Source organism: Malaya genurostris, chromosome 3 (genome assembly GCF_030247185.1).
Source record: "Malaya genurostris strain Urasoe2022 chromosome 3, Malgen_1.1, whole genome shotgun sequence".
Taxonomy (NCBI): Eukaryota; Metazoa; Arthropoda; class Insecta; order Diptera; family Culicidae; genus Malaya; species Malaya genurostris.
The window spans coordinates 218,829,742-218,973,920 of NC_080572.1; the positions used below are offsets into that span (position 1 = coordinate 218,829,742).

The 144,179-nt window shown below is 37.3% G+C and overlaps 3 protein-coding genes across 3 annotated transcripts; 1 reads left to right on the forward strand and 2 right to left on the reverse strand.

Annotated features, from left to right (window-relative positions):
* The first annotated feature begins 42,474 nt into the window (after positions 1 to 42,474).
* LOC131435993 (uncharacterized) lies at positions 42,475 to 42,938 on the forward strand. Its single transcript, XM_058604347.1, has 2 exons — positions 42,475 to 42,519; positions 42,580 to 42,938. Exons 1-2 carry the CDS (start codon positions 42,511 to 42,513, stop codon positions 42,877 to 42,879), a joined length of 309 nt encoding a protein of 102 aa, XP_058460330.1. The 5' UTR covers positions 42,475 to 42,510; the 3' UTR covers positions 42,880 to 42,938.
* Positions 42,939 to 52,224: 9,286 nt separating this feature from the next.
* On the reverse strand, positions 52,225 to 105,524 carry LOC131437848 (uncharacterized). Its single transcript, XM_058607465.1, has 4 exons — positions 105,317 to 105,524; positions 78,728 to 78,814; positions 53,359 to 53,535; positions 52,225 to 53,284 (listed from the first exon to the last, which is right to left on the reverse strand). The coding sequence occupies exons 1-4, from the start codon at positions 105,326 to 105,328 to the stop codon at positions 52,475 to 52,477; spliced, it is 1,086 nt and encodes a 361-aa protein (XP_058463448.1). The 5' UTR covers positions 105,329 to 105,524; the 3' UTR covers positions 52,225 to 52,474.
* A 27,136-nt stretch (positions 105,525 to 132,660) lies between these two features.
* Positions 132,661 to 133,363, reverse strand: LOC131434204 (adult-specific cuticular protein ACP-20-like). Its single transcript, XM_058600859.1, has 3 exons — positions 133,355 to 133,363; positions 133,133 to 133,293; positions 132,661 to 133,060 (listed from the first exon to the last, which is right to left on the reverse strand). Exons 1-3 carry the CDS (start codon positions 133,361 to 133,363, stop codon positions 132,661 to 132,663), a joined length of 570 nt encoding a protein of 189 aa, XP_058456842.1.
* Between the last annotated feature and the right edge of the window lie 10,816 nt (positions 133,364 to 144,179).

The following is a 144,179-nucleotide window of genomic DNA, read 5'->3' on the forward strand; positions in this document are numbered from 1 at the left end:
ATTTAGTTTTCTGTTCAAGAAATTACGGAAATATAGGTTAAAATCTATAAAATTGAGTTCATTTCTTTTTCTCACACATTATTGAATCGATTTTCACTAACATAAATTCATATTTAGCATAAAAATGTAGTAGTATTATACAAAAGAAATATTCAACACTGTTCTCTAAACTGTTTTTAATTTCTACTGTTTTGATGAATCCTGCTGTAACATGTAGGAGAAAATTTGAAGGGAAAAAGATTACTCTTTTTTAACCCCCAAATTTTTGCTAAGTGCACATACCGTTTTTAAATTGATTTTATGTTTTGTTAATGATGAAACGAAACGTAAAATCAATTTAATGTAGGAGATAATTAATAATATCAGAAAGAAATCATTACACCTCTAGGTGTATTAGTACTGGTTTTTGAAATAGATATACTCGAAAACGATGAACTCTACAAAAAAGGTTTGTATCGGTGATTTACACAACTAGTCAAATTTTCGAATAAAAATATTGAATAAATTCTTAGTCCAGTCCTACATGAAAAAATAGCTCGATGTAAAACGTAAAATTTTTCCCAAAAAATATGATCCTTGCCAGCCGTCCACACAATGCAAGATGGTCTTTTAAGGTCTTTTTAAGGAAAAAAGTTTCTTTAAAAAACATTTTTCTTAAATATTTTCATTTGTAAATTTGACTAATTTTGAGAAAATCTCTGAAACCACACTTTTTTTGTAAGATTGATCATTTCTCGAATATAGCTATTTTAGAAAAAAAAATTGTAGAAAATGTTTGGCCCTTTTCAAAACACAGTCTAGATCAATTTTGGAAAAGCAAAATACTCAAGGTGGTTTATTGTGACATAGTCTACATATCCAAGGAGCCTCAGTAAAATCTGGGAGGGTGCAGCCAACATTCGTTCGTGTTGGCGCAAAATTTGTCAGCAGCAAAAACGACTAAGCAAATCCAGAGAATCATCTGATTTCACGTACTCGGATTTGTGATGAAACTTGAAACATGTCTCCAGCATAGCAAACTAAAAGAATTTCCAAAAGAGCATATGAACTTTGGCATTCGCTTTAATTGTTATTCAAACCTTTGGTGTTCTAGAACAGTTACTTGTACAAAAATGGTGTTCAAAATTAAATGTTAGGAAATTAATTGGTCATTCTAAAAAAGAGTCGATGACGAAGCGTAAAACAAAGTTACAATAGTTATGAGCCCTAAGCTAAAAAAAGGCTAACCCCAAATTATCGATACCTGGATCGACCAATCAAGTCGAAACCAATTTACGTTCGGCATGTTAGTAAGGACGTTGTACTTCGGTGCAAAACAAAATAGTTTATTGTAGTTTTCAGTATCAAAAAGTTTACGTCGGTGTAGAGGTTTAGGTTGGACAGCTAGGTGACATAACAGTTCTAATTGAAACTGTAATACACTGACCAATCGAAGTCGAAAGCAGTCATACAGAAAAAAGCCCAAAATTTCTCCAAGAATTAAAATAAACTAACTGAGAAAATTAAATTAAATTGAAAATCGCATCTCAAATTTTCCTCGCAATATTATTATTTTAAACTAGATATGAAACTCAACCTTCCCAATGTCCTGGCCTTTCACGCAAGAGAATCTGTGTACGCTACTACTTCTAATTAAATAAAATTATGTTCCAACAGTTGAAACAATCTTTTTCATCGAATCTAACCGCAGGTACACGCCCATTCTCTACTGCGGTTGTGCGCCAAATACAGACCGAACTACCTGACCTGAGAAGGGGAGCCACACTAGTTTTCAGTGCTCTCAGCCTGTCTGCTGCTTCGGGGGTACCGACACGGGACGTCCGTTTTCTAGCGATCGACGTGCGGCAATCGTACTTTGTTTGATCGCTGTCTCTGGGCGGCGGGCGTTGTTTGGCATTGTCAAAGGCGAATGAATAGAGGCTGGCTAAACCACGATTTGTAAGCAAGCAGCACGCCAACGTGACGGCGCGGCATAGCAGCCTAAAAAGAGATCTTTGATTCTGGTTTTCACTATTTGCAAACCGACGGCTTTCGGTTGAATTTGTTTTCGGTTGTACTGCACCCGTGATCGCGTGTAAATGTGTTTACTTATGATGTGTATTAAATAATAGCTGTCACAGACAATTGATGACAGCGATTGATTTGTTTTTGTGCAAACAAACAGAATCTGGGCTGGGCGGTTTCTGTTCTATGAACTTGTTTCTGACTGCATTCAGAGAACAACTACGATATTGTTCGGAAATCTTATTACATCACTGTTATTCACCTCACATATGTTGATGAAACTCTATCGAAAGCGGTTTGAACGGTGGCGTAAAATACATCCCACAAGAATGGTTCACTTTGGAACCTTCAAGCGCATAATGATTGATACTTCTTATGTCATGTGAGACGTTTAACAAATGAGCAATTCCAGAAATGCTTAGCAGATCATCAGACTCGACCTTCTCCGATTTGGATGAAACTTTGCACATGGCTTCAGTATGGCAAACCATAAGTTTTGAACCGATGGAGAGGTCAATCCGACTCACGACTGATTTTTAAAAAGGGCGTATGTATTTTTGCATTTCACCAAAATTGCCTTTTTCAAATCGTTGTAACTCGGAAACCGTTAATTGTACAAAAATGGCGTTCAGGAACAAGTTGTAGGGAATCGATTGGACACCTTAAAAAAATATACACTGAAAAATTTTTTTTCAATAATAACAAAATAATCCGAAAAAGTTAAATAAAAAAAATCAGGGTTTTGATTTTTTTGATAATTTTTATTTTAAAGCTGTTATTAAAACCTACAGATTGATGGCTATTCCATCCGTGCCTTTTGAAAAATGAAGAAGTTACAGCTAAAACAATTCACAGACATATTCGAAATTTCAAGTTTTCGTTGAAAGATAATCATTTAAACAGTAGAATATTATTCTACAGGGAAAGCATCGCTTCGATTGGTCAATCGATGCAGAAGCGAATCTGTTGGAAGCACGCGAATATATAAATATGAGCGAAATTATAGCTAACGTTTCAGTCCTACGCGTAGCATGCTAGAGGTAGGGGGTTGGTTGTTGTTAGACAGCAAGACAAAAAGTGCCATAAAACGATTTGAAGATGGTATGCTCTGATCTTGTGTCATGCAAGCTCGGATGAAATTCCATGTTATGTCGTTTCGTCTGAGAAATTGACAACTACCCTAGGGTGAATTTTGAGTGCTTAATATTAATTTCTAGTTTATATAAGATGAACTCGATTAATAATGAGAAAAAGTTTATCGCTTCAACCAAAATCGCAGAATGGTAGAGAAACTTAACGCTATAAAAATAACTGCTTGCATACAAAACTTGAACACGACCTTGGCGAAGAGAAGCTGAAATATCAAAATCCGTATCGCAAGTATGTACGAAGATATAATTGCATAAATTTGGGATATTGGTGTAATTTCATCGGCTATAAAACAAATACAAATCAAGACAAACAAAGGTCGGTGTTGGTTCCTAATCAAGATCAATCTAATCAGACTCTCGTGCAATTGCGGATTCAAAAGTGTGACGATTGATTGAACTGTTTGATTGTAGATCATTAGAAATTTTGGTTACCTTGTTCCACATCAATGGCTCGAACTACCCTATGGGGCTGATCCATGTAGTTTTTAATATCTAACATTTTCTGCACACAAACTAATCGTGTACTGTAGCCAAAACAAATTAACTATATACACATTAATTCTAACAGCAATGCCTTTCCTACGTGTTGCACGAATCATGGAATTAAGAGCTATTTCTATAAACTACCTCCATTACTGCCATCCATTTAACAAGTCAATTACTAGTCCCCAAAGCATTGCTCAGCATATAAACGGTGTCCTTCGAGTCATGCGTAAAACTGATCTCTGTTGGTTCTTACTTGACATAAAATTTTAAAACGTTGACCTCATACGATATATCTAAGTCATCGATCAGCTTTGTTATAATTATTATTGTTATTATTATGCACGCAATACGTAATCTGATCTATAATTTCGATCCCATTCAGTGCAAAGTGCGCGCTTTTATTGCCATATTATCGCTCCCGGGCACAGTCGCATTTTTTTTCGCACACTTTTTTTTGTGATCGATGGTTTGGCTATTGCTGTCGAATCCGCTCGAAACCCATTAATCAGGCCATTGACAGAGCGTGCCCATAAATCAGAGATAATTGTACGGTTCAGTTGTCAGAAGCCATTGATTATAGCCATTGTTGACCGGAGACGGTCGGTAGGCAGTTGGCCAATATTGAAAATCAGTATCGGTGAAACGCTTCCACAGTCGAATTGCTTAATATTACTGGAATTGGAGTGAATTAGAATATCCTTGATAACGCTTTTGCCAGCAGCACGATATACCATTCTGGTATTTCGGAGCAATCTTGAAATGGTCAGTCATTTTTTAGCTGATATTGTTGACCTCAAAAATTTGGAAGCGAACTATGTTTCATGTGTTAATTCATAGAAAAATTCTAAGAAAACGTTAATTAGGAATATTGTGAATAAATGGTATAAAATAAACCGATTGACAGTGACAAGGTGGTGCCATTCGTAAGGGCTCAGACTTATGTTTATGTAAAATTGATATGCATGCTGTGATTGAATTTATGTTAATGTGACTGTATTGACTCCTGTAACATAGATCGTCAAATCAGTGATATTGACTTGAGTAATGTTTTGGATGATTGAACGCCCAGAAATCGAGAAATACAACACATGAACATCGATACTACCATCAATTATCACCTATCATAAACTTAATTCACGTATCAGCATGCATCGAACTACCTTTTAACCGCCCATCTGTCATTCAGTAAGCCGAAAATCATTTACCTTCTTTTGTTGAACATCAGTTCAACTTGCTTCTTTCTTCGCAGAAATTAAATACAGGCTATCAGCAACTATAACACCACCAGCACACACCTGAAACTGCGGACGATCGGCAAACATCGATCGTGCATAAATCTTATAATGTCTCTGTGCATAATAAGAAAGAAAAAAGGTGAAATATTTTGACAGCTGTATCAAAAGAAATCGCACGTTAAACCGGCTTTAATTCTGTCTCGGATCGGGTGTGTGCGTATTATGGAGTAGTCAATAGCAAATCGGGTATTAATTCGAATAAAATTACCCTGGCGGCGGAATGAGTTATTGCAAAATGATTATTGGCATGCATATTGAATATGTGGGCAATAAATTACCGCCGGAGGTTAGAACGTGTTAACAATTTGCTCGTTTCGGTGGTAACGCTTAGAGTTAGAAGGGCTAGTAGTGATTCTAGTAAACCGTTTCAATACTGTTTGGTGAAATGACTCATTAACACTGAGTTTTCACTGAAATTTGCAGTTTGGTTTAGCTTAGATGACCGCTTTTCAGTGAAATTGTGGAACCGAAAGTACGGATCTCAGATTTTTTTTGTTCAGTAGGATCTCCCATATCAAAAATTTTCATATTTTGCAAACTTTTTCAGAATGAGTTCAGAATGACGCCCTTTGACGAAGGAATAGTCACAGAAATTAGTAATGTAAGTATTCCAGAATTCTCAAAAACTTATTCGCTTCATTGACAAAATGTGACTGAAATTTTGGTCTATTGCCAAAATTTCAACCGCATGAAAAGCCCGGCCAAAATAAAAGAAATTCATCAAAATTTAATAACCTCCTCTTTCGACGTAATCCTTGGAACTAAAAGCAGCTGGGATGATAGTGTTAGAAGCGAAGAAGTATTTGGAAATAATTTTAACGTATTTCGGCACGACCGAAATTTATCTCTCTGTCAGAAAAAATCTGGAGGTGGAGTCCTCATAGCCATTAACTCTTGCTTTACTTCTGAAGAAATTATTACTCCTAAATATAAAGAATTTGAGCATGTGTGGGCCAAAGTCTCAGTATTGGGAGAAGATCATATTTACTGCTCTGTCTACCCACCCGAAAATGCGAACAAATTCTCTTTGAATTATTCTTTCAATCTTTAGACACAATTATTTCGAATATGGAACCTGAAGTAAAGCTTCATATTTTTGGCGACTTCAATCAACGTAATGCGGACTTCATTTCTAACATTGAAAATGAATCAATCTTACTTCCAGTCGTAGGAGAAAACGAAACATTGCACTACTTTTTCGACAAAATTTCTAATTTTGGCCTACATCAACTAAACTCCGTAAAAAATCAACAAAACGCATATTTAGACCTTCTTTTCACAAATTGCACAGAAGACTTTTGTGTGAATGCATCAAATGGAAAAATGAAGCATTTCACACCGCCATTGAATATTCATTATTTACACACTATGCATCCCTTCCCTACGACTTGGAATATGAGGAAGTGCCGGAATACAATAAAATTGACTTTGAAGAAGTCAAGTGTAGACTAAGTATAGTAAATTGGCGGAACATACTGAATACAGAAGGAAATGTCGACGTCGAAGTAAACAAATTCTATCACATTATAAACAAAATATTAGCCGAAACTTTGCCTATGAAAAGAAGAAGAAAAATTATAACAGACAATTACCTGTATGGTTCAATTCACAACTAAAATATTTGAAAAATAGAAAACAAAAAGCACACAACACTTACAAACAAGAAAAAAGTGACGCTCATCTTCAAAATTACTTAAACCTATGCAATCAACTCAAAATAGCCATTAACACAGCACATGAAGAATACAACCGCAAAATTGAAAACGAAATAAAGACTTGTCCTAAGAACTTTTTTAACTACACAAAAACTAAACTAAAAAGCAACAGTTTTCCATCTCAAATGCACCTCGACGAACATGTAGGGAAAAATAGTACAGAAATCTGCAATCAATTTGCAAATTTTTTCTAAGAAGCATATACATCTTATTCAGAAACTGACCGCGACCGTGAATACTTCTCTTCCATACCTGCATTTTCCAACTCCATCTCTGTAACCTATCTATCAGAACATGATATTTCGACAGCACTGAAAAACTTAGACGCCACGAAAGGGCCTGGACCTGACAGTATATCACCAATACTCTTAAAAAATCTTGCTGAAGAACTTACACTGCCACTACAACTACTTTCTAACTTATCACTTAATAAATGTACGTTTCCTAAAGCATGGAAATCTTCCTTTCTTGTACCAATATTTAAATCTGGTGCAAAATCTAACATTCGGAACTACCGTGGAATAGCCATTATCTCATGCATTCCAAAATTATTTGAAAAAATTGTAAACGAAAAACTTTTTCATCAACTTAAAAATGTAATAACAAATAAACAACATGGCTTTTATAAAGGCCGCTCAACTACAACAAATCTCTTAGAATTCATGACATTCACCTTCAATGCAATGGACACTGGCAACTATGTAGAAACTCTTTACACTGACTTTAGCAAAGCCTTCGACCGTATTGACATACCATTACTTCTACATAAACTACAAAAAGATGGCATAGAACATATCCTTCTGAAATGGCTCAAATCATACTTAACGAATCGTGTACAGGTAGTCCGCTTCCAAAACATACTGTCTGAACCAATTAATGTAACTTCTGGCGTACCTCAAGGCTCTCATCTAGGGCCTCTCCTTTTCATTTTACATATAAACGACATTTCCTTCATACTCGAAAATCTGAAAGTGCTTATATATGCAGACGACATGAAACTCTTCATGGAAATTAAAAATATCAACGACGCTGTAATATTTCAGAACGAAATCAATCTATTCCACATTTGGTGCTGCAAAAGTCTACTCCAACTCAATGTAAAAAAATGTAACTTAATAACTTTCAGTAGGAAAAATGAAACCATATATAAACATACATCTAGGAAATCAACTTGTAGAAAAATGTAAAATTTAGATTTAGGCGTAATCTTAGACTCCAAGCTCACTTTTGTAGAACACTACAATACCATAATCAATAAAGCAAATAGCATGCTGGGCTTTATTAAACGCTTCAGTCATAACTTTCAGGACCCATACACAATTAAATTATTATACAGTGCATATGTCAGACCTATTTTGGAATATTGCAGCCTAGTATGGAATCCATACAATATTATTCACGAAGAACGCATCGACTCTATTCAAAAACAATTTCTTTTATATGCACTTCGTAAATTAAACTGGACAGCATTTCCTTTACCACCATATGAAGCACGCTACATGCTCATCAATATTCAAACTCTTAAAGAACACCGCGACTTTGCAATGCTTTATTTTAGCATCGACATTATTTCTCAACGCATTCAATCACCTTATTTACTATCGCAATTCAATTTTTATACACCTAACCGTCAATTACGAACCAGGAAATTATTTTTAGAAAGAAACACTAGAACAAATTTGAAAAAAATTGGCCCAATCAATCGAATAATACGCCACTACAATCAATATTGCGAACATCTTGACCTTGGCATGTCCAAAAATGAAATGAAATTCCAGCTTAGACGTAGAAATAATGCGTAGTATCTAAGTAAACATTGTAAACCATTTATATGTAGTCTACATTTGCTTGACGAAATAAAAAAAAGAAAACATATTTTCCACAGTTTTTCCAGAATGAGTCATTTTCAAAGGAACGGGAATAGCGTGATGGGTAAGTCGATGTCTTTCACGCAGTCTACCTGGGTTCGATTCCCAACCCCGCATATAGGGTCAGAAAACTTTTCTGATCCGACGAGTGCATGGTTAAAACCTCTATAAACGAATAATATAAAAAATATTTGCATTTGTAAACAAAACATATGGAAACATTTTTATTCCATAAACCACTTGCAGATTGTGTGGCTTAGGCTAGGTTAAACATACATCTACGCACTCAAAAAAAAAAACATACACACACGCGCGAATTTAAGGATATTCTATTGCTTCTCACCAATAATTTAAGGATTTATATTCAAAGACAGGCCCGCAGATAGTATGGGTAGCTGGGTAGATAAAATACCCACTCGGAATCCTAAAGAAGTTTTCCAATTCACCGCGAAAAATGTGAGCGCATTTTGTATACTGTCGAGCCGCATCGTGCCAGTTGTGCTTTTACCGCAGTGTATAGTTATGAAATTCATTAATGTTTTTTCGTCAGTGTAAGATTGAACCCCGCAATATCCGTATAAACTGCATTGGTGTGCGTAACGGAAATGTCAAATTGCCTAATTGAACAATATAACGTTTCTGTTACATACACGTTTGAAATACGTACGTTAAAATTGACATATATGAAGCGAAAAACCATACAGTATCTAGAGAACAACTAAGAAAATTATAAAACTGTTTTAAAAAATCTCCAACACTCAATGGAAGAGCGTTAGAAAGACAGAGCCTACTCATGAGAGGAGATAAGAATGACGAAAGTTTTACGAGAACGTTTTTGACAAGGAGAGGAGTGCTTCGTGACAGAGATATGTTTTTGCAACTACTGAAAAGGCCAAATGAACAACTAGTCTTAGGGGAGTTGTAGATATCTTTTAAAAATATAAATGGATAAGAGGTCTTGTTCAAGAGTTTGTGCGTTTCGTTCGTCTACTTGTAACAGTACCAGGCTTATCTAGTTCAAATGAACGAAGTTTTTCTATTCTTTGCAGGTTGAAAACGTATTTACAAACTCGATTTAGAAAAATTGTTAGATAACTTTATTTTGCGAAATGCAAAGCGCAGCTCTGTTTTTGCATTGTGCAAATGATTTTTTTGTCTATATCCTTATCTTTTACAGGCTGCAATAAATGAATCAAAAAACTACTTGTATATTCCTTTCCACTCTTTTTAAGGGGCAAACTATCCACTCGGGCCAAAAATGATCTGGCGGATCTATTCAGAGAAGGTCAATATTCTTCCTGAGGTAAATAAGTATTCACCATTAAGGGTGAATAGAACTAAATTCACCTGTTCAACCGATCAACTCTAAACTTTCAGGGAAATAAATCAAAGATATTATTGATCTTGCTCCATGTTCGTTTTATTCAGTTTCAATACCATTTTCAAATGCACGAATATTCCTCTTAGAACTACTTAAAAGGTCTTGTATATCACTTTGACCAACATTTTTTGTGTGAATATGTATTTTTTTTCCTTTTCCTGTTTCATGATGGCTCAGTACTTCTCAATTGGTCGTAGTGTTCGGAGGATTGGAGTCGATGCAGAATGCTCGGAATGTTGTAATTCTTTCTGAAAATAGAAAAATAAAATTAATTCCTTTTTGGCACCTACATGATTCTTCCCGTGGTTGCAGAATGAGTTGTTTCGGTTTGTTCGTGCAATGACTTTCTCCTTCCTCCGGTACACAGTGGCTGTCCTTACTGTATCAGAATAAAGCGGCAAGAAGTTTGAATTATACCATAACGTATGAGGACAGTTTGCTGAGAGGTGTGGCAAGAAAAGTGCGTGCATTAATTCTGTTGAAATAAACGAGAATTACAGCTTATCAAAAGTGCACCGCACTTGCCGGTATATACTTTGCGAAGATTGTTCCAAGCGGCATCGAAACCGATTATGACTGCACCGCGGATCGTCAAATCAACATCCAATAAGTTGAGTCAAGCAGTCTAGGACCCTATCCAAACAGCAACTCGGAAAAAGATCAAGCGTACGCGATAAACGTACAATCATAATATTGTACCAATCAGCGGTAATAACTCGTTTGATTTCAATCACCAGATTCGTTTTGCTTGAGGAATTTTTCGACTTCCCCTTCGGCAAAGCAGATCGTAACCCATTAATTTGCTGTTCTGCTAGCTCCAGTTTTCGAACTCCACGTTTGGTCGTGATTGAAAGTACTCCGCTTGCAACATCGCACTTATACCCGCGCAGATGGAAGTGGATGATTTGAAAATTCTTGCGTATTTCAGCAACTGTGCGAAAAGCGGTAAGATGTAGCTTCATCTATGATATATCTCACAACAGCAAGGATTGCCTCAAGTTATAAAATTATACAACACACTCTTGTAACGTTAATAAAGTATATTCTTAAATCTGTACATTGGTTTTCACTTATAACTGAATCACTTTAAAGATAATATACATGGAAGAGCTATGCTTCCGCTAACATTCACGACTGACTTCAAACTGAACGACCTGAACCGTTTCCTAAATTCGAGTACGCTCTTTTCGTGCGAGCATATATCATCGCATACACTCTTAATGTGAACTAACAATAGTGATATAAACATAACAATTCTTCCTTTTTTGATAATTCCATAAGAATTCAACAATCTAATCATGTGTATAAATTTGAAATGGCAATTCGAGAGCCAAGTATAAAATTCCATAGTATGATGTAATCAATCTTCTGATATATCAACGGGTAATCTCAATCTTTTCGGTGAGCTGCTTCGAAAATCCTGAAGATCTCTAGAACGTGTCTGGATAGGACTCCTAGTTAGTTGTTCATAGCACCTTTTCCTTGGTCGACTCTCCTGTTTATCAGACTGAGAGCTATCCGGAAAACCTTTGAAATCGTCTTCTGAATCGATAGAACTGCGCCTACCATCCCGTGCTCCACTGGTAACTATTACCTTGGACTGTTGCTTCAAAACATGCATCGTTTTCAATTGGTTTCTGTGCGCCATTAACCTATGGTGGCCCAAAGAGATCTGAAAAATATTGTTTGAAACTTTTTTTATTAAGGAAGCCTCCAACCATCTAGGTAAACTATCTCTGTAATTATTCTTATAATATAACTTATCCCCTGCCACTAATTGATCAAGACTGCTAACAGGTTTAATCGTTTCATAGTGGACATTCTCTTTCTTATCTGGATTTTTTTTAAATAAGCTTTGTAAGTTTTTGTTGGATTGATTAAATCTAGAAGCATTTTTGGTTTGTAGCTAAAAATTTGTTCCGAAGGTAGCTTTCCTTCAAACCCGTAACAACCATTTCTATGATTAATCAGGAATAATTCTAATAGATCTTCTATCGCTAAACATTTCGTCCGATTATCCAAAAGATACTTTTTAAAAACTTCTTTTACTACTCGCACCATTCGTTCTGCCTGGCCGTTACTGGCAGGGTTATATGGTGGACTCTTTAATGGTTTGATTCCCTGCCTTTCAAGAAACCCTACAAAATCTTTGGAGTTGAAAGGAGGACCACCATCTGTCACTACAATGTCTGGTAAACCAAAACGAGCAAACATAGAGGCAAATTTTTTATTAATTTGCTTTGCTGTAGTACCAAAACGCATCAACTCAACTTCCAACCATTTGGAGTGACTATCAATTATCAAAAGAAACGTATTTCTGTCAAAATGGAAAAAATCAGCATGCAAGCGGCTGAAAGGGCGTGTAGTTGGTATCCATGAATTAGTATGTTCTGTTCTTTTCGGCACTATTTCCATTTGGGCGCAAGAACTACAACTCTTCACAAAGTTTTCAATATTGCTATTCATATTTGGCCAAAACACAATTTTCCTGGCAAGCTTTTTCATCTTCACCATCCCCCCATGATTAGTATGTAACAATCCAAGAACGCTACTTCTTAGACTTGCGGGGACTATAACTCTATTTTCCAACAGCAAAATATTATCCATTAGCATTAGTTTTTCCTTCTGCGCATAGTAATTAAGAAATTTCTTTGGAACAGTTCCCGGCCAACCATACATTACAAATTTAATTATTTCCTTCAAAAGCTCATCGTTTTGCGTTTCTTTGGCCACTAAGGCACAGTCTAAAGGCAATTGATTTGTATAGTTCAGGCTATTTATAATTTCTTCGTCAATGCTTTTAGGGACTCGCTGTTCCAGAGGGAAACGACTGCAAAAGTCTGCGTTACCCATTTTAGATGCGGGACGGTATTCAATTTCAAATTCGTAAATCGAAAGTTCCATAACATAACGCTGCAATCGGGTAACGAAAACAGAATTTTTTCCCTCCTTTCCGAAAATTCCGATCAACGGCTTATGATCGGTGAAAACTTTAAATTTTTGCCCGAACAGGAATTTGTGAAATTTTTTTATCACGCAAACAAGTGCCAAAGCCTCCAAATGTAATATTGGATACTTTTTTTGTGCACTACTCAAAGAAAACGAAGTGAAACAAATGGGTTTTTCAAAATCATTGATCTTATGAGCTAAAACTCCTCCTAACCCGTACGAGGATGCATCTGTTACTACAATCAAAGGTTTTGTAGGGTTATAAAATTCTAATAAATCTGCCCTCAACAAACTTTCTTTGCTATACTTAAAAGCATCATCACATTCTTTGCTCCATACAAAACGCACGTCTTTTTTTAACAGTCCATATAAATACCTTAATTTAGCAGACAAATTGGGAACAAATTTATTATAGAAAATTATTAAACCAAGATATGCCTTCAGTTCTGTAACATTTGTCGGAGTTTTTGCTTTGCTAATAGTTGATAATTTTTCAGGAGAAGGTAACAAACCGTCGCTAGTGATTAAATGTCCTAAATACTGTAACGATTGTACAAAGAATTTACATTTCTTAAGATTTACGCGAATATTGGCACTGGCAAGACGCTCAAGCACTTGTATCAGTTTATTCAAACACTCTTTATATGTCCTTCCCGCTATTAGGACATCGTCCAGGTAACAACACACCCTATCCAAACCTCTAAGAACTTGGTCCATGACTTGCTGAAACACAGCAGCACTTGATGAAGCTCCTTGAGGCAAGCGGTTGTATGTGTACAATCCTTTAATTGTATTTATTATCACATACTTTCTAGAACGTCTTGAAAGCTTCAGTTGAGTATAAGCACCTGCCAAGTCTAAAGAGCAAAAATATTTGCAATCTGCTAAAGAGGCAAATATGTCTTGAGAAAGTGGAAGAGGATAAGTGTTAGGTATAAGAATTTTATTCAGAGACACCTTGCAGTCAATTACCATTCTTATCTCCTGATCTTTCTTTAAGACCGCAATCACCGGAGATGCCCATTCACTGGCATTTACAGGAGTGATAACGCCCTGCTTCTCCAATAATTCCAAATGCTCTAAAAATTTATCTTTTACTTTATATGGAATTTGATACGCCCGCTTGAAAATTGGCTGCTCCGGTTTAAAAACTAAATCCGCTTCATATCCTATTATTGGTTCAGAAAAATCTTTATTGAAAACTTTTGAATAATTGTTTTTTATCATACTTATTGTTTTATCCCGTTCTAAATCATCCAAACCAGAGCTTTTAATAGCATTAAGTGTTACAAATTGATCCTTCCAACTAGGGCAAAAAGTTTCTAACCAGTCTCTCCCCAACAAAGGGACGAAATCTTTATCACTTTTCAGAATAATTATGTCTCCCTCACTATCAGTACCATTCAAGCTAACGCTTACTCGCAATTGACCGATAATGGCTAACTTAGCTCCATTTACAACCGCTAATTTTTTGTGACATCTTAGGACAGGCAAAGAACTGAACATTTCCTTCTTTAAATATTTGCTTATCACCGTAACTGCTGAACCAGTATCTACCTCCATGGTCAAGTGATGGCCCTGAACTAAAACCTTGATCAGGCATGGTTCATTGATTCTGTTCACACTGGATATCTTCATACAACTAATATCCGACTCTACACTAGAATCACGAAGTTTTAAACGGTCAAATTTGTCTAAAGCGGTCGAGCTTTTGGTCTCGGCTTCATCGACAAACTTCACGGTATTTTTATTCATTTGACGACAGTTTTTCCTAATATGCCCTTTGCGTTTACAGTAATTACATATTGCATTACTATGTGGATTCCACGAATCACGCCTATGATCTAAATCCTTTCTTTCCCAACTTCGACTTCTCGATCGATATCTATGTTCTTGATCGCGTCTTCGATTTGAACGATTATTGTAGTCCCCATTAAAATCCGTGTAATTCCTAATAAAGGAATCCTGCTTCCTGCCTAACCTATGCTTTATAGATAAAATCGGTTCACCATCACTGTGCTCGCTAATCACTTTAGCTCGTTGCCCCGCCAATTCGTCGTTTATGATCATCCGCTCTACCGCATCTAATTTAACATCATCTTCCATTAACAATTTATGCTGTAGAATTTTATCTCGCAGCCCGATAATTAGCTTATCTCTTATGGCTTCTTCTTTAAATTCCTTAAAATTGCAGTTTTCAGCCAACAATTTAACAGCAAGTACAAAGTTTTCTGCTGTTTCACTATGCCCCTGCGAACGATTATAAAACTTATAACGATGCATCAGAGCAGGCTCCGTTTTGTCAAACCGCGATTTTAATTTTTTTATTATATCGTCATATGCTAGAGTGCTAACATCCTGATTGGGGAAAAGAAGTTTAATTTCATCAAAAACTTCATCTCCACTCAGGGATATAAACCAAGATTTCTTGGTATCGTCAACTACCTTATTGAGACCACAAAGTATTTCAAAACGTTCTATATAATTACTGAAAGATTTCCCCACATGAAAGTGGTCGATAGTACCAATCATGCCTGGTGCAGCCATAATGATATGGTACGTAGAAAAGAAAAAAAAAATGAACGATAACAATGATGCAATACTACTCACGTTTACCGTTGGATCTCACCGCAAATTTCGCTTCTCTCGCCAATAATAGTTCTATAAAAAGCTTCGAAGAAGTAGATCAAAAGCTCGGCGCGTTTATTCACATTCACATGCGTAGCTCCAAACGTGAGTTTCCGTAACTCTTTCTCCCTCTCCTCACACAACTTATATGTTCTGAGCAATGAGATCCACAATGCTGAAAAAGAAAAGGCAAATGGCGTTAAAACCACGCGGTTTATAAAGGGCTTTTGTAATACGACTATCGCAAGTTTTTTTTTTTTTTTTTTATCTATATTTTTTTTTTTGATGATCAACACAATAGTGGCATCCGCTGAACACAGCGACTACAACACTTCCTGTCTCAAGTTTCCTCTAGCGTTATACCCCAAGGAAACTCTATTAAATTACTTACCGCGGCTCACACTGGAAATTACAATTTCCGTTTGAGCTTTCTATTGTCCTCGTCGCCACTTGATATATCTCACAACAGCAAGGATTGCCTCAAGTTATAAAATTATACAACACACTCTTGTAACGTTAATAAAGTATATTCTTAAATCTGTACATTGGTTTTCACTTATAACTGAATCACTTTAAAGATAATATACATGGAAGAGCTATGCTTCCGCTAACATTCACGACTGACTTCAAACTGAACGACCTGAACCGTTTCCTAAATTCGAGTACGCTCTTTTCGTGCGAGCATATATCATCGCATACACTCTTAATGTGAACTAACAATAGTGATATAAACATAACAATCTAGATCTTTCCGTATCAAGATTTACCAGTTACGTGACAAATTCAATTGATATTTGTTATTTGAGACCCAGTAGCAGTAGAGATAGTGCTTTGCGACCTAATATTTATATACTCTTTTCATCGAGTATTGTATAGTACTTTAAACAGTCTAATATTCCGAAACGTGAAAATTTATTCTAGATTGTATCTTCAGCTAAATTTATTGTCGTAGAAAATGTCAGTGTCATGACCGGTGCTACGTGCATATGATTGCAACTGGAAATATTCTTATATCAAGGCATATTAATAGATATTAAAGTCATCTGTTGAGAATTAGAATGTTCTGTTCAATATTCATCCATTTACTTGGTGCTGCAACAAAAAACCCTACTTAACAGCTAACCTAACAGGTGAACCGAATGAATCTTTAAGAAAATTTCTTATCTTGTCTATTATGAATGTCTCTATCGTAGGATTGGTTTAGTATCCGATTGTGGAAAAAGACACAGAACTAAGTTGAATTCGTTTCCATCTGTAATCCAGTTAAATCGCTTGTAATTAGGCAGGAGCAATTCGTTAATAATTCTTCCATTCCAAATTAGTCAAATATAGCTTTTAACGTTGCTATTCCCATACCCGTATCAGCCCAAAACTAATTAATATTTATATCGTATCTTGAATTTGATAATATTCAGTCCAAGATTCGCGTAACAAAATTCAAAGTAACAAAATTCAAAGCAGGATGTATTTTTTAAATACTTTAAATAAAGAAGACTGGTCCATTATAAAAAATTAAAACATGCAACTTGTTAATGATATAGAAAACATTATATTTTTGCAAAAAATCCGCGTTTCTGTTGGATCACTCATTTGGCCGCTACGCATAAAAACACTTAATATCAGGTTTCTCTAGCTATCCTTGTTCGAAAAGTGCAAACAGGCGGCTTACATTGTTTTACATTTGAAGGCTACAAAGGGACATTCGTTTGTTGTAATCTTATTAGAAAACTTTTCCCGTCTTGATGTTATAATTCATGAAATTATTCTAGTCTTAAGTACTGTTAAGAAATGTCCTCGGCATCTTGGAGCTAGAGCAGTGCACCATACTTAATATATTGTTGAATAAAAAAACATTGCAGTGTATAAAAAAGGTGTTTCATATAAATTGTTTTTCGCAGCAGTCCTATATTTCAGCTTAACTAAAAAAATTTTTTAATTTTGGAAAATATGACCACTATTTCCGGTGGCTCCGGAATCGGATAGCCGAAATCAGTTTGTTTTTCAGTTTTTTGTTTGCACCCTTTGAAGTTATGGTATACAATTTTTAACACACTTTATCATATAACCGGAAGTCGGATCCAATGTTGCACATACTCGTCGTGTGACTAATTCATTCATCCATCTTCAGTGCGCACTTTCTTATATTACCCCCACCCGTATCGAATACGGTTGACGTTGCATGCATTTTTTAAACATATGGCATGAAAAAAAATTTCTAAGACATTTAGTATAGTAAAAATTTCTTTAGTTTTGCGGGTTTTTGTTCACGCGGATTTTCGAAGTTAAGCAGTTTTTTAGCGCGGTTTTTTACGTTTGCAGAAGTTTTGTTTTAATTTGAATCTGTTTGTAAAAATCGGTCATGCCATCTCTGAGAGAAATTGGTACGCATGCTTTCATATTTTTGCACATTTTACCCCATAGCTCCGGAACCGGAAGTCAGATTCAAACGAAACTCGGGAAATTTTGTATGGGATCACAAAACCTTTCATTTGAATCTAAGTTTGTGGAAATCGGTTCAGTCATATCCGAGAAAAGTTAGTGCAAAGAAACGTTACAAACACAAATACACACAGACATTTGGCGTACTCGACGAACTGAGTCGAATAGTAATTAACACTCAGCGCTCCGGGCCACGGTTCAAAAGCCGGTATTGATTTCGCTGTAAAAAATTCACAAGTGTTAGATATTCAAATTTTATTCGATATACTGATAATATTAGACTACAACAACAGAATATTATTCTCAACATTTGCTACTTAGCCATTGTAGACTAGCTGGCGCACCTTCTTGCGAACGTTCCTCATTAAATTCCGTACAGACTTCTTGGCGACAAGTTTTGACACTTTTTTCCAATCTTTTTCGAATTGTTGAATGGTTTCGGCTGGCGAGATATGTTTCCTAAGATGTGCCTTCGTTAATGCCCAAAATTCCTCAATTGGTCGAAGTTGTGGGCTTTTTGGTGGATTCATGTCTTTTGGGACGAAAGTGACATTTTTGGTAGTATACCATTCTACCGTTGATTTCGAGTAGTGGCAAGAAGCAAGATCTGGCCATAAGACAACAAGATCCTTGTGGCTTCGAATCATGGGTAGAAGTCGTTTTTGTAAACATTCCTTGATGTATATTTCGCTGTTCATTGAAGCAGTAGTGATGAAGGGTTTCGAAATCTTACCGCTGCTACAAATTGCTTGCCAGCTTTCTTACCAAATTTTTCGACTTCAATCGATGTCTCGGACTGGTTTAACACTTGCGCTTCTCGCATTTCACCGTATAATATTGTGGTCCCGGCAAGGATTTGTAATCGAGTTTCACGTAGGTTTCGTCGTCCATGGTTATGCAGTTCAAATTTCCAGCAAGAATCGTATTGTACAGCTTTCGAACTCTCGGCCTGATCGATGCTTCTTGTTTCGGACTACGATTTGGTTGTTTCTGCTTCTTAGAGGTTCGAAGATTCAAACGTTCTTTAGCACGAAGAACATTTGACTTCGAAGTGCCCACTTTTTTGGCCACATCTCGAACTGAAACCTCTTTCTTTTGCTCGAACGCCTTCAGTATACGTTTATCCAACTGAGGATTAGCAGGTCCTTTTTTCGACCCGTTTTCGGTTTATCCTCAAAGGTGTTATCCTCACCGAACTTCCTGATTGCATTTCGCACGGCTTTTTCACTTACTCCTTCCATTGTTGCTATCTTTCTCAGTGACAGTCCGCGTTCTGTGCACCATTTGTACACAATGTTTCGACGTTGTTCTCCAGAAAGTCCACGCATTTCGAAACAAACTAATGAAAACGAATAAACAACTGCACAAGTGGTTAGAGAAGAGTGTAAACAACAGGACGCAGCCATAAAAATTGACAGATTCTGAACCATTGCGAAATGGTAGCGGTTTTGGTTGCGTCCATACTTTCTTGGCCAGTCTTTAGTTGTGACAGCTTGGCGTTTTTAGTCCTTCCTTATCGTTACATAGTCACTGTAAAATTGCATAACGGTATTTGTAGTTTATTTTCATCTAGTTCACTGGCTGCCCTCGATCCAATAGTAGAATGAACACCGCTCTCATTCAGTAATCTTTATTTCTTCCTTTGCAATATATATCGTCGCATTAAATGTTTTCTTTATTTTCTCGGTTGTCCGTGACTTAGTCAGTACATTTAAGAGTTGAAATTGCTCAGCCCTTGTCGTACCTTCACAGGAAAACTTTTCTTTGAACTGCTAAATTATTTCATATAACTCGTCGATTCTTCTTTATTCAAAAGTGCGGTCTTTGTTTTCAGTAAATATATGTCTTTAAAAATATATTTAACAGAACTAATTGTTTTGTCAATTGGGGCCATGGCAATACACGAGATTGATTCATTGAACATAAATATTTATTTGATGCGACGCGATTTCCTGATTCTTTACGAAAAATATTTATTGCCTTTCTCAAATATATATTGAATACATTCTAATATCATAGAACGAATACTAGCTTTTGTTTAACAAATTCTCTACTGTTTCAAGAAAACTTGCTTCTATGTTAACAAGATTCAAAGATCATCCAAAATCATTACAAAAATGTAAACTTCACGGATTTTTTAAGGCCGCTGTATTTCGAGAACGGTAGCATATAGCAAAAAATTTGATTGAAAAATATAAAAAAAAAATTTCATCTTTTTTAAAAATTTACATTACATATTTTGAAAATATGTAACCTTTTAAAATTTTATTTCTCCGTTCCAAATATTTGACTGTATTTTATTTTGGCCTCCAGCTACAATATATCGTAATAAAATAACAAATCATTTGCCAATAAAGTAAAAATAAATAACAAGTAAATCAAATAAAAAAGTTTATAGGCATGGAAGTATAATTTTTTTTCAGCACAAGTTTGTGTACAATATGTATGTAAAAACTGATACAAGAACTCAAAGTGTTCATAAAATAATGTTTCATATTAACAAAAGGAACTGTCTTTACATTTGCTCTAGCAACAAAACGCTTCGTCCCATTAATGCACCGCCCGAGGCCATTACTTGCCATAGTCCGTGTATCCCCGTTCTAATCAGTTGCGAACAAAATTGATTTGTTGCAATTACAGAAGCTGTAACGTCTCGGTACACGTGTAAGGCAGCAGTCTGATAACGATCGCTCAGGTCGGTTCGAGCAGCACGAGTTTTGTTCTAATTTCACCTTGTACGCCACACCCAACCCGGTTAGCTTTAATTCTGCGCCGCGACGCAACGCATGTCAGATTTCGATGGTCTCGCCCTGTTTCGAGAGTTCACAAACTACGGTAGGGTGGTGTGTTGCTAACCTACATTCTCGAGATCAAAAAGTGCCTACAGCTGCTACGAGGGACTCCCCAACCGAACAGCCTCCGACAAATGTAGCAGCCAATGTGTAGTCAGTGAGCTCATTCAGGTAAGTACGCCGCTTGTACACGAGATCTTTATCGGACATAATTGCCTGTGTTACTTTACCGCGTGTCCTAAACCGAGCCAAGACTTTGTCACACACAAACAAAAAAAACATCCTTAGGCTAATACACTTGTCAAAGATCAGTCAATTTTATGTCCAACTCGAGAACATTTTGTTTGCATTGACCTTGGCTGTCACCTCTAACAACCGAATAAATTTACCCAATTGATGATAAATGCGCACGGGTGCCAATCCTGCAGTCCGTCGTAGTTACGGCAGTAATAAGGTCACAAGCATAGATTTTTTTTCTTCTCTTAAACATGCGTATCGAGTAGGGCTGGAGTGCCCTTCTGACTGCCATTTGTTAAAAACCACGACGGAACATGTGATAAATGCCGCTCATGTCTACCAGATTCTCAGTGACCCACCAGCTAACACTCCCTAGCACGTTCTTGTAGCTACTTTACATTACTGACATTTCAGAACGATACATTAGTTCTGTTCTGTTTTTACGAATTATTCTCCACACCTTTCGAGTTATGATATGCTACATCGGAACTCTAGCTATAATGAAATTCAAGAACATAAAACTGACTGTATCTGAAAAGGGAAAATTTACTAAAGCCTTGAGTAGTTACACTAAAAGACCAAATAACGTGCCCTCTTAATGATTAGTTAAACCTAACTAACTGTAGTATTTTGGGTTTTTCTTTTAAATATTTTTTAAGGTTTCATTTAAATTCAATCGAAAAGAAATACCACGGTCATAAAAGTACCCACTTTATTTTGTTTTAAAAAATAAAACAAAGCGTTTCAAATATGTAATGTAGAGCTGTACCAATAGTCATCTTATTAGTAGAGTCGCCGTGTTATTTTGCCGATTACTCGGGCCAGGTTTTCAAAATAGCCATTTTTATGTTATGCCTTGGACATAAAGCTTGCTTCATTTAGAATTGGAACAAACTTTTGCTCATATTGTGGCGCTCCTGGTGGACGGATTTGGCGCCCACGTGTCGGGAATTTTGTCAGCTTCACGTATGATTTTTGACATTCCGCAAATCGACTGTACTTTGTAAACAATCAATATGGAAGCCGAAAGAAGGGAAAAAATTGTGCACAGTTATTTTGAAAATCCATTGTGGTCTACATCTAGGCTAGCTAAACAGCTAAAATTGCGAAGAAATACCGTATGGCGCGTTATCAAACGGTATAAGGAAACATTGACGATTTGGAAGCCCCAAGCCAATCGTCGGAGTGGAACTGTCGACCGAAAACTGTGTGGTAAGATTTTGAAGACGATTAAGAGGAATCCTAATCTGTCGGACCGTGATTTGGCCAGAAAATTCGGTGCTGCCCATAGTACCGTGAGGAGAACTCGATTCCGGGAAGCTAGCAAACAGCCAAATCGTACCATAAAACAGAATAGTGTGGTCAAAATTCGTGCTCGGAAACTATATGACCAGGTGCTGATCAAGTTCGACGGGTGTCTTTTGATGGACGATGAAACCTATGTCAAGGCTGACTTCGGGTAAATCCCAGGTCAAAAACATTACTTGGCAATGGCTCGGAGGGATGTTTCAGCAAAAATTCAATTTTTTTTTGTCGACAAATTTGCAAGAAAATTTATGATTTGGCAGGCCATTTGCAACTGTGGCAAAAAAACCGAAAGTTTTCGTTACTTATAAGACAATGACATCGGAACTATACCAAAGAGTGTCTCCAAAAACGAATTTTACCGTTCATTCGATCCCACGACCATCCCGTAATGTTTTGGCCAGATTTGGCAGGCTGTCATCACAGCAAAGTCGTTCAAGAATGGTATGCAGAGAAAGGGGTCCAGTTTGTTCCGAAAAACCTTAACCCACCTAACTGCCTCCAGTTCCGCCCTATTGAGAAATACTGGGCAATCATGAAGGAGAGACTCAAGGCAAGGGGAAATGTTGTCAAAGACATCAATCAGATGACGACCTGGTGGAATAAGATAGCTAACAGATCGGCTGAAAAGTTCGTATCGTTTTTATGAGAGAACGCCACTAGAATTAAATCCATACCATTTCCAGTTAGTACTAACCTTCAAAAGATACGTGTATAAATTTGACAGCTGTCTGATTATTAGTTTGTGAGATATTGCATTTTGAGTGAAGCTACTTTTGTTATTGTGAAAAAAATGGAAAAAAAGGAATTTCGTGTGTTGATGAAACACTACTTTTTGATGAAAAAAAGTGCCGCCGATACCAAAAAATGGCTTGATGAGTGTTATTCAGACTCTGCACCGGGCGAAGCAACAATTCGTAAGTGGTTTGCAAAATTTCGTACTGGTCATATGAGCACCGAAGACGATGAACGCAGTGGACGTCCAAAAGAGGCTGTTACCGATGAAAACGTGAAAAAAATCCACAAAATGATTTTCAATGGCCGTAAAGTGAAGTTGATCGAGATAGCTGACACCCTAAAGATATCAAAGGAACGTGTTGGACATATTATTCACGAATATTTGGATATGAGAAAGCTTTGTGCAAAATGGGTGCCGCGTGAGTTCACAATCGATCAAAAACAACAACGAATTGATGATTCTGAGCAGTGTTTGGAGCTGTTATATCGAAATAAAACCGATTTTTTTCGTCGATATATAACAATGGACGAAACATGGCTCCATCACTTCACTCCGGAGTCCAATCGACAGTCAGCTGAGTGGACTGCACGCGATGAACCGAACCCAAAGCGTAGAAAGACTCAACAATCGGCCGGTAAGGTTATGGCGTCTGTATTTTGGGATTCGCATGGTATAATTTTCATCGACAAACCATCAACAGTGACTATTATATAGCGTTATTAGAGCGTTTGAAGGACGAAATTTAAAAAAAAAACGGCCTTTTGAAGAAGAAAAAAGTTTTGTTTCATCAAGACAATGCACCGTGTCACAAGTCGATGAAAACCATGCTGAAATTGAACGAATTGGGCTTCGAATTGCTCCCTCATCCACCGTATTCTCCAGATTTGGCCCCCAGTGACTTTTTCCTGTTCTCAGACCTCAAGAGAATGCTCGCTGGTAAAAAATTTAGAAGCAATGAAGAGGTAATCGCTGAAACTGAGGCCTATTTTGAGGCAAAGGGCAAATCGTACTACAAAAATGGTATCGAAAAGTTGGAAGATCGCTATAATCGCTGTATCGACTCTGATGGCAATTATGTTGAATAATAAAAACGAATTTTGGCAAAAAATGTGTGTTTCTATGAAACGATACGAACTTTTCAGCCGAACTGTTAAAACGATGGACGAAGAAGGTATGCGCCGCCTAATGAGTCGTGTTACAGGAAAAATTCGAGAATTCCTTCGAAACCGTGACGAATAATTTTATCCGTATTTTTTCTTAAAAGTATGAAGAAAACGCTTCATAAAAAAAAGATCTTGAATTCAATAATATATAACTGAAATACAGACAATTGTCTTTGTTCCAATTCTATCTGAAGCAAGCTTTAGTGTTACTGCGGTTGTAAGATGTCACGAAATTTTGTTTGGAAGAATATGACCACATGCCTGAAATTTAAATTAATTAAGAAGCCGATCCGTTTGAAAAAGTGACGGATTTTTTTTATGCGTGTGCTTGTACACAATTTATAGAAAAACTTTTAAAATTATAACTAAAAATCTCTGTATTTTGCATGTATTGTTGCAAGTCTAATACAACTTACGTCGTTCATATGTATAGTGTTAATCAAAGGCTTTTAGGTTCTGCAGCTTTCATTGCAGTATTATTATCGGATTATATTCATTAAGACATATTGTTTTAGCTTTAAGATGTAAGGAGCAACCCATTCATTGTAGTGTTTATCAAGAAATAGCGAGATGGTGATGCTTTTGACATATTGAAGATGTTTGGACAAATTTTTAATTTTATTGAGTTCAAACGATTACTAACTATAGAACCTTATAAATATGAATAAATAAATAATATACTCGAATTTTCATCACACGTATGATATGAAATATTTGAAAATTTCGGATAAAATTTGCCGTTTTACATTGCTTACGCAAGCATAACATAGTTATTTGCATGGTATTATGATGTTTAGAATTTCTTCATTTGAAGCAATTAAATCAAAACCGTAAATCACCACTTCAAACATCGTTTTCCGTCATCTACTTATCAATTCTTTTCCGAAAATACCCACATTGTAAGGGTTTTTAAGGAATATCGTCAAACCGGAAGACGCCATCTTGGATTTCCGAACCACTTCAAACATTGTTTTACGTCATTTACTCATCAATCCCGTTCCGAAAATACCCATTGTTTGTGGCCGGATTGAACGCAGAAGCTTAATTTGATGGGTGAACGCAAACGGATTCATGCAAGGCGTTCTGAACAGTTCTCACTAAGTCATTTCAATAAAGCACAAAACTAAAAGTGAACAAACCAGCACATTTATTCTAACTGAACCTTATAGGTAGACATGCGGAATAGAACTCACTCGGTAGGCAGCATCCAGATCATCTCACTTGTGATAAGTGTTGATGAGCGCTGGTGATAGTGCGCAGGTAGTAAACGGGTTCGGCGCCTAGGTCGAATGTTCGTTTTATTGCACTAGTGCTACAATATTATTAGAAGCTACAACACCCATATTGTAGTAATTTCCATGGAGCCGGAAATTGTTTTCTTTGGATGCAAAAACCTCTGTTTACGAAGTTGGTTCGTAAAAAAAGTTTACGTTTAGCCCTAAGTGACTTCAGTAGCACTCATTTAACCGAAGGCTATTTTGAAAGAAGGATCATTTCTTCGAAGGCCTTTTCGACGGAAGGATTATTTTGATGTAAAACGTGAAATTATTCATTTATTATTTTCTCTTTTTCTACATATCATTATAATTAACATTTTAAGTGATACAATTATCAATTTTTCATCTTTGATTACTGTTTCGTTTGTGTAGTATGATTTTTCCATATAGCCAATTTGAACAACATTTGTTGTGATAGTTTGTATTCTATCGATTTCTAATCGATAGTCTCACGACAAAAGAGCCCAACTGCAAATGAGAGCCTCACCTTGTTCTCTTTCTCTTTTAATTATTACGGAGCCATTGCTGCAATTTCTCGGATGTTTCCAATATAAATCGAAAGCTTGTGGTTTAACTTAAAAGTTTTATGAAAAGTAAGGAGTCGAAATAAAATCAATCCGGTAAATCGTGAATGAAACCTGATTTAATCCACCTTTTTGAAGGAATAACCGGAATCGCTTCGTTTGGCAGTCTACTTATAATGACTACCGATTGAAGTAGTTTTAATGTTGATTTAGAAATTTTTCATTACGTTTTTTATTTCGCTCCGTGATGGTTTAAAATTTTAACCCACTGCACCCTATAATTCCGGAACTGGAAGTCGAATCCGGATAAAATTCAGAAATTTTATGTATAATCATATTTTACCCCAAAGATCTGGAACCGGAAGTCATATCCAAACAAAATTCAAAAATTTTGTATGAGATCATTAGACCTTTCATTTGGATCTAAGATAATGAAAACCGGTTAAGCCGTTTCAAAGAAATGGGAGTGATTTCCGATTTTGAGTACACGATACCTTTTTTTTCGATACTTCCGGAATCTGGAACGAAGATCCGATATACAAAAAAAATGTATTTTGTTATCAACTAACCAAACCTGTCATATTCAAGAATTATTCGACCATTTGAATGTATTTGATTGAACTTTTCGTGTCATGTAAAAAACACATCCCTGTAAATGACATTTATATACCTATCCGTTTTGCAATTTCAGAACCGGGAGTCGTATCCGGATCAAATTTGGTAGGATTCTATGGGGTTATAAGACCTTACATTTGAACCTAAGCTAGTGAAAATTGGATTAGCGGTCTCTGAGAAAATCGATTGCATGTGTTTAGTTCATTTTGCACATTTTACCCCGTAACTCCCGAACTGGAAGTTGGATCCAGATGAAATTCAACAGGCCTTTGAAGAAAACCGGTTACGCGATCTCAGAGAAAATCGAGTGTACTATTTATTCATTTTTTGGCACAATTTACCCCGTTAATCCCGAACCGGAAGTCTGATCCGGGTAAAATTCAATAGCACCCTATGAGACCAAGAGACCTTTCATTTGAATCTAAGTTCGTGCAAATCTGTCCAGCCATCTTCGAGAAAATCGAGTGCACATTTTTGTTACAAACACACACACACACACACACAGACTTTTGCTCAGTTCGTCGAACTGAGTCGAATGGTATAGCATGAGCAATCATGAGGTATCTGTGACCAGTGGTGTATCTAAAGGGAGGGGAGGGGGGCGAAGGGGACACGCAACGGTTTCAGGGGGGGGGCGTACGTTTTGGAATTTTTTTTGCTCTCCCAAGTCATACTTCCGGATTCTCATTTATGAGGAATAAGTGTCTGATTGGTGCCTGAGCGTTACTAACATATATGTTAATGTATGATTGACACACTACTCCAAGCGACCGCCACTTGATATGATGTCTCGAAGACAACAGGGTTATTTTAAGTATTGCGTTTCAATTACTATTTATTTTAATACTATACACTCAGAAAAGGAGTAATTTTTGTATAAGTATATGTGCTAATTACTCTATTTTTGAGACATGTACAAATAAAGCATTACTAAGTAAATGAGTAGATTTACCCATATATGGTTTCCAGTGGAAGTACTCAAATTTGAGTAATAAGGAAGTTACTCTAAATTAGAGTTGTTCCACTTTTTCTTTAGATGAGTGGGATCTTACTCATTTTTGAGTAACTATTTTTAAGCGTGTTCTATATCCTTGTGGCAAATCATTGACACTAAGAATCTCTAACTAAAAATTCAAAACCGCTAGTGTATTTCGTGATAAAAACAAACACTGAAAATCATTTCTACCTATTTTTTGAAGAGAAATCACTCTTTGTCGAGCTCTTCTATAAGCTATTCAAAATTAGGTCATTATCTACTCAAACTTTGAGTTGATCGGTAAAAATGGGTAGCGTGCTTTGTTATGGAATAGCACTTGTACTAAACTTACAATTTGGGATGGTTTTGACCCAAAATTAGGAAGCGGTTGGTAAGAGTGAACATCATAACAAAAAAATGAAAACAAAAATTTCTCTCTCCTACGAATAAATGCTTCAAAATCCTACAACTTTGCCTAAAAATTCGGATTCTACAAAAGTCTCAATCTTAGTAATAAAAAGAACTATAAAGGGCGAAACCGACGACATGACCTGCCACTCGTCTATCGAAACTGTATCGCAAATTCAAGTACCCCTCAGTAACTGGTAATGTCAAAACGAAATCACCTGAAAAATTTTTAAAACTGGCAACACAAGTTGATAAATTATTGATTTTAAATAACAATTAACGAAACCTTGGTTACCGCTTATTGAAGACTTGAGGAATGTAAACAAAACTAACTGCCTCGAGTGGAAAATTATTATTTCGCGACAAGTTGCAAGTTCTGCAGCATCATTAGACGTCAGGGCAGTGGATCGATTAGTTCAGCTGGGGCTCGAACATATGAAAAATTTCTTTTAAGACCAGCGCAATCAGGTTGCTGTATGTGACCAAGATCTTTCGTATGGAGTACCTCTGTTCCGAAACTTTTTATCAGTTCAATTATCGAAATTAAGTATCGAAATATAAACGATAAAACTGAGTCGATCCGGTATATTCGTACTATTCTACGAGATGCATGAAATTCGAGTGCAGCAAATCATCAGTTTCAAATTTACTCGGCACGCCACTGGATACCACTCTTTTCGGCAAATGATCCATTCGAAATTTGGTGAAACGAATATCGACGAAGTGGCTTTCAATAGGAGTACGCCATGTGAACTAACTTCCGATGAAATGATCCACACGGAAAAGCCAGCGATCGCAAAGCAACTAAAATATTAGTTGTTTTTCTGATTTTGATTGGTTAAAATTTGGTACAACTAATCGACTTTTGTTTTAACTAATCTGTCATTTTTTATTTATCGTGCTGGCAGCTTAGCAACGACACCCAATAAAAACACGTACCACAAACAAGTAATGAAACGTTTCAATTGAGCAATGCCAATCACCCTGAGTGAACAATGTAACGTTTTAATGAGATGTCACTTGTGTAATTGAGCAAAGACACAATCCCAGCAAAGTTACTTGTATGCATGAAAGCAAAAAAATGTCTCAGTTGTTTCAACCAATTATTCAGTTATTTGAACTTAAGACGCCAATTGCAACAAATATTTTCTACTGTTAGCCTTTTCGGGGGGCAGCTAATCGTTCACTGCTTGAACAACGAAATTTTACCTAATTAACTGCTTATATCTTTATCACTAAACTCACAAAGGATATAGAAATGAACCAAAAGATTACAATTCTCAAAAGGGAACTCACCAGTAAAATGGTCACAGGGAATTATGAAATTTTTCCTTCTCTTGCAGAATGGCTCGCTGGTAAACCTAATGCTACAGATACACTTTCAAGAAAATACAAATAGTACCACTTCACTTTAGCAGCAAATTTTTAAGCGTTAAGCGGTTTTAATAACATTGACATGAACTGTCCTTGAATACATTACTCTCAGATGAAATTAAAACATTTATACTGTAGGAATATCTATTTAACACATGGAAAACTTGTTTTACAATTAACTGTTATATTCTTCTGCATACTTTCACTTACATAAAACGACAACTACGTAACTACCATAAATGACGTTCATTTACCATTGAAAATTTTCAATATGAAACGCTTCTGGTGAAATGAAGAGGTTTTTTGTTCTGTGTTTTGCTGTCTTCGTTCTCCACCAAATGACAGCATTTGAATACAACAATTTCGGTTACCTGAATGGTTATGTCAAAATCAACAGATATGTTAGTTAAATCAACAACATTTTAGTTGAAACAACCAGGGCGTGAAACAACAATTGCAATATTGAAATTTTGTGATCTGCGGGTTTTCCGTGCACTCACGTTGAAGAATGCCAATTGAGAAGCCATATTATTATAAGAAAAATAAATTTTGTTGAAAAATTCGCAATCGAATCAATTTAGTTTTAGATTCAGTTTTCCGGGATTTGATCTTGAAAATAAACGAATTTTATTTTCACTCATCAGTGGATATTTTGTTAGTGATTGTACTTGTAATTACCATTCTGTTTAGACGATGAAAATGTCGCTCTCCTTCATGGATCGTGCAGAAAATCCTTCAAAGCGTTTATCTCCTACAGTCTTGGTATACCATTTGTGATAACTAATTTCGCGGTTAACGGCAAATAACTCACTTATCGTTGCAAACTGGTGATAAATTATTAATTAATTCCATTTGAATTCCATCACACACTCGGTGGCATGTGTAGCTATGCGCAATTCTTGTAACAAAACTAGTTATTAGTTGTAAGCATTCTTAGGGGTAGAAAACTATACTGATTTAATTCCAACCGTATGCTCTAATAATTTGTTTTGGTTTATAATAGAAGTTCTGTAATTGAACGAAAAGATAGTTGGTTTGTGTAACCGTTGGTTGTTTAATGTTATACTTCAAACAGCGTTGAATGGTCAACGTAAACGAACTTTGAGTAAACTTCGATATAAAAGATTGCTGCAATTCAATCGCAAGCTGCAATATTCTAAACTAGCCGAGTGTCTCAGAACTGACATGTACGACTCATTAAAATCTGTAGTTTCGATTGCCACGCAATCCGCGACACAACATTGTCGCGTGGTGCAACGGCTTTACCATACGCAACGTGATTTATTTCTAATCACCGTTCGGCGACAATAAATCGGTTGATTTAAAATGATCAAAAAAGGAGAAAAATAACATCATCCTGTCGACTGGGCCCACAGCAAGTGCTCGCACCAGGGTAATTTAATAAATCTCAAGATCTGCCAAGATCACGTGGGGACAAGCCATCAACATTCTTCGAACCCGTCGTCGCACTGTTCTGGTCAATCAGTTCGCAAAAAGACAGTTCAGTTCGTGCGGTGCGTGTAACGTCCGATTCATGTTCCACCGACGACTGCTCGCATTCTATCGGCATCTTTGGCCGTCGTGGTACAAATCGTCGATCTAGAAGGGAATGCCCGTCGATCGCGCAACCAGGTGCCACCATGTTGCGGTCGATTCGATTTGACATGTTTGTGTCATGGAAATTACCACCCCTAGGTTTGTCTCGATTGGCTGGATCGGATGGGGCATTCGACGACGCTCAACAAAAAAAAAAATGTTCCGATCATCGATTCGAGTGGTGGGTACATTTTCTGCAGTGAAACCTGTCGGCCAGTTTCAAAGAAAAGCTATCATTTTTGATGAATGAGGCAACATATTGCAGCATTGCGTGCACGAATGCGACCCAAGTATTGACGTACAGTGACATGTTGGTTACATTTGCCTAACGATACTTGCAATGCGAAGAAATTTGTAACATTTTTTAAAATTTTGATTTTCGTCGTGAATTGTCACGGCAAGAGAGCTTCAATCAACTTAGTTCGACTTTTGGAGTATGGCACCATCTCAGTGTTGGTGATTGCCGAAAATTTGAATGAAGCTGCTCGATATTTATCTATATTGTATGCAACATTTTCAATACGGTAGAAGATGATATAAGAACTCGAGTCTCTCAATGCATGAACCGCGAGAGAATTTTTCTTCGATCCACTTCATACTCTGAGTATTTCACGGCCCTTCAAAAAATTACAGTCTGATAATGATTGGTGCTGTGTGGAATTTACCAAGAGAGAATCGTAAGTTGACAATTATCGCAGAAAATCGAATCGATGATTCGACTTGATGATTCTCATACTAGGTTGCAATATTTCAAAACCCTTGTGTGGAGCATTCACATACTTTTTTATATTCACAACTTATATAAAGGTTATATGCACATAGTTAGAATAAGCGGCAATAGTAAAATGATTCTATCGCAATTATCCACTGCCCACACAGAATCGGATCGCGAAACGAGAATAAGCGACCGTTTGTTGCTCCAGAGAGAATCCCCACAGCAGCGTGCTAATCTTTGATTCTCAGACAGTTCATCGAGAGAAATTCGCTCTCGCACTGGTGTCTATTCTATGTTAAATGAACCATGCCGTTTTTTTGTTGCTGCGATGATATCCGTCTCTCTCATTGATGGCACTGATTGAATCGTGTGAAGAGTTGCTAGATAGCGTTCTTTGATACGATAGAAGCCATCCTTGCACCATCCTCTGCGACTTTCAAAAACTGGTATAACGAATTCAATCGTGGTCGTAGTTTGCTTGCCGATGAACCCAAAGAAGGTCGTTCAAAATCAGTTGTTTTGCCAGAAACATTGATGCAGTGAAAAATCTGATAATGGGAGATCGCCATGCAACGTACAGTGTATGTACCGTACGTGTAAAATGGAGGGCTGAGCATTACTATGAAAAGCTTTCGGAAAAGAAATATGTATATATTTACTTGCAAATTTTTTTTTCTAAAGTCTTTTGTTGAAAATGAGTTATTTTATAATTTACCTAAATATTTAATGATAAGAGCTTCTATAATATAATAATTTCTTGTGTTTCGGAGGGGGTTTAAGCCCCTAAAACATTCCCCTGTATCTGCGCCTGGTTATTTTGCATGAACATTCAGTCGCGAAAAAAATTTGTTCACTTTGGATTCCACATAATTTAACAATAATTGTGGTGCATCTAATTTGGTGTATAACATCTACACAGGTGACGAAACATGGCATGGGCTCATAAGAGCCCGAAACTAAACAGCAGTCGACCAAGAAGAATCAAATCCAACAAAAGGTGTTCGCGCTCGATGCACTTCACAGAAAATGGTGGCTTGTTTTTCGGTATCAACGGATACACCGCTACCGTCAATTCGGATTGGTATACCACCATTTGTTTGCCAGCAGTTTTTCGTGAAATAAGGAAATCAAACGCAAGAAGTGGCTGGGGTCCACTAGGAGATTGATAGTACCTATTATCTTTCTCCGGACAGTACCAGCCTAGATACCATGTGGAATCTGGCGGAAAAAAATTAGCCAAGAATAGATCCACTGGGTTCCTGCTTTCATGTCGTAAAAGGCGACTATTGCAGGAGTTCTTTTTTCCTTTCAGTTATTGGATATTTTCAATGTTTCACTTCTGATTACTCTATTTTACTAAATTGTCTCTTCAATTGACTGATGAATTTGCGACTAGCTTTGGATAGAAGTTTTATTTGATATGTTTTCTTCTTCTATGTTATTGCTTGTCTTCCAAGATTATAATTTGAATGATAAAAATCAACTATCGCGCAAATTCGTAAATATTACAAAGCTAATAATAGAGATAACATATATCGGTATATATAATAAATATAAAAAAATACTTGTTTGTTTGATAAATTAATAATTTTCTCTCGGTAGTCGGTTGCCCAGATCAACCAATATAACCAATTAATAATTTCAATAAATAATTAAAATAAGAAATCAAGTCGCATGTGAAATCTGTTGACCTTTGTTTGGTGATTTAAAATGATTTTGTAAAAAATTTTATAATATGTCACTACAATGAATCAACTGTTTTGTCTAAATCCCATGCACTCGTTTATTTTGTATTTCCATTTCGAAAAAATAGGGAAATTTTTATTCGTAACGCGATAGTATTTCGAACTTTCCGTTATAGATCAGAACCAATGTTCCTGGGCCAACGACTAACAGAAGGCCTCCCAACCCCTGGTGGGACAAAGAGTGCTCAGAGGCTAAACTCGCAAAACAAAATGCTTGCAAGACGTTTCTAAAACGGGGAGGAGGAACTCCTCAGAATTTTGAAAAACTTATGGTTTTAGAAACCAAGTACAAGAGCATACTTCGAGCCAAAAAATGTAGCTATTGGAGACATTTTGTCGAAGGTTTGTCAAGAGATACCTCAATGAGCACTCTTTGGAACACGGCCAGACGAATGAGGAATCGTACCGTGGGCAATGAGAGTGATGAATACTCGAACCGATGGATATTTGACTTTGCTAGGAAAGTTTGCCCAGATTCTGTTCCTACGCAGAGCATTATACGGGAATCTCCTGCAAATAATGGTTTTATTAATAACCCATTTTCAATGATGGAATTTTCTATAGCACTCTTGTCTTGTAACAATAACGCTCCAGGGTTGGACAGAATTAAATTCAACTTGGTGAAGAATCTGCCCAACCTCGCAAAAAGACGTTTGTTGGAATTGTTCAACAAGTTTCTTGAGCAAAATATTGTTCCACCTGACTGGAGACAAGTGAAAGTTATCGCCATTCAAAAACCGGGGAAACCAGCTTCCAATCACAACTCATATAGACCCATTGCGATGTTGTCCTGCATCAGAAAATTGTTCGAAAAAATTATTCTACGACGTCTCGACACTTGGGTCGAGACGAACGGTTTGTTGTCAGATACTCAGTTTGGCTTCCGTAGAAATAAAGGGACGAATGATTGCCTTGCATTACTTTCGTCTGACATCCAGATTGCCTTCGCTCAAAAGCAACAAATGGCATCTGTATTTTTAGACATTAAAGGAGCATTTGATTCAGTTTCCATTGATGTTCTTTCAGACAAGCTTCACCAAAATGGACTCCCAGCGGTTATAAATAATTATTTGCACAACCTTTTGTCAGAGAAACACATGCATTTTTCACATGGCGATTTGGCAACACTCAGAAATAGTTACATGGGTCTCCCGCAAGGCTCATGCCTCAGTCCGCTCCTCTATAATTTTTACGTAAATGACATTGACAGCTGTCTAGTAACCCCATGTACACTAAGACAATTGGCAGATGATGGCGTGGTTTCAGTTACTGGACCCAAAGCTATTGATCTGCATAAACCATTGCAAGATACCTTAGATAACTTGTCCGATTGGGCTGTTCATCTTGGTATCGAATTCTCTGCGGAGAAAACAGAGTTAGTCGTCTTTTCAAGAAAGCATGATCCCGCGCAGCTTCAGCTCCATATGATGGGAAGAATGATCCAACAGGTTTTAACTTTTAAATACCTCGGGGTGTGGTTCGATTCCAAATGCACGTGGGGAGGACACATTAGGTTTCTGATAACAAAATGCCAACAAAGAGTAAATTTTCTTCGAACAATAACAGGATCTTGGTGGGGTGCTCATCCGGAAGATCTAATAAAATTGTATCAGACAACGATACTTTCAGTGATGGAATATGGATGCGTTTGCTTTCGTTCCGCTGCAAACTCTCATATTATCAAACTGGAGCGAATTCAGTATCGTTGTTTGCGAATTGCTTTAGGGTGCATGCATTCGACACATACAATGAGTCTTGAAGTTCTGGCGGGAGTTCTTCCATTAAAAGATCGATTTTGGGAGCTTTCATCACGCCTGCTAATAAGATGTGAGGTGCTGAATCCCATGGTAATTAATAATTTCGAACGACTAGTCGAGCTTCGATCTCAAACAAAATTCATGACAGTATATTTTAACCATATGTCACAGGAAATCAACCCTTCAAGATATATTCCTATCCGTGTCAGCCTCCTAAATGTCCCTGACTCAACTTTATTTTTCGATACATCCATGCAGCGCGAAGTGCGTGGAATCCCGGATCATCTACGCTCGACGGAAATCCCAAAAATATTTTCAAGTAAGTTCAGGCATATTGACTCTGAGAAAATGTTTTATACGGACGGATCGCGAATTGAAGAAGCGACAGGGTTTGGTATGTTCAACAATAATGTTTCGGCCTCATTTAGGCTTCAAGAACCTGCATCTGTTTATATAGCAGAGCTAGCAGCAGTTCAATATAGTTTGAGTGTAATCGTCACATTAATTCCAAACCATTATTTCCTCTTCACAGATAGTCTGAGTGCAATTGAAGCCATTCGCTCAAACATGACTGGCAAGACTGAACCGTTTTTCCTGGGCAAAATAAAACAGTGCCTGAACGACATATTGAACAATAATTATCTAATCACTATAGTCTGGGTCCCGGCTCATTGCTCCATTCCTGGCAATGAAAGAGCCGATATTTTAGCCAAACGTGGTGCTATTGAGGGTGAAATTTATGAGAGACCAATTGCTTTCAACGAATTCTATAGCTCGTCTCGCCAAAGAACACTTGCCAGCTGGCAAGCTTCTTGGGATAAAGATGATCTGGGTCGGTGGATGCACTCAATTATTCCGAAAATATCGACAAAGGCATGGTTCAGGGGACTGGATGTGAGTAGAGATTTCATTCGTGTGATGTCTAGACTCATGTCCAATCACTACACGTTAGATGCACATCTCCTTCGAATTGGGCTCTCCGAGACTAATCATTGTGCTTGTGGCGAAGGTTATCGAGATATTGATCATGTCGTTTGGACATGCGTGGAGTATCGTGATGTCAGATCTCAACTAATAAATTCTTTGCGTACCCAAGGTAGACTATCCAATATCCCAGTTCGAGACATTCTTGCTTGTCGTGACCTTTCATACATGAAACTTATTTATCATTTCATAAAGAAAACTGGAGTTTCAATTTAATAAAGGCCCCTTTCAAGACTTAGTTCTGATCCCAGCTGCGTCCATGAGTTCAACCAATAGCCAAATTAGAATAAAAATAATGTAATGATACAAACAAACTCGAAACAGTTTATGAAATTATTAACAAAATGTCTGAAAATAACAGCTTATTTTATAATTTATAGAAGTTAATCGTTTGGTTCAAATAATATTTCCGAGTAGATTTCATAATTAATGACGAGTTACCTAAGATGATATTTAAGTAATAAGAGAATATGTTTTAATAAATGCAAAACGTTGTGACTATGTTAGAATTAAATTAGGATAAGAATATTATGTAAAAGTGATGCTACGGCGAAGAAAAACTTATGTAAACTGCCTTAAGAAATAAACGTATTTATGAAAAAAAAAAAGAACCAATTTAGTTGCAAAATGTTTTTCTGAAACAACTTGCTTGGGAATAGCACATAGTTTCACATCCCGGGTAGAAGTGATTTGCAAACCAATACCAAATTCTGTCATTAAAATCAAACATCTCAATGGTAGAAATTAACATTATTTAGTTTGAAATAAGAGTTAAAATATCAAAAATCATATCAAAGCTTGCATGAGAAAATAGCAACAAAATAAAAAATTCTGTCATTGTAATATCAAACCAAGAACAAAATATTTATAGAAGATGAATTTGATAATTATTTTATAATCTAGCATTTAGAATAGAGTAATATCTTAAGTATTTCTCTTATCTGATTCTGATGCAGTTTATTCAATGGTATTTTATTTGAAGATAAAACTACTGGGTCAATTTACTTAATGAAATTGAAATAGCTCATCAATAACGAAATAAGATATTATAACTAATTTTGATGTTGAAAAGATATTGTACAATGTCTTGATCCCTTGATGAAATATCACGAAAATATCAAATATCGCTCTGACAACACAGAAACATCAAGCCAAGGTATGATGGTAAAATTAGTTATTATTTTGACCTTTGTTTGCTATTTACACCTACCCGGGATTGTGTAAACTGCATTGATCCCTGCATGCTGATCAATACCAACGCCGGCCACGTCTTAATGCAGATCTACTTGGGAAGGAAGGATTGTCAGTTCTATGCATATTGCTACTAAAAACCGAAGAATCCTCTGCATTTCCACATGCATTACAGGAAAGGGTTGTTTGTTAGTAAATTTTCGAATGATATTATCATGTGTTATTGCTCTGGGTAGCCGGCTACCGAGAATACGTTGCAATTTTATCGCGTTTTCTATTAATATGTGCTTCCTACTAAAATACGAAATTTCTTCCGAAACTCGTAAAACTTCGGACAGCCGACTGTAGCGAGGTTCGCTATCAATTCATAAATGTTTTGTGTTCTGTTTTTTCAATAGACAGCTGTAATACTGACACACTATCACTCAATCATCATCAATCGAACAACAACGTCTTACGCAATACGAAGTTATGTCGATATTTACTCCCTAACCAAAATAATAAAATACCACATGGATCCTCCTCGCGGTTTAAACAATATTTACATACATCCTTGTTAAGCACGGTAGCAAGAAATATCTGAACGATTATAAACTTCACGCACGCGTCTTAAACTTAGTGTTTAACCTGAAGAAAAATAGATCCATTGATCAAACGTTCCCCGAATAATTGATGGAACTTAGTCTTGTCCGATTTTTAGTAAGGAGAAATATGATAAGACATTGTAAATAAGAAAAATGCGAAATATCTTTAAGGAACGATCTCACCAGTATCCTATTTCTCCTATTCGAATTGCTGTAAACAACACGAGATGACACACTATTGAAAAACTAAAATAAACATTCGCGCGTGGGTTTTCTGTGGCCCAATTTGAGATTTTAGTTTGAATCACACGATTGATTTGTAAATTTTCACACATTCCATATAAACCTGATAACACCAACAATGATATGCAGATGACGCTTCTGTCGGTTGACATAGTTAAGTTTTGGGCGGTAAATTCGAAGTAACCATCGCTTGAACATGTTTTTAGTTTCGCGAATCAGCATTATTCAATAAATAACACTTTTAACACTTTTCATTAATCAACACATACTTGTCACATCTGCACTATCACTCAGGCTAATTGTTTTGACCAACTACTCTACTATAAGTTATTTGATACACATTGAAATTAGACCTTTTGAGAGAAACACTTAGGCACCGCATCGTACTCAACTCCTGAAGAAGATGCGTTCGAAAACCATGTTTTGAGGATACCTCAAGAAGAGTGGGAAAAATGTTATGAAAATGGATTCAAGCGTATGCAAAAGTGTATTGATCATATAGGGGAATATTTATGAGCCAAAGGGTGTAGCCGGGTTTTCATATAAAAACAGCCACCATACAGAAAAAAAGATTTACGCTGTTTGAAAGGGTTTATATTGGAGATGATTTTTCCAAAATTTTTACCTTTCAACTGCAATATTGGTGGAGTTAGGGTAGTTCATCTGATTTTCATATTACTTAAATTTTTCAGAAACCTCTTCACCAAAAAGTTGAAAAAATTCAGGAATATTTTAGGAATTACCTTTCTGATTTTTTTTAAGAATTTTTCAAAATGTATTCCATGTGAAAAAAAATGTTCAAAATTTTCGAATTTTTTTTAATCGCACTGACAGTTTTAGTACCACTCTAGATTTTAAATCAAAAATAAATCATTTTTTTAGATTTTTTAGAAATGTGGACGGGTATAATACCAGACTTTAAAAAAATAAATCATTCGGATAACCATGCGTCTCCATCAAATTGTCATCATCCGATGGAGACGCATAGTATTTTGTTCTAAAACCACATATCACATGTCCTTAGAACTAAATACCATGCGTTTCCATCTACAATTTGAGCTCAGGGCTTGAGTGTTGACCTAATTAATTATGATAAAAGAATTTCATTCCTTATGTTATTTACACACGCCCGCACGCCTGGGTCGATTTACCAAGCAATGTTGTAGGGGATGCATTAGTGAACATGTGTGCCAGCGAACGGTTGTAAATCGTTTCTAACTTCAACATATTGTGGGAAAGTCTGGAGGTTTCGAGGCTAGCTATTAGCAGTCCTAAGAAATACTATAAACCGAATAGAAATCAAGTCGTAGCGCCTGCAGCAAGTCCCGAAGATCCAAAAAGAACGTATTAATTCGCATCGTCGATTTTCTATACAAACAACATGTTCTTTTAAACTTAATATTTTCAGTTTTTTGCAATTTCCTGAAAAGGACCCCTTTATTAAACAGTTTCGGAAAATCGCGTTGTTTTATTGCTTTAATCAAAATATGTATTAACTGCAATAGAATGCTATAGGCCTAACCGAATTTCGACATTCATTTGATTAGTGCCTTTTTAAAAATGTAATAGTTGCATATAAAAAAAATTTCTGGCATCACAGATAAAAATATTTTGTGAATTTTCATCAGTTTTCATGCATTCCAATTCAAGGCATTCCAATTCAATTTTACATCAATTATGGTTTTAAATCAGATTCTTGATTTCATGGTACTATTGATTTACGAGTCGTGTAAATTTTATTAGTTTTCCTGTGATCTGCGGAACTAAAGATTCTTGATATGTGTTCTTACAATCACAAAATCGTCCAGCAATATATGACTTTTGAAGTTTTTGTTGAGATAGTTTGGATCTATTTAATCATTAAAATTAAGTATAGCAAAAAGAAACATTGAAATTTTTCTCTAAAAGTTTTTTGGAAAACCATACCATTCTTTAACAACTATGTTCATATTTGAATGAAACTTTAACGTACCATAGATTATACAATAAACTTAAACTTATTGTATAAAAATTAAGCGAAACATATATTTTTCTTCAGTTCGTGCTCGCATCTCACACGACACAGTTGAAAATCATTTACGGTCGAAACAACAGAAACAATACAGTACAGTGAACAATAGAGTGTACGGAATGGTCAAATACGATTTAACAAAGCCTGAATCTTGGCCTACAAGACCAAATTCAATTTGTATAGATTTCAAGCGTTGCAAAGTTAGACCAGCAGCAAATGAGATTGATATCTTACTTAAAGAACGAATGCATCTAGACGCTAATAGTGTAAGTGAGATTCAATTTAACAAAGCGTCTAACTGTGTGTACATTATGTTTAAACGTGAAAGAGATGCAATTGCATTCGCTTCGTTTAACAATGAGGTGCACAGCGTTGACTGTGATAACATTAAATACAAAATCCCTGTGCACATGATGGACAATGCTATAGAAGTACGCATGCATGACCTTCCTCCGCAGGCCAGCGATAAGTTCGTTCGGCATAATATGTCGCAGTATGGTGAAATCCTTTCCATCGAAAGGGAAGGGCGGAATTCCCGGCATCCGGAATGGCGTGCGAGTGATACTTATGCAACTACGTAAGGCAATTCCATCTTACATCATTTGTGGTCAAGGTGGGACATATCCGTGCAAAACGCTGATTACCTATGAAAATCAGCTGGTTACATGTCAGTTTTGTGAACAACCTGCACACTACGGTAAACCTTGCACCGAAACTGCGAAAAGGACATCTTCAACCAAAGACAAGGTCAACCGTTCAACAATGGAAACTAGTGAGCGCAGTACTCCTGTTTCACCATTAAACCAACCAGCAACTGCAACCAATGTACAACAAGGCGCATATACAGCAACTAACAACGAGCTCAAGACTGCGAACATCAAGGAAAACGAAAAGAAGACAACAAAACCACCGATGCGGCAATGGATGACGAGACGAGTCACGAACAAAGTACCCCTCAACCCTTGCAGGAGGGAAATGGAAGCACCTCTCCTCCTAGAAAAAGAGTGACAACGAGATCCACTTAAAAAAATGCATTATTTAAAAAATCGGCTAATTCGGCCACGTAAAGCTTGTACGCAAATAGGACTGAATAAAAATACCTTTTAATTAAAAAATATATATATTTTTCTTTCATAATTTTTGTGCGCTATTTTTTTAACATTTCCTTTTTCGACGAAAAATCGGCAAGAAATATCTCTTTGATAGTGTAAAATTAATGGTTTTCCATACTGGAGATACTAAATTTAATCCAAATTAAAGTAAATCTATCTTGATGCTAAAACTGTTTTAGCTGTTAATTTCTGGAATTGCTTCTGGGTTTAGTCCTCTTCAAGTAAAATGAATAACCTTATTTGTCTCACATTCGTAGCCGCTATCGATCTCGAAGAACTCAGTGGAATGGTATGTGACACTCTGTTTTCCGGATAGTGAAAAAGTGTTTTAAAGTGAGTGAATAGCTCTAATATTTACACATGAGAAATTCAGAAAGCTCCAATACTTTAGAAGGAATGAATTCAGCACCCTTGTAGCCCTTGATAGTTTTTCAATTGCATCTTATTGATATTTGCAAACATCATTTAACCAAAGCTATTTCTCAGTCAATCGCACTATGAAACCAACATCGAAAATCATGCGTGAAGTCGTCATCGAGTACACGAAACCGACTGATGCTATCAACAATAGACAAGACAATGTTATCCTTTGTTGTTGTTGAATGAATTGCTATTGAATGCATCTGCAAAATCGACTAGACTCACAAGAATCATATTTTAATGAGTCATTCATGAAAGCTCATCAATCAGCAAATTTCAAAGTTTGTTATGAAGAGGAAACAGTGCAAATGGAAGCAAACATTCATCCGCTTGGCTTGTTAGGCACGAGTAAAAAAATGGAATGAGGCACCAAAAGATGTGCAAGGCTACTTGAAATGACGCATTGCTGAGGGGCGATCCAATTTTAATGAAGTTGAATTGCTTTGTCGGCTCTTTTTTCACATTTGTAAAACCTTTTATAACCACCAATAAATGCAAGAAACTGTCAGATGAACTGTTGAAAAATCAATTGATTTCATCCACTTAATATTATTATCACATGTCATCTCAAACTTTAAAGAGTTTTTCATAAAACGTCAAATCGGTTTCAATCGCATTACTTCGCTGCTAACGTTGATAAATACCACAAACCAGCCATTTCTCGACCCCTTGGTTGAACTCGTTCATTTGATCTTTTTCGGTATAAAGCTGTTTGGCGGGCTTTCGGTTTTGCTGCAATATAAATTAAATTGGAATTGTACCCTCCCCTTTAGTATATGTTTGACTTTCGTTCAATATTGTAAACATTCCACTCACCACAAACGCAATGCTCGGTGTAAGAATGTTTTGGATGTTAGTTTTTCTCAATTTACTAACAATAACATTAACATTATAGATTACTCTGTTCGTCGCTTTATCGATCGTTGCAGTCCCTACCGAACCGTATCATACTGCGGCAAGGAGTTTGCCTATTCAGCAGGTACAAGATTTCGAGTATGATTACGTGGAAAGTGACGATACACCGAGTGCCGAAGATTATTGGGAAATGTTAGGATCATCGACCACGGAAGGAAAAGCAGCAGCTCAACGTTTGAGTCAACCGGAGGCTACCACCGGGATCGGTACGACCGGTGCAACGACAGCAACACAACCCACTGCAAAAAGTCATAAAAGCTTCCATGGAATTGGAAAATGAGTAGGGTTAGGCAAAATGAAAGGGGTACTAATGTGCTAATTAAATTTAATAAATTGAATGTAACGCATACTTTCCAAATGACTGAAATAAACTTGGTTCGATCACGCGTGAATAAGTCGACCTTAAAATTGCGAGTCTATCGGTTCCGCCTTAAAAGTTGAACCGATCGTCGTTGCGTCGATCTGTTCGGCCTTGTTCGGTTCATTTGTCTATGTTTGATTTTCAAGATCATACACGCTGTATTGGCAAAAAAAATATACACACGTCAATAGAAACAACAGCCTTAGTATGCAAATAGTGTCTGGCGTCAGGATGGATTTGTTTGCACAAGTGACTAGCCACGATCGAAGGAAATGAAATAGAGCATTTTTGGATGAGCAGGATTAGGATAAATCTTATAATTATCACATTGCAGTTCTTTATTAGCTTTTAATATGAAAGCCTTATTATTTAAATATTTTGCTCTATTTGTAAGTGATAAAAAAAATTTACCTGTAGATGTACTATAGGGATTTTTGCAGTTATAATTTGGGTTAGTTTTTCTTGTTTCAACTTGTTGTCGACTTATTTTCGGCTAGGGAAAGCTTTCTACTTCTCAGTGCGGAAGTTGGAAATCTAACCCATATGGGACCCGTGAACGGCAATAGTCGGACCCACCCCAGTATACTCGTCCTCTAAATCTCTCTAAAGTATCTAGTGGTGTTTTATGCGATTACATTATACGTGGATTTTCGAAGTTACGCGGTTTTATTTTACGCGGATTTACGAAGTTACGCGGATTTTCGTGCGGATTTCCGAAGTCACCGGGTTTTAACGCAAATTTTCGAAGGTACACGGTTTTTATGCGATTTTTCAAAGTTATAAGTTCCTGAAATTTTTAATTACTTTTTTTTCGAAAAAGCTTCTGCAGAGACGGAACTTGAGCTCGTAACTACCCAAGAAAATCGTTTTGCCTACTTGTATTTTTTTTATTTGAATCAGTTTTTCCATAAGAATGACCAAAATAAACAGTTTGCATCATCAGTTCACAGTTTTGACTCTTGAGAAAGGACTTAAGTAAAAATTTCTTGGAAATTTTCAAAATTTTATATCTTGAAAATGGTTGGTTTAATTTATTTTGGTGTCTTCGGCATTGTTTAAGTTAATTACTGGAGCTTTATGGAGAAAGCATACACTGAAAAACTTCTTCATCCACCTAGTTGTGTGATAATGCCTTGCTCATGCTATTTACATGCGATTTACCGGAACCGTTCGCCATTACCCTTCGAAGCTTGATTAATGACAATATTGTTTCTTTTAATCAAGCCTAAGTTTATCCAAATTCATTGAGCGATCTCCGAGAAAACTGAGCAAAAAAAAAAAGATAATGAGTGTTGTCGGTAATGTCACTTTTACTATTATATCTCCGGAAACCAGAAGTGGAAGCTGTTTGAGCTTGAAATTTGATCAATGATCAAATAGTAGCTTTCTAACGAGCCGAGGCTTGTTGAAATTGGTTCAGCCAAATCAAAGAAAATAGAGCGGTGAAAAAAATGAGTTTTGTCAGTTACGTCACTTAACTTATCATTATATTTCCAGAAGCAGATTTCGATCTTGGAACTTTATCAGTGGCCCAATAATAGTTTTCAAATGAGCCGCTGCTTTAAAAATCAGTTTATTAGTCTCCGAAAAAATTGAGCGGTAAAAGATAAACTGCGATTTGTCTGTTATGTCACTTATGGCATTATATCTCCGGACAGAAATGACAACTTTGATTCGAACTTGATCAATAGCGCAATAATAGTTTCCGAACAAACCTAAGTTTGTTGAAATCGGTTCGGCCAGCTCTGAGAAAATCGAGCGGTAAAAACAATGAGTTCTTTGGTTACGTCACTTATACCACTATGTCTTTGGAACCAGGAGTCAAAGCTGTATGTGGAAATCGATTTAGCCATCCCAAAAATATTAAGCGGCAAAACAAATCTTTGAAAAGTGCAGACACATACACACTCATACACATACAGACGTTTTCCGATCTCGTCGAACTGAGTCGAATGGTATGTAAGACTATGGGACTCCGAGGCTTCGTTCGAATATCGGTTTTTCCAGCAATTCTATTACCTTCCTGTAGATAAAATCGAAAAGTATAATGTATAAAAATGTTTGCTCTTTCAGGGGCTAGCCTTCTTTGTACAGTCGGTTACATAAGAGCATGGTCACGATTACTCGCGGTCGGTAAAGTGGAATGGTGTGATATTTTCATTAACACTGAGGGCAGTAGTGTTCTTGATGCAATGCGAGAATAAATGTGCTGACTATTGGGTCCGGGCACGCTACGCGCTTCGAAGCAATTTTGTTGTGATCGCACTTGAAAGGTCCCAAAATGACCCAACTTGCCGCTTCGAAATACATGAAAAAGTCGAAACAGTTTGTGAGTAAGTGGGTGAATGGTTTTTAAAAGGTGAAAAATGTCGACGACTTTCCAAATCGCGGTTCTGTCGGTTTATTGTCAGACGAAAAAGTGATTTGTGACCTGTTTTTAAAGAATCCGACATTAGCATTACGCGAAGGTGTTTCAATAATGACCAACAAAGGTTTAAATATATCGTACAGAACTGGTCGCAGACATTTGATCGCAAATAATTTGAAATTTCGAAGTACTTTACAATAACCGATATGGAGACATAATTTAAAACAGCTTGTTTGCCGAACTCACAAAATTTGGAGGTCGTTTTCAAAAGAATTCGCGCAAAATCTCGCTCAAAGTATGCTTCGAAGGTGTCAAGCCATTACTAACGTTGAAGGGGATTGGACTTGCTTGACAAATCTCCGAATAACTAGGGGAACGTGCGTCTTGAGCCAATTAGTTCTGATTCCGGCACCGGAATTTTTTATATGAGCAAAAGAAAACTTTTCTTAGTTAGATATAATTGTATCATACAGAGTTCATGAATTTTATTTGAAACCAACTTTCAGTTCCGGAAATACAGGGTGAAGAGTGCTGAAAATTTCAATAGTTAATACAAACCGGTGATGCAAAATACAAGAATGTATTTCAAACTGTGCTCAAATCAATTCCAATCGACAGGCCTTGTCAGTTGAAGCAAAGCGAATCTACTTCAGATATACCAGTCCCCGGTTTCTAGTTCCGGAAACTTTTCTCAGCGGTGGGTTGCCCTAAATTAGTTTCAAATGAAAGGTCTTATGATTCCATACAGAATTCCAGAATTTCATCTGGATCTGATGGTTATGAGTGTCAAAAATCTCAAACCTTCATATAAAAAATGAAAAGAACGAAAGAAGAAAACACAACACCGCCTCTACGAACGAAGCACACAGCGTACTGTGTTTGATTTCGTATTCGCGGAAAAGATAACACACATGAGCACAAGCTTTACAAGGTACGTATGTTTGTTACCGTGTGAACGCGGTGCTGAAATTGAGACAAATCATAGCCATTTCATAGGAAGTGTGGCTAATGCGTAGCAGATTTTCGGATGTGTGACAATGGATTGAAGTTTGTTTGAAAATGCGTATTCTTTCGTATATTAGATGTGATGTGATGTGAAGTGAAGCCACCATCAGTTCAAGGACTTGCCAGTGGATGCGGGTAGACTTACAGTAGCCCCGATATGACTCATCCATTCACCTTCTTACTATAGCTGTTACCGAAAAGCGAACAAAAAGGGTTGGGCGGATATGTAAGTACTACTTACTAAGTAGAGTGAGTTACTCTTATTCCGCGGGAATAAAAGATGCTCTTCCAACCATAATATCCAGTACATGGATGAAGCATATAGCTATACATGCTTGAACCCGACTGATGGTTTGTTTGAGAAGGGCGCGTCAGACTCATTTCAAACCTTCAGAAGGAAACAAGTTTCCTTCAAGTGACTTGGGCTGGCTATCCACAATCCCTCGTCCAGTCATCCATTCATCCGATGCCCTGATGCTCCCTCCCCTTTACGCCCCGTGCAAAATGTTTTATATTGATAAATACACTGAAACATAGTGTAATGTAATTAATATAACATAAAATGATAATATAGATTACAAAATAATATAATATAACATAATATAATATAACTAGCTGACCCGTCGAACTTCGTCTCGTCAGAAGAATTGTCAAAAGACTAAGTGGTCAACGTTTCTCTCCATTATTTTTCTGATTACTTAACCTACAACGAAATTCGATACACACTTGCTTTAGCTCCAAAAGAAGAAACATCACCAAAGATTAATGTGAAAATATGAAATACTTCTGTTGAGCGAAAATTGAACAAATGCACAGATTTCTATTTTGAACAGTCCGTTTCTGGAATTACTCATACGTGAATGTTCACCCGACAGAACAAACTTTGAAGCAGTTTCTTATACACAAAAAATTTCTATTTTTGTGTTCGGTAAAAATATTGGCGGCAACGATCTGAAAAATATTATTTTTACTGAAAGATACGTAAAATTTATCCAACTCCTATGTAAAAGTTACGGTTATTTATTATTCACTGACACGGTCTGTGAACTCTGGAATGTCATTTCTCTTGACGAACTCAGTGAAAGTTTTACCAATATTCGGAAAATTTATAAAAAAATAATGAAGGATTTCAGTAACCATCACTATACATTCATAAAAAATACAGATCTATCTAATAACATCATTTTCGGACGTAAAAATGTGAATTTCTTGATTTGTGGAGATAAATAGTGGTGCGAATTGATTACTTGCGAAAAATAGATAATACTGATTACTAGCGGTAATTTTTCAATTAGTGAATAAATTCAAAAAGCCTTTTACAACATTTTATTTCAGCACTCTAAAAATATGAAGGGTGATCCCATATTCTACTGAATTGCATCCGAAAGATATCTGATCATTTTATTTGAATAAATTATTTCTGGAGTGCAAATGTAATTCAATTCATTCATCACACGCAAATAAATTAATTAATCGGATGGAAATATTGAAAACTAAATTGCTCCTTCCTTTCCCAGATCTCTAGTACAATTTACCAAAAAAACAGTAATACTTTACGGGTCAAGACGTTTACATATTTTTAGAATTGTTTTGTAAATTTCGCCGAACATCGGTTTTGAAAGATGAAGAAGTCATTAGAATTATGACAGATCGAAGTTCAGTGGAACTGTACCGATCATTCAACAAATAAAACTTTTGCTGGACGGATTACCGAATGTTCAGCTGCTTGAAAGTCAGTGAAACTGTACCGTCATCCGTAAAAATATTTCGGTGTGTACAACTTTTAAGCAGCGAGAAAGTTTTCTCAGAATCTGTTCTGTACGTTCAAGTTATCAAAAAAGCCCTTAGCTCTAATAAAGTAGATATTTTCAGATACTGTGGAACTTTTGATTGCTTGGAGACGACACTTCAATTTTAATTTGATATTGAACTTAACAGTTTGAACATTCTTCACAGAATATGCAACATGAAATATCAGTTTCAATTTATTATGGTAATCATCTTGAACATTGATAACTAATAACCACTTACTGTGTGCGTTTAGTCTAATCTAAATCATTAGAAAGCAAAATGCAAGAAAAATCTCTTAGTTTGACCTTAGCACTTCTACAGCACAATCTTTTTATTGATTCATTAAAAAAAATTTCTGATTTGTTAATCTTGCCTCCGCAGTGACCAATACTATTCATCTGACTCCATTGAACACAATTCATCAACTGGTAAATGATATCAAAACTTCTTCTCCTCCCTACTACGGTTTTGCTAGAACAGTCATTGAGTCATTTATGTCGTTTTCGCTTGATGCCAAACCTAACCCTGTTTCCACTTCAACTGCTGTCAAACCGTTTGTTTAAAGTCAGTTTCGAACCTAGTTTCAACGTTGTTGAACTGAAAATTTAGTCAGTTTCGAACCTGGTTTTTAAATCAGTTTTACTCAGCAACGGGGGGCTAAGTGCGAAATCAACATAGTTTCGTGAAAAGTGTTTGTTTGATGAAACTACCTTGGGTCAGTTTTTTCAAGCGAAAACCAACATTAGTAAGCAATAATTTTGATACCCATTTAAGAACGTGGTTCGAAATGACGAATCACATCCATCAAGTATGCATGTGAACTCTCCTCACAAAATATCTTGTTGCGCGCCAAACAATTTGTTCAACGATCTAGTATTCTTTCCTACGACGGCCTAACACTTATGCAACTCGTTGCGCGCCAAACACCTATCGATGATCTAGCAATCATTGACGACTATTTTCAACGGAAAATTCCATTGTCCATACAAATCAACAATATGAATTTTTCCCACTTTTCCGGTAAGTTTTCCTAATTTTTTTGATGTGCGAACCCGGTGGAGGTAAAAACTGATCAAACAAAAAAAAATCATCTCAATCCGTCCATCCGTTCTTACGTGATGCGATTACAAAGAATGATCTCTGCATTTTTATATATATAGATAGATAAAGATAATATAATGAATAAAATGATATATTGCGATATGCTATGATCTTATATTACTTGAATTTATATGTCATTTCTCATCCTCTCATTCTGCCATCAACGGATTCCATCGACCAATTGTCACCACCGGGCACAGACACACGTGTAGGCATGGAACAGGAACCAGTAAGGACCAAGCTCACCTTGTGATGACCTTGATATTTAGTTAAAAGATCACTTTAAAAATGATAACTTATAAGGAAAACAAATTTATATTTTGCGCAGAGGTGCGTAGTACTACTCATAATAAACCCTATAATATAATATAATATAATAAAATATAATATAATATTATACAATATAATATGATATAATGCAATGCAGTATAATACCATACAACATATTATATAATAACATAAAATAGTATAAGTATTCTTTCGTATATTAGAGCTCATAAATGGTTCGTCTGAGTATTGGCAAGATTTTGATTTGGCAAGCTGTCACTACAGCGCACAAGTGCCACGGATGTACCGATTCCCCAACTGCTCTTATTTTTGCTCAACTAAGACATATTGGGCACTTGTCAAGCAGAGATTTAGAATCATTTTTGCGATTTGTTTTCCAGAACTATCGTTCAACAAAATAAACTTAAACGTTTCATTCGAACAACATTTTGTAATTTTTTCGTGGAAAAATATTGAGAAATAAGCCGGTGAAGAGTGAAGAGGCGAAGAGGTGAAGAGCTTCTTAAAAATCATGACTTGCGGTGTCCACTGTATCTCAGCGCAGACTAATCAGAAGTCAACGAATTAAAACAACATAGTTATTGCAGATGTTTTTTCTAGACCTCAATGTTTTTGTTTGATTTTTTAAATTGTGTTTTGATTTTTGGTGTTGTTAACGTCAAAACTACGATTTTTCTCGAAAAAAAAACCGTCATTTTGTAGCTGTCACGAAAAGAAAAACGTTGGGGTCTGGTTTTTTATATGTAGAAAGTGTGTGCAAAATTTGAAAATAAAATGGGTGCAGTAGTTTTTGAATGACGATGGACACGGACTTTCAAAACCTGCTTTTGAGAAAAACGCGTTTAAAGGTTTTTGTCTATAAAATCGAAGGAAACAATTTATTACTCTAAGGAGCTCGTAGGTTCTAACATTTTAAAAAAATCGTATTTTTTTGTATTTTGTTATAATGAAACATTTCAAGAACAATTTGTCAAGTTTTGAGTCAAATCAGAAATCTTACTTATTCGCAGTATGAGATAAGAAAAGATAAAGGCCCATAACTTGCTGAGTTTTGTTCCGATAGGCTTGAAAATTTCCCAGCATATTCTTGAAATGTTTTACTAAAAGAAAATACAATAAATGATTTTACAAAAGTGTTAGACCCTACCCGCCCCTTAAGTTAACCAAGGGAGTGTTCGAAATATGATGAGTAGTATTCGAAGAATAGTTCAAAATTTCATCAAAACCAAATCGGAGTAATATTTTCACTATTTTACCTTTAGAGTACGATGAATAACCTTCATTTTAAGCACTCATTATTATAATTTTATTGACAATGTTCCAAAACAAATCACTTTTGTGAGTCTATATATAAAATTACTCTAGCTTTACCGCAAACACTGTAAATTCTCTATTTGTAGTCTACACTAGTTTGACTAAATTATTTAAGTTTTTCTTTTCAAAATACTCATAGTGTTCATGTTCAGATAATTCGCAGATATTACTGCCATAAAACTCATGACAAAGTAAGACACGATCGCCCTTGTACGACCTACGCTATCCTAAATGATACAAAATTGATTTAAATACACCCAGAAGCTACGAATCAAACATGAGTACTAAATAAAATTGATCTCTCTGCTCCTGCGGCGAAAAAAAAACCAACAAACTGATCCGTTGATACGTGTAATTTTAACAGTCATAGTACTTACGGTGTGCTGTCTTGTGCTCCATATTCAAAGGCGTCCGTAGTGGACCCCAAAAAAGGTAACGCCACCCGTTTTCTTTAAATAAACATCATTTAGTCCCACGAAATTTGCTGCACCCTACCCGAATAAAGGTTTATTGTGGCGGCACTTGAACTCGATTCGTCTGGTTGTGAGGTCACGGTGGATGTTTTTTTGTTTGACGTTAAATGTAGAGTAGAGAATGCGTTGCCAATCGGAGCTAACGAAGGTGGAACGTAGAAGGTAGAACACAGTCCGTTTTCCGTTTCAGTTCACCTCGTTCATGGGTCAGCCGTCCCGACCGTGATCTATGGCATGTCTGGCGAAAATTCTGTACCACAAAAGCCCAACCTGTTCATGATCAAAGAACCAGCGCCCACCTGGAACGTTCAAGGATAGAGCACTACCGACGCTGGAGGAATTCAAATTTCATGATTTATTTACTCAACTGGGTATGTCGATTAATGAACATCATTGAAAGCATTAGTCTCGGTGTGTGATCGCTGTCTGAGAGATCGTTACCGATTTGTGGCACCAGACCAGACATCGACATCGGGACGCGTGCAGGAATTTGAGTCAGGTGACACGAGCAGGTTCACTCGTGGCCGGCACATTTTTGATTGATGGTTTCGCGATCCGATCCGGCGATTGATCGTGATTTCGCGGGTGGTATATGGCTTGTGACTGTGCGGGGCTACTACCTACTGGCATCGATTAAATTCGACACTAATCAGTCAGTTCGCCTGCGGAATTTCAAGGTCAACGCCAATGGGGGTCCGAGGATATGCAAACAGGTCGCACCAGTTGTCACTTTCAACGGAGTGGAGCAAGCGGCCGCTGGTTGAATGAGTCACGTGCTTTGAGGTTTTGTTTTGTTCTATTTGAATCAGGTCGTGTGGGTTTTTTCTCTCTCTCTCTCTCTTTCTCAAGTGTTGTGATATTTTCTACTAAATGAATTGTTTGTTCGATCAACTTCTGTTACTGTTTAATTAACCAAATGCAAGGTTTCTATGTTCTATCTACAAACTAGAGGCACTATAAACGTAAGAAATATTTGCATAGCAATCACATTAAACAAGTAGTAGTTCAGATTCATAAATAATCGCAAGATAATCGTACAGGAAGCACAAAATAGACTTGGTTCGATAGCTGCCTAATTGCACGGTATAGGTAATTTCAAACAGTTATGACCGGCTAACCGTTCTAACAATATTGCACAGAAGTCCCCCGAGGCATGACGAGTGCATGACGTGTCCTACGTAAACCCGTTGGCATAAACCGGAAACCGTCGGAATTGTTGCTGGTTGACCATCGCTTGGACTATTTTCTGCGATGCAATCCTCTGTTCCGTGGCCGGGAACAGAACCGGACCGGTTCGTGCCTGCCGTTTGCTCAATCCCGTCGGCGGTCCGAAGTAGGTGGAATACTCTGGCGGCGGTGGTCCTCCTCGAGCTTTAAACTTGTACACTTTCGGTGCGGTGAAATGTTTCTGTCCTGAAATGGCCGATGGTTTCAGAAGGTTTTTCTTGGGGCTGCTCGATTGACGAATGCCACTAAGTTTGGCCTTCTGGAGCGTAATTGGATGGGCCACTTGATTTTGGTACTGAGCGTACGGCTGGTAGAGTCCGTCCTGAGTGTAGTACGGACTAAGTTCTGCTTCTCCCAGATTTGAGAAATCTACCGATGGGGAAATTGGTTTCAACTTTGATAGGTCAGGAGCTTTAACTTCTTCGATTCGAATGGTTGGCTTAAAACTATCTTTCGAGAAATCGAACTCCTTGGAGAAGAAGGGTTCCTTTCCGCTACCGTACGAAGGACGGTAACCTTTGTGACCCGAATCGAAATTGACGTGTGGCTTCAGTTCCAACAGTGACGGAGTTGGTCTTTTCTTGTCACTGAGTTCGGCGATGTCGTCTTCATGCTGAGGCACATCCGAACTTAAAATGATGTGATCTTGATCTTTGCTGAAGTGGTTTATTTTTGACTGCGAATGGTGGTCATCGTACCGGAAGTGCTCATGTTCGTCGTGAACGGGATGCGCATTCGGTCCGTGAGTTTTCACTACCTGCGATAAATGAAACAGAATCTTACAATGAGTAGTAGCCCTCAAAGTGAGTGAAGATTTTTTCTTTTCCCTACCGCGTTGAATCCTGTTTTTGAATCAGCCGTGTAGTCGACTTCGCGAATCGAGCCATCCGGTTCCACGACACTGTAGTGTCCTTTGACTATGCCGTCGTCACGGGTTTCCCACTGTGACTTTACATCGCCACTGTGCAGATCTTTTACACCGTAGCTGAACGAGTATGAAGGATGTGCCTGTAAAAGTAATAAAAGAAATGTTATTTAAGTTGTAATTTTTAAAACTTTCAAAGGAACTAGACAAACTACACAACTAATTTAGTATTTCTAAATGGATGCGCCTTGTTAATAATTGAAGATTCCTCTAGCGTTCAATAGAGACATACTTCAGATGTCATCAGTCAATTATTTCATGACATTCGTTTCATTACCGTGTTAGCTATTGTGCTTTAAGTGCCGCTACTTTCGGAAAACTAGAAACAATGGAGATACAAAAATTTCGTATGCTGATAAAACACTGCTTTTCAACGATCCATCTGGTGGTGTTATGGTGCCTTTCTCCTTAACATTTCACGAGAAATCGATACAAGTTTCATATATAAGAGATACAAGACGGATCGAAATTTTTGACAGTCATCACCTTGTAATTTCGAATGAAATTCAGGAGTACCATTCATTTGAACCTCAGTTTTTCAAATTCGGTCAAGCCATCGCACAGTGGTTCGAATCAATAAAAACGTGGACATAAATCAGTAGCCAAACGGTTTTTCTAATGTATATAGTTGCTTTTAAGAAATTATTTACAAATATATACCGCGTAATTTGATTCTATCCCTAATTGCTCATGGCCTACTTTGACAAAAAATAAAATCATAACTTTTTTTTCCGAAGAGATAGAAATTTTTTTCTTCTACAAAGTTTTAGAACTATTGAAAATAATTTACTTTGTCAAATGTACCAAAAATCTAGGTCGCACCGTTTCGGATATACAAAGCGTTTCTATGGCAACCCCCTTAAAATCAGTTTTTTATTCATAGCTTGAGTTATTTTTTATGCATATTGAAAATAATAAAAAACCCATATTTTTGTTGAAGGTTTGTTGTTTCCTGGCAAAGTTATACAACATTTTCAACATTTTATCTTTTTTTAACCTATGATAAAACCTCACACCATAGCGAAATATGCAACTTTATGCAGCTGCTTTTTAAGAAATTTATAGGAAATATACCCAAAAATATAAGAAAAAAATCTAAGTGGAACTCGATGGAACTTTTTTTAGGCCTTCTCAAAGTTAGTTTTAGTTATTGAATTATGACAACCTCCTTAAAACTAGTTTTCTAATCATAACTTGTTTCAAGTTATTTTTTTGTACATACTTTACTTGGAATAATTGTAGAAAATATAAAATCCCATAATTTTGTAGAAGGTAATGCATAGGTTTATTCTTTTCTGGAAAAGTTATACATCATTTTACTTATTTTTACCAAAGGAACCTTGCATAGAAGGGAAATATGCAACCTAATGCAACAAACTTTTACAATACTTATAGGAAAATATTTTGTCCTAATCCAATTTATTTTCCATTGAGAATATCCTGAGTACTATTCGTCTGACACATTTTCACTATGGCCATGCTGCCCAAGTAGCAAACATTGTTCTAATATTGAATTTATTAACTCTTCTCGCAACGATTATGCGATTGTAAAAGCGCACTTTTCTTGTATGATGTGCAACAAGTTTCTTGTTTTTTATGTTTTACAACAGTAATGTTTGCTAAGTGGAGACCAGAATATTGAAACTGCTCAAATGATCTTGTCGTTCAGTCAGTTGAAAAACCGGATGTGGAACTTATTCCATTCAGGTTTTTGAGTTGGTTTCATAAGCAGTAATATGAATGATTTTTACATCCCTTACAAAAACGTGTTGAATCAATTGTCTAACATATCTAACAAAAATAACCGATATGAAGCAATTGTTAAACTTGCCGATTATAACAAGTTTCAATTGCTACTTGGGTGACACCATTAATGATTAAGAAACGGAGGGCGTCACGCGTCTGCTATTTCTGTAACTCACTTTTGCAGTGTGCGTAGAGATGGGTAGTTCGCTCCTGAGCTATTTCAGTGAATCGAATCTTTAAAGTGAGCTGATCCCAAGTAACAATTTTTGTTACGCTAGCTTGTTTGTGACTAGTTTGCAACCAGATATTTGAGTGATTGTTACTAATATCTAACCACTTGCATGACTCAAAAAGCGCAGTTTCTACTAGTTGTTAGGTCGGCTAAAAATAAGTTGTCGTTACGTTGTAATGTCATACTGAAAGAACTTATTTTTTCATAACTTGAAAATAACTTGTTTTCAATTAAACTAGTTGAAACTTAGTCACCATCGACATTATAAACATTGAATGAATACAGAACACTTTTCTATCATCAATAAAAAACAGAAGAGTACTTTAAATCACAAACTTGATACAAGGTACAAATTTCACAACGATTTTCAAACTGTCGAGCGGAATTAAATTTTACTTAACTGTTTTTTATGCGCCTTCAATCAATCTGTTTATAAAGATATAACAAAAAAACAGGAAAATAACACTATGTTCAGAATGCTCAAAATTATTCCAAGTAGAGTGATTTCTCATCATTTTTAAATCATATATCATAAGAATTATAATATTATCACAATCGATGTTCAATCCCTATATTATTTTCTTCGTGTTTATGACAGTGCATAGAACAAAAATGACTATTCTGCCTTTCACTATTTTCGGCAAAAAGTAGTTTTGAAACAAGTATTATCCTGGTTTTATTTATGTTTCATACACTTCTTAAGACTCCATATTGTGTTCGCCATATTCGAGCCAACAAAAGTTGTTTTGTTTGCATTTTCGTTATCATAACGTTGGGAAAACCTACCGATAACTATCTGAATCAATGAAGAAATTATATGTTATAATCTTATAATATCTAAGTTATTACTACATCAATTCACAGTAACGATTTATATATACGCTTACGTATTTATAATGATTTCGCAACGGAAAATGAACCTTTTTTCAACTAGTAGCTAAAAGCATAGTTGTGATTAAAGATATGTTAGAATCAAGTAACGATAACTTACAAATGATAGTTAGTTCAATGTTTACGTTATAAAGAAACACTGCTGTCACCTTGTTTTAACCAGTATAACATAAAAAACATGTTCGTGCTCTTGTTGGAACACAGTTGGGTTAAGTGGTATCAAAACTAGTTACGGGTTGCTACTATTGAAGTCAAATAAACTTATTTTCAACTAGTAGCTAGAAGCATTGTTGTGATTAAAGATATGTTTGGATTAAGTAACGATAGCTTGTAAATTATATTTAATTCAATATGACACAAAGATGTTATTATTGGAAACCTAAATAACTATTTCGTAACTAGTTATGTTATGATGAAACATTGCTGTCACCATGTTTTAACCAGTATAACATAAAAAACATATTCGTGCTCTTGTTGCAACATTGTTTGGACTTTGTCGTATCAGAACTAGTTGCGGATTGCTACTTGGGATAGCTCACAGCTCTTTTTAAAAGAATCGCTCACAAGTTCACCATACTGGTAAGCAGGGATGCCAGGTTCACAGATTAATCTGTGTTTCACAGATTTTGAACCTTTTGCATAGATTTAAAAAATGGCACAGATTTTCACTGATTTCTGAAAATGGTCACAGATTTACACAGATTTTGAAATCGATCACAGATGTTTGAAATTGATCTTAGTTTAGCACCAAAAATTACGGAGCGGTAGGAAATAGGGAGACCTTTTTTTGCTTGCTAAAATGATTCCAATCAGCTATTATGGAAACGGGGAAACGTGCACAGATTTTGCACAGACAGGTTTTTGGCTTGATCACAGATTTTTTAAAAAATGATCTGGCACCCCTGCTGGTAAGGTAAAAACAAGCTACGAGCTGAACGGATCTTCGGCTCTTGAAGAGCGAGTTATAAATGAGAAGAAATGTGTGCATGAGCTTTTGTTCGTTCTTCCAAATGGGCATCTATCCTTCTTTAACAGGTTGAATGAACAATCCGACTTCCGGATCCGAAAATATAGGGTAAAATGTGTTAAAAATTTTATATCATCACTGAAAAGGGCGAAAAACCGTAAAAAGTTTCCTAAATCGACCTCGAGTCTTCTCCAATTGATAGTTTTTATCAAACAAACCGATTTCGGTTATTCTTTTAAGAATCGAAGAAAATTGTTTTTAAGAATACCACAGTATTATATATAATAGTATGATTGACATGAGAAAGGCATAATTACAAAGGCATTTGGATTCAAACAGGTTTTTTAATATGTGTTGAATTTTTGATAATTTTTCGGATTTTCAATATTTAAAACTAATTTAAACTAATTTGAAAAGGCCAAAAAAATAGCATCGAGTTCCACTTAGACTTTTTCTAATATTGGTAATTGTCAAAAATTAACATAATAAAAATCAAAACAATTTTCTTGTGTTGGGCGTGCAAGCATGAGCTTGTTTATGGGCACGCTTTGTAGTAGATATTTAGGTAATAGAGGTAAATCGTAGATGAATCTGAAAAAACTGTTTTAAAAATAACGTGAATATTTCTCAAAAAATAACTGTTTTACATTATTTATATCTTCAGCAAAAATACTTCAAATGTTTTTTTCTTCAAAATGAGATAGAAAAATTTTTTTTTTGTGACATAAAATTTATTTTTACTCAAAATTGGTACTATCCCCTTAACCAAAATTAAGGTACCACTTTCAAAAAAGCGTAATATAATCTTGTAAAATTCCTTCGAAGACACGTTATCTCTTAAAAATCAGTGAAAGTCAGTACAGTTTTTTGACCGTCTTTTTCCAGTTTTGGATCACTGTGCATCGCTGAGAAAAGTGAGTTTGTTTAATTCAAGAGTTTGTGACAGCTAGTTCCGGTGCTTTCGGGACTGGCAGCCGGGGAGTGGCCATCAACTGACAAGACTTATCAATTGGAATTGATTTGAGCTTAGTTTTGAAAAAAAAATGTCCGTGTTTTTCACCACTGCTCTGTATAACTGCTCAGGGCCGGTGAAACATGTAAAACTCAGGTGGGTAATTTTCATACCGGGGGAAACGACCCACTATTTTAAAGTATACTAAAACCTCAATTTACGCGAACTTAATTTAAGCAAAATTAATTTACCCGACTTTTTACACGCGTTTTATTTGAAATAACGCGATTTTTTATTCAATTTACGCGATGATCGCGTAAAAAAAGGTTTTTGCATAATGATGGAAATTTCAATTTTAATAATTACAAAACAATCTAACATGCTTCAGGAAATTGAATATTAAAAAATGTACATTAATGAATTGTTTAATTTCAAAGAATCTAAATAAGAGCGTGGGCATCCAAGAGTTATCTGGAAAATAAATATTGTATCACTATTTTTACGTTTCGTCTTAATTCTCTTATTGTATATAATCGCATTTATATAACTATTAGTGCGGTATGTACTCGTAGTACTATTTACAGAAAATTGGCATACTGTGATAAGATCTGTAGAAGAACTTGCTCATTCAAAACCTCCTCGGAAAAGGCAACAAGGTCTATCAACGTAACCGATGACCCAGCCGAAAACTTCCTGGAGTTTAGGCCTTAAGATCTACCAGTGTAATAAAGTGCATGAACGAACTTATCATTCTCGGTCTGCTGCATGCTCGTATTGATCTTAAGATCTGTTTTCCCTGTAGTTCTTGGACGACTGGGAACCTACCTGGAACAGTTAAAAATAAACAAGTAAACAATGTGTAGCTCTAAAAAATGTATTAGCCGTCGTAGTTCTTGTTGTGACACAGTGTAGTTCCTAAGGACAGTACTCCAAGTAGTTCTTGGATCTTGGGACATCTCTTAAGCATTTCCATAGTCACAGAACATACTCAGAACGTCGTCAGGCGCTAAAGCATGAAATTATATTTATCCCTTAAAAGTGCAAGGTCGTTTTTTCCTTAATGTTTTGTTTCTATAAAACATTGCATGTAACGAAGGACTACCCAGCTAGTTTCAATACAAAGCCAGCAGGCTTTCGTGATCCGTTTTAACTTATTCGTGTCTGCGAATTTTCGAAATTATTTCTTTGAGAATTTTCCAGGTCATCCAGCATTTTCTCGAATACAAAGAAACAACCGATCTTCAATCAAATCCATGAACAGTCCAGCCGCTGATGTACATAACGCATTGATCAATAAGTCCCGGGACTGACCCAGAGATGACGTTTGTGATGTCGAACAAATCTTATTTTTCGAAAGTACCAACCTTCAGAGAACATGTGTCAAATTTTCACATCAATAGCATCACAAACACTGAGTATAAGACGTTACATATAAGCGGCGTTACTAATTCATTTATGAAAAATGGAAATAACGATAAAACATTGATGAAACCGTGTATTGATACAACAAAGCTTTTCAAAGCGAAAAAATTAGCGCAAACCCAGCTCTAGCTTGAGAAGTATTTCCCCCACTCGGATCCATTAAAAAATAAATTAAATTAAAATCATGTTTTGTATGAGTAATTTTATTAAATGCGAACGCACTCATTGAAACCCAGAAATCTTATGAAAACCGTGTACAGACGAAACTGTTTTATTTGCTAACCATGACAATGATTTTCGTTCCTAACTGAAGTTCCAATCACCAATTATCTGAAATATGCGAAGAAATATTTCCAAGCAGTTTGTGTGATGTTTGTGTTTGTGATATTGAAAATCAATTCAAAATGACATTAATGTTCAAAACCTGTTTGTACGGTATTATTTTCTGTGTTTTGAATTTGCACAGCGGTGTAGAAAACATAAACGTAGTCCTACGTCAAAAGACTTTGAGTGATTTTATTTATGTGAAAATATAGAAGCTGAGACGAGACAAGTATCTTAGTATCTTAGCTTTTACTTTATACCAAAGGAGTCGAGCTTAAACATCTGCCGGAAAAAGTCCGATAAAGCACTTCTACCATTTCCTATTAAGGAGTGTATCGATAAGTAGTTAGCAACATTCAAACAGTTATTACTTTGAAATGTCTTAATTTTTTGCAGCGTGTTTTGCGGTGACATGTTTGTTTACATGTCAATAACAGCTGCGCAATCGATTGGTTTCGGTACGGTTTATCGTTTCAATGATGAGTCGAATTGATCCAGAAACACGAAAGAAAATTCTGCACCTAAAAGTGGTTGAGTACATCAGGAAAAACCCATCGGCGCCGACGCGGGATTTGGCCAAGCAGTTCAACACCACCATCGGGATGATTCAACGGATCAAAGTTCGGAATTCCCTGAAAACATACAAGAAACAGAAGGTGCCGAAAAAGTCCCTGGTACAGCAAGTTCAGGCCAAAACAAGAGCGCGAAAACTGTATAACCGGATTCTACAGAATAAAGACGGATGCATCCTGATCGACGACGAAACCTACGCCAAGGAAGACTCTCGAGCGCTGCCCGGACCGCAATATTATACGAAATCGGTGTACCAGGACCTGGACGACGCTGACACCACGGTGGCGATGGAAAAGTTTGGGCAGAAGGTGTTGGTCTGGTAAGCAATTTGTACCGGTTGTTTGCGGTCGTCGATTTTCTTAACGAAGGGCACAATTAACGCCAAGGTGTACGAGGAAGAATGTTTGAAGAAGAGAATGCTGCCACTGTACAGAAAGCATACGGCTCCTCCTCTCTTCTGGCTGGATTTGGCTTCAGCCCACTACGCCAACTCCGTTCAATTCGTGGAAAAGGACATCAACCCACCGAACTGTCCGGATCTTCGGCCAATTGAAAGGTATTGGGCAATTGTCAAGCGGCACTTTCGGAAGGAAGGTACAGCGTCCCAAAACATGCAGGAGTTCAAAAAAACTGGACAGCAGCTACCAGGAAAGTCACAAAAGTAACTGTGCAAAATTTAATGAAGAATGTCAAGTCCAAAGTGCGAGCGTTTCACAGAAACTAGGATTTTCTTCAATATAATCAGTAAAATGCATAAAAATGACATAGCACTTCGGTGTAAATAAGTGCATTGTAAATAGCAATGACTTTACGTCTGCTTAGCGGATTATGTTGATCCGCGAGGTGGCATTAGCAGTCAACATAATCTGCTAATGCACTGATGAGCTGAATGCGAAACGTAAAATAATAAAAATGTAATTTTTCTACAATATATCGAAAACTGATGCCATAATATGTTTTTTTTTCGCCTTTTTATTCAATAATCAATGTTGCTAACTACTTTTCGATACACTCCTTAGATTCGTCAAAGCTACCAGAAGTTGTTACTTTCTACAGCACTCATCTTTTGCCGGTTCGGATAGTAAAGGGTAAAAGACCTTTATCGGTACTTTCCGGTATATCGGAGACTTGAGTGGTTTACATTGATGAGATGCTTAAGCTCGGCTGGGAGGGGAAAGTTAAGTTACTAAAAGATTTCTGCTTGCTCAAATGATCCTTGTCAAGTCTCATCTTAATAAAGGGTGATTTTTTAAGAGCTTGAGAACTTTTTTAAACAATAAAACGCATAAAATTTGCAAAATCTCATCGGTTCTTTATTTTAAACGTTAGATTGGTACATGACATTTACTTTTTGAAGATAATTTCATTTAAATGTTGACCGCGGCTGCGTCTTAGGTGGTCCATTCGGAAAATCCGCTTTTTTATCGACAAATTTTGTTCAGCGATGAGGCTCATTTCTGGTTGAATGGCTACGTAAATAAGCAAAATTGCCGCATTTGGAGTGAAGAGCAACCAGAAGCCGTTCAAGAACTGCCCATGCATCCCGAAAAATGCACTGTTTGGTGTGGTTTGTACGCTGGTGGAATCATTGGACCGTATTTTTTCAAAGATGCTGTTGGACGCAACGTTACAGTGAATGGCGATCGCTATCGTTCGATGCTAACAAACTTTTTGTTGCCAAAAATGGAAGAACTGAACTTGGTAGACATGTGGTTTCAACAAGATGGCGCTACATGCCACACAGCTCGCGATTCTATGGCCATTTTGAGGGAAAACTTCGGAGAACAATTCATCTCAAGAAATGGACCGGTAAGTTGGCCACCAAGATCATGCGATTTGACGCCTTTAGACTATTTTTTGTGGGGCTACGTCAAGTCTAAAGTCTACAGAAATAAGCCAGTAACTATTCCAGCTTTGGAAGACAACATTTCCGAAGAAATTCGGGCTATTCCGGCCGAAATGCTCGAAAAAGTTGCCCAAAATTGGACTTTCCGAATGGACCACCTAAGACGCAGCCGCGGTCAACATTTAAATGAAATTATCTTCAAAAAGTAAATGTCATGTACCAATCTAACGTTTAAAATAAAGAACCGATGAGATTTTGCAAATTTTATGCGTTTTATTGTTTAAAAAAGTTCTCAAGCTCTTAAAAAATCACCCTTTAAATATATTGTTAAAAAAATTCACATCCTTGCTCTACCTTGAGAACTAGCATTCTATAATTTGGAGTTTGTTTATCACTCCGAATTACAATAATAATACTAAAGTTACCGTTGTTTCTCGCTCGAAATTTGGGGTGGGTAATTACCCACCTTTGGAATTTTCGGGTGGTTAGTACTACCCACCGTACCCACCTCTGTCACCGGCCCTGTAACTGCTTGATATTTTTATCAGTTTCCTAATCCTGTAATTCCGGAATCGGAGGTCGGATCTGGATGAAACTCAGAAGACCAACTCATTTGAACCTAAGACGAAAGTTACATAAGACCATTCATTTGAACCTAAATCGATAGTTACGATAGCTGAATTTTATGAATTGATATACGAATTACTACCGCATTCACAATTTTCGCCAGATTCAGCTCCCAGTGACAGCTATCTTCACTCAGTTTAAAAGAGGCATGCTGAAAAAATATTTCCTTGAAATAATGAGGTCATCGATGGTATTGAAACGTTTTGGAGATTGGAGAGAAATCGTTATATAAAAGTGGTGTAGAAAAGATTGAACCGCGTCGGAACAATTGTATTGCTCTTCAAGGAGAACACATTGATGAATGAAATCAGAATTTGGAAAAAATGCTGTTTTCTTTGTTATACTGGGGACTTTCCACCCGAAGTGATAAATTGTGATAATTGAGCTGATACGTTCTGTTCAAATAACGGTTCCGGTTGAACCGATTTTGACGAACTTAGATTCAAATGAAAGGTCTCATGGTCCCAACGGAATTCCTGAATTTCATCCGGATCCGACTACCGGTTCCAGAGTTACAGGGTAAAGTGTGTTCAATATTCTACACCGTCACTTAAACCGGCGAAACAAAAACCGTAAAAAATGTTGTAAACTGGACTCAAAATCGTTATTCCCAATCTTAGGCTCAAGTGAAAGGTCTTATGGTCCTACCAAAAATTACTGCATGTTTTCGGGCACAACGAACATTTAAATCGTCATTTAGAGTGCGATGGCAAAATTGTATAAAATCTTCACAATTTGAATGAAAACTAGTAGAGTTTGTACGTCATGTTAGTTGGTGGCCGTACGAGCCACTTCGATTATACCGGTTCTTGGGTTCCGGTGCCGGAAGTGCATATAATAGTGAACCCGCTTCGTTTTCTTAAGGATAACCTTTGCGAGCAAAGCACTGTTTCGTTCTGTATGTTATACTAGTAAATGCACAAGCAACTCCTTGGTTTCTTTCAAAAATCGAAGAGAAAAATTTTGAATAGAATACCACAATATTATACATGAGAAAGGCATCATTACACCACTAGGTGGATTAAAACAGGTTTTTTTTGTATGATCTAGCATATTATTTTCAATTTGTATACAGATATATTAAATTATGTTCCCTTTGTTTGCTCTAAATGACAGTTTGTCATTTTTAACAAACTATTCCCTAGGGCTCCGGAGCCGAAAATCGAATCCGAAAATCAATAGCCACATGAAAGACCTTTCATTTGTGTTTGTGAAAATCGGTCAAGCCATCTCTAAGAAAAACGAGTGAGTTCAGTTTTGGAGTTTTTGACCATTATTTCCGGTACTTTCGGAACTAGGAACTGGAAACCGGTATTACCGAAGTCTGTTCGTTTAGTAAGTAACTAATATAGCCTACAAATTTAAACAGTTTTAAGCCAAATCTAGAATTTTTTCCTTCTTCACATCGTCGCTCTAAATGACAGTATGCAATGCCAAACGCATTTTACCCTATAGCTCCGGAAGTCGGATCCGGATGAAATTCAATTGCAACCTATGATACTATAAGAACTTTCATTTGAGCTTAAGTTTGTGAAAACCGGTGAAAACTGGCCTTTTGTATCAACTCTACACCGATATTTTAAATATGGGTAGTTCCTTACTAGTAAAGTCGGTAGAACAGTTGATTAAGACAATACAAATACAAATAGAACAAGCTCGCATGCGTGGCTTGACGCTTCTCGTGACACTCGCACTCTGACAGCGCACTAAATGTCAACGAGCGCGTGCGAGATAATTACATTCAATCAAAGTAAATCTGTCAGAACATCAAATTGTTTTGTTAAGCTACGTATGATGATTGCAGTCTGGCAACCTTCCTCTAACATGTTTCATGAGAAACTAAAGCATTAGCATTAGCTAAAGCTTATTTATAGATTCGAGTACCTTCACAGTTTACTTTTTTCTTTGAATGACCAATCAGATCGAAAAATTACGACAAAGTGATAGAGCAGATGATTGAGGATAACCCTACTTCTCTCCTGCGTAAAACAAGATTAAATTAACCAGATAAGGAATGCATGTAAACCTCAACACGATCAGGCGACGTTTACAAGAAGCCAAGCTGTAATATCGTTTTACCAGCTCAAAATTTTTTTGGAGCGCAATCCATAGCATGAGGATTGCGATTATTCAAAAACGGAATTAACTTATTGTTCCTGGGTTCCAATGAAGCTTGCCTGGTTGAAAAACAGTCCCGAATTCGTCCAAAGCAAAGCAAAGTCTTAGCATTACATTCCTTTTGTGGAATTTGACCATTCTGTTTCAACAGACTTTGAAGTCGGTTGTTAGCGTACAGAATCATTGCATGGCTAGTACTACGATCCTATTGGCAATAAGCATTCTACCAGGTCGGGACTCAAACATACGACAACTGGCTTGTAGGACCATCGCCAACCCGGGAGCTTCTAAATCCAGCTGAAGTGAATTTTTGAAGGTGATCTCAGAGGCTTTGAGAGTTTTTCATGTAAAATTTGAATTTGATCAATTTCTGACGCACCAAACGGAGGAAAACGGTTTCGCCTGTTCGGACCGACTCTACCAATTTTCCGACCCAAAAATGCTTATAGTAGATAGCGGTGTGAGCTAATAAATGCGTCAAAATGGACACAAATAGCCATCACATTTCCTTCAAATCAAGGAGCTGAATAATAACCTATGTTTAAAAATATTTCAGCAATAAAACGATACACTTGAACAGGAAACAGGTATTCGGAAGAAAACATACAGCTGGATTTAAATTCAACCTTTCCTCTAGTCGCAGCGGTGGGAGAGATTATCGTCACGGTCAAAACGGCGTGCAGTAAAATTACTTGAGCACCAGTTTAAGGAAAACAACCAAATCAGGTCGTTACTCTTGAATTTGACATTTAGTTGTTATCGCCTCGAGCAAGTTACTGGAAATTGCAATCCCATTAGCACCTTCGAAATACTTATCGAACAACTCGAAATATGAGTAGTAGAGAAGCTCATTTTTGTTAATAACTCAATTGTCCTATTTCATCTAAAATAAGTTATCGATGAAACAATTATACAAAGACTGATGAGTGTGAATTTTAAAATTAATATGCGTCATACTAAACTTATTCGGAAAAACTACAGATTATCATCAAATGAGTCACCCTACAGAATAGCATCTAAACCGCAATGTCAGAAGCAACCTGCGAACTTTGCTACAATGCTGACATGAACCGGATCTATGAGAAATCTAATAAAGTAAACATTTTATAAAAGTTGCGTTGCGATGGCCAACGGTGCCATAAATTTATTGAACTGCGAGCCGCAAGGCAATTGTGACAAGAATATTGCGAATTTAACGCCCATTGCTTACACGCCTACTTTTTTTTGTTTCTTCATTGCATTCGGTATGGCAGTGAATCATAGTGACCGCATGAATAGAATGTTTACCGTCAGAGACCTTCGCTGGGAAATATAAGACTGGTTCTGGGTGCGATATAACGTGTCGAACCAAATTGGTACTACGACTAGGAGTTTGAACGATATGATTCTAAGAACGGCTTTAGCACTTCAACAATAATCTCATCTCTGTGAATGTGACAATTGATTTTACGGAATGCGATGCGCTCTAGATTCGGAAAACGTTAGTCCGCCCCAAGCGGTGTTCTGGGCCAGCTTCGTTCCTATCGTAATTGCTGCCGACTTTGTTTAATGTCAGCTGAAAAAAAAATACACACACACCCGTGTTGCATTGTAACGTCAACGGTAGCGACGTTGAATCCGGGTGGTCAACAAGCACTAAAAGCCGTCCGTTGTTAACACTACTACTGATCGACTGACCCAGTGTCCAAGTTGTTTCATGTTAATAAGATGCAAAATAAAAACATTGTGTTTTTTTGCTCAAACCATGCTTCGATCATTAAAAATTATAATAAATTTCTTATTAGGCACATGGGTGTACTATGGTTTGTGCTACAGTTTGCGGTTCGAAAAGGAATGGAAATCGGAACCAACCTTCTCAGCCATAATGTAAAAATGAACTGGTAACAGCATCGGTAATTTTCTCACAAAATAAAGTATGACGGATAGGTCCGCTGCAAGTAAACATCAAAACAAATCATGTGATCAAGTCCATCCGACGTGAAAGAAAATAATAAAAGTTATTATAACTAGACGTGTTTCGACGGGTATGTACAATTTTCGTTATTCATGCCTTCTTGTTCTTCCGCAAAAACTGGCAATCGCACTTACTCATAAAAAAGTGATCACCACTTTTTTACAAGATCATGCGTTGCAACTATGTTGCGCTCTGCTCACGCAAATGAAAATTATTTTCTTTCCATTAAAGCTAATTGGGTGGTTTCGACTAGCTGTGCGGCAAACTTCTGTGCTGGGTACCAGCAAAACGGTTTATGATTAATGTGTGTCAATCAGTACGCTTTTGCCGACAATCAGAGCAGGCTGTATTAAGCGTTCTAGAAAAACATGTTTTCTCAGATCTTCGGTTACGTTGCGGTGAGGCCCTAGCAGCATAACCGTAGGTCGTTTTCCATTGAAAAACAGTGGGGTGAGTGATGGATTGCACTGGCTTAGAAATTTCGAACAGAAGAACAGAACTTCATAGGGGGGTTTCGTTACTACTTCTGTTCGAATCGACCCGCCTGTCTCACATACATTTGAACAGGTAAGCACAAGTAAGGATGAGAGATATGGTTGGAGGATATTGGCAGGAATGTGAAGAACACTCCATGATTTTGTGTGTGTGTGTGTGTGTTTTTATACTAAATACTACTACTTTTGTCTTTTTACCTTTTTTATATATATATAAAAAATAGGTATAGAATTCGCTCAAACTTTAGAAAAATTTTCCGAGGCCCGGAGGGCCGAATGACATATACCAATCGATTCAGCTCGACGAACTGAGCAAATGTCCGTGTGTGTGTATGTGTGTGTTGTCAACTAAGAGGTCGAGATCTCAGAGATGGCTGGACCGATTTTTATCAAACTAGTCGCAAATGAAAGGTCTCCCCGTCACCCAAAACGCTATTGAATGGTTTTAAGATCGGATGTTTACTTTTTAAGTTATACGAAGCTTTATGTCAAAATTTTCACTGTCACTGTTTTCTGTATCTGTCACAATTGACCTTGAAAACAGAATATGTTTTCAGAATTAGATTCGGCACGGTAATAGCTATCCATCAAGCAATAGATTGTTAAAATCCGTCCATTTTTAACGGAGATATCGAAATTTTTGTGTAAACGACTTTTCCCCCTATTCCAGTAGTAGAAGTTTTGAGCGCTATATGATAAAGAAATGTATGGGAACAACGGAAAACACGATTTTTATACTGTTACATACAATTGTTTCTAAGTACCAAAAAGACTGTGTACAGCATCATTTTTCATGACATTTAGCCTCGGACCGATTTTAGCACTGCTCGTTTTTGGCAACACAATTCGAACGATTAGAATATGACATATATAAACCAGATGATGGCGGAATTTTTTTAATTATATTGTTTTAAACTACTTACAGCACTAAATGCTGGAAGAACATAACATCCATATACCATTCGAATCAGTTCGTCGAGATCAGCAAATGCGTGTGTGACAAATAATTTCACTCAATTTTCTCGGAAAATTTCTTTTCTGCAAATTCAGATTCATACAAAAAGTCGTATGCCCCCAAACAAAGTTCCTGAATTATGTTTGGTTCCGACCTCTGGTTCTGGAACTACAGGATGATATGTGAAACGAAATCAAAATTGTGTAACTCATTTTTCACGTAGATGGCTGAACCGATCTAAGATTCAAATGAAAAGTTTCAAGATTCTATAAAACATCTTCCTTCTCAGTCAGATCCAACTTCCGGTTTCGGGGATAAAAATGTCTATTCCACATAAATTAATCAGGTTTATCGGGTTAGCATATTTGGATAGTCGATAACCAAATAAACTTTTTTCAGTTCTAGTGGTATTCAGTTTTCGATTCAGGAGGCACCCAAAAAATTCAATTTGCACTACGATTTCTCAAAGATGTCTACACTGATTTTCAAACATTTTGAAACAAATGTAAACTATACAGCTACTCAGGTGAATTTATCTGACTTCGGCCATACTAATTTTAGAATTCCGGTTCCAGTACCAAATCGTTTCTCAAAGTTCAATTGTTTTCTGAAAAAAATCCTATTAGAATTTCAGAAACAAAAATTCAAATTAAAATATACTCATAGTCCCATACAAAATTAATTAATTTTATCCAATTATGGCTTCCGATTCTCGAATTACATGATGATGAATTCTTAAAATTCAAACCGATATAGAAGATGACAATCCCGAAAAGCTTCAAAGTTGGACTCAAAACTGTTGTAATTTATTCGTCATATGGCCATACGAATCGGTTTGGGTTATGCTGTTTCCTGAATACCGGCTCTGGAAGTACCTTAAATTACCGTAAACTCTAAAGTGGAACTTTTTTCGACATATCAAGGCATGTTTAATCGATTATCACACTTTAAGATTCAAATTCGATCAGATTTGCAGTTTCGACATTACAGAGTAATGAGTGATTAAAATCTCAATTTGCCGTTTAAAATGATGATAATTAAAATAATGTCATGAGAACTAGAACACCTAAGAATATCTATGCAAAAAACACATGCGGACTGATAAAAAAAAGTATCATCTCACTGCTAGGTGGATTAAACACGTTTTTTATACTAAATATACTACTTTTGTCGAAGATTTTCGAAATTTTTCCATAACTGTAGCTTGTTATTTATAGTATGAGAATTATCTCTTCACAAGAGCCCAACTGCCGATAGGTCATAACTCCGGGCAGTTTGGTGGATTCGTCTCTTTCGGTACAACATGGACTCCATTCGCTTTATACCATTCCAACACATCTTTGGGGCGTAATGACAAGATACCAAATGATGCCAGAATAGTAAGAAAGCATCATGGCTGCGTAGAAATGATAACAATTGCTTCTCCAGGCATTCTCCGTGGTATATTTCCTTCTTTACTGTTCCGGTAGTGACTTACTCGACCATATCTGCGTATTGCCTGCCAAACCATATATTTTTTTGTGAGCTTGGCCGTTATCTTCATTCTCGAATGCTCCTCTATGCCGTTTCGTTGCATGGCAGTATGAAAAGACATTCCGGGAAGCTGTTTCAAAATTTCCAGCACATAAGCTTCATCGCCCATGATCACGCAATTTTGTCAAATTTTCGCGATACAACTTGCGAGCCCGGCTTTTAGCCGTCACGTTCTGTTTATCATTACGGTTCGGTACAGTTTTCAACTTGAACGACTTCATACCAGGCGGTACTTGGATGCACGAAAATGGAAGACATATTTATTGTTCTGGCCACAGTACGTATCGAAAGATCTGGTCTCTTCTGAAATATTTTCTTCACCAAGCCAAAACCAAACTTTTATGCAAGTTCTCTTACTGACAGATCCAGATTTTCATTGCGACCGCATACAATAGCTTTTCGCTTTTTCTGTTTTTTCGACGTCATCTTTTATCTAAAAGCTTCTGCACAAAAAATTGATTTTAGACAATAAACTGCGAAAAATTTCACGCGTTGGAGGTGGAGGAAGAGGGAATTTAGCAAAGTCTTGGCATTGCATTCCTTTTGTGGAATTTGACCTTTCTTTTTTAACAGATTTCGCAGCCGATTCTTAGCGTACAAAATCATTTCACGGCTATTACTTAGATCCTAGTGATAGTAAGAATCTTTTCAGGTAGGGGCTCGAACAGACGACAATTGTGGGGTATTTGGGGGTGTCCAAATTTTGTCGTGCAGAAGAAGAAAAAGGTTCAAGATCACAATTCTGAATGCCATATTTTAGTTCAACCCTTGTAAAATTGGAATAAGGGTCCAGAAAGTCCAGAAGAAGGTTAGAAGTTTCAATTTCTGAGGAAAATGTTTAGGTTCTTTTTTATCCCAAATCATTATCTTACGTTTTCCGTTGCGTAATAATCGAATTATGTGTTTCTCGTAGAAACTATATGAATATTCAAAAGTCACCTGTTGTGCAGTGTCCCGGCAGATTTTTGATAAGTCCGGCTTCTTCTAGGCCCGACATTGCCGGGTGAGGCTCTTTCTCCGGTCCCACGAAGGTGATATTCTGTTTTGGCAGGATCTGGCATAGTGCCATCACGCGAAATCGATGATGGAATGGTACAAAGTCAACGATGTTGTTTTTTTGCCGAAGGAGGTAAATCAATCGTACTCTCAAGAGCTTCATCCAATAGAACAAATTCTGGGCGATCATGAAGGACAAGCTTCGGAAAACAGGTAAGGTTTCCCAAAACGATAAGGGTATGAAGAAAAAGTGGATGAAAGATAAGGATTTGAAGAAAAAGCGGTTGAAAGATAGCGCAAGCGTTGCAAGAGTTTAGCCATTTGATGATAAATTTCATCTGTTGCATATTTTTCGAGCACACTCTATAAACAATATAAGAGAAGGTAGGGTAACGGTACCCACGCTCATCTCAGCTTCAGTAGTCAAATAAAAAACGAATACCATTATTTGGAGTAAGATCGGTTGTCTCTTTTGATAGATTGATTCTATGAGTAAGATGAAAATAGCTGCATTCGGTTTGAGTTTTCGCGTAGCTATAACAGCTATAACAGCTATAACAGCAGTGTTGCAATTTTCGAACTAGTTTTCCTGTGGTGTTGCTTCTTAGAGCCGAAGCAAAGACTTTGTATCTAATTTTATCACAATTCGTTGATTGAAATTCGGCAAAATAACATGGCGCCATAAATAAAGAGAAAACATCACATACAAATCACTTCTTTTTTTTATAAATTTCAGTCTAACTTGGCTAAATTTCGGAGGAAGTACGAAACAAATGATTAATAAGGTTAAGGAAACTATGTCAGCAATACAAATCAAATCGATTCCAGATAATTTCGAGCTTGTGTTAAGCGTTCGAAGAACATGTTACATGTTTTTAATCAAAATATAAAAACAATTTTTGATTTCTGCTAATCGTGTTACTGTCTTCTTGAAGGAGTATCATTTCAGTTCATGAAATATTACCTCATTCGTTTCGAAATAGGCTCACACATTTCATTAACATTGAAACACTTGACAACACCGATGTTTTGGATCTGTCAGTTGAAAAAAAAATTTAGGCAACCGCAAAGATATTGATTACGGTTAGTTTATTAGCTACGGGATAGGGATAGTATTAGATAACATGCGTGAGATCCATCGTTGGTCTCCTTCAGAAATCACCTTAGTATTCAAAAATGTTGAACAACTTGTAGAGATATCGCATGTAGCTAGGAGTGGGTGTTAACCTACTTCATACTGAAGGCTGTGTAGATTGATGTAGTTTAAATGATCGCGTGTTACTATTGTTAAACCAGACCCGACACTAGACATCCCACATTTCACTCCAATTAGCACTGTTCTACCTCTTTGCCTATGTAAATAACGAAGTTTGGTGTCAACGTCCAATTAAATACCTTGTAATGTCTATATTAATTTATTACGATCGCTATCGAATCATGTCGCGATCGAATAGCTTTGTACTGGTAATTCGTTCCACTACAGATTCCAATGAGTTTCAGCGTTTCTGTTGTGTTAATTTTTGACCGTGGTTTCACAGCTGCGGGTTTCGTTCCTTAGCTGCCAAGAGTCGAACACGAACAAAAAATAAACATAACCTAAGTCTTTCGGTGAGTTTTAATGGACTTCAGTAATCGACGCCTCCTTCGAGAGCAATTTTCCTCCGGTCTTGACATTGCAATTGGACCCGGCGAAGTGCGTGCATACACTTTAACCTCAATGCGTTTTTGATTTGCATGAGTGCTACTGCAGAAGTAGTCAACCGGATTTAAGAAAAAAAAATGCATTTCACAACTCAATCGGTTTGCTTCAATCTTTTAGAGGCTCATTATCATAAATCTCGAATTGAAATCATTTGTAGATAAATTTGCAACCGGGGACAGTTGGCCTGCTGATTGCGATCGGAGCAAGCTACGTTTTGATACGAAGTAAGTAGTGCTGGCGCCATTCGCAGTCAGTCGAATAAAATCAAGATCGCTGTTACTGTTACGCAATGTCGAATCCTAGCTTTATAGTGTTTACAACCGCCCGGGTTGACGGAGCAGTCTGGATTTTGGCATTGGCAATGTGATTGATAAATGGCGCTGTAAAAGTTTCAATAACATGTTTTTTTTCTCTAAAGGTTCGCTTTGCTATCGATATTTTTTGTAGTGAAATTAGCACTGATCATTAGCAGAGCTGCATGTGACTCTATCGTAAAAGCATGATTGCAGTTTGATCCAACCGGTTCGGTTTGCATCACGTGATCGACGGAGTTTCCTGTTTCTCTTTGTATATTCTCTGTTAAAAAATAGTCACTGCAAAAAACATGCCGATATCTAATCGTACCGTATGAAGGCACTTGAAATAAGATTATGCCATAAGAAGATAGATAATAATGGTTATAAATTACTATATTTGGAATTCCAACCATACCTTTTATTCAAATAGAGTGTAATATTCGGGCATAAATTACTGGAAGCATCGAGGCATCATACGATGAGGGAACGTGAATAGCTAGCCGAACCACTCGTAGGAGTTCCCTTCTAATTTGAATTTCATGCACTTTGACGGATTCAGGCATGTATAATGTGGTTGGTATTTTTTAGCTGGTTGTTTTTATTAGAAGAATTTCTTGAATGCCCGTGGAATCCGCGTTAGTACTTCTGCTTACGGGATCACCCATCTTATTGTCCTTTCTTCGGTAACAACAGTAACTTAGAGGTTACTTGATGGATGATTTGTGGACAATAGTAAGTCGGTGGTTGTGGTGCATTTCCTTGGTAAATTCCCTTTACTTAATTAATTTCCAACTTTTTTGTATCCTTTGGAATCATAATATTTCTCCGCAAACCTCCACGTTTATGTACAGGGTGTTCCATCTTTTATGTCGGTATGTAAACGCTGAATAACTTTCACATCTACCAACCGATCGACTGCATCAGATAAAAGATGGAGCACCCTGTATCTAATGTAAACCAAGTTTACTGGTGTTAGTAATTTGGGCATTTTATTTAGTATGTACGTAGATTTATTTCCAATGCTTGAACTTACGATGGGTAGTATTTATATCAATGGGCACAAGTTTAGTCAATTTTGACGTGACGTAGGTAAAGGCTATATGTAGCAATTGTCGTAGATCTTGTTTCGAGAAAAACAAACTTGGATTATATTTTGGAAAAATATTGATAATTAGATCTCGGGCTAACGATATCAAAATACGTTGTAAATGAAAGTTGTATAAGATATACGTATTACCATTGACGACAAATTTCATATTCAAAAAGCCATGTTTTGTGTTGGGGTCTTTTTCAGCTTCTTCAATTATTTCTTTTTTCTTAGGTCTTTTTCGTATTATTTCAAAAGGTGCGGAACAAATCGAGCACAACCTTTTCTGAGACCGAAATTTTCTATAAAAATACGATAAATCGACTCTGCAGATATCGATAATTCCGATTCCATATATTTAAGCGATGATTGCGGCTCTTTTTTAATGAATTCACGCACAATTTCTGCATAGAACACTAACAGAATCGTTAACACTTATGTAATGCAATCGTTGCTGAAAATGGAAGATTTATACTTATCAGCCTGTAATTCTGGAACCGGAATTTTGGTAGTGAAATTTAGTAGTGTTATATGAGGTTGTAAGACCATTCATTTGAATTTAAGTTTCTTAAAATTGGATGAGCGGTCTCTGAGAATATCGAATGCACTGTTTCAGTTCATTATGCTTATTTTACCCCGTAACTCCCGAACTAGAAGTCGAATCCAGATGAAATTCAGTAGCACGCTATGGGACTACAAGGCTTTTAATTTGAATCGAATTTAAAGAGAACCGGTTGAGCGATATCTGTGAAAATCGATTGAACTTTTACTACATTTTCCGGAAACTCGATCCGGGTAAAATTTCATATGTCGTTTTCGCTTAAGAAAACTAAGACTGACACAGGGTAGTTTCATCAAGGAAACACTTTGCATGAAACTGTGTTGATTTCGCACTTAGCAACGGTGGTTTGAGCAAATCTGATATAAAAACCGTGTTCGAAACTGACTCGATTTTCAGTTCAATAACGTTGGAACTTGGTTCAAAACTGGCTTCAAACAAACGGTTTGACAGCAGTTAGAGTGAAAACTGGGTTAGGTTTGGCATCAAGCGAAAATGACATTAGCAACCTATGCGATCAAGAGACATTTGCTCAGTTTGTCGAGCTAAGCCGAAAAATATATGACATTTGGCCCATCGGGCCACGAATAAAATGTCTGTTTTTACAGTGATTGCATAGCCTTTCTATACGTTTAACGCGCCGCCTACCTTGTTTTCGTTGCGCAGCTGGATTTTTTTAAATCGAGCAGACGGAAAATATCAATATAGTAGGGTAAGGGCTCCCTATTTCATCTTATTTGTAAAGACGTTACTTTAAAAACCTGATTTAGTCACTAAAACCACTATGATTTTTTCATATATCTGCTTAATTCGACTTGCTTCATATAGAGAATTGAATCACATTTCTTGTAAATTAAAATAATATTCAAAAAATCAGCTAAAAACACTTCTGATATGTGCACTACTTTGCTCCTAAGTTCATCTCAAAGGATTTTTATTCACCCTATGGTTGGTTCTTTATTCATCCTATTAGAGGCCCTTACACGATCATTAAAAGTGTCAATACTAAGTAATGTCACTTCTGCTCAAACGCTTATCATTACTGCATTACTGTACATCATTACTTTTTAGCATTACACGTTCATTATTAATGATGAGTATTTGTAACTACCACAGCACGGGGCTTGTAACCAGAATGACTTTCCCTCAGCAATAGTACATATTAGCAATATTTTTTATCTTCATTTAACTGAAAACAAATTTGATTTGCCATTGAAATGTTAAGGTAAATGAAACATTAATAATTTAAATCTACACTTTGTCATTTCTAGAATTTTTTTCACGTATAGTTCTAAAGAGAAATTTTACTTAATGGTTGTCAAATTTTCTCATCTAATATAACGATATTCAGCACTTCCACAAAAAAATAATAGGAAGAAATAATGTTGGTAATGATGGAAAATCCGGAATTCCATCATTACTCTTGTCATGTCTGAACTCGTAGACCTTACACGATCATTAAACGTGTCATTACTTTTTAGTATTGATACTTTTAATGATCGTGTAAGGGCCGCTATTAATTAGCAATGGCGACAGTAATCAAAGCAAAACATTGCACTATTACACGCTCAGGTTCAGAATATCAGAATTCATCATAAAAAGGGCCTAATGACATCTATGAGACAACACACGATATATTTCGAAACAGTTATGAATCATTTCGACGCCTTCAAATTTTTGGGTCGTTTTCGTTACCTTTCGTTTTAAGTTTAAAATATTACTGTAAAGTTAATTTGGTAAACTTAAAAAAAAAAAATGAATTGTTACTATTTACGCATTAGCCCTTCTAAAAACGAATGCAGAGCCAGGGGTGCCATTTATACCCATTGCCATTTATAGGGGTGCCATTATAGATTTATCTGTGTTGTACAGATTTTTGCGTTCGCATACTGATTTAAATCAGATTACAGATTTTATACAGATTTCCTAAATTTAATACAGATTTGTACAAGTTCATAAAAAGTGAGAAGTGAAAAATTTGACTTTTCTCTCTGAGTATCTATTAGTATTTGATTGCAGTGATTCTTTAAGTTTATTAATCAACGGACAAATCACATATCAAAATGGAAATCTTTTGTGCAGATATTAGACTTGTTATGCAATACATATTTTCTATGAAAATATCTGGCATCTCTGTGCACAGCCAATGAAACACACACACTTAACAGCGGAAACATATAGCGGAAGGAAAACAGTGCTACTAGATTTGCCACAATGATTATTTCATTAGTATTTAACACGCCATATCAAACACGATGAAAACAAAACGCAATGAAGTGAACTAAGTGAAAAACTTTCATCTCATATTTTTGAAGACTTTTATTGCTTGTCGGGTAATTTTTAAAGTTTTCAATCGTTAATTAAACAAGTGGCAAATGAACATTACTAATTATGAAGTCATCCAACATTCAATAGTAGTGTAATTGTGCGAAATAGTAATCATGTTTTGAAACGAATCGATTAGTAGATATTCAGCAACATGACGAATTGTAAATCTTGAGACGAAAATGTGTCCTAAATTGAGAAGTGAGTTTGTTTTAAATTAACGATCGCCGAAGAATTTAAAACCATTTCTTCCAATGGGAAAGTGTGGCAATAGCTTAAATAATCATTTCAAAACATTTCACAGTTTGGTTCAGGTACGTTGTAAGATATTATTCATGTTCAAAGTAATGACGTGAAGGGATGAGATGGAAATAGGAGCTCAGATGAAATAGGGAGTCGATACCCTAAGTGTGGATAGAGTGATAATGAAAACTTGTTTCGATTTTTGTTATAGTTTTCCTCTTCTTAATCCACTCAGAAAAAGTGTTTTATAATTGGATACGATCAAATATTCTGGATCTGAAAATAAGTGTCTGAGTAGCAAGAAGACGTCGAAAAGCCGTCAATTCCCCGGTTAATGTACAAGATAATTGCATGGCTAGTACAAAATTCTAACTAATGCTGAGGAGTCCTTCCAGGTTGAGACTCGAACAACTGATCTGACAAAAAATCTCAAACCTCTACCCTGAAAATTGCTGTTGGCCTCACAATTTTAATTACAATATTTTAATTCATCTTACTTGGAAAGCTTTTCTGTTATCTGTTTATGAAAATGAGGCGCCAGTTTCGTGAACTTGTTATCGTATGTTGAAAGCTCGACATAGTAGGATCAAAAGGATCGTAGCATCATTCATGCTCTGTATGGCTCTGTATGCCGGAAATCGGTAGAAAGAAAAGTTGAAACAGAATAGTTAAATTGATGCCATTTTGGTTCTACCTTTGGTGTAGGACTTTTCAAGGAAAAGAAAAACTATCTTTTATAGTCCAAACGTCGATGTCTGATACTAAGCTGCTCGGTCAGTTTTGAATGTTCTAAAGTTGACCAGACAACGACAATTTGACTTTTACAGACTTAATTTTCCTTGGAAAAAGTTTACACCGAAGACTGAAACGTCGGATAGTAAAAAACATTTCTTTCTATCGTAACACTGTGACAGCCACGATTTCTTGAGAAGTTACAACTGTTAGTAATAATAATCTGTACAGCAAATGCACTGCCGCCGCTGATAATTCATGGAAACGACGTCACGCCGATATGCAATTGCTTTCTACTGAGCCTCTTTTAGCGGACATGTAATATAAATCCGATGGATTTGAATTAATTTCAACAAATAGTGTAATTTCCTCCGGTTGTATCACACCTATCTGGGTTACGCACCTTCGGTTGTACACCTCTAAAAAAACACGCAAATACACGCCCAATACAGCAACGTCAAACGTTAAGGTGAATGAATGTATGAGGTGACTCCGGGAATTCAGATCAGGATGCGGAGCGAGGGATAGTCTCGTAACAATATTATATTACCATAGAAAATAAATGGCTGTCCGTAGGCCAAGTAGACGTTGCATTATATAAACCTGTACATTTGCTGTACAGTACGATTCGATGATTTGCACCGGAGAGTAGAAGTCCACCACAAAGTCATTGCACAACCGAAAGACCTGCAAATACTTACATATTCCGGCGCGTAGGCATACAGTGCATCCTTAATGGCTCTCGCCGCCGGTGGCCCCAGTGCCGACAGATATGCGAGAAACAGTGCCTGCAAGAAAAGCGCAAAACGAACAGAAATGTCATTGGTTAGTACATAATCAGAAGCCGGATGCGTATGTACGACTGTTTCAGGTGACAATTAGACGCAATTTTTCTAATCGAAATATGTAATTATCCCGCGAACTGGCTAATGTATGTGATTTTTCATAACGACTTGCTAATAACCGATTGAATAGCAGATTATGCCTGTTGAACTGTCGCAATGGTATGTTCTGTGCTCGGTCTAACGTCATAATTAGCAGCGAATAGGGCGCCAAAATGGCTTTTTTTTGCCAAGCCGCTCGACTCGGCTCGATCGATTTCAAATACCGAAAGTAAACAAGTACATAATCTAATTAATTGCGTTTGCGTACGGGTGATTTATTCCGACAAATCCGTGGGAAACCACGCCGAGTGGAAATTGATAAGTTTCTTAAGTTCTGTGACGGCGAAGTCGGGGAGTCCTGCAGAAGTTTGATGTATGATTTATTTGCGCTCGAATTCGCTACGATCCAATTAGGTTCCGAACTTACGCAGGCATGCTGGGCGATTGTGTTGCACAGTCCGCACCTTCGTGTGACCATTAATTTACTACACTGAAATTGTCACGTCAGATGTTAGTCTAGTGTAGTGTCCCTAACTGTCTGCCTGTCAGTGTGCCAATGCTGAGAATGCACTTTTGGCCTTCGAGCGTGTGCCGGCTGGGAGAAGGGGGGTCATCGAAGCCATTGACAGCTTTTGACAAACGTTGTAACAAACAACCGAAACGGTACGGATTGCGGTGGGAATGGCCATGGGCATAGTTGGGTCAGCGTCCGCCCAGCTGACAGGCTGGAGTCATTTGGAGGTGAGATAAGATTGACCGGCCGATTCTGCAACGCACTACTACTCCCACTTTAGTCATAAATGAAAGTACATTTTTATGAACTGGATCCCGTGCGGCACACACCACTGGACGGACTTGAACTAAGTGCCAAGCACATTAACTGCGGATTGCTGTGGATGCAGAACAGGCAGTTATATGCATTTATGACATGCCATAACCGTAATGCGTAACCGAATGGATGTATTCGGCGCTTTGAAAGAAATGTGTCTCGAACGAGTTTGAACGACTTACGGCGTTTCGAAAAGCATTGCAAAAATGATCGACTGAATTCGGATTTAGGAGTTTAAGATAAAACCAATTTAAGCTTACGCACGCAGATACATTTTGCGAGTTTAATGTTCACGCTTTGACGAAGGGCAGTATTTTTCAATGAGTATGAAGGCTATCAGATGCAAAGAGAAGTAAGTATAAACCAGTAATTCCCAAAGTGGTCCCTACATCCCTACCGGTGGGCACTAGCTCATTTTTAGTGGGCAGTAAATTGTCAGCTGGCAATAAGTCGTAAATAGTGGGCTTCGCCACTTAAAAAGAATCTTTCTGAGAAAGGCTCTGAGTAAATGTATTCATGACATGTTTATTTAAACATGCGGAAAATTTTTCAATATATCATTGTTAATTAAAATCCAAGATCAAGACAATTTAGTAGTTGAAAAAATAATGTGAATAATGAGTCTTCAATTCTTGTGAGATTTTTGAGAAAGAAATTGAAAGTAAGCAGATGAAAACTTAAGTGGTATTACGATCAATCATTGGTCAAATAAGAATAGTTAAATCCATACACAATATAGAAAAAGTATTCACTCATGCTTTTTTAAGAAATGCGACGAATATCTGATACTATCGGTTGACTTCTTCCATTATGTTTTGTACAGTCTTCGTAAGAGAACGCCAATTTGCCTTATACTGCATCTTACAACAGTCTTTTGCTTCTTATTGACTTTCCTCTTTTTTAGTTCAATGCACGATTGTACACGACATTGCTTGGATGGAGAAATTGGGGTTCCGCTTATAACAGATGGTCACTTTTTTCGACATTTTTGCGTCTTCCGGCTTTCGATTTTCTCCCAATCGGGACTTACTGACTTTCGACAAATAATCTCCTAATTGCTTTATTACATTAGTAACAGTTAATTTGACCACATTCATTCATTTCGATAACTTTACGAGCGAATAGTATGAATTTTAGTGATGTACAAGCAAAATTTTGACGACCATTTCCTCAATCGAAAAACAAATGTCAAAATCAAACAGTAGGCATGAGGCTCGTTGAGGTCGAATGCGACTTAGCGTACCTAAAAAATTGGTACTCTAATTTCAATAAATGAATTAAGATAGAAACTTTTGAATTTTGATTGCAAATTTTTGAAGTTTAACATAATAAGAGATGCCAGGATACAGATGCTGATCTCAGTTTTTTTTTATTTCAGCAGTTCATGCCCTAGATCTATTCTGGCTTATGAAACATGTTTGGAATAAATGGTACAGCGATTCTTTCTTTCAACGAAAAATTCAATGTAATTTTGGTTATCGAGCTGAGATATCGTTTTAATATTACTGAGTTTTTCTAATAATTCACAATCGCGTTCAGAGGTTGTATGGATATTGTGGTATCCAAAATGCATTGAAATGGACGACGGAACATAAAACTCCATCAAATTCCATCCATCTAAACATTTCAAGAAAATTCGATAATCAGTTATCAAACTTGAGTACGGGATAAATCAAATCCAGTATTCCATTATAAAGTACTCACAAGGTTTTCTCGCTGTCCAGAATTTCTTAACATCGCGAAATATTAGATTACGTGGGCTTTGTCCACTACTACAAATCGCTTCCCGAATCATGAAATTTAAAGGGAATTTTTCAACATAAACAAAATTTCTATTTAATGGAAACTGTTTGATCAAGTTTGATAACTGATTATCGAATTTTCTTGAAATGTTTAGGAAATAAATATGACTACTAATGAGTTATAACTTATAAAATTACAATTGTTCTACCGATTTTCTTAGTGTTTTCAATGTTTGTACTCAAATGTTCTTCAGCTTCAGCTTGATAGTTTTGTGATGTTTGCGATGTTGCGTTTTCATAATTTCCTTGAATTTTTCAAGTTCCACTGTATGTGATGGGTTCATATTTTTTGACACGAATTCGACTTCGTTGATCCGGTGTCACTCTGACACGTTCCGAGTGTAGTGGCAGGATGCTAGATCAGACCAGAAAGTTGATACTTTGGGCTTTCTTATAAAATGCTTCTTAAGGCACTCGCATGAACCGCACCATCGAATGTTCCAGAAGTGATGAAGAGAGTACACTGAGGTGTTTTTCTTACGCGGGGAAACTTCGGAAATGCGCGTAAAAAATCACTTAGCTTCGGAAATCCGTGTAAATGAAATTTTCGAGATCAAAAAAAAATTTGATGCCAAAAGTCTTAGAATTGCATGAAACGTCGAGATTTAGTGTCGTCCTGAATTTTTCTGGGACTTTTTTGAGATAACATTGAGAGCGCGTATAAATATTTTCGAAAAGTACACATACACATACACACACACATTTTCCGATCTCGTCGAACTGAGTCGAATGGTATATAACGCTAAGGCTCCGTTCATAAGTCGGTTGTTCCAGCAATTCTAACACCTTTCTATAGAGAAAGGCAAAACTGTTTTTTGGCATAAATCGACTTTGGGCTGGGACTGCGTAACTTTGGAAATCCGCATAGAAAAAATTCTCAGAATTAAAGATTATTTTTAAAACCAAATGTCTGGCAAATGTATAAAAAATGTCGAGATCTGGTGTAATCTAAAATAAAATTATTTTTGACGAAAATCGACTGGGAATTGGAAAAATTTTGAAATTTCCGAAATCGATTTTTTTTTATATCTTGGGAATGCATAAAACGTCGAGATCTGGTGTAATGTAATTTTTTATTTTAAAAAAATGCTAAGTGTCAGAGAGTTGGCCTGCAAAATTTTTCGGGATAACACCTGATCCCGACGTTTCATGCATATCTAAGACAAAACAAGAAAACCGAATAACTTTGAAAATTTACGTAAAAAACGCGTAACTTTCGAAATCCGAGTAACTTCCGAAATCCGCATAAATTGTGAAATCCGCGCAAAATCGGAAACCCACATAAAAAATCTGCGTAACTTCGGAAATCTCCGTGAACAAAAACGGCATAAAAAACCGCGTAAAATTTCATCACATCTGCAAATTTTTTTGTACACTTTGATTAACAAAAGTTTCGAACATTTCCCGGAGCATCGGACTAAGGTTTGGTTATGTACCTGCCCAAGATGTTGACGGAAGTCGACCTTGGCGAACTCTCTAGCGAAATCTTGAATTGATATGTTTGGACGGCTATTGAATTGTTGAACAACTTTTCTGGTTATTTTCCTGCCTTTAACGACCGCTCCTTTCCATCCTCAGGCGCTCCTGGAAGGTTTTCCCCGAGACACAGTCGTATCAATTGCTACATGAGACAGGCAATTGGAAATTTTGTCTAAAGTTTGAGCGAATTCTACACTTTTTTTCTTTATTTTTATAAAAAAGGTAGGAACGGCATGAAAGTAGGAACTCAGTGGATCTATTATTGACCAATTTTGCTACCGCCGAATTGCAAACGGCCTCTAGGTTGGTTCTCTCCGGAGAAGGATGATAGGCACCATCAATCTGCCAGTAGACCCGAGCTCTTATAACACACTTGTTGTATATCAAAGAGGTCGAAGACTGTTGTAAAATAAGATCCATTTTATAACGGTTTTTGATTCCAAGACATTGCTTTTATTTTTATAATAACTCGAATTATATTAGGTCCATAAAAATTTCTTGTATCGAACAATAAAACATAAGCAGAATTACTAAGAATCAAGAAGCCACGGTAGATTGTTGTGCTGTAAGATTCCAGCGCACATTTCCCTAGTTGTTGTTTAACATCCCACCTTGGGAAAGTGAAAGTATTTACCAGTTTTGTTACCATCATCGGCTTTGTATGAGTCATTTTATTCACGATATCGACCTGAGCTATCCAGTTCCGATAGCTTCCGCTTCAGCTAATCCTGTTCAGTATTCCCACGTAGAGTTCAGTTTCGAATAAGGCCTGTATAATGCAAATTAAATCGCACACGAGGCTTTTATCGTTGAACAAGTTTCTTTCGTCGATCAAGGGGATACGTAAGAGAAGGTCATTTAAATGCATTGCAATATTTTTCATTCATAGGTTGGTGTATTTTTTCACACGAATAATTTAGTTGTTTTATGACAGGGATGACAACGTGGTGTCGTTTACATTGATTACTTCATATCCTAGGGTAATAATTTACTACGTAGCCTGACCACAGGAGTGATCTGAAGTCATATCTTGTACTATTACGTTATTTTTCACATTCCGGTTTTGCAGTGACCTCAGCATTCGACGAAACTTACTTCCCCTGGAGAAACCTTTTCAGGTTTGGAAATAGATAATAGTCGCTGGGGGCCAGGTCTGGAAAATACGGGGGATGATGGACTAATCTGTACCTGTGAATTCCGTTTTGATAAATAAGCACCTTGAGATTGGAACATACGAAGTCAATAACTCAATAAGTCGTGTGTCGTGTGACTGACACACAAATGGCGCTATCATTATCAAATACATATGACGTTTATGATGTACCAACTTTCAAAAAGCTATGTGCGATATTTAATGACATTTCGATTAGTCTGAAAAAAGTAATAGCCATTAAAGTGAAGCTACTTTAGATGTCTTCAAAACAATGGATCGAAAAAAAATTGGTGGTTAAATTTATCAGTGCTAAAACCCGGGTTTACGGTTCAATGCATAGGGCGCTGGTCTTACAACCCAGTTGTCGAATGTTCGAGCCTCGGCCAAATTCCACAAAAGGAATGTAATGTCAAGACTTTGCTTTTTTACTTTAGAAAAAAATGCTATACAAGATCAGCAACGGTTTCAGTGGTGTTATCTGGGTTCTGATCCGTCGAGTAGAACCATTTGTTATTGGTTGCTGAGTTTAAATGCGGCCGTACAAACACGGATGGTGGAGAAAGTTTTGGTCGTCCAATCGAGGTGGTTACTCCAGAAAATATCTAAAATGTCCACAAATCAGTTATATCTAAACATTAACTAAAATTGCGTAAGATAGCTGAGCTATTTCATTTGCCGCCCCCTTTGGTAAAAGGTCCCAAGAATCACTCTGCTGCCCCCAATAAACGTTGCTTCCCCTTTCGTCTCCTTTCAAATATGTCACTGGAAGGCAGTGCGTTTAAAAATATGTACGAACTATTAGCTATGAGAAGACTCCTTCCAAAGTAGGTGTTGCGTTTACTTACAGTCTATCGAATCAATAAGGTATTTATGATTCGGGGCCATGTTCACCAGTAATAAATAAGATTTTTTGCTTAGATATGTGACAATGGACGAAACGTGGATCCATTGCTTCACTCCGGAGTCAAATCGTTTATTACCCGAGTGGACTGCAGTATGTGAACTACTGTCGATGCGTCCAAAGATACAACAGTCAGCTGGGAAAGTTATGGTTTAGTATTTTGGGAAGCTTGTGGTATAATCGTGACCGACCATATCCAACTATTTGAACAATCAATAACGAATACTACATAACGTTGTTAGATCGTATGAATGCAAAAAAAATCGACCTTGCATGTCGATTGCATGTTTACTGATTTGCCAAGACAATGAACCGATTCACACGTCGATGGGAACGATATTTAAATTGAACGAATTACACTTCGAATTGCTTCCTCATCTACCGTATAGTCTATATTTGGTCCTCAGTAGCTTTTCGCTGATCTTTAAAAAATTTGTCCACCGGTAAGAAATTCAACTAAAATGAAGAAGCAGTAGCTGAATGCAAAGTCTATTTTGAGTCAAAAGACAAATCCTTCTACAAGCACGGCATCGAGAAGTTAGAAAAAATGTCCACAAATCAGTTATATCTAAACATTAACTAAAATTGCGTAAGATAGCTGAGCTATTTCATTTGCCGCCCCCTTTGGTAAAAGGTCCCAAGAATCACTCTGCTGCCCCCAATAAACGTTGCTTCCCCTTTCGTCTCCTTTCAAATATGTCACTGGAAGGCAGTGCGTTTAAAAATATGTACGAACTATTAGCTATGAGAAGACTCCTTCCAAAGTAGGTGTTGCGTTTACTTACAGTCTATCGAATCAATAAGGTATTTATGATTCGGGGCCATGTTCACCAGTAATAAATAAGATTTTTTGCTTAGATATGTGACAATGGACGAAACGTGGATCCATTGCTTCACTCCGGAGTCAAATCGTTTATTACCCGAGTGGACTGCAGTATGTGAACTACTGTCGATGCGTCCAAAGATACAACAGTCAGCTGGGAAAGTTATGGTTTAGTATTTTGGGAAGCTTGTGGTATAATCGTGACCGACCATATCCAACTATTTGAACAATCAATAACGAATACTACATAACGTTGTTAGATCGTATGAATGCAAAAAAAATCGACCTTGCATGTCGATTGCATGTTTACTGATTTGCCAAGACAATGAACCGATTCACACGTCGATGGGAACGATATTTAAATTGAACGAATTACACTTCGAATTGCTTCCTCATCTACCGTATAGTCTATATTTGGTCCTCAGTAGCTTTTCGCTGATCTTTAAAAAATTTGTCCACCGGTAAGAAATTCAACTAAAATGAAGAAGCAGTAGCTGAATGCAAAGTCTATTTTGAGTCAAAAGACAAATCCTTCTACAAGCACGGCATCGAGAAGTTAGAAAAGCGTTGGAATGATTGTTCTGCTCGAACCCCTCTCCCCTCCCCAGATCCCTAACCCTTATCCCTATTTCGAGATAACACCCGATGAACAACACCGATAAAGACTGTCCCAGAAAGTATGGACGCAACCAAAAACCGCTACCATTTCGCAATGGTTCAGAATCTGTCAATTTTCATGGCTGCGTCCTATTGTTTACACTGTTCTCTAACCACTTGTGCAGTTGTTTATTCGTTTTCATAAGTTTGTTTCGAAATGCGTGGACTTTCAGCAGAACAACGTCGGAAAATTGTGTTTAAATGGTGCACAGAACGCAGACTGTCACTGAGAAAGATAGCAAAAATGGAAGGAGTAAGTGAAAAGGCCGTGCGAAATGCAATCAGGAAGTTCGGTGAGGATAACACCTTTGAGGATAAACCAGAAAACGGGTCGAAAAAAAGGTCCTGCTAACCCTCAGTTGGATAAACGTATACTGAAGGCGTTCGAGCAAAAGAAGGAAGTTTCAGTTCGGGATGTGGCCAAAAAAGTGGTCAAATGTTCTTCGTGCTAAAGAACGTTTCAATCATCGAACCTATAAGAAGCAGAAACAACCTAAACTTAGTCCGAAACAAGAAGTATCGATCAGGGCGAGGGTTCGAAAGCAGTACAATATGATTCTTGCTGGAGATTTGAACTGCATAATCATGGACGACGAAACCTACGTGAAACTTGATTACAAATCCTTCATTTACTTTTCGTTTGAGTGTTTGAACAGAATGATTTTACAAGGATAATTTTTTTAAATATTACCATTTAATTCTGTTACAAAGTGTTACACACTGAAGAAGAATATAAATTGTATTCGAAATACGTATATGTGATGTGACGTTCATTATACATGATTTATAGTGTTGTGAGATACATTGTGAATTTGTCTAGTGACGTGATATACTTGTAACAGAATTAAATAATAATAATAAAAAATTTATCCTTGTACAAATCCTCGCCGGGGCCACAATATTATACGGTGCGAGAAGGGCAAGTGTTAAACCAGTCCGAGACATCGATTGAAGTCGAAAAATTTGGTAAGAAAGCTATGGTCTGGCAAGCAATTTGTAGCTGCGGTAAGATTTCGAAACACTTCATCACCACTGCTTCAATGAACAGCGAAATATACATCAAGGAATATTTACAAAAACGACTTCTACTCATGATTCGAAGCCACAAGGATCCTGTTGTCTTCTGGCAAGTTCTTGCTTCTTGCCACTACTCGAAATCAACGGTAGAATGGTATACTACCAAAAATGTCACTTTCGTCCTAAAAGACATGAATCCACCAAATTGCCCATAACTTCGACCAATTGAAGAATTTTGGGCATTAACGAAGGCACATCTTAGGAAACATGTCTCGGCAGCCGAAACCATTCAACAATTCGAAAAAGATTGGAAAAAAGTGTCAAAACTTGTCGCCAAGAAGTCTGTACGGAACTTAATGAGAAACGTTCGCAAGAAGGTGCGCCAGCTGGTCTACAATGGCTAAGTAGCAAATGTTGAGAATAATATTCTGTTTTTGTTGTCTAATATGATCAGTATATCGAATAAAATTTGAATATCTAACACTTGTGAATTATTTTTTTTCTTTTCCTTCGCGTTTCGCCTTCGGCTCATCAGTGCTTGAAGCAGTTCAAATTGAACTGCCATCTCGTTCCTAGCAGTTCAACTTAAACCGCTAAGCAGACGCAAAGTTTGCACTATTTATGCAACCCTTAAATAATATAACACAGGTGTTTTATTATTTTTGACGTCTCAGGCGTAAACGAATGACGGCTTATTACTGGCCGACGCAGAATGTGAACATTTAGGGGCAGAGATGGCAGTTCAATTTGAACTGCTTTAAGCACTGATGAGTCGAAGGCGAAACGCGAAGAAAAGGAAACAAAATATGTGCTTTTTGCACAAACAAACAAAACCCCTAAATGTTCACTTGTGAATTATTTACAGCGAAATCAAAGTGCGTCCATACTTTCTGGGACAGTCTTTGGGTTAAAGCCGGATATAAATAAATGATATACAATACAATTGTTTTGCTCCTAATGGAGATCGCATTGATGAAGAAAATCGATTTTTGGCAAAAAAGTGTTTTTCTCAGTTAGTCAAAAGACCTTTTGAGTGGTGGGAATACGAAGGTTTTCCTTGCGAAACATGAATTGGAGACAAGCATTTAAGACGAATATGAGCAACCTGATTTGACTGATATACGTTGTAAGAGGTAGGACCAGTTTTCACAAGCTTAGATTCAATCAAATGAAAGGTCTCATGGTCCCATAGGTTGCTAATGAATTTTCCACGGATTGAATATCCGGTTCGGGAGTAACGAGGTTGAATTTGCAAAAAATGAAAAAAATGCACTCAATTTTCACAGAGACCGCTCAATCGATTTTTTTCAGCATAGATACAAATTAATTCGCAAACTCAGATTTAAATCAAAAGTATTGCAATTCCATTAGTTGAAGTAGAATTTTATCCAGATCTGGTTTGCGGTTCCGGAAATACTGGATAGGGTGTATGAAATTGTAACCTGTCAAAAGTTCTAAATTTTGCTCAAACTTGTTTCAATTTATAGGTTATGTTGGTTGCTGACCAAACAGGCCGATTTCAACTATTCCGGTTCCAAGCTCCCGGAAGTACCAGAATTAGCGGTCAAAAACTCAAAAACGGAACTCTCATTATTTTCTCAGGACAGCTGAGTCGATTTGCACAAACTTAGTCTAAAATAAAAGAGTCTACGTCTATAGCAATAGACTGCTTTTGACTTTTGTTCGGATCTGATTTCCGAGGCCGGAACAACAGGGTGAGATGTGTTTAAATTATTAAACCGTCATTTAGAGCGAAAGTGCAAAAAACGAAGAATTCCTATTATTTTGAGTCAAAACTGTTTAAAAATTGAATAGGTTATGCTAATGTATGCACAAAAAAAACTGTTTTTTCTTATTCAATATACAAAGAGAATTGCAATTGAATCAATTGAAGAATCCCTTTGTAATGAAAATACAAAAAACGTTTTTTTTTTACGAGAAAGGCATCATGGCACTACTAGGTGGATTAAAACAAATGTTATGAAATTGAAATAATGTGATGGGAAAAACATTTTCGCTTGAAACATGAAATCGGAGTTATAACATGTTTTAACTAATAATGTGAACAGAGTATAAAAGAATCTAAACAAATCGAAGAAAATACATATAAAAGTACTTCCGTCATTTAAAAAAAAATAGTCTTGAGTCGAAATGGTCTCTCCTTCCGTATAAAACAAATAATTTGCCATACGGCATTTCATCGTTTCTAAATATAGTGCTATTTAGCGACATAATAGGAACAAAATGATGTTAGGTCACCCAAACGGTACCCACCAACAAACTGCATCGCAATTAGAAGCCACTCGACATTGGAAACTGCATTTGAATTCATGCCGCCCGTGAGCCACACAAACCTAGTTCCTACGTTCCCAGAAAATCGTTCGAGTGTGCACTTTCGTATTCCTTCCCCATGTGTTGCTATAATTACATGTAAATGTAATTGATTATCTAATATTTTTGAACTGATATTTTTCTTTTTGTTCAGTGCGATTTTGCACTACAGAAGCCGTGCCGGTGATTGGCCGTTTGATATCACGTCTTTAGATCGATCGCTTCTTACAGTGACTAACTATCCGGCAATCGATTGCTCGGGGCCTTACCAGTTGATTCCGGTGACGACGCCGATGCTGTAACAGCAGTTTACGTTGTTTCAAAATTGGGTTAAATGCGAAACAATCGGAAATGATTGGTGACCAACAAAACGGTTTATACATATTGTTATTCCAGTTGCATTTTTCGTATTTGTCACTAACCCCGTTTTCTTCCGTTGATGTTGGGTGTGAGTACCGGTTTTTCGCTAAAAATATCACCCGACTGAATGACGCGTGCTTTGCACTTATCACTGCTTTCGTTAGGTATCAGAGCAAGCAAACGGACACCTCGCGGTAAGTGAGTCATCACAACTTATGGTGCGTCGGTTGCCGCGTCCCATCGAACGGCATTAGACATGGCTGTCTAACGAACACGCACTGGAGTCCATTCCTAAGAACGATTCGTTCAGCTGTCACTAATAGTAATTAATTGAAATGTTGAATAGGTGTGATGGATGCCGAAGGGTGTTGGAGAGTCTCGTGTGACAAGCGGTAGTGTCTGTTTTATCGGGTGTGAAGTGCTATCGAATGGGAACTTACTTAATCCCTGTTGAGAACTGGGAATTGAGATTTTAGCGTCATGTTCAAATATGTATATCAGTTCCACTGCAACTATCGGGCTGATCGGACGCAAGTTCGTGTTTCTCCAGTGGTGCGGTAAATTGTTTTATTCCGCTTTCAAGGTCATTTCGTATTCTATTGTCTGAATCAGTGCGGTAGAGTGATAGTTCGAATTAATCCGTCTTCAAGGTCAATTGTGAGTTGTGTAAAGAAGCACTGTGTGGTACCGTTAGCCAGCGCCCATCTGGGCGCTGCTGCTATATTGTTAACAAATACATTGGACAGTGTATAGTGAAAAAACGTATAAGATTCCATTGTACAGTGCAGAAAGAGACTGCAAAAAAGTGCTTTTTCCTCTAGGAGGTTTTTTGCACTTTATTGATCAGGAATATCCACCGATTGCCTAGGACCGGGCCTTGTCTGCCGTTCACCCTTTGAGAGCTAAAGCTAAGTATTTTTGCCTTTTTCTTTTTTCCCCCTGTTCTTCAATACCACTACATTTGTCCTCCAATATTTACCCGCACGGACACATTTCCGTGCCATGACAGAAGGCACAGAATTGCCTGACCTCCCTCCAGATGACAAAATGGAATCATCTTATAGCCAAATATCTCGTGTAAAAAATTATCCCGATGGATTTGCACTCCCGGCCGGACCGTATGCGGTTTACATCCGGACCAAAGCCAACGGTAAAAAATTGAATCTTCTAAGACTTTCTGAAGACCTGTCCTCGCGATACAATACCGTACAAAAAATTGAAAAAGTACGCCCGGACAAGCTTAGGGTCTTGTTAGCCAGTGCAAAACAGGCTAATGAGATCGTTCAAAATGAGAATTTCACGCGGGAGTATCGTGTATACGTACCAGCTCGCGAAGTCGAGATAGACGGCGTGATCACCGATCCGAGTCTGACTTGCGAGGACGTTCTTAAGCATGGGGCAGGCGGTTTTAAAAACCCCTTACTCAAGAACGTTAAGATACTGGACTGCAAGCAATTGTGTTCAGTATCGACCGCTGAGGATGGCACTAAGTCCTATATCCCATCAGACTCGTATCGGGTGACTTTCGTTGGCTCGGCTTTGCCTAACTACGTCCTCCTGGACCGAATTCGTTTACCTGTTCGCCTTTTTGTGCCGCGGGTCATGAACTGCACTAATTGCAAACAATTGGGACATACAGCATCCCATTGTTGCAATAAATCCCGGTGTATAAAGTGTGGAGGGAGTCATGCGGATAACTCCTGCAGTGGAGACAATGAAAAGTGTCTCTACTGTAAGGAGGGGCCGCATGACCTCTCTGATTGTCCCGCGTACAAATTGCGCCAGGATAAGATGAGGCGTTCACTTAAGCAACATTCAAAGCGTTCTTTTGCTGAAATGTTGAAGAGTGCTACGCCTCCAGTAAACCTGTACGCTTGTTTGGCAACTGACGAGAGCGAATATGATGACCCCCTCGAAGGTACATCTTCGGCTGTCCCTCTTAGCTCATCATACAGAAAGAGAAGAAATAAATCTTTTCAAAAGCTCCCTAGTAAGGGTTCGAAGATGTCCTCTAATGGGTCTCGAAAAATTACAACAACTGGTAGTGATGGCAAAAAACCAGAGAGAAAAGCTCCAGGCCTTGGAAAATTAAATTCCGAGCAAGCATTTCCATCACTTCCTGGGACTTCAAAACCCCCGAAAGTCCCTAAAGATCAGTCAGAAAATTTACCAAATACTGGGTTTGTTAAATTCTCTGATATTGTGGACTGGATCATGTCTACTTTCAATATTTCTGAACCTCTTAAAAGCCTGATAATGGCTTTTATTCCTACAGTTAAAACATTCTTGAAGCAGTTGACTGCAAAATGGCCCCTTCTTTCAGCGATCGTATCCTTCGATGGCTAAGACACCCACCGAGGTCACGGATACAATCACTGTTATACAGTGGAATTGTAGAAGTATCATCCCAAAAATAGATCCTTTCAAATTTCTAGTAAATAATCTGAAATGTGACGCATTTGCATTGTGCGAAACTTGGCTAACTTCTGAAATACCCTTAAACCTCCACGATTTTAACATTATTCGTCTGGATCGAGATGATTCCTATGGAGGAGTACTTTTGGGGATCAAAAAGTGCTATTCTTTCTATCGCATTAACCTCCCCTCGATACCAGGTATTGAAGTTGTCGCATGTCATGTCACAATTAAAGGCAAGGACCTTTGTATTGCTTCCATCTATATTCCCCCTAGAGCCTCAGTTGGGTACCACTGGCTCAGCAGTATCATGCAACTTCTTCCCGCACCGACGTTAGTTCTAGGAGACTTTAACTCTCACGGTACGGGATGGGGTTGTCTTCATGATGATAACAGATCAGCTATGATCCATGATATTTGCGACAACTTCAATATGACAATCTTGAATACGGGAGAAATGACACGAATTCCTGCACCACCAGCAAGACCAAGTGCGCTAGACTTATCCCTTTGCTCGACATCGCTACGGTTGGATTGCACGTGGAAGGTAATCCCTGATCCCCACGGTAGCGATCATCTGCCTATCGTAATTTCAATCGCCACCGGATTAAGACCATCGGAAACAATCAATGTTTCGTATGACCTCACACGAAACATTGATTGGAAATGCTACGCAAATTTGATATCTGAGAATCTAGAAACAACACAAGAACTTCCTCCGGAGGAAGAGTACACGTTTTTGGCTGGCTTGATTCTCGACACCGCGACTCAAGCTCAGACGAAACGTGTACCCGTCGCGAAAACTAACATCCGTCCCCCCAACCCGTGGTGGGACAAAGAGTGCTCAGAATTAAACGCGGAGAGAACTTCATCATTTGTCGAGTTTAGGAAAAACGGAACACCTGATAATTTTAGAAACTACGCGGCATTAGACGCTAAAATGAAAAGCTTGATTAAAGCGAAGAAAAGCGGTTATTGGCGTCGATTCGTAGACGGATTATCGAGAGAAACATCAATGAGCACTCTTTGGAACACAGCCCGACGAATGCGCAACAAAAACACCACAAACGAAAGCGAGGAATATTCTAACCGCTGGATATTCGATTTCGCTAAAAAAGTATGTCCTGACTCTGTTCCGGAACAGACAATCATGCGCGTCGCTTCATCAAACAGAAACGAAACACCTTTTTCGATGGTCGAGTTCTCACTTGCGCTTTTATCGTGTAACAATAAATCTCCGGGGTTAGACAAAATCAAATTCAACTTGTTGAAAAATTTGCCTGACTCTGCCAAAAGGCGCTTATTGAATTTGTTCAATAGGCTTCTTGAGGATAATATTGTCCCACATGACTGGAGACAAGTAAGAGTTATTGCCATTCAAAAACCAGGGAAACCAGCCTCCGATCACAATTCGTATCGGCCGATTGCTATGCTTTCCTGTATCCGGAAATTGTTCGAAAAAATGATTCTGTTTCGTCTAGACAATTGGGTCGAGACTAATGGCTTACTTTCAGATACACAATTCGGCTTCCGCAGGGGCAAAGGAACGAACGATTGTCTTGCGTTGCTCTCAACCGAAATTCAAATGGCATTTGCTCGTAAAGAACAAATGGCGTCAGTTTTCCTAGACATCAAGGGGGCTTTTGATTCAGTTTCCATAAACATCCTATCTGAGAAGTTGCATCAGCATGGTCTTTCACCAATTTTGAATAACTTTTTGTATAATCTGTTGTCCGAGAAATACATGTATTTCGCGCATGGTGATTTGTCGACAATACGATTCAGTTACATGGGTCTTCCTCAGGGCTCTTGCTTAAGCCCCCTTTTATACAACTTTTACGTGAACAACATTGATGAATGTATCAACACATCTTGCACGCTAAGACAACTTGCCGACGACAGCGTTGTGTCTATTATAGGACCCAAAGCTGCCGATCTCCAAGGACCATTGCAAGATACCCTCGACAACTTGTCGACATGGGCTCTTCAAATGGGTATCGAGTTCTCCACGGAGAAAACTGAGCTGGTTGTATTTTCAAGGAAGCGAGAACCAGCACAATTACAGCTTCAACTAGGGGGTGAAACCATAGCTCAGGTCTTCACATTTAAATATCTCGGGGTCTGGTTCGACTCCAAAGGCACCTGGGGATGTCACATTAGGTATCTGAAACAAAAATGCCAACAGAGAATCAATTTTCTTCGTACAATAACCGGATCATGGTGGGGTGCCCACCCAGGAGACCTGATCAGGTTATACCAAACAACGATATTGTCCGTGATGGAATACGGATGCTTTTGCTTCCGATCCGCGGCGAACACTCATTTCATCAAGCTGGAAAGAATTCAGTATCGTTGTTTGCGTATTGCCTTAGGTTGCATGCAGTCGACTCATACGATGAGTCCCGAAGTGCTCGCGGGCGTCTTACCGTTGAAAAACCGATTCTGGGATCTCTCATATCGATTGCTAATCCGATGCGACATCTTGAGTCCGATGGTGATTGAAAACTTCGAAAGGCTTGTCGAGCTCAATTCTCAGACCCGTTTTATGTCCTTGTATTTTGATTACATGCTTCAGAATATTAATCCTTCTTCGTTTGTTTCCAATCGTGCTCATTTCTTGGATACTTCTGATTCTACTGTGTTTTTCGACACATCCATGAGAGAAGAAATTCGTGGAATCCCGGATCACGTGCGCCCTCAAGTGGCCCCAAATATTTTTTATAATAAATTTAGAACAGTCAACTGTGAAAAGGTGTTTTACACTGACGGTTCAAACATCAACAGGTCCACAGGCTTCGGCATCTTCAATCAAAACATCACCGCTTCTCACAAACTCAATGATCCGGCTTCAGTTTACGTCGCAGAATTAGCTGCTATTCAGTACACCCTTGAGATCATTGAAACCTTGCCCAAAGACCATTACTACATTGTCACGGACAGTCTAAGCTCAATAGAAGCTCTCCGGGCAATGAAGCCAGGAAAGTATCCCCCATATTTCCTGGGGAAAATACGGGAACACTTGCGAACTTTATCTGAACGGTCTTATTTAATATCGTTAGTCTGGGTCCCTTCGCATTGTTCCATTCCAGGCAATGAAAAGGCAGACTCATTGGCTAAGGTGGGCGCATTAGAAGGTGATATTTATGAAAGACCAATCTGCTTCAATGAATTTTTCAGTATCTCTCGTCAGAAAACTCTCGAAAGTTGGCAAACTTCATGGAGCAATGGCGAACTGGGACGATGGCTACATTCCATTATCCCTAGGGTATCGACGAAACCTTGGTTCAGGGGGATGAACGTGAGTCGCGATTTCATTCGTGTTATGTCGCGGCTCATGTCAAATCACTACACTTTCAACGCACATCTCCGGCGTGTTGGGCTTGCGGAGAGCGGTCTCTGCACCTGTGGCGACGGTTATCAGGACATCGAGCATGTCGTGTGGTCGTGCGTAGAGTATCGTGACGCCAGGTCGAAGCTACTGGAATCCCTTAGGGCCCGAGGTAGACCGCCTGAGGTTCCGGTTCGGGATGTGTTGGCGAGTCGGGATAGTTTATATATGCTTCTCATATACCAGTACCTTAAACACATTGATATACAAGTGTAATGTGTTATCCCTCGCTCAGAAAGTATAAACTCCACCTACAGCTTCGACACTAACATCCGCCCGATTCTCTCGATCCCCGTCCCTGTCCACCATCTTCATTGGAACTAACAAGATCTTTTTTTGTCACTAACTTTTTCGTTACCCCTTCCCTGTCTCTTCACCATCTCGATGGCAACTAATTAGATCTTTATCGTTTTCAAACATTTTGTTCCCACATCCCCTTTTTACCCCGTTTCCACAATATTTACTTTTTTTTTTCATTCTCTTCCGTAACATCACCATCATCGTCCACGGAAGGCCGCCCCAGTCGAAAACCAGCACGCGGGCCACCCGCCGGGCCTTCGTAGCCTGGGGGTGTTTCCCGCGGACCCACACGGACCGAATGATGCGGCCAACATGGATCTTCGCCAACGGCATATGGAAGACCCTCATGCAATATTCAATTCACCGGCCACTACCGATCGCTTCTCGAGAATCCGCTACCGCTACATTACATAATGATACTATTCTAGTTTTAAGTTAGTCGTAATTAAGATTAGTAAATACCCTTGGCATCTTAGAGCTTAAGCAGTGTGCCTTAAAATTATATTATAATATTGAATAAAAAAAATATGTATATGCGGGGAAAGTGCATCTTCGAACGTAATGCTTGAAAACATTTGCCATAAAGTCGTTATAATATTTCTACGGCACAAGCTTTGGTTCAGTGCTCTGGGATCTTGTGTCTTACGTTTCCATGATCGAAATATAATTGTTTAGTTCTTAAAATGGAATTGTATGTGTGATGAACTGTTGAAAACGTTTAATTGATTCGTGTTCACACTTCATCCGATACAATCGAAAATCGCTTACGGTCGAGACGACAAAAAGAAAGGCAATACAGTACTATGAGCCATTCTAACGAAAAGAATGGATGCATCTAAAGACTGTCCCAGAAAGTATGGACGCAACCTAAAACCGCTGCCATTTCGCAATGATTCAGAATCTGTCAATGTTTATGGCTGCGTCCTGTTGTTTACACTTTTCTCTAACCACTTGTGCAGTTGTTTATTCGTTTTCATTAGTTTGTTTCGAAATGCGTGGACTTTCAGCAGAACAAACGCAGGTCTGTCACTGCAGAACGCGGTCTGTCACAGTAGAACGCGGTCTGTCACTGAGAAAGATAGCAAAAATGGAAGGAGTAAGTAAAAAAGCCGTGCGAAATGCAATCAGGAAGTTCGGTGAGGATAACACCTTTGAGGATAAACCGAAAACGGGTCGAAAAAAGGTGCTGCTAACCCTCAGTTGGATAAACGTATACTGAAGGCGTTCGAGCAAAAGAAGGAGGATTCAGTTCGGGATGTGGCAAAAAATGGGCACTTCGAAGTCAAATGTTCTTCGTGCTAAAGAACGTTTGAATCTTTGAACCTAAAGGAAGCAGGAACAACCAAAACGTAGTCCGAAACAAGAAGCATCGATCAGGCCGAGGGTTCGAAAGTTGTACAATATGATTCTTGCTGGAAATTTGAACTGCATAATCATGAACGACGAAACCTACGTGAAACTCGATTACAAATCCTGGCCGGGACCACAATATTATACGATGCGAGAAGGGCAAGTGTTAAACCAGTCCGAGACATCGATTGAAGTCGAAAAATTTGGTAAGAAAGCTTGGTCTGGCAAGCAATTTGTAGCTGCGGTAAGATTTCGAAACACTTCATCACCACTGCTTTAATGAACAGCGAAATATACATCAAGGAATGTTTACAAAAACGACTTCTACCCATGATTCGAAGCCACATGGATCCTGTTGTCTTCTGGGCAGATCTTGCTTCTTGTCACTACTCGAAATCAATGGTAGAATGGTATACTACCACAAAAGGTCACTTTCGTCCCAAAAGACATGATTCCACCAAATTGTCCACAACTTCGACCAATTGAGGAATTTTGGGCATTAACGAAGACACATCTTAGGAAACATGTCTCGGCAGCCGAAACCATTTAACAGTTCGAAAAAAGATTGGAACAAAGTGTCTAAACTGGTCGCCAAGAAGTCTGTACGGAATTTAATGAGGAACGTTTGCAAGAAGGTGCGCCAGCTAGTCTACAATGGCTAAGTAGCAAATGTTGAGAATAATATTCTGTTGTTGTAGTCTAATATTATTAGTATATATCGAATAAAATTTGAATATATGAACACTTGTGAATTATTTACAGCGAAATCAAAGTGCGTCCATACTTTCTGGTACAGTCTTTAGACGTAAAAGTTGTTTATGGAATATAATTCAACAAAGTTTGTAACTCAGCGAATCTAATGTTTAGAAATGAACGAGATGCAAATGCATTCCCTGTGTACGTTGTAGACGGTGCTGTAGAAAAGCGTGTACATGACTTTCCTCACAGGTCAGGGAAGTGCGGTATCCGGAATAGCGTGCGAGTCTTGCGTAAGGTGATTCTATCTTACTTGATTGTTGGACAGGGCGGGAGACATCCTTGTAAATCGCTGGTAACTTACAAGAATCAGCTGATTACATGTCAGTTTTGTGAACAAACTGCTTCAATCCTGTTTTAATACACCTTATTACATTGCATTGATGCCTTTCTTATATCAATCATGCTATTTTACATAATGCTAAGGTATTTCTAAAAAAATTGACTATCGGTTGGAGTAGTTTTGAGGCTGATTTAGATTTTTTTACGTCTTTTGTTTGGTCCCTTTGAGTGATGGTATAAAAGTTTTAACACACTTTACACTTTAATTCCGAAACTTGAAGTCGGATCCAAATTAAAATGTTACATGCACACATACACACACAAACATTTTGCCTGTTCGACGAACGGTATATGACACTTGGCGCTCCAGGCCAAATTACAAATACCATAGGACTGATGGATAAATGCTTTAAGTTTGCATAACGTGTTCGTTTGTTGGCATATAAACTTACTGGTACTGCACAGTACTGGTCTCCCTTTTTCTTGTTCTGGAAGCACCGAGAGTAGTGAAGAAAAACTTTATAAGTAGAGGTCAGTGTTTAAATTTTGGTTTAAACTAAAGCTCACATTGTCTTAAACGCTACTGTGAAATTTCATCCCGATCCGACTTCCAGTTCCGCAATTACAGGGCAATGTGTGCCAATGGTTTCAAACTACCATATAAAATGACAATACAACACTAGTATGCAACGGTATGTGACGGCACGAAAGAATAAAATACAACACAAACGATCTATTTCGTACACGCTTTAAAGAAAACGAAACAGTTACGAATGTCTGCTACTGGTGTGTGATTTTGGTAAAACAAGGTGCTGTGGTTGATAAAAATCTTAGCTAGCTTATTGCGACCAAAAGAATAAAAGAATGAAAATGAATTGAAATTTATTTGACAAAATAAACATACATCGGAATTTCAAGCTTCGTGATGTATATGCAATTTGCATAGCCGGTAGTGCAGTAATACCGTGCCGGTGGTATAGTAATGGTCATGAAAGCAGTAAATAATATTAACACACACAATAATAATAATCTTACTTTATGTTGTATGGTGCTGATTCATGCTGTTTATGTTGACTTACATATGCAAAAGTAACAGAAACACAGGCTCGCTTCGTTTGTGAAATTTCGTTTAAGTGGATAAATCGAAACTGAGCATGAGATAGTAAGTCAACCAATTGGAATTTAAGTAATGTCTTTATTTCGATAATCAATATTCAGAATGAAATATTATTATTGAAAAGGTTATACAATCACTACGAAAAATGATCTTTGCACAAAGGCTCGAGTTTCGGAGATGGCTAAACTGATTTTCACAACCTTAGATTCCAGAGCACCGAAAGTAGTGTTCAAATACTCCAGAATAAAATTCAATCTATTTTCTCCGAGATGGTTTGAACGATTTTTTCAAACTTTTGGTCAAGTAGAAGTTCTTATAGTTCCATATAAAATTCCTGAATTTCATAGGGGTCTGATCTCTGGTTTCGGATCTACTGGAATGAGCGTTAAAAATGAGGGTGAAAGAGGGAAAGCGTATATTTAGCTTGGTTCAGAAATGTTCCAATTTGTTGCTCCTATTTGTTGTTGGCCTTACGAACCAATTTCGCCTAATCCGGTTTCGGGAGTATTGGAAATAGTGATCAAAAACTGCTTAAGGGATCTTCCTCACTTTTCTTTAAGATGGCCAAATCGAATTTCACAAAAGTCTCACGGTCTTCTACGGAATCCTTAAATTTGTTGTGGATACTACTTCCGGTTACGGAACTATATGGTGTTTTGATTTGTAGATTTTGCTATATTGCGTTCGAACCAACTTTCCTGTTTCCATTCTGATGTTTTTAGAATTCCACAGCAATATTTTTCATGTTATGAGTAACATGGAAAAGGCTATCATTACACCACTATGTGGATTAAAACAGGGTTTGAGGTTTATATTCCCCTCGGTAGAAGCTATCTAACAAGACAAATATTTTCAAAATCCGTCCTTTTTTAACGGAGATGTCGATATTTATGTGTAAGCGTTTGTATTTCCGTGTTTGTGGAACACTGTTTTTGAATCTTGTTGAATGCAATTGTTTCTAAGCGCCTCTTTCATGACATTTAGTCCTGTTTTTAGCACGGTTCATTTTTGGCAACATAATCGTTCGAATATGACATAAAAATGATAGCAGTATTTTCGAATTCAATACAATATCATAATAATAATAATAATAATAATAATAATAATAATAATAATAATAATAATAATAATAATAATAATAATAATAATAATAATAATAATAATAATAATAATAATAATAATAATAATAATAATAATAATAATAATAATAATAATAATAATAATAATAATAATAATAATAATAATAATAATAATAATTTAAACTGCTTATCGCAATAATTGCTGGAAGAACATAACTTCTTACATTCATATACCATTCGAAACAGTTCGTCGAGATCATAAAATGTGTTTATGTGTGTGTGTGATAAATAATGTCATAAAATTTTTCAAAAAATGTGGTTTCAAATTGTCTAAATAAATGAATGAAGTCTCTTAGTCACATTGTTTGAGTGGAAACCGTCTGTAGCATTCCTTGCATTATTCATAGAGTACCATTTTCCAACTCATCCTTAAATTATTTGACGTTTAAGGCAAAATACGTTTCATCAGTGTTTTGTGTAGGAGCGTCTATAGGAAAAATATTCAGATATGTGTAGCATCATACTATGTTCCAAGAGTACAATTGGCAGGTCCCGAAGAATATATACTTGAATACGATTGATAAGTAATAGGACATTGGATGCAAAATAGAGTGTTGGTAAGATCGGAAAATGTTAATCGTATATGCAAAACTGGGAAACATAAACTAAATACGCGTCGATTGCTTGTCATTTACAAGAGATCGAATGTCTTTTGTAATATTTCAAATCAATTGGGATCGATATAATTTAATGTTTAAAGCAGAGGTGGAAATAAGCCCATTTTGCGCAGAAGAATGTGAATCAAGATTTCCGATTGTATATCAGAAAACAGAACACCGTGAATTAAAAAATTCTGCAACAAAACTAAAATGGCGATTAGTTTTTTAATTGTGGGAACTGTAAATTACACAGAGTAGCAGCAGAACTTATCCATACGCGCTCTTTTTATTGCGAGACGAATTTGTTCTCATTCTCAGAGGACAACCATGCGCAGACGAAGAGCATTAGCTGCTCTCAAAAACCAGTTCGAGCATTTAAGTGCCGCTACAGAAATGGATGTACAACGCTTCGCTCGTTCTCAGCGCGTTTAGCCAAGAACAGAGTTCGAGTACTCCATTCGCATGAGAACAGGTGTAGCAACTTGTGCTAATTAACTCTCCGACAAGTCCCCGATCACAATATAATATTCATATAATTTTGTAATAATATGAAACACTACATTTTTTGGCAGTTGTGTTTTCTGGAAAGCAAAGTCTTGGCATTACATTCTTTTTGTGGAATTTGGCCTTTCTGTTTCAACAGACTTCGCAGCCGATTCATAGCGTACAGAATCATTGCATGGCTGGTGCTACGATTCTACTGACACTTACTTTTCTTGGCGTACAATTGGTAATAATCAGGTTTTCAAAAGCGGGAAAAAATATCTGTGCCTATTCAATCATTCTAAAGTTTTTTTATCTACTTCTTGAAAATCCTGATACGATTTTGCTTAACACCACCCTAAAATTTATTTAAAATTGTTTGCGTGGTACATAAAAATCATTCAAATATGATCTAAAATTAAATATAGTAATCACGTTAGTAATTTCAATTATATTAAACTACTTTTAAAACCTGAAAATATCGACAATTGAAGTAATTTTTCACATTTCTATGAATGATGATTCCGAAAAATATTTTAATATGCATACATTATCGAACTGTTTTAAAATCGTGGAAAATGGCAAATTTTGCATCTTTGGGAAGTTTAGTGATGGGTGATAAGGAATATTAAAGGAGTTTGCACATCAATGATTTTTGTCAATTTATATGCATGAGGGTGCTCAAATTGGGGAAAATTGTCAATTTGTAACTTTCAGGAATGCTCGTTTAACAGTTTTTTTCACCAGAGTTGAGAAAAATGCCGGTTTCGTTACGGCACGGTTTACGTAGTTTCAACACATGTTTTCCTTTGATACAAACCGTATTCTATTTCGCAAGTTGTTGTTTAATTGCAGTAAAATGAATACTAGATGAAAGGAAATGAATGCTACATGAAGTTTTTATGCAAATAATCAGATTGGATCGTAATCCAATTGATAATGTTAATTTTACAGTTTTCGCTGCGCAATATCAACACGCAATGCAAAATTAGTAAAAAAAGTATACCTCACCAAATAGTGATTATAGCGACAAAAGACTTTGTTTTACTTCCAGCGGGTTGATGCTGATGATGATGTTTATGTACTATCTAGATTAAACCCAATGAAACGCTATTTGACATGAATTTGATTTAAAAAGGTGACTGAAGCGCAGCATTTGACGCAGTGTTTCAATGGTGTGTTTGAATTGGCGTAGTCAAATCCTGCACTCCTGTTACCTCTGTGTATGATATTCAAGCTAAATTCAAATACAACTCGAAACATGGAATTTCGATGCGACCCACGAAATAAACTCACTAAACGAGCCTAAAATTATTGATATCGGATAATACATATCCGAGAAAATTGAGCGGTAATCAGTTATGACGTTAACGTCACTTATACCACTACTTCACCTGAACTGTAAGTGACAGCCATTTGAACTTCAAACCTGTTTAATGAACACAGAGTAGAGTTAAAACGAACTGAACTTTGTTGAAATGTTGATTCCGAATCAGACAGTAATACTGATAACGATGAAGACATTTATAAATTCTAAGTAAAATCAAAATTTATCTTACCAAAAATTAGTCGTTGCAGAATTCATTATGATATCCACAATAAATATGTGATATGAAATAATAATACTTTTTTTTATCAAAAACTTTGTTAATTTCCACCCCTGGTTTAAAGTTAATTTTATGCAGATGTTGGCCGCGGTCCAATTCTAGCACACTCTCTTCAACATATCGGTCGGTATTTCACGAATAAATGCTTCAATATTGGCCACCAGTGCGTCAATCGTTGCTGGTTTATCTTTGTAGATATGAACCTTAACATGGCCCCACAAGAAATATTCTACAGGCGTTAAATTACACGATCTAGGCGGCCAATTGACCGGTCCAAAACTAAAACTAAACTGTTCATCGAAGGCAGCGCTCGATTTGGTCATTGTTACGCGTGCCGTGTGGGATGTGGCACCGTTTTGTTGAAACGATATGTGAGGCATGTCCAGTTCTTGCATTTTGGGCAAAAAAATCATCAATCATCACACACGGTAGCGCTAGCCATTCACAGTAACGTTCCGCCCATCGACGTCTTTGAACAAGTACAACCCATAATCCAGACCAAACAGTGACATTTTTGGGATGCGTTACTAGCTCTTGCAATGTTTCTGGCTGGTCTTCACTACAGATGCGGCAGTTTTGCTTGTGGACGTATCCATTCAACCAGGAATGAGTTTTGTCACTAAACACAATTTTTCGATAAAAAAGTGGATCTCCTAATTTTTTAACCGAGCATGAATTTTGATAGTAAAATTCAATAATTTGCAAGCGTTGTTCGTTCGTAAGTCGATTTATGATTAAATTATAGACCAAACTGAACAAGTTTGACAATGACACAAGACACAATTCACGCGTGATCTGTCAAAAACAGTGTTGCCAAAAAGATACCAGCAAAAAAATTGCCCTATATGATACGTGGAACAAATATGTCGCATAACCAAACAAGAACGACAACGAATTTTTTGGTAACTATTGATAAATTTTACCAATACATAATATGCACGTATGGAGAACTGATAGACACCAAAAACCGCCCGACTTCTTTTGATGTTTTCGTCGCAATGGAGTCTAACCAATGCTTTCAATCACTCATGCCGCCATTATAAAGTTCATAATCCGTTAAAAATTAAATCAAAACTGTCCTGTGCACGCTTCGTTGGTACATTCTCCGTTCGTCGCATAGATCTTACGAATCGATCGCAGCAGAATATCAAATGTCGCTGCTGTCCTTAAGTCTGTCTAATGGTCCAGCTACAGGCAATAGCCTGCTGCGTAATGGGTCCGACACAACCCGTCCGTCCGTTCGTCCGTCAGTCCGTCCGCTCATGTGGTTCTAATCTCGCTCGAAGCGTCAGACTCTTTTCAGTTTTTGAAATCAACCGCAAAGACATTAACACATTGGAACAGGTGCTGGGGTTGCCGAGGTTTGCGTGAAAAATAATGTCTTGTTGCGAATCAAGTCACCACCAAGTCAGTCACCAAGTGTCCGACGTGTAGGATCTAACGAAATCATAAAACACATTTGAACAGTTAACGAAGTGCAGAATTCATCACCATCGTTGCAGATTTCGTGTCGCGGTGCAATGAAATCAACATTTTCACATTAGGAGTCAGAAATCATGTTCTGTTAGGTCAACCTGTTGAGTCCTTTTAATTTGATTCTACTGTTAATTGGACTCACCTTGAGCAACATTTTCTCACAGACTTTAATACGGTATGAAATGAGTCAATAAATTTTCATTAAAATAGTATCACTTGAATCACTGAACTAAGAATTGCCACTAGAAGTCAGTCCTTGAACGATATCAGTTCTGAAACACTAAGCACGCGCACCGTACACCTGCAGAATTACACTTTTCAACCCGGTCTGAGCAAGGGTCCGCGCGATCCGAAGGTATCAACACCTTTCGAGTGGTGTTCATCTTCATTTTAAGCTTATATACCAAAACCCACCCGTTGTGGTCGAACTCACGCCTGAACCGCCAAGATCAAGATTGCAATTTCCACCAACGTTGAAAAGCGACCGTCTTGGCCAGCGTGCCGGGGTGCGGCCTAAAGTGAGTGTCTTTCACTTTGCTTCCTCGTTGTTGGTTCGTACCATGCAGCCAGCTGGCAGGGCTCTCAGCCGCCAGTTGACTCCGCACGGCCGTTACCGATTGGTGCGGTGGAACTCACCTTGATCTTCATGACCAGCCTTGAGTGACGGGTCGAGATCAGATCGATTATATTCGGCCGTAAACCGAGTGCCACAGCAGATTCCTGCGTGAACAGTGAACACTGCACCGCACGGCTCGTTTACTGAAAGGCCTTAGCGCCGCAGCCAAACGAAGACACGCTGCCGCTCGGTTGGGATAGAAAACAAGCTTTTCCGAAGCGCTAGATGGCCCCCGCAATTGCCGTTGCGGTGCTTGCGGATTCGAGCGGATTGAAAATGGCCGGGTGTTATGGAAAAGGAAAGTGAAAAACCGGTCGGCTTTTACAGCAAACTGGAAAGAGCTACCAGCCACCGGGAGCACCGAACACGTCGTAGAAAGGTTACATATATCGATTAACAGGATGGATTTCCCTTTCGTTTGAGGCTTGTCTCGGGCGAAATAAATTTCTATTTTTGCTCAGCGTTTTTATAGCAGCATTAGGCAAATTATTGCTTTCGACTTATCTTAGACTGTGAAATCTCGGGGCGTTTTGTCTCTTCGAGTTGTTAGCATTTTATTGATTGTTTGCTAAGTGATGTGTGATTAATCGCAATGCAATGAAATCTTTGAGAAGCTTAAGCCGATGAGATAAGTACAGTTAGTCGATTACATCACTTATGCCATTATATCTCCAGAACCGGGAGTGACAGCCATTTGATCTCCGAACGAGCTTTCAAACAAGCTTAAGCTTGTTAAAATCGATTCAGTCATCTCTGAGAAAATTGTGTGGTAAAAATAAACAATGCATTTTGTCGGTTACGTCACTCATATCATTATATCTCCGGAAGCGAAAGTAACAGTAATTCGATCTCCGAACTTAATCAATAAGCCAATAGTAGCTTTCAAAAAAGTTGAAGTTTGTTATAACCAATTCAGCCATCTTTGAGATAATTGAGCAGTTGGAAACAACGCGTTTTGTCGGTTACGTCACTTATACCATTATATCTCTGGAAATAAAAGTTACAGCCATGTGATTTTCGAACTTGATCAATGGGCCAATAGTAGCTTTCAAACAAGCCCAAACTTACTGAGTTAAACAATTGGGTCAGAATTCGTAAAATCAACCAATGAAAAATAATATATTTATTTTCTGTTTGAGTGTTGATAATTTTGTTCTATTTCATCATTACAATGCACAGTTATTCAATTTCACGCTTAGCTTCGACAAAGTTGTGTAGAAAGTCATTTCAAACAAGTTTGCAGAAGGTACTATTACCGTAACTTGAGTTGAATTCATGACATAACCAGTTTTTAAAAGACAACTTATATATTTTTAATTTCTTTGATTTAATACCTGTTATACAAAGTTTACATAGTTAAAAACTAGACAACTTTCTTAAATATACTATGCCGCTATCATTTCTGTTTAATCATCATCATCATGTATTATAAAAAGGTGCAGAAAGGTGCAGATGAGAACCTCTTACATATAAAACTGCTTCAAAAGAGCGTTCATACCGTGATTCAACTACTCGTCTGCAGGCGAGATATGTTCTCTTTAAATATCCTTGTCCTTGACATTTGCAATGATAAGGATCATTTTATATCAAATCAGATTCCAGTATATATTCGTAACCATTGTAATTGTCACAAAGTATGTTTGCAAAAAGCAGATCGAATTCTATAAATATGAAACTTAGGTAACTGTTCTGTCACGATGAAAAAAAAAGATTTGAAGATTTCTATTGCATAATACTACTACATTTTAATTAAGGTTAGTGGAAATCTATTCAATCATATGTGAGTAAGTGAATCACATTTGAACGGTACTTCTGGAACCGAAGGCTGGATATCGGCTTAGTAACATTCGATTCATTCAATCATACACTAATAAAACCAACATTTTTAAAAAAAATTCTTTATGGCGATTGGAATTTTGGAAAAAAATTACCGGTAGCACCCTATTTCTGGAACCTGGGGTTTGATTCGATCGAAAATTGGGATATTCTTATGGCATCTTAAGAGATTTCGTTTGAATATAATACCGTTTTCGATTTTGAATCTACACGCGGGCGACTCTGATTCCGAGTAAAACGAAGACGTGGTACGCGTCATAAACAACAACTGGACTGCTTGCGTGTATAACATTCCCGACATCTGTATAAAAGAATTTTTTTTTTTTTTTTCATAAATACGTTTATTTCTTAAGGCAGTTTACATAAGTTTTTCTTCGCCGTAGCATCACTTTTACAAAATATTCTTATCCTAATTTAATTCTAACATAGTCACAACGTTTTGAATTTATTAAAACATATTCTCTTATTACTTAAATATCATCTTAGGTAACTCGTCATTAATTATGAAATCTACTCGGAAATATTATTTGAACCAAACGATTAACTTCTATAAATTATAAAATAAGCTGTTATTTTCAGACATTTTGTTAATAATTTCAAAAACTGTTTCGAGTTTGTTTGAATCATTACATTATTTTTATTCTAATTTAGCTATTGGTTGAACTCATGGACGCAGCTGGGATCAGAACTAAGTATTGAAAGGGGCCTTTATTAAATTGAAACTCCAGTTTTCTTTATGAAATGATAAATAAGTTTCATGTATGAAAGGTCACGACAAGCAAGAATGTCTCGAACTGGGATATTGGATAGTCTACCTTGGGTACGCAAAGAATTTATTAGTTGAGATCTGACATCACGATACTCCACGCATGTCCAAACGACATGATCAATATCCCGATAACCTTCTCCGCAAGCACAATGATTAGTCTCGGAGAGCCCAATTCGAAGGAGATGTGCATCTAACGTGTAGTGATTGGACATGAGTCTGGACATCACACGAATGAAATCTCTACTCACATCCAGTCCCCTGAACCATGCCTTTGTCGATATTTTCGGAATAATTGAGTGCATCCACCGACCCAGATCATCTTTATCCCAAGAAGCTTGCCAGCTGGCAAGTGTTCTTTGGCGAGACGAGCTATAGAATTCGTTGAAAGCAATTGGTCTCTCATAAATTTCACCCTCAATAGCACCACGTTTGGCTAAAATATCGGCTCTTTCATTGCCAGGAATGGAGCAATGAGCCGGGACCCAAACTATAGTGATTAGATAATTATTGTTCAATATGTCGTTCAGGCACTGTTTTATTTTGCCCAGGAAAAACGGTTCAGTCTTGCCAGTCATATTTGAGCGAATGGCTTCAATTGCACTCAGACTATCTGTGAAGAGGAAATAATGGTTTGGAATTAATGTGGCGATTACACTCAAACTATAATGAACTGCTGCTAGCTCTGCTATATAAACAGATGCAGGTTCTTGAAGCCTAAATGAGGCCGAAACATTATTGTTGAACATACCAAACCCTGTCGCTTCTTCAATTCGCGATCCGTCCGTGTAAAACATTTTCTCAGAGTCAATATGCCTGAACTTACTTGAAAATATTTTTGGGATTTCCGTCGAACGTAGATGATCCGGGATTCCACGCACTTCGCGCTGCATGGATGTATCGAAAAATAAAGTTGAGTCAGGGACATTTAGGAGGCTGACACGGATAGGAATATATCTTGAAGGGTTGATTTCCTGTGACATATGGTTAAAATATACTGTCATGAATTTTGTTTGAGATCGAAGCTCGACTAGTCGTTCGAAATTATTAATTACCATGGGATTCAGCACCTCACATCTTATTAGCAGGCGTGATGAAAGCTCCCAAAATCGATCTTTTAATGGAAGAACTCCCGCCAGAACTTCAAGACTCATTGTATGTGTCGAATGCATGCACCCTAAAGCAATTCGCAAACAACGATACTGAATTCGCTCCAGTTTGATAATATGAGAGTTTGCAGCGGAACGAAAGCAAACGCATCCATATTCCATCACTGAAAGTATCGTTGTCTGATACAATTTTATTAGATCTTCCGGATGAGCACCCCACCAAGATCCTGTTATTGTTCGAAGAAAATTTACTCTTTGTTGGCATTTTGTTATCAGAAACCTAATGTGTCCTCCCCACGTGCATTTGGAATCGAACCACACCCCGAGGTATTTAAAAGTTAAAACCTGTTGGATCATTCTTCTCATCATATGGAGCTGAAGCTGCGCGGGATCATGCTTTCTTGAAAAGACGACTAACTCTGTTTTCTCCGCAGAGAATTCGATACCAAGATGAACAGCCCAATCGGACAAGTTATCTAAGGTATCTTGCAATGGTTTATGCAGATCAGTAGCTTTGGGTCCAGTAACTGAAACCACGCCATCATCTGCCAATTGTCTTAGTGTACATGGGGTTACTAGACAGCTGTCAATGTCATTTACGTAAAAATTATAGAGGAGCGGACTGAGGCATGAGCCTTGCGGGAGACCCATGTAACTATTTCTGAGTGTTGCCAAATCGCCATGTGAAAAATGCATGCGTTTCTCTGACAAAAGGTTGTGCAAATAATTATTTATAACCGCTGGGAGTCCATTTTGGTGGAGCTTGTCTGAAAGAACATCAATGGAAACTGAATCAAATGCTCCTTTAATGTCTAAAAATACAGATGCCATTTGTTGCTTTTGAACGAAGGCAATTTGGATGTCAGACGAAAGTAATGCAAGGCAATCATTCGTCCCTTTATTTCTACGGAAGCCAAACTGAGTATCTGACAACAAACCGTTCGTCTTGACCCAAGTGTCGAGACGTCGTAGAATAATTTTTTCGAACAATTTTCTGATGCAGGACAACATCGCAATGGGTCTATATGAGTTGTGATTGGAAGCTGGTTTCCCCGGTTTTTGAATGGCGATAACTTTCACTTGTCTCCAGTCAGGTGGAACAATATTTTGCTCAAGAAACTTGTTGAACAGTTCCAACTAACGTCTTTTTGCGAGGTTGGGCAGATTCTTCACCAAGTTGAATTTAATTCTGTCCAACCCTGGAGCGTTATTGTTACAAGACAAGAGTGCTATAGAAAATTCCATCATTGAAAATGGGTTATTAATAAAACCATTATTTGGAGGAGATTCCCGTATAATGCTCTGCGTAGGAACAGAATCTGGGCAAACTTTCCTAGCAAAGTCAAATATCCATCGGTTCGAGTATTCATCACTCTCATTGCCCACGTTACGATTCCTCATTCGTCTGGCCGTGTTCCAAAGAGTGCTCATTGAGGTATCTCTTGACAAACCTTCGACAAAATGTTTCCAATAGCTACATTTTTTGGCTCGAAGTATGCTCTTGTACTTGGTTTCTAAAACCATAAGTTTTTCAAAATTCTGAGGAGTTCCTCCTCCCCGTTTTAGAAACGTCTTGCAAGCATTTTGTTTTGCGAGTTTAGCCTCTGAGCACTCTTTGTCCCACCAGGGGTTGGGAGGCCTTCTGTTAGTCGTTGGCTTAGGAAAGCGTTTAGTTTGGGATTGTTCTGCTGCCTCCAGAATCGAACAAACGAGGAAGTCATTCTTCAAGTGGAGGGAGCTCTTCCATTGAATTCAAAATACTAGAGATACTACTTTGGTATTTAATCCAGTCGATATTTTTTGTCAAATCATATGGGATACTAGCGGAAGTAGCAATGCAATTGCTACTGCTAATTGAGATGATGATTGGTAAATGATCGCTACCGTGTAAATCAGGCAGTATTTTCCAGGTGCAATCTAGTCGAATTGATGTTGAGCAAAGAGATAGATCTAATGCACTTGGGCGTGCCGGAGGTCTTGGGATCCGTGTCATGCTACCCATATTTAATACCGTCATGCTAAAATTGTCACAAATGTTTTGTATTAAAGATGATCTGCTATCATTGTAAACGGAACCCCACATAATACCGTGCGAATTTAAATCCCCCAGAATCAATCGTGGAGCAAGGGCTTCAACCATTTCATTAAGCTGTTGCTGTCCAACTTGTGCTTTTGGAGGAATATAAACCGAAGCTATGCAAATATCTTTGCCTTTAATGTTTATTTGGCAAGCAACAACTTCTATACTAGAAGTTGAAGGGATGTTTAATCTATAAAAGGAATAGCATTTCTTAATTCCCAAAAGCACTCCACCATACGGAGAGTCTCTATCGAGACGTATAATGTTAAAATCATTAAAATTTAAAGCTATGTTTGAAGTAAGCCATATTTCGCATAAAGCAAATACATCACATTTTTGACTATGCAATAATATTTTAAATGAATCAAGTTTTGGCATGATGCTTCGACAATTCCACTGCAGGACAGTGATTGTATCATTTGCGACGGGTGATAAATTATCCATCAAAAGATACAAAACCTGAGACAATTGGCCATTGAGCTGATAACTGCTTCAAAAAGGTTCTAGCTATTGGAAGGAATGCCATTATGAGGGTCTTTAAGGGTTCAGATATATTGAATGCTGAGAAAATCCATTCAACAATTTCCGAAAACTTCAGTAATCCTGTTGGTGGCTGTGAAATGGAGCCCACTGGATTATTATCTTTTTCTGTACTAGATCCTGGATTGGTTTGTGAATTTGACAAACCAGGAGGCACAGTCTTTGGTTTTGACTTTTTTTGTTTAACACGGGGATCTTTTTTTGAAGATGAAATTTTAGGTGTCTTTTTTGGTAATTTGGAGGAAGACTTCTTTCTCTTAACTGACCCTTGGGTAGTGATAAACGAATTACCTTCACTATTTTCGTCAGAGTCAGAGTCCTCTGGTTCCTCTAGATTTGAAAACCCGTTTTCGGTTTCCAAAGGGGGGACATCAATGACCGTTTTAAGCATTTCTGCATATGTGCGCTTAGACCGTGCTTTTAAAGAAAGCTTAATTTTGTCTTTGTGCACTTTAAATGCAGTGCATACTGAAATATCATCATGAGGACTATTCCCACAATAAATACATTTTTCAATTTCCTTGTTGCAATCATTATCTTTATGAGGCCCTTCACACTTAATACATTTTGGTTTATTACTACAGTAAGTAGCTGTGTGGCCGAATTTTTTGCAGTTCGTACAATTCATTACATTTGGAACAAAAAGCCGAACAGGGAGGCGAATTTTATCGACATAGACATGGGACGGCAACGCAGACCCGGCAAATGTCACTCGAAACGAGTCTGATGGGCGATAAACTTTCTTTCCCTCTTCATGAACCACTGAGTACAGTTGTTTGCACTCCAGTATTTTCACACCCTCAAGCATAGAGTTCTTGAAACGACCAACACCATGCTTGAGTAAATCATCTACCGAAAGACTCGCTTCGGTAACAACACCGTCAATTTCGACATCTTTGGAGGGTATGTAAACTTTATACTCTTTAATGAAATGTTCCGAAGAGACAATATCATTCGCGTGTTTCAAATTATTTACCACAACACGAATTTTATCGTTATTTACTTTTATGATCTCTTTGATTGAAGAGTATCGTGATGTCAAACCTGTATTAATTTGTAAAATGTTTAATGGCTTTGATATACGTCTAAAAAAGACTATCCAAGGCCCAGAAGAGCTCTCCTGATATTTTTTCGTTCGTGGGGGTATCGGATTCATGCTAGGATTTACGTCCATGGATTCATCCATTACATAAAAATTTTTAACCAAACTTTAAAATAAAATTTGAAACCAACACTACACAGTACTCAATCAAAAGGAAAAGAAAAAACTTCTACCTTGAAATTGTTGTCTATCTCCGTTGCACTGCCGTGTAGATCCACGTTGCTCTAGATGTTCTTGTTGGATGTATCTGGACGTTGATACAATGCTGAAGCTCACTGTAGCGATAGAATACGATGTGATGCTACTGCTACCTGACATCCAGCACCACTCGAATTCCGATTTACTTTCGTCTTCGCCAGCTGTAACCAGCGCAGGTCACCGGTGTATACCTGCGTGTTGTATGGCAGTGGAAAGACCGAGTTGTCTTGTCTCCTTCTTCCTTGTGCTCCGCACCGATATGCTTCTGCACCGAAGTGCCTTCGCACCGGTGTGCCTTTGCACTCTCCTGCTTCTATGTGCCTTTGCACTCTTCCTCTTCGATGTGCCTTTGCACTCTCCTGCTCAGCACTTGTGGCTGTATATTGCGGCCTTGGTAGAGTTTGGGAAACGCCCTTTGTTGTTTCCTTCACCAGCTTGGCCCAGCACTAGGGCTCTCTTATGCAGCACGACTATACGTTTTAACGGCTGCTGCCAACAGGTCTCTACCTGTAGTTCAACCGTTGTCGTATTTAACGCGTGTAAACCAACCAGCGTTATTAAACTGTACGCTTCTATACACAACCTTCTCGGTTGAACGGCTATTACTGAATGAAAAGAATTTTAATTGAGTAAAAAAGATAATCATTCACCGAGCTCTTAACAGAAAATGGCCTTACGTAATTCGACTTGATGTATGCTTTTTTCAAAGTCGTGGCTTTTTATCTATCTCCGCTTCTTATCTGTCTTCTTATATCATCTCGCTGTCAAAAAACGTTTGACAGTTACTTAAAAAACGTCTGTAACGGTTACAAAACTACTCTATTTATTAGTTTTGATGCGCAAAAAAAAAAAAACATGTACTGTGAAAGTTACCATGGTAGCGAATAAAAACTGAAATTTGATCGGATGTACAATGAACCTTATTTTTGCAAATGTCAAGTACAAGGATGTTTGAAAAGCACATGTCTCGCCTGCAGACGATCGCAGACGAGTAATACAACCATGGTATGAACGCTCTTTTGAAGTAGTTTTATATGTAAAAGGGTCTCATCTGCATCTTTCTGAGCCTTTTGATGATAGACAAGTTAGAATGATATTAAAACAAAACATAAAAAATGGTTCTAATCCATTAAACAGAAATGATAGCGGCTTCAACGTGTGGGAGGGGCCCCGTCTTGTTGGAACATGGAATAATTGCACCCTTGCCGTAGGTAGATGTTTTCTAAGGCAAAACGTGATCCTTAAGAATTCCTAAGTACACATCTGTGTTAACTTTCAAGCCTTCTTGGATACAAAACGGGGTCCATTTTTGGCCCATCGGAAGTTACCAATCCAAACACCATCACCCCTGCTGGATGCTTGGTCCAAAATGTGAATTTGATGTTATTAGGTACATCAGATGCTTTCTTCAAACTTATATACCGTTTTGTGCGACTGTTGGACACGCTGTCGACAGTAAACAGCTTCTCATCCGTAAAGCGAATGACGGTGGACCTCTTCTTCCGATTACTAAGCAGTTTCTTGCTTCGCTCCACTTTAGCTGCTTTAATTCTGTCAGTAATCAAATATCGTTTAATTCGAGCTCTAGAACTTCCTTTTAAGTCATATTTCACAACTCTTCTTACCGTTGCTTCTGATACATTAGTGTGCTTTGCCATTTTGCTCATGCTCCAAACGAGATTACGAGTTACTTTCTTTTTAACGTATTGTCTCAACCCTAGCGTTCTCGCAAATTGCTTCCGACAACTCCTAGGTATTGTCGGAAGTCCAATTGATGCCTTGACACGAAATACAGTTTACAAGAGCCATGATATCTGGAACTGACTTCTGGGCGTGAAGTAATCTAAGGATGTCATCCTTGTCGTACATTTTCCAAGAAATCTTCCTTAATAAAAAAATAAATTCAAGGCAAAATTTTGTAAAACTAGATTGAGTGACTTGAGCGGTGAGGTAGTATTTGTGAGAGTCTCAAAATTCTCTAACGCGCACTGTATATTGGGGATTTTGTTAAGACATAGAGCAATCTTGTACTCAATTTTATGCTCATCACTACTAACGAGCAACAGACGCAAACGGAAGGTAAAAAGGAATGAGACAGCGGAAAGTAATAATTTTGAGAAAATGTATCGCCCAGTGGATGGACTTGAACCTTCACTCATCTCCATTCCGTGAAGATGCTCTACCAATTACACTACTCTGTGTAGATCACATTTCAAAACTAAACAGAAAAAAACCTCCTCCTCATACACCAAGTGATGTGATAATGCTTTTCCCGTGTCATTCAAACAGCTTCGTTTAAACATATATTTTTCCGTTGGGATACTATCTGACACAAACTTGGGCAGATTTTTAATACAAATTCATTCAGAATGTTTCGGCTAGTTCAACGGCTGAACCGATTTTCACAAGCTTAGATTCAAATGAAAGGTCTTAATATCCCATACAAAGTTCCTGAGTTTCATTTGAATCCGACTTTCGGTTCCGGAATTACAAAGAACTATGTGCAAACTTATTAAAAAATGCGCACTCAATTTTCTCGAAAATTGCTGAACCGATTTTCACAAACTAAGGAGCAAATAAAAGGTCTCCATTTTTTTTAAAAAAACTCGAAAAGTCTATCCAGATCCGACCTCCGGTTTCGGTATTACAGTGCGATTAGTGAAAATTTTCAATTTTGTGAATATTCTTTTCACAAGCGATAGTGTAACGAGGTGCACATTTTTATAAAACTTACTGCTAAATTCATCTAGTTGGTAGATCTTGTCAGTTAGTGAATTTATAAAACTACTTTAGGACTACTAGTCCTCGGTTTCCGGTTCCGAAAGCACCGATAATAGTGAAGAAAATTTCAAAAAAACGGAACTCACTTCGATTTCTCTGCAACAGTTAAGCCGATTTTTACGATTCAAGATTCAAATTAAAGCTTTGGCATTCTTAAATATACTGTACAATTTAATCCAGATCCGACTTCCGGTTCCGAAATTATACGGCGATGATTGCTAAAACATTCAAATCGTCAGTCAAAATGACGATGCAAAACTGATACGCGTCGGTACGTGCGGCTTTACTCCGTTCGCAGCGTGCTTTGTTTAATTTCGTATAGCGTGGGTGGTTTCCACATTTGACTAGTTGACTAGTGACCATTGTCCTGGAATGCTAAGTGGTCTAGTATATTATTCGACACAGTTAATTGAGCTACTAAACGTCTGTGTGTGTATGTGTCAAATAATGTCACTCTTAAAATAAAAAAAATCTCATAGTTCCATACGTTGCTATTGGATTTCTTCGTGCTTTCATAGCGTAAAGTGTGTTTAAAATGGCACACCGTCATTCAGAACGACGATGCAAGAAAGGGTGATTTTTTTCTAGATTTGGCTTAAAACTGATTCAATTTGTAGGCTATATTAGTTACTTACTAAACAAATTGACTTCGGTTATACTGATTCCAAGTCCCGGTTTCAAAAGTACTGGAAATAGTGGTTGAAAACGAGACTCACTCAATTTTTTCAGAGATTTTCACATACTTAGATTAAAATAAGACTTCCTATAGTCTCATAGGTTGCTGTTTAATTTCATCCGAATCCGACTTCCGGTTCCAGTACTATAGGGTAAAGTGTGTTTAATCATTTAATACGACGATGCAAAATAAAGGAAAATTCTTATTAACTTAACATAACTATTTACAAATTGAAAAGGTTATGTTGGTTTATGCGCAAAGAAAATTTCTTATTTTGTTCAAGATTGAATTTCTTCACAGAATCTTCTAGTGATATTTTTGAAAATATAAGTAATATGAGAAAAGCATCATTACACCACTAGATGGATTGAAATATGTTTTTAGTAGTGTAATAATGCCTTTCTCATATTACTGATATTTTCAAAAACATCACTAGAAGATTCTGTCAAGATTTTTTTTTCAAACTTGAATAAAATCAAAAACTTTCTTTGGTATAAACTACCACCTCCTTTGCAGTTTGTTATGTCAAGTTTATTTATATGCACGATATGCAAAATTGAACAAAGCACGCTGTGTGCTAGGCGGTGGCGTTTTCTTCTTCCGTATCGATGCGTACCAATTTTCCATCATGTTGTATGACAGTTTGAATGTTTTGATACTCATTGCCCTATAACTTCGGACCCGGAGGTTGGATTTGGATGAAATTGCACAGTATGTATCTTTTAAAACACTTAAAGCTTTAATTTGAATCATGATTTGTAAACATCGGTTTAACCATTGCAGAGAAATCTAAAAGAGTTCCGTTTCTGAAGCTTTTCTTCACTATTCCCCTTGCGTTCGGAACCGGAAACCGGGGACTAGTAGTCTCATAGTAGATCTATATATCCACTAACTGACAAGGTCTGCCAACTAGATGAATTTACCAGTAAATTTTATATAACTTTGCAGCTCATTTCGCCATCACTTTTGAAAAAATCCTAATGAAATAGAATTTCATTTTTTTTCAATTATCGCGTTGTAATACCGGATCGATTCTCAGGAACTTTTCAAAGAATTTTAAGACCTTTTATTTGCCTCTTAGTTTGTGAAAATCGGTTAATAAATTTCCGAGAACATTGAGTGCGCTTTTTCTCATAGATTCGCACATATTGCGCTGTTATTTTGGAACCGAAAGTCGGATCAGGACGAAATTCAATAGCAATCTATCAATTTTACATACATACATACATACACACACAAACATTTGCTCAGTCGAGCTGAGTCGAATGGTATATGACATTCGGCCCTCCGGGCCTCGGTTCAAAAGTCGGTTTTCACAGTGATTGTATAGTCTTTAGCCAATAGTAAGCGTAAGTTGGTTATGATCGTTTAAGCCATCTTTGAGAAAATTGAACGGAGAAAAAAATGCATTTTGTCGGGTTACGACACTTATATATCTCCGGAACCGAAAGTGACAGTCAATTGATCGAGCCTAAGCTTGTTGGAAAAGAGAAAATTGAGCGTGTGGAATAAATCTTCGAATAGTGCACACACACACATACACAGACATTTTCCGATCTCGTCGATCTGAATCGAAAGCTATATAACACTAGGGGTATCCGAGGCTTCGATAAAAAGTCGGGGTTTCCTGCAATTTTATTACCTTTCTATAGAGAAAGGAGCGACTATTATTGATATTCATCGCTGAACTTGTGCGTGATTTATCATTATTATTAGCATTTTTTGCTGTAAAATTCATTTTCATCTTTTCATTTTTTTTAATTCATTTCCATCTCTTCCCTGTTAGTAGTGATAAACATAACCTTCTTTTTAATAGCTATATATTCCAATGAGTTAAAATTAAATTATGAGGATTTAAATTGGGTGTTCAGCCACAAGTGGTGACTTCTCAGCCCTATAATATATATATATATATATATATATATATATAAATATATATATATATATATATATATATATATATATATATATATATATATATATATATATATATATATATATATATATATATATATATATATACAGGGTGATTTTTTAAGAGCTTGAGAACTTTTTTAAACAATAAAACGCATAAAATTTGCAAAATCTCATCGGTTCTTTATTTTAAACGTTAGATTGGTACATGACATTTACTTTTTGAAGATAATTTCATTTAAATGTTGACCGCGGCTGCGTCTTAGGTGGTCCATTCGGAAAATCCGCTTTTTTATCGACAAATTTTGTTCAGCGATGAGGCTCATTTCTGGTTGAATGGCTACGTAAATAAGCAAAATTGCCGCATTTGGAGTGAAGAGCAACCAGAAGCCGTTCAAGAACTGCCCATGCATCCCGAAAAATGCACTGTTTGGTGTGGTTTGTACGCTGGTGGAATCATTGGACCGTATTTTTTCAAAGATGCTGTTGGACGCAACGTTACAGTGAATGGCGATCGCTATCGTTCGATGCTAACAAACTTTTTGTTGCCAAAAATGGAAGAACTGAACTTGGTTGACATGTGGTTTCAACAATATGGCGCTACATGCCACACAGCTCGCGATTCTATGGCCATTTTGAGGGAAAACTTCGGAGAACAATTCATCTCAAGAAATGGACCGGTAAGTTGGCCACCAAGATCATGCGATTTGACGCCTTTAGACTATTTTTTGTGGGGCTACGTCAAGTCTAAAGTCTACAGAAATAAGCCAGTAACTATTCCAGCTTTGGAAGACAACATTTCCGAAGAAATTCGGGCTATTCCGGCCGAAATGCTCGAAAAAGTTGCCCAAAATTGGACTTTCCGAATGGACCACCTAAGACGCAGCCGCGGTCAACATTTAAATGAAATTATCTTCAAAAAGTAAATGTCATGTACCAATCTAACGTTTAAAATAAAGAACCGATGAGATTTTGCAAATTTTATGCGTTTTATTGTTTAAAAAACTTCTCAAGCTCTTAAAAAATCACCCTTTATATATATATATATATATATATATATATATATATATATATATATATATATATATATATATATATATATATATATATATATATATATATATATATATATATATATATATATATATATATATATATATATATATATATATATATATATATGATTTGGTTGTTACCATGAGGACATCATTTGCTTCCGCAATTCTGTGATTTTTGTGTAGGGAAAATTCTAAACCTACTTGCATTGTGTAATGGGGAAAAGGAACTTATATACTAACTTACTAACTAATACAGAGAGCGAATCGATTCAATTGAAGATTGTATCGATTTTTGTCTGAATTTACTTATAATATTATGTGACATTACATCTAATGGTTCTATATTTGTGAGCCTGTGTACTAAACCAGGGAGGACACTCCAAAATCATTTTCAGAACTTTATTCTGAATCCTTTGAAGCGTTTTCCTCCTGGTGGAACAACAACTTGATCAAATTGGTACTGCATAAAGAATGGCTGGTCTGAAAATTTGATTATAAATTAATAATTTGTTTTTTAGACAGAGCTTAGAATTTCTGTTTATAAGAGGATATAAACATTTAATATATCTATCACACATTGCCTGGATTCCTTTAATGGAAGTGAGTTTTTGGCATATGTTAAAACTAAGTATTTTTCTTGATTAGACCATGTCAATTCCATATAAACATAACCTACTGTTATCATTATGCTAATATGTTCTTAGAACAATTTGTACACTAATGAATTAGTAATGAACAAAAGTTAAAATGTTATTCCGTTTGAGTATTATGAGTGTGCTAAATATGAGTCGTTGACTTTGAAAAAGATTAGCATTTTCGAGTAAATATCTAATTGCCATACAAATACATTTGATAAGTTCATTTCAAAGCAATTACTGTCACGTGCTAGCTTAGCCGAAATTCTGTCTCCGTGGGTTTCCATTTTCGTTCGTTAGGAATGTAACCAACAGATAGCAGGAGATTAACTACCATAGTGGCTGTCACTCGTGCCAGTGAGATTTTTATCATAAACCGATAATTACTTCAACGACAACTCGGACGCTGCCCTTGGTGATTGGTTGGTACTTTTCTTCAATGAAAGTGAAAAATCCTAGAGAAAAACTAGATGTAACGAAAAATTGCTCGTTGATCGCAACCGAGACCGGAGATACTCTGTTGGAATCGTTCATTTCCCAAGCCGGTTTGAGATAGGTTGACCAGTGCTAGCGATCGAAACTAGTTTTCCCTTTTTGCAGTTGACTCGTGCAATAAAACTGGGTTCAATGATTTAAGGGCAGTGATGTGAAATAATTCAGGTAATTAGATAAGATACACAACGCGAGGTTTCTATTTTTATGCCATACTGGATCGTTTGTAAACATGTGAACTGCACTGCAGCGAGTTGAAAATTGCGGGTCCAAAAAAAAAACATTCATCAATGTGTCAATTAGGCGAAGCAAATCGACTGGTGTCTTGGTTTGAATAGGATTCGATTGAGAGACAATCTCGATCGCTAATTTATGACACAACACTGCACACAGTCATGCGATTAGTTGCGTTCATTGCGTAAACGATGCCCGTTTGCACAAAAAAAGCTGCTTTCCAGAGGCTCTAGCGGAAGTACTGTCGTTGAGTAACCGTTGAGGGGCCTTGGGGCGATGTGTGCACGGTTGAGACTAAGGATGCAATTGACTAATGACATTTGTGTTAAAATGCGTATTATATCAGTGAATATGAATGTATTTGTTTAACCTAAAGTTACGGCTCTAAAGCATCCATAACAAGTTTTGTCGATGTTTAACATGTTTTGAAAATTCTCATTACCTCGACAGTAATTAACATTAGCATTGGAGATCTCCCAAGTGTTGTTATTTCGTCACTGATTACTTGACCGCTTGAAGTTACGAAATATTCTTTTGTTGCAACATGCGTAGAAACGAGTCATTGCTTTCCACTGCGAAAGCTGCATTGATTCCTGTATGATGATTGTTGCTTGATTGCTTCAAATGGACATAAAGACTGTCCCAGAAAGTATGGTAAAAGTACGCAACCAAAAACCGCTGCCATTTCGCAATGGTTCAGAATCTGTCAATTTTTATGGCTGCGTCCTGTTGTTTACACTCTTCTCTAACCACATGTGCAGTTGTTTATTCGTTTTCATTAGTTTGTTTCGAAATGCGTGGACTTTCAGCAGAACAACGTCGAAAAATTGTGTACAAATGGTGCACAGAACGCGGACTGTCACTGAGAAAGATAGCAAAAATGGAAGGAGTAAGTAAAAAACCCGTGCGAAATGCAATCAGGAAGTTCGGTGAGGATAACACCTTTGAGGATAAACCGAAAACGGGTCGAAAAAAAGGTCCTGCTAACCCTCAGTTGGATAAACGTATACTGAAGACGTTCGAGCAAAAGAAGGAGGTTTCAGTTCGGGATGTGGCAAAAAAGTGGGCACTTCGAAGTCAAATGTTCTTCGGGCTAAAGAACGTTTAAATCTTCGAATCTATAAGAAGCAGAAACAACCAAAACGTAGTCCGAAACAAGAAGCATCGATCAGGCCGAGGGTTCGAAAGCTGTACAATACGATTCTTGCTGGAAATTTGAACTGCATAATCATGGACGACGGAACCTACGTGAAACTCGATTACAAATCCTTGCCGGGACCACAATATTATACGGTGCGAGAAGGGCAAGTGTTAAACCAGTCCGAGACATCGATTGAAGTCGAAAAATTTGGTAAGAAAGCTATGGTCTGACAAACAATTTGTAGCTGCGGTAAGATTTCGAAACCCTTCATAGCCACTGTCTCAATGAACAGCGAAATATACATCAAGGAATGTTTACAAAAACGACTTCTACCCATGATTCGAAGCCACAAGGATCCTGTTGTCTTCTGACCAGATCTTGCCTCTTGCCACTACTCGAAATCAACGGTAGAATGGTATACTACCAAAAATGTCACTTTCGTCCCAAAAGACATGATTCCACCAAATTGCCCACAACTTCGACCAATTGAGGAATTTTGGGCATTAACGAAGGCACATCTTAGAAAAACATGTCTCGGCAACCGAAACCATTCAACAGTTCGAAAAAGATAGGAAAAAAGTGTCAAAACTTGTCGCCAAGAAGTCTGTGCGGAATTTAATGAGGAACGTTCGCAAGAAGGTGCGCCAGCTAGTCTACAATGGCTAAGTAGCAAATGTTGAGAATAATATTCTGTTGTTGTAGTTTAATATTATCAGAATATCGAATAAAATTTGAATATCTAACACTTGTGAATTATTTACAGCGAAATCAAAGTGCGTCCATACTTATTGGGACAGTCTTTATTCTAACCTCAATTGCTCCATTGTAAACGTTTCCAGTGTGGTAAACCATTATTTTGCACGGATGGAAAAAAAAACCGATTCGACTGAAAACTACAGCAGGGAAAGCAGTTTTTACATACGCTTTCTTCAAATCGTTGTAACTCGGAAATTGCTATTTTTACACAAATGGTGTCCAAGAAAAAACATGTAGAGAATTTATTGAACTCTCTAAACATACAATGAAAAAAGCTGGAAGTTCTAAAAAGAATCGGAAAATTAACCGAAAAAAAAAATTAAATTAAAAAAAATAGCGTTCATATTATTTTGAACTTGTTAGTGAAACAAATAAGGCTGGTTCGGAACAAAATCTGGACAGATTGAATCGGGAATAAAACTGAACTGATAATTCATTCCAAGATGCATAACATGCCCCTATACCGCCTACATGGTACATTCTAGAGTTCTGTTCAGCAAATTGCGTCCATAGGCGGAATCCTTTGTCGTCGAATACCAATGCGTATTTCGAGAAAAACGTTCAACGTCGGACAAGATGTTCACCTTGCGACAATTTCTCGATAAGTTTCGGGAGTACAAGAAGAGAATGGAGAATGGCGCAGATGAATGAATCACGAGCTGGTACAAGTATACAAACATTGGAAGGCTTATAAAACACGACAGACTACAGTGGGCTGGATATGTAGCAAAAATGCCGGAAGAGAGAATGGTCTACGTAATTCTCAGCAAAGAACCTGGGATATGTCGTCGACTGCGGAGTAGACATCGCCTTCGCTGGGTAGGCGCAATCGAAGAAAAGATGCGCACTCAACGAGAGTATAGAGCAGCTGGAGAACGGCGGCTCAAGATCGAGTGTCCTGGAAATCTACAATTAAAGTAAGTAAGATGCATTTAATTGTGCATTATTAATCATCCTAAAACCGTTTACAGTTATTTAATTAGGTTGCATGAAGAAACTACGAACTTTTGAGTTTACTCTATCCAGGCCCATACCAGATAAAATAATGTGGTTGAAGATTGCTTATGTACATAATTTACGGTGCGCATTTTACCGGCGTTTTTAACATAAACTTTAAAGTTTTCCACTGGAATTATCATTATTAGGTATTCAAATAAAACGTGACCGAGAAAAGGTATTTTTAATAACTATTTATTGAAATATTAGTTAAAATTGAATTATTGGGATTTAAATTGGGTGTTCAGCCACAAGTGGTGACTTTTTATCCCTATTATATACATGATTTGGTTATTATCATGAAGACATCATTTGCTTCCGCAATTCTGTGATTTTTGAGTAGGGAAAATTGTAAACCTACTTGTATTATGTAATGGGGAAACGGAACTTATATACTAACTTACTAACTAATACAGAGAGCGAATCGATTCAATTGAAGATTGCATCGATTTTTGTCGGAATTTGCTTATGATATAATGTGACATTACATCTAATGGTTCTATATTTGTGAGTCTATGTAACTCATTTGTACTAAACCAGGGAGAACACTTCAAGATCATTTACAGAATTTTATTTTGAATCCTTTGAAGCGTTTTCTTCCTGGTGGAACAACAACTTGACCAAATTGGTACTGCATAAAGCATGGCTGGTCATGTATATAAATTAGTAATTTGACCGAGAAAAGGTTATTGTTTTACATTTCTTAACGTTTACTGTCATACTGTCATCAGTTGCACATGTATAAGACCTTCTAAATGCCCATTTATAAAGCGCAAGACTTGTGATAGATTTTGAGAAGTGGTCCACGATAGCTCCCTCAATTCGATTCGTGTAGAACGGAAAACATCTTCTAAATTTGTATATCATATTAGTTGATGGTCAAACAAACTTACTTTAGCTATACTAGTTCCTGTATCAGATTCCGGAAGTAGTTTTCTAAAATTCCAGAGGAAGTCAAATTAGGTGAACAAGGTGGATGGGCAAGGAATTGGAATTCTTAACCGTTGATTTTTACTACAGTGATGCCCATGTGCTTCATGTAAAGCTCTTTCACTTCTCTTCTCTAATACTTGCATTGAGGTAGTCTTCCAAAAGTATACTATGACAATCCCAGAAAACCGGCATCATGCCTAGCTTCTCTTCTCTGACACAATGAGCTTCCCTGTCAGCCTCTCATGCCGCTTCTAAGAACGACTTCAGTCCATTTTCGGGTTACCATTTTTTTCTCTGGCATATAGTTATGGATCCAACCAAACATGTACTCGAAGTGCACTTGCGTTTGTATTTTTAGACCTAAATAAGTATATGCGGGATCCAACGGTAGGATTTCTTTCTCATATGCAGAATCTTGCTCAACCATGATAAGCTCGCGCACTTTTTCATTCCGATCATCCAGTACAATGTAGTATCTTATAATTTTTGTCGTTCATTTTGTTCCGGATTTAATCTCCATTTAATTTAGTTGTGACACGAACAGTTTCGTATCAAAAATGTTTGGCTTATTTGATGTTATATTGACAAGTACCTTTTAAAAATTATAGAAATACCTGAAAAGCTTCCGGAGAAAATTTGCCATACTAGACTATGGTTTTATGATTGAAAGTAATTAATTCACTCCTAGCGAATCCTCCTCTGAGATTTGGTCGCTCTCGAAATATTTGGAAACGTAATTTAAAGAGCTCTAGTGTTTGTAGAATTGCACCGTTCTACTTCAAATCGGTGTAACTTGAATATTATTAAACGTACTGAACATCAGTTCGTGCTAGCGCGATGACCGTAAGAAATTTTCGACTGTGTCGGATGCGATATCCGACACAGTCGAAAATTTCTTACGGTCGCGACGACAGAAACAAAGACAATACAGTGCAGTGAACAATAGAGTGTACAAAATGGGCAAATATGATTTAACAAACTTTCTTTGCGTTTCGCCTTCGGCTCGTCAGTGCTTAAAGCAGTTCAAGTAGATCTGCCATTTTCGCCTAGCAGTCCAACTTAAACCGCTAAGCAGACGCAAAGCTTACAAAATTTATGTAACACTTATCGGATATTACACAGGGGTGCAATATCCTTTCTGACGTCTCGGGCGTAAACGAAAGACGACTGGCTACTGGTCGCCGCAGAGTTTGAACATTTAGGGGTTTATTGTTTTGTGCAAAAAATCACATATTTCGTTTCAACTTCCTTTGCGTTTCGCCTTCGGCTCGTCAGTGCTTGAAGCAGTTCAAGTAGAACTGCCATCTCCGCCTAGCAGTCCAACTTAAACCGCTAAGCATTTTGAGATTTAACAAAGCCTGAAACTTGGCCTACAAGGCCAAATTCAATTTGTATTGATTTCAAGCGCTGCAAAGTTAGACCAGCAGCAACCAAAATTGAAATCTTGCTTAAGGAACGAATGTTCCTCTAAACGTTAATGGTGTAAGTGAGATTCAATTCAACAAGGCGTCTAACTGTGTGTACATATGTTGAAACGTGAAAAAGATGCAATTGCATTTGCTTCGGTTAATAACGGGGTGCACAGTATTGATCATGACAATGTTAAATATAAAATCCCTGTGTACATGGTGGACAATGCCATAGAAGTACGCGTGCATGACCTTCCCCCGCAGATCAGCGATGGGTATTTTCGGGAAAGTATGTCGCAATACGGTGAAGTTCTTTCCATCGAAAGGGAAGTATGGCGGAATTTTTTCCCGGGTATCCGGAATGGCGTGCGAGTGGTACGTATGCAACTACGTAAAGCAATTCCATCTTACATCATTTGTGATCAAGACGGGATACATCCGTGTAACACTGGAACAAAAGTTCAATGATTTTTCAGGAATTGGAACATTTGCTGAAGAAATTAAATTGAAGAAAACTCGCATCTAATTCTTTTTTCAAATCTTCCGTTTTTAAACTTGATATTAGAAACTGCAATTTGTGTTCATTTTATTAGTGCTTTTCTAAAATTTGAAAAGTTATTGCTAAAACAATTTATAGGAATTTAAAAACCATAAAATTTTTGACCGTCTACGACCGGTGCCATACATCCAAACATCTTCTCTGTTCATCAACAGAATCATGAGACGGCCAGGATGTAGACCATGTTTGATGTACGCTTCTCACGCCTAACCGTGTTTTAGATCAGTGTCTATCACAAGGCTTCGGGTGGCGAAATGGTAGCGCGTATGCACGGAATGCATTAGAACGCAGGTTCGAGTCCTGTCTCTGAGCGTATCTTTTACCGAAAATAATCATATTTTCTGTAAGTTTTTCATCCATTTGACTTCTCCAATATATGTTTCCACTCAGTCATTGCAAAAAGTGAACCCAGCCTATACAGATATTTATCCCAGAAGTAATTGTTTTTGAGACACTCAGATATGAAATTAAAAGTACTCAAATTTCAGTGGAATATCGCAACTTTAGCAAGCTCTTGATAATAGTATATTTAATTTAGAATAACTGTTCATGTATGTGCATCAGAGTCGCTTTTACAGAGGGCAGTGGGGACACATGCCCCCAGGGGGCCCCAGTGCTCTTCATGGGACACACCGAGCAAAAAAAAGAAGGTCATTGGGTTAGTTAGGGGCAAACAAATAAATTTTGCCCCGGGCCCATTAATACGTACGAGCGGCGCTGATGTGCATACTTTATAAAACGGTGTAATTTTACGAAAACCTCGAGAACGGTTAATTTTGAACGAAATATTTTCATATAGAAGAATATTCTACAGTTAGAATGACTATTTTGTCGGAATTAATTTTAAGTTCAAAATAAAAGTATTGCAAAAAAGTAAGAGGTGAGATTTTTTATTTTTTTCGGTTTATTTTAATTTTCGAAAGGCAAAGCTTTATCTAAATCGGAGTATGTGAAATTTGATGATTTTTTATCTATTTCTGCAATTGCTCGCAACTGAAGCATATATTTGGTTTAGAAAACGGGCGCAGAGATGTAGGATTTCTCGATTCTTCAAATTAACCGATTATTTAATAATCATTAGCATTGATGGATTGAATGTTAATCGATTATCACGCTAATCATCGATTACTCGATTAACTATTTGATTATTATTATTATTGAAATTACAGCATCATTACAATATTCGAGTGTTAGTTCCAAACTAATCGATTTAATATCAGTCGATAGTCTAGGCTATTAATTGATTACTCAATTAAACGATCGACCTTCCGACATTAGATTTTCTGTGGCCATGTTGTGGCAGAAACGAGATACTATCATGCCACTGGGGAAATTCAGGATGGTCAATGCAAATTCGGAACCATCGCTTCGTGGAAAATACGATTATCCTCAGAATTATCAGAGCTTATTAAATAATTTTGAACTTATCATGGGAATAGACAAACGTTCGATAATAATTCTCACCGTGATGTGGAAAGATAATCTCTTTTACAGGTGTGTGGCTACCAACACATCGTGCTAATACGTAAGATATCACTCTGGACTCCACGATTGAAGTGTTCAGGTTCTGTCCCGCGGATACATGCGTTCGGAAGAAGGCAGAATCTAAATCCGGCGACTATTGGGAGACTTCCTATGTTATAGGTGATTAAATCGGCGGTGGAGAAAAGCGGTACCTGTTAAGATCGATCGAGGAAATAGCACTTATCTTTGCATCGCGTCTCATCATCATCATTTTTGGCAAGAGCAGAAGTAAGCAGTATAAATCGCCGTCTCCTTCCAACCACGTGTAACCTACGTCGTGAATACAATTTTCTAATTGCTGAAAAGTCGATGCTCGTGGGGTCACCGTTGAAGGCCTTACCCTTCTGTTGAATTTGCATTACATTACACTATTGTAATGAAATTGCCAATCGTTATTGTGCATACGAATGAAGTGAAAAATGCACGAAAAAAGCGCACACCGAAAACGGCAGACATCCCAAATAGATAGGAGGGGAAAATCTGAGTTCTTTGTTAAATATAGTCTTTTTGGCCTTTCTCTATAAAAGGTTTAGAATGGCGCATCCGGTTTTGGAAATATGAGTATTATGACCGATAAATCGCTATTTTTCTGTTTGCTATGTTTTGTCGAAGATGGATTTCTTCAATCTTAGGTTCGTTTGAAATCTTTTATCAGATGATTTATAAAGTTTGCTGACGCTTCCAGCTCTGAAGATACAATGGTAAAAGTGACGTAATCGACAAACTCACAATTACAGAACAACTGGAATATTTTTATTCTCCTGAATTCTATTGGGGAAAGTTTGGTACAACTAATCGAATGTTTTTTCTAAGCTGTCATTTTTATCTATCATGCTGGCAACTTAGCACTGACAGCCAGACCAATCGAGCAATAAAACATACCATAAATCAATCATTCAGTAATTTGAACTGAAATACCTATTGCAATTGGGTAAACCCTGATGAGATGCCACGTCGGTATAAATGCCACACTTTCGAAATATTGCATATCGATTCGATGTATTGGCGCGAGTGTATGTGTGGGTGTGTATGTCGTCACGCAAAGGAAAACGTATGTAATAGCTGCTCTTTCCTATCAGTCAAAAAATATTATTATTATTATCGATCATGTTTCGGAAGCCAATATATTTTTGGCGCTGGTCTAAAAAATAACGAATCCACGCTTTTATTGCATTCTGTAAAGCTTCTAGAAAGATTGATGGTTATGTTCGTGAGTATACGTTTAGGGTAAAAAATTAAGGAGGCGTGTACAATCGGTATACAGCATTGTACATCATCATTTTGTCGAAGTAGTATAGTAAAACAACGATAGATTTTCAATCCCGAGATGGAATTTATCAGCAACATGTCTTAGAAAATTAGCTTAGATTATTCTGTGAAAATTTCAGAATGAATAATTGACTTTAGCGGTCGGGAAAGTCTTTTTTCTGAAGGAAGAATTGCATAGCTGAAAACGGCAACTTTCAAATTGTTCATTGAATATCTCGCCTTCAAAAGCATGGATCAAAAATCTATCCTGATAATGTCTAAATAATTTAATTTAGATGCGATTAGTACATAATACATATATTTTGTCGCGATAAAAATTAAGTGAATGTTATTTTTGTAAATGTAAGTCCATTTCTATGGCGGCACCATTTCAGTTTCCAGGTAACGTAACGAAACATGAGAGAGAAATGAAATCGGCTCAAAAAGATGTAGCCAAACTTGTAACCGAAAATATCAAATCTTTCTTGGCAACCCGGCCGCATCGAGAGTCATTTTGCACATTCGCGAGAGAGCATGGAGATAAATGTAATACGCCTAGCGAGCCACACGGTTTTACGCGACCTAGTGGCCTCAGCCCTTAAGGGACGGATAGGGCCTAACACATTTAAAAATTTTTTTTCTTTGTTATTTTCTTATAGTAAAACATTTCAAGAATATTCTGTGAAATTTTCAAGCCTAGCGGAAGAGAACTCAGTAAGTTATGGGCCTTTATCTATGCTTATCTCATACTGAGCAATTCCAGCAAAGAGTAGACAAAAAAGTGACAAAATCAGAATCGACCTTCTCCGATTTCAATGATACTTTGCACATGGCTTCAGTATGGCAAACCATAAGTTTTGTAACTCGGAACCCGTTAATTGTACAAAAATGGCGTTCAGGAAGAAGATGTAGGAAATCGATTGGGCACTCTAAAAAAAATATACGCTGAAAAATAAATTTTGCTTGGCTAAACTACATGAACACCCAATCACAACTGCAAAACAATTATATGAATGGGCAAAGCAGAGACGTCGAGATGCAGTCACGACCATTTAATTTTTTCGGTTCATTTTGAAATTATTGAAAGTAAATCAAATTTTTTTTGCAGTGTATATTTTTTTAGAGTGCCAAATCGATTCCCTGCAACTTCTTTCTGAACGCCATTTTTGTACAATTAACGGTTTCCGAGATACAACGATTTGAAAAAGGCAATTTTGGTGAAATGCAAAAATACATACGACCTTTTTTAAAATTAGTCGTGAATCGGGTTGACTTCTCCATCGGTTCAAAACTTATGGTTTGCCATACTGAAGCCATGTGCAAAGTTTCATCCAAATCGGAGAAGGTCGAGTCTGATGATCTGCTAAGCATTTCTGGAATTGCTCTACTGCGAAGAAGTGAGAGTTCGGCACAGAGACTCAAAATATCTGTTCCGATTGACTGTTTCATGATAACAAATTATAAAAGAAAAAATATGATTTTTGAAAATGTTAGACCCTAAGGGCTCCCTTGAGTAATAAATTGTTTCCATTTATTTTATAGACAAACAACTTTAAACGCGTTTTTCTCGAAAGCAGGTTTTGACAGTCCGTGTCCATCGGCATTCATGGGATGTTTTACAGCTACAAAATGGCAGATTTTTCCGTGAAAAAACGTAATTTTCACTTTGAACAATCACCAAAAATTGAAATGAAATAATACAATACAAACAGAAACGTTGGGGTCTAGAAAAACTTCTTCTCTTACTATGCTGCATTGATTTGCTCACTTCTGATTAGTCTGCGCTGAGATACAGTGGACACCACAAATCATGATTTTGAAGAAGCGTACCTTTCACCGACTTATTTCTCAATATTTTCCCACGAAAAAATCAAAAAATGGTGTTCGAATGAGGCTTTTTATCATGCAAAACATTTGAATTTTTTTTGTTGAACGATAATTCTGAAAACAAAATCGACGATTTTCATAATTCAGACTCATGTCAGACCCATGAATGTCACTGACCGCTGATATTAAAGTAGTCAAGCAATATGGCTACCAATGTACGCACAATTTTTAAGTGAACAACGTATATTGGACTGTATTGATATTCAACCGAAGATTCGAGAATCTATAGTTTTGGATTCCAAAGAGTTTCCGGATGGTAATAGCATACATTTATCATACTTTTAGATATTCTTTATCTCTAAATTCGGTGGGTTATCATTGAAAAACAATGAAAATTGAAATTAGGCTGAATTCATTTGCACGACTTTGGTGTTGATACTCTCTTTTGCTTAAGCCTCTGTTCGTTCGTTTTTATTTACGAATGAAACAGGCTATTGGATTAGATTCTTTCGTTGAAAATACGTGACAGTTTTCAGCTCTGATCATACTTCGTAAAAACATTTCTAAAAGGTCCCCCAGTAGAACTAATTGTCATCAAATTGTAAATTGTTAAATAAGATGCGGCTGCAATATTATTGCAGTGAAGTGAATGCTTTACAGTTTCAATTTCGATTTTCGTCACGAACGGCAAATGAAATTTATGTGTTAGTTTGTAGTAAACTTATTTTTGTCAGGCAAAATCAATGGAAGAAATCTGACTTTAAATGACACACTTCGACTTCGTTACTCGAAGATGTTTCCGACAAAACAATCATAGTCATTATTCAGTAGCCACTATTATCGCACCACCCTATCGTTTTGCTGTTTCGAACTCAACTCATTGAAATGAAATCCACACGCTGGGCTTTCGTAAAAGCTGCTATATTTCGAACATTCCATCACATACACTCAGGCTTAAATGTTATTCTGTACAACGTTTCATGCAAGTTTACTGCGAAAAAACATATGATGCATAATCTCAGATTGGTTTCAGGCTGTCAGTTCGAATGCAGCATTTTAGTTAACGTTGTTGTAACTGTAGCTGTCCTCATGATGCCCATCGTAGCCTCCTCCGGAGATCCCGTCGGCCGTGCCATAAAGTTGTGGGTGATGTGCGTGTCCGATTTTTTTCACGACAGCGTTGAAACCGTGAATCTTGTCGGAGGTATATTCTACAACTCGCTTCGTGCCATCGGGTTCATACAAACTGTATCCTCCTTTTACCACATCGCCATCACGAATTTCCCACTGACTTTTGTGATCACCGGTGTGAGAGTCCTGCACTCCGTAGTTGAATTTGTACTTTGGGTAAGTGTAATAGTCTTTGTGGCCAATCTCATCGTAACCGTCGTACTTGGAACCACCAGCCAAGTTACCGTTACCGGAATAACCTATATTGCCACCGCCGGAGTATCCCGAAATGTCGTTTCCGGAGTATCCTAAACCACCGCCCTCGGAATATCCCCCATTTGAACCTCCAGAGTATCCGAAATTGCCCCGGCCAGCAAAGCCCGTAGATCCATAACCGGAATTACCAATGTTTTCTCCGCTTCCGTAATACTGGGACGCGTGCTTGGTGATAATGTTGTATCCTGTTCCAACACTGTATCCGATCGCCGTAGCGACTACGCTAGCGATAATGGGGATGACCTGTCAAGAAGATGGAATTTTAGAACACTTTCCTTTGCACCGCACCGGAGAGGTTTGCTACCTTCAACATTTTGTTTTGCTACACTAGAACACTACAACTAACGTTATCAAGCGAAGATCACTACCGAAATGTTACTATTCTCGGGGGTCGCCCATGTTTATATAGTGTTCTTTGTCAGCTGTGAGATCCGTTTTGACACAGTCGAAGAAATCCACGGTAGTGAACTACGGTACCTGTGGCAGGGCGGAGGGGTCCGTGGGAACTCAGATTCAGCAGAAAACTATCAACATAAATTATGATAAAAACATAAACCGAAGCATGAACAATTGCAGTCACTTAGATTGGGTGGCTGGCTGGCTGGCTGCTGTAAGAAAGCAGCAAAACAAACAGTGCAAAATGAAATAGTAAACAATAACAAGAGTTGCTCCGAAGCCGATCAGCCGGCGTTGCACTAATTATCAACATGAATGAGGGTGGAAATGGGCGCATTCTCGCTGGCCCGGCGAGTCGCCGGAAACAATGATTATGCTACAATTCGTTCCGTGGGTAATTGCTGTTCTGGGTCGTGTTTCATTTCTTCGACAAGCTGTGTACAAATCTTCTGTTGTGAACAAACTGCTGCTGTCGGAGATTAGGTAATTTCTATAAACGTGCGTTGAAAGTGCCTTCTTTTAGTTAGTTTTTTTTCTCCGCAGGTAAACTGTTGCAGTGATCAGAACGATTTGATCTCCGATTTTTGTTCTAATTTTTGGATTTAGAACTTCGAACTAGTTACGAATGTAATCACTTGGTTGGACGGTATCAATCAGTGGTTTGCCAAAATATTCGTGATTGGTTAGCGGCGGGTCAGCAGGTCAAGCGCAACGGTTCCGAAATCGAGTTTACCAATTTTCCATGATCGGTAGGTAGCCTATGTATTATGATTAGCCTCAGATCAGAGAGGGCGGTCGCGATTCGCCATCGAATTTCACCACAGCCTTTGGTCAGTGACCATTGGCTGTCTCTGTGGTAGACGGCGGAAACATTCAATTCTGCACTGTTCAGCAAACGGACCGGGCGGACCACAGTCGGACCGTGCGAATCGGTGTGCGAATTTTTTTTTCGAAGTGGCGTATTTAGGTGTCTGTTTTAGTGCGTGCGAGAAGAAAAACAAATAAAACTAATTGAGCGTTAAAATGTGGAATTTAAATGTGGAGCAATCGAGCAGTGCTTTGCAATGGGTATCGCTGAAAAACGGTTCGTTTCGTTTTTGACGCGGATACGTCGTACTTTACAATGGGGCGCCATTTTTTAATTTCGCTTGTGGGAGAGTGATATGTGCTTGATAGCAAATATCTTGGGTGCTTTCAAAGATCTTTCGTCTATCTTTTTTTCATAGGTATAATACAGGTTGTGTTTTGGTACGCTAAACCTCTAAGTGAACAGAAATGCCACATATTTAAGAAAGAAAATATGGAATTTGAAAAAGCTTCTGAATGGTATAAAACCTTCATTTGTTATTACTCTTGTATTTAAGTCTCAATTGACAAATAATACATTTACAGTGAAATAATAATACATTTACAGTGAAAAAATAAATAATACATTTACAGTTTCAATATTGAAATTTGTGATCGGGTTGGTACAGTCATAGACATAGCTGGATGAAGTTAATACGAATAAAACTGACTTATTTTTTCCACACTTCCGAATATCGATAATCGTACGTACTAACTGTTTGATTGTGTGAATTTGGCAAATTTCAATACTTCACTTGCCGAATTCTGCCGGTATAAGGCGGAACACACGAGAGCAAATAATTACAGGGTTATGAAGGGGTAAAGACCGATTACGATGACATTAAAAATGCAATGTTCAAATTCATTTCAACTAAGAAATATCCACAATAAATCGTTTGTGGCCATCTCGGATTTCTAAGTATAAGTAAGGAATTAATATGACATTTATTTTAATAACTTATTTGTCGAACCCGTCTCAAAATACAATTTATGCCGCATGGGCATGGCTGCCAGACGTTCAACTACACGCTACCAGTGGCAAAAAATGGCTGGCAGCCTCAAACGATATAACCATATCCATCAGGATGTTTTTTTACATCGAAATCTTTGACATTTTCAGCGAAGGTGAAAAGATGAAAATGCTCGGCTAACTAAGTTACAGGCGACTATGTTTTGCCGAATTGGATTTGACAGCCGTCACTGAATCAATTTTGGTAGCCGTCTAATGGCTATAGCTGTCCAGGTAGCCATAATGCCGAGCGGGATATAGCGATTTGAAAGTATATACAAAAAACGAAAGCCGCCATCTTAGATTTTAGGAATTCTAAAACTATAAATTGTTGATATCCACTCGCCAAGCACGTACGAAAACTATCTGTAGTTCCTTAAAAAATTCACGATATATTGTAAAATATGATTCACTTCCAATAAAGGATTTTAACACATAATTAAAACAAAATGAAACAAACCAATAAGGGGATTTTCAAACTTCAACAATGGTCTAACAATAGCTCTGAGGAAAATGCCCGTTAAAAAAATTCGTTTAAAGGTACACTTACACACACACATACATTTTCCGATCTCGTCGAGCTGAGTCGATTGGTGTATAACATTATAGGTCTCCGAGGCTCTGTTCGATAGTCGGTTTTCCAGCAAATCTAATACCTTTTTATAGAGAAAGGCAAAAACGTTTTTGAAAAAAAAAGAAAGTTTCCTTAAATTTCACTATGCAGCATTTTAACTATTTGGCTATCATTATTACATTAGTATTAAAACGAAATAGTTAAAATTTCTCATAGTGGAATTTAAGGGAACTTTAATCTTTTTGTTCAAAACCGGTATAGTTTCATACCACTAATTGCTCAAACTCCAAGCATCATATAAAAATTGAAATCATTTATTTGTATATTATTCAGTTATTGTCAGGCCCGTACCCAGGATTTCGTTTCGGGAGGGGCCCAAAGATAAAAAAATAATGTTACTGAAGATTGCTTATGTAACTTATTCCCAGTGTGCCTTTTACGGGTGTTTTTAACAGGCACTTCAAACTTTTCCACTGGAACTGTTATTGTATAACATTATTGTCTGGGACCTTCTAAATAATTATATATCAGTTTTTTATTTCGGGCCCGCCCTCTGGATACGTGACTGGTTGTTGTGTAAAATAATGCTAGGAGTAGTACTGTCATCATGCCAAAGAGTTTTCTCTGGAACAAAGAATGAACATTTTCGCTATTGGTGAGGAAATCAATTATAGGACCATTATGGTTACAAATTGAACTGTTTTAAGAGAAAACAAAATGTGTCGTATGCCCACTGTGCTCAATCACTGAAAATATTCCGTATATCTACATATATGTCGGTTTTGTACAATACGCTTTGTGCGATGATTCGTTCAATTCATGCGGTTGGAATTTCGCGCGCCTTACTTTGGCACTGAATTTCACCTACGTACTTTTTCATACTAATTTTTTTTTTTTTTTTTTTTTTTTTTTTTAATAACTATTTATTGGAATATGAGTTAAAATTAAATTATTAAGATTTAAATTGGGTGTTCAGCCACAAGTGGTGACTTTTCAGCCCTGTTATATATATATATGATTTGGTTATTACCATGAAGACATCATTTGCTTCCGCAATTCTGAGATTTTTGTGTAGGGAAAATTCTAAACCTACTTGTATTGTGTAATGGGGAAAAGGAACTTATATACTAACTTACTAACTAATACAGAGAGCGAATCGATTCAATTGAAGATTGCATCGATTTTTGTCGGAATTTGCTTATAATATTATGTGACATTACATCTAATGGTTCTATATTTGTGAGTCTGTGTAACTCATTTGTACTAAACCAGGGAGGACGCTTCAGAATCATTTTCAGAATTTTATTCTGAATCCTTTGAAGCGTTTTCGTTTTCTTCCTGGTGGAACAACAGCTTGACCAAATTGGTACCGCATAAAGCATGGCTGGTCTGAAAATTTGTTTATAAATTAACAATTTGTTTTTTAGACAGAGCTTAGAATTTCTGTTTATAAGAGGATATAAACATTTAATATATTTATTACACTTTGCCTGGATTCCTTCAATGTGATCCTTGAAAGTGAGTTTTTACTAATTTTTTTTTGTTTTTTTTTAATTTTAAGTTATTTTTGGCTATCTTATACTACTGAAAATTTTATTATGAATTGCTGATCATATTTCCAATGATTATGTTGCTGTGTTATATAAAGCAAGAGATATTCATGATTAAGTTCTGCTCATTCTTGTACAGAGTGAATTTTGAAAAAGCGTCCCATAGTGAGGTAAGATGTAACCACTTAAAAAGAGCAATTAGGTGCGTTTTTTCTCTGTAATAATGTAGGAAGAAAATAACTAACTATCCAAACTTACCCCTTGTTAATTTATAGTCAAAATCTCGCTCTGACTTTAACGGTTCTATATTTTTTATTGTTCCCAGAATCAAAAATAGTGGTTAAAATATTTCGGGATGGGAACGGGAATAGCGTGATGGGTTAGTCGATACCTTTCATGTAGCCCACTTAGGATCGATTCTCAACCCCGCACACAAGATCAGAAAATTTTTGTAGGACCGAAGATCTTCTATAGGATCATAAAGCACACAGACCAAAATTTTGTACTTTTTAAATACACACACATACAAACACAGACATTATCTGATCTCGTCAACTCAAATGGTATATAACGCTACTGGTTTGCGAAGTTTCGTTTGAAAGTCAGTTTGTCCAGCAATTCTAATTTTTCTATAGAGAAAGGCAAAACTTTTACCCCTACCCGAGAATATGTTTGCATTTCTCATATAAAAAGGTTATGCAATCACTGCGAAAACCGACTTTTGAACAATGGCCGGAGGGCCGAGTTTCGTATACCATTCGACTCAGTTCGTCGAGTACACAAAATGTCTGTGTGTGTATGAAAAGTTGTTTTTTGCTCTAGCTTTTTATGGAGAAGGCTGAATCGATTTGCACAAACTTAGATTCAAATGAAATTCAAAATTCAAATTCCTGAATATTGTTTGGATCCGATTTCCGGTTCCGGAATTATGGGGTAAAATGTGCCAAAAATATGAAAATAAGTGGACCAACTTTTCTCGGAGATGACTGAACCGATGTTCACAAATTTAGATTCGAATAAAAGGTCTTACGATTCCATATAAAATTCCTGAATTTTGTTTGGATCTGACTACCGGTTCCGGAATTATGGAGTAAATTGTGCAAAAAACATGAAAATATGACTTCTACCTTTTCTCGGAGATGACTTAACTGAACTGAAAATAAATTTCAAATGAAAGGTCTTATGGTCCCATAAAAACCTGAATTTCATCTTTATCCTACTTCCGGTTCCGGAATTACAGAGTGATTAGTGTAAAAATGTCAATTTCAAACTACTAGCTCACTTTTATCAGAGATGATGAAACCGATTCTCACAAAGCTTAAATTCAAATATTGTCCAATACAAACCTTCTGGATGTCATTTGAGTCCGACTCCGGTTCCGGAATTATACAGGGTCCGGCACTCGAAGTGTAACCAATTAAAAAGGCCATAAATTCAGTTTGGAAAATTACTTTTACTAAATTCAAAGTACAAAATGTGTAAAAATAATACAAAATTCAGAATCAATTCACTTTTGCTCGATATGACCACCTTTTGCCTTGACTATGGCCTTGAGACGGTCAAAAAACGAATCGCAAGTTGCCGAATGTGACTTGCAGGTATTTAGGCCCACTCGTGGACAATAACTTTTTTCAGCGCCTCGAGACTGGTGTATCTTTTAGTTCGGACTTTGCTCTCCAAAATGGCCCAAAGAGAATAATCCATTGAATTCGCATCTGGTTAATTCGAGAGCCATTGTGTGGAAGTGATGAAGTTCGGAACATTGTTTTTCAGCCATTCTTGGTTCACTCGAGCTTTGTGAGACGGTGCCGAGTCCTGCTGAAACGTCCATGGTCTGCCACCGAAATGTTTGTCTGCCCACGGCTTCAAAGCAACCTCCAGAATACTTTCCCGATAATATGTCGCATTTACCTTGACGCCAGGATCGATGAAAACGATTGGAGAGCGCCCATCTGCGGTTACAGCGGCCCAAACCATTATCTGTTTCGGGTGCTGCCTCCTGGTGGCCAATCGATGATTCAAATTCTCGTATGAACGGTCGGTCAAGTAAACCCTATCGTTTTGAGAGTTTACGAATTGCTCAATTGGAAAAAATTTCTCGTCAGAAAATACAATGTTCGGAAATTGACCGCTTTCGGCCAAACGAAGCAACTCCTTCGCTCTCTCAAGTCAAGATTTTTTTTTCGCGTTCACTTTTGGCAAAATGCTTTCTTGCGCTTGTTAACAATACAACTCCGAACTGTCATTTAGCAAATTTCTAGAGAGCTGATGCCCGTGCGTCAGCTGCGCGTGCGGTCTGAAGTTGGTTACACTTCGAGTGCCGGACCCTGTAGGGAAAAGTGTGTTGAAAATTGTATACCATCACTCAAAGGGACGAAATAAAAATCGTAAAAAACTCTCAATCAGTAGACGACCAGACAAACCGATTCCGGTTATTCTTTCAAAAATCGAACTATTTAGAAGAATACTACAGTATTATATAATTGATACGAGAGAAGCATCATTACTTCACTAGTTTTCTTCTAAAACCGAACCCGACTCGTACCCGATAAAATCTAAAAATATTCACCCATACCCGAATTTTATTCTCGGTCGACTTCCGGTTCCAGTGATTCAAGGTGAGCTGTCTTAAAACTTCATGCTGTGATGGAGTGACAGTGAAATAATCGCACGAAGTGCCAATTGTAATAGGTCTTTTTACCGTCGCTAACTCATCGACAATCCCGTATTGTTTCGCAGCATTTCTATCTTGGGTCCAACACCATTTGAGCTACATCGTTTCATACCAGCCATCATATCCTTTGTCTTGGTTATGGTTTATGGTCAACCCTAAAAAAGGTACAAAATCCTCTTCCACAACTTCATGATTAACGTCAATAGTCATGTCAATGTCATCGCCAAAGCAAAAAGCTCTTGAAACTTATTGATGGTGGTATCGCTTCTCCGCACGCAGGATCTTCGTATCGCATCTTCTAGAGATACTTTGGACAACCAACAGGATGGCGTGGTGGGTAAAACCATCGTTTTTTATGCAACCTACCTGGCTTCGATTCCCACATAAACGGTCAGAAAGTTTTTCTGACACGAGAAGCGAATAATTAAAGGTTGAAACCTCTATAATCGAAATAAACAAATAGGAGAATGCATCGCCAGGCTTCAATCCATGTAACGTCACGAATGCGCTGGATGGATTGCAAGCTTATAGAGCGCTTCATTTTGATTCTTCAAGCATATCACAAATCAGTCTAATCAGCTTTGCCGGAACACTCTGTTCTAGACTAATTCGTGCCACTTCGCTGAATTGCACGCTGCTTTGAAATCTACAAACCGATGAAAAATCCGTAAGTTGCATTCCCGGGACTTTTCGAAGTTTGTCGCAAGGTTAGTGAATGGAAGTACATATTTATGTGCTTCAAACTGGATTGTTGAAACCTAAGAAAATCGTGTATTGAGTGTTTTGCTAGAAATTCCATTTACAGTAAGTTTTTCTCGCTATTTTGATTAAAACAAAATATCTCACGATCATATCTCGAATATTGCACATATTGAACCATTTTGTATCAACATGCTGATTATTCAAAAACTAAACGTAATTATCGTTTCGCCGGCCATAATGTACGCATCTGTAGCTAAGCCGCGCTTCGTTCACAGCTCCGTTGAACATAAAATTATCAGCCACATTCCGCAAATTCCCAACAATTTGTATAATTACTGGTTTTCAACCACCGTCTTTTCCATATCTTACTCAATCGGCGCAGATCGCAAATCTGATTAACGCATTAAATCGTGCCCCTTTTTTTGCGACATTATTGCTACCGGCTAGCAATCATCGCTACCGTCAGGCGGGGGTGATCTTTTAATCCAATTATGACCAGCAACCAGCCGGTGCACAGCATGGTAGAGAGGCGACCCGGGGGCCATACCATCGCCGGTTGGTTGGATGGAGTAATTTTCTGCCATTCTGCCTGCATCAGTAAAAATGGTTTCATGTGCGCTACAGTAACCACAATCCCACCTCGTCTGCATCCCAAACCGGCAAAGCAAACCGTTGAAGCCCAACGTCTGCGCAAGGTATTAGACGAGAGGAAGTCGGCAGCATAAACAGTGCCCATGAAATAACGCGCCAGTCGCAGAGGCTCGTAAAGATTGTCATAAAAGCTCTCGCGTTGCACAAAATGAAATTTTGTAAATAATAATATTGGTTTAAAAATCAAATGCAGACCGTGTGCTTGAGATGTTGGTTGTAAATGCGTAACCTTTTAATGTTCGTCGTTTCTCATGTAACAAGAGGCGAGAAGCGTTGCGCTGATCATAAACTGACACCTTTTTTTAGGTCACGTGCGTACAGTAGCTCGTTATATGACAATATAGAGTGGCAATAAAAGGGGCTGTCCATAAAAGACGTCACGCTTTTTTTTGACGATTTTTGACTCCCCATCCCCCCTTTGTCACAAATTGTCACAGAAGCAAAGACCCCCGACCCCCCCTATGTCACATGTCACGAATTCAAAATAAATAAAATTTATCTCAATACATTCTCAATATGTATGACAAACCATACAAATATAAGGGAAAATCATTTTATTACATGCTGTCATTAAATTAAAAAATATCCCTAAAACTACAAAATCATCGGAATTATTTTATTAATATCAATTATATGAATTAACAAAAGTATTTGGTTGGAATTGATGAAACATTTAAATCATATGTTTCATTCCTCCTAGGGGTACACAGATATATTATTGTTTTAGGTAAAGAATAATATTTCCTTAGTGTAGCATACAGGGCTGAGAAAATAAAGAACAAAACCTCATCAAAACGAGATCACTGCCGGAGAATCTTTTCATGATCTGTTGATCAGTGAATTTTAAATCACATCGATCAATATCGGTACTGATCTTCCGTCACACAATGGGTAGTGATTTTAAGCTAAAATGATTCTTGATTTATGTAAGTTCAATCATTTGATGATTCGATAAGCTTTGATGTTGGTGGAGGAAAATCACATATGATCAAAATAAGACATGACATGATCTACGTCTGAAATCGTTGATCTCCCGCCCTTTTTCAAATGGAGTACAATTGAATAAACTGCATCAGAATCAGATAAGAGAAATTCTTATGATATACTATTATCAATGCTATGAAATCAAATTACTGAAAAAATTTTTAGTGCATAACTTAAGTTAAACCGTTTGAAGGCATCTTTTTCTTTTTTACTCATATTAGGCAAAATTTATTAATTTCGCAAATTTACTCGCTCCTCCGTGCACTTTTGCTGATCACAACAGATATGATTTCCTGAATCATTTATTTCCGAATTTACAAGAAAAAGCTTTTACATCAACAAATCCACGTTTGCCTATAGAATGTAAACGTTTATTGGGGAGTTTTTTTCAGGAAATAGGGCAAAGCAGTAATATAATTAGGTATTTAAAAAATGCGCTTTGAAAATATTGGACGTCTCATTCCAAAAACCTCCCCCCCTTCCCCCTGTCACAAAAAGTCACGTTTTATGACACACCCCCCTCCCCCTTGCGGCGTGTCGTCTTTTATGGACAGCCCCAAAGAATAAACGTGTTTCAACCAATTAACCGCCTTTGAAGTGCACTGTTTTACAATATTTATTGTCGAATTGTCGAAAATGATCAGAAGTGATTAAACAATCATTTTTTGTAAGTACAGTACGGAACAATAATTTTTTTTTTGAATTTTTGGTCCAATTTCGTGATAATTTCCACTAACAACGTAACACAAACTGAGCTAGAATCACATTAAAATCGTTCATTTTTGTTCACCAATAAATAGGTGAATAATACCAGACATAACTGTACTTCCTTCACACTTCCTTCACTCTTCTGAATATCAAAAAACCGTTTTCATTAGTTGCATTCATTCAATTCTGAATTAAACATTTTAGAACTTCTTCGTTTTTCGTAACGGTGTGAGAATTAAAATAATTATGAAATTATATTATTTCCAAACAATTCAATAGCAAATTAACAAATTGGGATACTACCTTAGGTTTTACAGGAATCAAATTATTAAGCTGTCTCGACTACGGCCAAACAAATCATCGAGAAATTTATTTCGTCAATTCACAACAAAGGATTAAATCAGAGAATATTTCTTTCAAGAAACTCAGCTCAGCTGCAGTGCAGATAACTGCGTACGCTTTTTCAACTATGGTAGTAAAGTTCTGACAAGCCATACGTCATGCGATCAAAATAAATGGTAATCGGATAGAGCAATGTCCGAGGAATACGGCGGGTGAGGCAAAACTGCCCATTCCAGCGTTTCCAAATATTTTTTACGACTTTCGAAACATGACCTCTTGCATTGTCATGAAGCGAAATTATATCCTGTCTTGGCTTGAGAAATCAGAAGAATTTTACCTCAACTAAACCAAGATAACCTAAATAAATGATAGAAAAGGAACCGATTGCATAGGACAGTCGTTCCGGCGCGGTAATGTTTGCAGATATAGAGGTGCTATAAAAGTCCGTTTCGTTACTTCTCATTTCAACCTAAGCGGCATGAAGAAATTGTTATTTGATATGTATGCTGAAAATCTGTACAAAAACTCAAGAAAACTGAATAAAACTAAGCATTCTTTGGATGAGTGTCCTCGTAGTCACTGGTCCGAAAATCCCATCATGGTAATCTGACGGTTTCTAGCGTTTTGAAGGTTTCTAACATTCGTTTCAATAATCAATTGATTTGCGCACGTAGCTCAGAAATTATTCATCCT

What these genes read in the sequence shown, in the direction of transcription:
- LOC131437848 (XM_058607465.1), bottom strand. An exon ending in ATGCCTACGCGCCGGAATAT is followed by an intron (nt 53,536 to 78,727) that starts GTAAGTATTTGC and finishes TTACTTTTACAG; the next exon opens with GCACATCCTTCATACTCGTT. An exon ending in CAAAAACAGGATTCAACGCG is followed by an intron (nt 53,285 to 53,358) that starts GTAGGGAAAAGA and finishes CATTTATCGCAG; the next exon opens with GTAGTGAAAACTCACGGACC.
- LOC131434204 (XM_058600859.1), bottom strand. An exon ending in TTTGCTGGCCGGGGCAATTT is followed by an intron (nt 133,061 to 133,132) that starts CGGATACTCTGG and finishes AAACGACATTTC; the next exon opens with GGGATACTCCGGCGGTGGCA.